This window comes from Narcine bancroftii, chromosome 7 (genome assembly GCF_036971445.1).
Source record: "Narcine bancroftii isolate sNarBan1 chromosome 7, sNarBan1.hap1, whole genome shotgun sequence".
NCBI lineage: Eukaryota > Metazoa > Chordata > Chondrichthyes > Torpediniformes > Narcinidae > Narcine > Narcine bancroftii.
The window spans coordinates 7,830,899-7,975,077 of NC_091475.1; the positions used below are offsets into that span (position 1 = coordinate 7,830,899).

At 42.2% G+C, this 144,179-nt stretch overlaps 1 protein-coding gene and 1 long non-coding RNA gene across 3 annotated transcripts in view; one reads left to right on the forward strand and one right to left on the reverse strand.

The window, feature by feature from the left end:
- Positions 1 to 13,230: 13,230 nt before the first annotated feature.
- Positions 13,231 to 111,483, forward strand: htr1fa (5-hydroxytryptamine (serotonin) receptor 1Fa). Its single transcript, XM_069892339.1, has 4 exons — positions 13,231 to 13,500; positions 101,939 to 102,089; positions 102,969 to 103,144; positions 109,368 to 111,483. The coding sequence occupies exon 4, from the start codon at positions 109,410 to 109,412 to the stop codon at positions 110,508 to 110,510; it is 1,101 nt and encodes a 366-aa protein (XP_069748440.1). The 5' UTR covers positions 13,231 to 13,500; positions 101,939 to 102,089; positions 102,969 to 103,144; positions 109,368 to 109,409; the 3' UTR covers positions 110,511 to 111,483.
- A 31,376-nt stretch (positions 111,484 to 142,859) lies between these two features.
- LOC138739758 (uncharacterized) overlaps positions 142,860 to 144,179 on the reverse strand; it is a 19,643-nt gene continuing 18,323 nt past the window's right edge. For both annotated transcript variants that reach the window (XR_011342395.1, XR_011342394.1), the window contains exon 4: positions 142,860 to 144,051. This is a non-coding gene — a long non-coding RNA (uncharacterized lncRNA). The remainder of the gene's footprint in view (positions 144,052 to 144,179) is intronic.

Consider the following 144,179-nt stretch of genomic DNA (forward strand, 5'->3'; position numbering starts at 1 on the left):
GGAAACTGGAGCACCTGGAAGAAACCCATGCAGAGATGAGGAGAACATAGAAACTTCTTAAAGTCAGCGGCAGATTTGAACCCTGGTCGCTGGCGCTGTAACAACGTTGTGGTAAGCAATTATATAGTTAGCAAAAAAAAATAATAATCCATATCTAATTATTTATTTATTTAAAACTGGATTAGAAATCTAGTTTTGCTAATGTACCCTGCATTCTACCATGCATCTGAAATAGTTCTTTTACCATTCAGAAAAATAAGGAACACAGGAAAGTTTGCTTCCTAAATACAGCAAAGATGAACATGTGCAACTGTTGTGGATTGTAACAAATGCTTAATTTCAACTATAATATGTAATTGCTAATAATTTTCCTTAATTTACAAATTGTAAACTCGTGACTTGGTTTCCTGAACTTGAAATAATTAAGCAGCACACAAGATGTTTCATTCCCCAAGTCAAGCAAGTTTGTCAGATCTTTTCTTCAAGTGTTTTGACAAGTTTTGCTCTGTAAACAATCATAACATTCTTGAAAGTTTGTTAACAGACTCTTTGACTAGGACCTAATTAGGATTTATTTTCAATTATCGTTGCCATTAAAATGTTAGTTTAACCTAATAGATTACACCTGATTAGCCTCAGCTTGCAAGTGGCTGTGCAACATTTATTTTCATTACCAACGTAATTGCCAATTTGTAGCAAGTACTGAAACTAAACTGAATTCCTTCCACCGCGTTCTAATAGCAGTTCTATATCCATTGCTCTTTTATGAAAGTGGCAACACAGGTGGATAGGGTTGTAAAGAGAGGCGTATTGGCCTTCATAAATCAAAGTATTAAGTACAAGAATTGGAAGTTATGTTAAAGTTGTATTAGACATTGCTGAGGCCAAATCTGGAGTATTGTGTGCAGTTCTGGTGACCTAACGACAGGAAAGATATCAATAAGATAGAAAAATTGCAGAGATGATTTACTCGGATGTTGCCCAGACTTCAAGAACTGAGTTAGAGGGAAAGGTTACACAGCTTAGGACTTTATTCCCTGGAAGAATGAGGGGAGATTTGATAGAGGTATTTAAAATGATGAGGGGGATAGAGTAAATGTCAAGAGGCTTTTTCCACTGAGGGTAGGTGAGATACAAACCAGAGGACACAAGTTAAAGGTGAAAGGGGAAAAGTTTAGGGGGAACTTCTTCACACAGAGAGAGTGGTGGAAGTGTGGAGTGAGCTTCCAGCTGAAGTGGTAAATGTGGGCTCAATTTTAACATTTAAGAAGAATTTGGATGGGAGAGGTATTGGTACGGCACAAATCAGTGGGACTAGGAAAAAAGTGGTTCGACATAGACTAGAGGGGCTGAGGTGGCCTGTTTCTGTGCTGTAATTGTTCTATGGCCTGCCTATTCAATGTTATTTATTGAATTCTTCCATCCAGCATCAAACCTGCCAACTAGCAAATCTAAAAGCCTACAGATACTGAATAAATGAGATGGTAGACATGTGAGGGAAAAACAAGAAAATGATGGAAACAGCTATGTGGAAAGCAAATCAATGTTTTAAGATGAAGACCTTTTTTTGGAACTGAGAAAGAGGAAAAATAAGTTTTACATTGCAGAGAATTTGGTGGAAATGTGTGTAGGACAGGGAGAATATTGTTGATAGGGTGAAGCCAGAGTTACTGTGTTGATGAAGCCATCTAGTTGATGGATTGAATGAGGAGGTGTCGAAAATGCCCATTATTTCAGGCCAAGAACTTGACGAGAATGTCCAGTGTAGGGTAAATTGTTTACTTCTAGAGTTGGGGCTAGTGTAGGATTTGCAACCAAGTTACAATGTAGGGCAGATTGATTCTTTTTTCAGTTCATAAGGTTATACAATTTCAAACACAAAATGGTAGTGACATTATAAAACCTCTTCTGCCTGATTATGCTAGACATCCTGTTCTTCACTATCTGATAAGGACATTGAGCCTGTTGGGTCGAAACACCTGCCTCTGTAATTTGATTCTTGACTTCCTGTCGGGGAGACCTCAAGCAGTCCGGATCAGTAACAGCACCCCCCGCTCCAGGACTGTGTGCTCAGTCCACTGCTGTTCACTCCTGCACCCAAGCACAGCTCGAACCACATCATCAAATTCACTGACGACACGACCGTGGTGGGCTTAATGAGTAAGAATGAGGAGTCAGAATTATAGAGATGGGATGCAGTCGTTAACGGACTGGGGCAGAGCCAACAACCTGTATCTGAACATTAATAAAACAAAAGAGATGGTTGTCAATTTCAGGAGGGCCAGGTGGGGTGGGGAGGGGGGGGGGTTGGAAGGAACCACACTCCACTAACCATTGACTGTTGAGGTTGTCAGGTGCATCAAGTTCCTTGGAGTGTACTTGGAGGAAAATCTTACCTGGTCCCTTAACACCAGCTCCATAGCCAAGAAAGCCCAGCAGCACCTCTACTTCCTGCGAAGGCTGGAGAAAGTCCATCTCCCACCCTCCATCCTCACCACCTTCTACAGAGGATGAATCGAGATCATCCTGTGCAACTGCATCATTGCCTGGTTTGGAAGCTGTACCACCTCGGACCGCAAGACACAACAGAGGATAGTGAAGTCAGCATGAAGGACATCTACAACACTCAATGCAGGCTAAAGGCAATAAATATTGTGAAGGACACCACACGCCCATCACGTAAACTGTTCTCCCTTCTGCTATCTTGTAGGGGGTACTGCAACGCTTGGGTCCTTAAGTCCAGATTGGGCAACATTTTATCTCCCAAACCACCAGGCTCCTAAATTCCCAGAACATATGTGGATAGTGTACCATGGACTTTTAATATTTCAATGTGTTTAACTTCTATTCAAACATATATTTATGTAAATATGCTCCGTGGTCCTGGAGAAACGCTATCTCATCTTTACCATGTGAGCAAGGTGACTTGACTTGACTTTCCTGTGGGTGAAACATTCCAGATATATGTGATCTACAAAGCCAAGGCAGGAGATTGACTGAGACCTGAAGCTCACTAGAAATGCAGATGTGTTGTTAGATGGGAATGGAAGTAGTAGAGTTGGACAATTGAGGAGAAACTCTGGGGAAAGACTGGTGCTGACCATTATGTCAAAGGTTGCACTGGCAAAGACCAAGGGCAAAATAGTTCTTCACAAATAGAGACTGAGGATGTTATTTCTTCCTTTCCCTTGATTACAACCCTACTGGGGCTGAAACCAGATTGGACACCTTTCAACTTGGGAGTTATGAGATAGATTTGCACAAATTTAAGGATGTGGCAAGAGAGGTAGATCCTAGAATGCCAGTTTACAAGACTTATTTTTGTAGGAAGTTATGTTGGTAAATTTGTAAGGAGCAATACACCATAACAGGAGTAACTTTCGTTTGACATGGAGACTAGGAATGGTGGTGACCATTCTGTTGAGACCATTGGAAGTTGGACTAATGGCAAGAGGAGGCTGGAGAGGGCCATGTGAGGAAATAAGAGAAACAAGTTAAAGATGCAGGTTCAGAACTAGGGCTGCATGGCTTGCAAAAGACATGGCAAGAAGCTGAACAAATATTCACAATCAATTGCAAAATTGCCCTTGAGCTCCTGACATTTATAATTCAAACCTAACAACTCCTCAAATTAGGAATTTTGCTCAAAAAACTGGAGGTAAACTGATCTTTAAATGATTAGCAGAAATAATCGTGATCATTTTAATTTCAAGTTTATGAAAGGCTGTCAGAGGCAGATTGCAATCCTGTGCAGAAACATGAATCTGAGGCTTGGTAGGGCATTTAAATCCATTTTCCTTGCATTTCTGGTGGGTAAAGCGAAGGTTGGCAACTTGGAAAGGTTGAAAGTCTGCCTGCAAAGGTCACTGGCAGTCGAGGCCAATAAAAAGTTGGTGGTTGTGGAGGAGGCCGAAACCCTTGTAAGTTTCATCTTCCTTGAGGTTCTCTGCTTTCTTTGTGTTTCTTCCCACCCTTCTGTGACCCCCCTCCCCCTCCAACCAGAGGTCATCTCAACCACCTTCCCTCTTCAACTCCAAATGCCTAGTTTCTGCTGTTGATCTCCTAGGTTTATTTCAGGGTGTCCACCCTGCTCAGGAGCTGGTTTAAACTGTCATTGGGTTCCATCCACATTGGGGCAATCTTCATATATTCATGAAATCCCCCTCCCAAAGTCCAAATCCTCCATCGGACGGGTGGTTAAAATCACCCATGAGAGAGGATCAGGGGTGCAGGACTAATATTTTATGTGCTGGGGCTCACCAACAATGGCAACAAGGAGGTCTTGCAAGAACTGCCCTTGGTGGCTGCCGGGTTGTATTTGCCATGGTATAGTTGAGAGCCAACGGCAAGGATGATAACCGGTCATGGAAGAAGCAGGCTCGTTGTATGTCCAGAATAGCGCTCAGTGAGCATGGGGAGGGGCTTCCGTTGCCAGGAGCGGCTCTAGCGAGCTCCAGCAGCACTGCTCCCCTGGAGAGGATGGGAAATTAAACTACCCAGTTTTTATTGATCATGCAGTTGGGAATTATTCTAAATGGATTGGATGACTCTTTAATCTAACCTTATACGAGAGATTTCGATTTTGCAAACAAATTAATATGGTTTAGTCATTTGTCAGTTCAACAAGGAAAATAACAGCAAAATATGGAAATAAAATGGAACATGTGACATTTCTATTGAATTTCACTGTGATTAGAAATTTTTAAAAACATTTGAGAGATATAACAGTAGCAGGCCCTTCTAGCCCACAAGCCCGTGCCTCCCAAATTAACCTACACAATCCTCGCATTTAAAAAAAAATAAGACAGACAGCATGGTAACAGGCCCTTCCAGCCCACGAGCCCATGGTACCCAATTACACCCAATTGATGTACACCCCTGGTACAATTTGAAAGGTGGAGGAAACCAGAGCACTCGGAGGAAACTCATGCAGACACAGGGATAGCATACCAACTCCTTAAGGACAGTGCCAGATTCTAACTTGGGTCGCTTCTATGTTAATAGTGCTGCCCCCATCAGCTGCCGTACCCAGTAACTAGCAGTAATTATTTTAGTCTGGTAAAACCTCTCAGCTTCATAACTTGTTGCTGCAAGAATTAATTTCTGCATGACTTACCCACAACTGAAGAAGCCTGCATGGGACTGAAAAAACCATCAGTAAAAGTGAACAAAAAGTTTCATTAAACATTGTTCCGATTTAAAAAAAAATCACAGCCCAGTTATTTTCAACTGTGACGATATGGATCAATTTCGATGCAGCTCGATCCTGCAAAGTGCAGTGTCAAGCCAGCTTGACTGAAAAATTATATTCTTTGACATAATGTCATGGCACCATTTTCTGGCTTTTGGGAAAGTTTTGCTTTAACGTCTCAGCAATAGAGTTTATAGAACAGAACAGCACAGTACAGGCCCTTCGGCCCATGTCGCTGTGCTGACCTACTGTATATAAACATTATAAATGTTCCGTACTTCACACCCATAAACCTCTTTTTCTTGCATTCGTGCACCTGTCTAAGAGTCTTTTAAATGTTCCTATTTTACCAGCTTCCGCCACCACCCATGACAATGCACTCCAAGGTACTACTGCTACTCTCTGTGAATAAAAACAAACTTACCCCGGATGCCTCCCCTACAATGAAGTAGCAGCTGAACTTCAAATGTTCTGGAGAGACAAGCAGCTGTGATCTGAGGTGAAACACAATCTGCTACAGGTGACTGAGCAGCTTCAGTGGGAGAACATGAAATTGTGGATCTTTTGGGACAAAACCCTCCATCATTGTTTGAACATGGAAATAGAGGTACTGCCATGGACTATCTACCATGTCATACTGAAGATTTTCAAAATCTTCATGTTACAACAGGCACAGTTGGCACTCAACGCAATCTGCTGAAGGAACTCAGAGGGGAGGTGGGGGGGGAGAAACAAATGGTCAGCTCTGCAGGTTGAAACCCTTCATCTGGATTGAGAGTATGGAGGAGAGAGAGAGAGAGAGAGAGAGAGAGAGAGAGAGAGAGAGAGAGAGAGAGAGAGATGCTGTAAAGAGTTCAGACAGGGAGGGGTAGGACTGAGCTCGTGGGGGGTGGTGGACCAGGGAGAAGTGAAAGATAATGGACGGAGGCAGTTGACTGGCAGATGCCAGATTGATGGGAAGAGAAAAGCGAAGGGGTGAGGGGAAAGAAGATGAATCATAGCAGGTGGGCACATTTGATTGTTTGTAGAACTCTTTTAAATACTTCAGATTGTTGTCAAGGTTTGACAGAAATTGTATTCATCTGAAATGATGCTGGGATTTCTGACGTAATTTTGATGAAGTCACAGTACGAGTATTGTCAAAGAAATTCCTCTCTCTCTCTCCATTTCAGGAAACAATAACAATATTTAAAAATGAAGACGTTTCTACCAATAAATGATGTGCCAAGTTTTTACCATGTCTCGTACAAATCATTAACGTTATCTCAACATGTATGAAGCTGAACAATAATTTATGCTGATAGTCCATGCATAGTACTCGAGCTGGCAGAGTTCACAAGCATCGAATCCACGCTGCTGAAGACCCAACTGCGCTGGGTGGGTCACGTCTCCAGAATGGAGGACCATCGCCTTCCCAAGATCATGTTCTAGGGCGAGCTCTCCACTGGCCACCGAGACAGAGGTGCACCAAAGAAGAGGTACAAGGACTGCTTAAAGAAATCTCTTGGTGCCTGCCACATTGACCCCCGCCAGTGTGCTGATCTCGCCTCAAACCGTGCATCTTGGCACCTCACAGTTCGGCGGGCAGCAACCTCCTTTGAAGAAGACCGCAGAGCCCACCTCACTGACAAAAGGCAAAGGAGGAAAAACCCAACACCCAACCCCAACCCACAATTTTCCTTTGCAACTGTGCCTGCCTGTCCTGCCTCGGACTTGTCAGTCACCAACGAGCCTGCAGCAGATGTGGATTACCCCTCCATAAATCTTCGTCCGCGAAGCCAAGCCAAAGAAGAAGATTAACTGAGAATGTCTCCTTCATATTTCACAGAGCAATGAGAACTCAGGATTCCATGAAATGTTTTACAATTAAATCATCAGTAACTGTTAAGAAAAATGACAACTTTGAGGGAGAATATTATGAAACCTAGGACACTCCAGCACTGTACGGGCCCTTTGGCCCTCGATGTTGTGCCAACCTCTATATTCCTACAAAATTTTTTTTTAAAGTAAACCCTTCTTACCAAGTAACCCTCTGTTTTTCTTTTATCCATGTGTCTCTTAAATGCCCCTAATGTTTCAGCCTCCACCAGCACCCCTTGCAATGCAATCTAGGTACCTGTGTAAAAAAAAACTTGCTCCTGATGTCTTCCCTAAACTTTCCTCCCTTCACATGGTATGGATGTCCTCTGGTGTTTGCTATTCCCGCCCTGGGAAAAAGGCACTGGCTGTCCACCTCATCTATTGCCTTTCAGAATCTTGTAGATGTTTATTAAGTCACCTCTCATCCTCTTCACTCCAGAGACAAACCCGAGCTCTGCTAACCTTGCCAATCTGGGCAATATCCTGGTAAATCTCTTCTGTACCCTCTCTGTAGCTTCAACATCCTTCCTATAATGAGGTGTGCAGAATTGAACATAATACTCCAAGTGTGGTCTTGCCATGTTTGTAGAGTTGCAACATGACCTTTTGATTCTTGAACTCAATCCCCCAACTAATGAAACCTAGCATCCCATGGACCTTCTTAACTCTCCTGTCAACCTGAACAGCAACCTTGAGGGATGCATGGATTTGGACCACAAGGTCCCTCTGTTCATCTACATTCTTAAGTGACTGACCATTAACCCTGTACTCAGACTTCTGGTTTGTCCTTCACCTCATATTTATGTGGATTGAACTCCAACTGCTACATCTCTGCCCAACTCTACATCCTGTCTATATCAAGTTGTAACCTATGACAACTTTCAACACTATCCACAACTCCTCAAACCACAGACTTACTGACCCATCCTTCCTCTTCTTAATCTCAGTCGTTTATAAAAATCACAAAAAGCAAGGGTCCCAGAACAGATTCCCGTGAAACTCCACAGGTTACTGCTCATGCATTGATAATTAGTATCAAGATTGTTTACAACCGCACTAACCAGAAGCCCGATATCTCAAGTTGCCAATAAAGTGAGCCTGCTCTGTTTACAGCTAGACTTACCCTCTGAAATAGAAAGTGTCTGAAGGCTACTGAAGGAACTGAGCAATGGGTTTCAGGAATAGGGGTAACCATGAGAAAGAGTGCGTGGCAGAGTTTTCAATGGCAAGGCGGAGGAGCCGGAATAAATCTAATGGAGAATTCAGAAGAAAATTCATTATCCATGGGTTGACAGGATAGTCAAATGTTTTCCCACAAGTGGTAATTAACAAAAATAAGTTAAAGGGAAGCAAAGTAAACCTGAGGGATATTCTGATGGCCCTTAGCCGAAGGGAGTAAAAGCATAAAACACTGGAGAACCTCAACAGGTCCTTTATGGAGCAAAGCCAGAGTTATGTATCTCCAGCATTTTGTATTTTTACTTCAACCAGAGTGAGTGTCCACGGAATTTTGTGCTTGACTTCTCAGTCATATAGAAAGGGCCTGATCTGGTTCAACAAGTTACATAATTATATATATATTTGGTAATCTATGCCTTCACTTGTAATTCAAAATTTTAGATCTATTCTTAACCAGATAGGCAGCTAGCTTATTTGAAAAGGAAATGGCTAATGTTGTGTTCAATGTTTCAAATGAATTGTGTGCATATCCATTATCGTGAAAGGGGTTGTGAATTCGTCTTTCCTTCTCCTTGCTCAGGACTGACCATCTTTTCATTTGTTCTATGAATGCAGATTCTGAATGTGCATTCAAATGTTACCAAAGAGTTCTTCATACCGACTTGTTTGCCTTTTCTAAATTTGTAATTCATTGCTTTTGGAATATGACATTTATATTATCTTTTCCCATTCTCTGGAAAAGCCCAGCTAATTTTATCAACGGGAACACTTGCTGTTTTATTAAACTTCTTGGGGCCCTGGGATGGATTCCTTCTGGAATTTTTCATCATTGCTCGTTTGTGAAGATTAATGTGGACTAATTTAATATCTGACTGGCCATAATATTTGGTGTAATTTTACAGTCAAATGATCAAGGTAATTTTATTCAAAATTAATTACATAGAATTAATAGCGCAGTCACAGTCCTTTTGAGATGCCAATGTTCCACACGAGCCTTCTCACGCTCTGGTTATACCTTATTATCTTTTCAATAGATTCTTCTATTTCCTTATGCATGTATCTGAGCAGCCCTTTAAATATGTATGTGCTGTTTAACTAGTGCAAAGTGGTGGCAAGTTCTTCAATCTACCTTCTTAAGCAAAGTTTCTTGAGTTCCTTATTGTCTTTATTTAAGGTGCTTTCATACCAAAGAAATCAGTATTCATAGAAAACATGTTAGTGGATTATATTGAAGGCTGTTAAATCCCAGTGCCATTATTAAAGATGTAATAGCAGAACATTTGCAAAATTTGGCAGTATCTGACAAAATTAGCATGGATTTCTGAAGGATAAATCATGCCTGATAAATTTGCTGTATTCTTTTTAGGATGTAATCAGCAGAAAGGAGGAGGGGGAACCAGTGGGTGCATCTATTAGGACCTTCAGAAGTTTTTTTTGGTAATTTTCACATAAAAGTGTGCAAAATTAAAGCATATGGGGTTTTGGGCAAATGTACTGGCATTGATAGAGAACTAGTCGGCAGACAAGAAATGCAGTCGGGTTAACACCCAAGCTGTTGGAAGAACTTAACACATCAGGCATGGAATGCATCCATAGATAGTCTGTTTCTGGTCAACGCCCTTCATCAGGAATGGAAGCCTTCAGGAGTAGGGGTAAACTGATTCCTTTTCTGAGCAGAGGCAATTACTAAAGTGCTGGTGCAGTGTTCAAAGCTTGAACCCCAGCTATTTACAATAACGATTTAGATGAAGGACTTGAATGTGTTATCTTTCATATTTTAGATGATGCCGCAATGGTTGGGAGTATGAGCTGTGTAATTTGGATAGGTGAGTGAATAGGCAAATGCATGGAAACATTAAACAGCAGAATAATGAGGATAAATATGAGGCTACCCACGTTGGTGCCCAAATCAGGATGGCAGTTTATTAACTGAGCTGCGGCAGATGAGAAAATGAGGAACTGCAATATCTGGGTATACTTGTGCAATAGTTGATGAAAATACACCTGCAAATGGTACTTGGGCTTTTATAGACAGGCAATTTAAATATGGCAGCAGCCATGCCTTAATGAAATTTTACAGGGCCCTGTTGAAATGAACTGAATTGTTCATTGTCACGAATACAGAGATGCAGTGGAAGACTTTGTTTTGTGAGCTATCCAGGCAAATCAACCTACCCTTGAGTATAACAAGTAGTGTGCATGCTAAAATGTAGAGTACCCGACTTCAAAGTAGATGATATGTTGAGAACTGCGCGCAGTTTAGGTCATCTTATCTGAGGAAAATTTTGGCTGTCAAGAAAGGGTAGTGGAAGTTTGCCAGACTGGTTCCTGGAATAACTGGAATTTGACATAGAAAGGGAGTTCGCTAGAGCTTAGAAGACCGAGAGAAGACTTTATTGCAACTTATATAATCCTGAAAGGACTGCACAGGATGTTCCTGATGATGGCAAATCCAAAGTCTAAGGATAAAAGGTTTATTACTGAATCAAGAAATTTCTTTATTCAACGAGCAAGGAGCCTATGGAATTTTCAACACAGAAGGCAGCATCTTTTAATTGTTTCAAGGGTTTTGGTTGAGTTCTTATGGTGAACCCAGTCAACAAGACTAAATTTGAATGATCATCCAGGATAGTGATGAAAAGCAGAGACTGCTTGAAATGCCTGAAAGCTCCCCTACTATTGTCGATATTCCTATGCAGTTTATTACTTTGATCGCAAGTTTTCCTAGTCCCAGACCACTTTTTTTGGGTCAAACTGCTGATAAGTGTTTGCAATATCATGGATTTCAACATCGCGGGGTGTTATAAACTGTGAAATTGTTAGCATGTTCACCTCTCTCTCTCTCTCTCTCTGGCCATTCCTTTTCCAGCTCACCCCCTCTCTGGAGTATTGTAATCGTGCATGGTTCTCATATTCTACTTATCTAATTTATTATCTACTTGTTCTCCTTCAGCTATTTATCTCTCATTCTTTTCCCTGTGGCTTGGGGTGTTTCTGTTCTTTAATGTATAATTTTCTGGAGGGGACCCTCATCCTGATGTAGTACATCTGATGCGGAATGTTCTGGACCCTCTTTAAAACTATCTGCTTACTCCATTTCAATGCCACTGAAAAGAAGCTGCAGGATACCACCAGGCACACAATTTAACTCCTACTTTGGAAGAGGTGCTCACTCAACTTGAGAATTACATTGGCGCTACTCGATACACAAAAAAATGGAAGTTCACCCATTCATTGGATGACAGAACTTCAGGGCTTTCTGTGTCGGCGGGAATAATTCTGACGCAAAGTCCACAGACTATGCAACAGGCTTTAATTAGCTTAAACTTGTACACGCCAGGTCTCAGTACACTGCTGGCTCCACTTGCCTGACCATCCCCAAAGGGTCCAGTTGGGTCTTTATAAGAGCAGGTGATTGACCACAGGGAGGTGGGGGCCAACCTGCAGGGTCAGTAGGCTGGAAGGAGTGTGGCCCGTGCAGTGGTGGCATACCACAATTTGCACCACTGTTTTCTATATAATGCCCCCAAATTAATGTTTTAAAAAAAGTCTTTTGAAGCCGTGCTTGGCCTTGAATGCATTGTGGCCCAGTCTTGGAATTACCTTTAATTAACCGAATGTAGGAGGTGCATTGAGCGTGGCGGAGACCAATGGACCGGGCAGCGTCTGTGGTGGAGACGTGGTGGGTACGGGATCATGGCTAGAATCATTCTGTTGCACGTTAACCGTGTTTGCCTCCACTTTAAAGACACCTGATAAAATAAAGATTGCCGTAAAAAAAAATCCCCGGGAAGGTGTGTATGGGGGGAGGGGCTGGGGTGTGGGGGGTGCAATGCACACTCCAGTGTAGTTTTAAGTCAGTTCCTGGCAGTTTGGACATGGCCCTATTAACCAATGCTTTTGACACACCTCTCCAAATAATTCACCCCACCTCCCAATCATTCACCCTCCCCACCTTCCCAATCATTCACCCCCCAAATCATTCATCCCCCCATCCAAATCATTCACCCCCCTGCCCCCAATCATTCACCCTCCCCACTTCCCAATCATTCACTCCCACCCCCAATCATTCACCCTCCCCACTTCCCAATAATTTACCCCCCACCCCAGCATGTCATAGTTTCACCCCCAATGTCATGAGAACTTGCGGCAAACCATTAAAACATAGAAGGGGATGCAAGTTGCAGGGAAATGCATCCAGGGGTGAACTCCCTTCCGTACCCATTGGACTCGCCAGCTTGTCTGATGGAGATTTAAAGGGTGTTTTCATTCACCTCAGCAGCATCTCTGTGCAAAGATCAAGATAACATCCCCAGGGTGCTCGGCCGCCCAAATGGTCAGCAGAGAATCTGGCGCAGAAATCACACGGATCACACTTTTATTTTCACCGACTACATGTTGTGAACTGCAGCTACTCTGGAAACTGGGTGGAATAGCACGGCTTCCAAAGACCAGGGTTCAAGTGAAAGGTAGTAACTGGGATGGTTACATGGGGGGGGAGGGAGAGGGGGTGAATGATTTGGAGGGGAGGCTGAATAATTTGGGGGGGTGAATGATTGGGAGGTGGGGTGAATGATTTGGAGGGGAGGCTGAATGATTTGGGGGGTGAATGATTGGGTGGTGGGGAGGGTGAATGATTGGAAGGGGGGTGAATGATTGGGAGGGGTGGTGAATGATTTGGATGGGGATGAATGATTTGGGGGGTGAATGATTTGGGGGGTGAATGATTTGGGGGGTGAATGATTTGGGGGGTGAATGATTGGGGGGTGAATGATTGGGGGGTGAATGATTGGGGGGTGAATGATTTGGGGGGTGAATGATTTGGGGGGTGAATGATTGGGGGGTGAATGATTGGGGGGTGAATGATTGGGGGGGTGAATTATTGAGAGGTGGGGTGAATGATTTGGAGGTGGGTCGGCAGGCACGAGTTGGAGTGCCCTACCGTGCCAAGTGGAAACTTGTGCAGGTTGGAAGGGCAATGCCCTTCGGTCCATGTTCGGATCGTCCCATTCACGGTCGGGCCGTCGACAGGGCGCTCTTCCAACGCTTCTTTTCAACCCGAGGAGCTGAGTGGCCGGCTCGCCGCCTGGGGAGATGGTCCGGGGTGCCGCGGTGGCTTGTCAGTCAGCCCGGGCTGGCTGTTGGCGGCGGCTTTGCGCCTGCTCCCGGTCCCCGCCGAGTCGCCGTCAGCGCCCTGGCAGCGGAGCCGACCTGGATACTCGTCGCTTGATGCCTCGGCGCCGACCAAGCTGCACGGTCTCGGTGAAGAAGTAGGAGCGTTTCCATTCCTGCCTTTGGGGGTTTCAACCTATTCCTTCCTTGGGAGGGTTGGAAGGGGGCATCCGGAGATCGCGACTCCCGCCCTGGGACCGCGCGTCCTGCGGTGGGTGGCGGACTATTTCGCGGGGATTCCGGCCGCCTCGGGCAAAACGCGGAAACTTTCCGGGGCGGATAGAAGCTGAAGTTGATCTGACGAGGAAAGGGCGACTTCGGGAGCGGTGCAAGGGAGGAAGAAACAGGGGGTTCGATCCGGATTCATTCTGTTCGAGTTCACCTGGAGCGTTCGGGTGGTCTCCTTTTTGTTTGTGCAGTGAGCCGTTGCGCTCCAGCCTGCTCCAAGGGAGGGGGGTGCTGCGAGTGGGGGGGGTGCGAGTGGGGGGGGGTGCGAGTGGGGGGGGGGGGGTGCGAGTGGGGGGGGGTGCGAGTGGGGGGGGGTGCGAGTGGGGGGGGGTGCGAGTGGGGGGGGGGTGCGAGTGGGGGGGGTGCGAGTGGGGGGGGGGGTGCGAGTGGGGGGGGGGGTGCGAGTGGGGGGGGGGGTGCGAGTGGGGGGGGTGGTGCGAGTAGGGGGGTGCGAGTGGGGGGGGATTGGGGGGGTGGGGTGAGTCGGGGTGGGGGGAGTGGGGGCGAAGAGGCTGCACAGGAACCTGGACCATGTTTGAGCTGAAGTGAACCTCTGGATGGAAAGTGGCGAACTCGAGGGAAGTGGCCGAGTGTTTCCAAGGAGCTCGAACTGTCCCCTTATTAATGGAGCGCGAATACGGTCGGTGGCATCTCTGTTCCTTTGCTTAGTGTCAAATATTTAAACGGGTCTCCGCTTTGACGCTATTTGCTCCATCGCTGGCTGCAGGATCAAGGCAGGGACAATCTGGCCAGGGCTTAACCCAGAAGGGTAGTCCTGTTCACCTTTGCTGTCGATTTATCGCCCTTTTCTGCTAATATAACTTGAGTCTGTCCCGCAGGGGCAGCTTTTATTTCCACCTCTGCCCATCCTTGAGCTGCGGAGAATTGAACTCCTTTCTCATCGTCAGGCTCCGCACTCTGGCAGCGTCGTCCCACACTCCACTGCCCTGCAATTGAATCCATCATTTCCCTCCCCTCACAATGAATGGGACCCCTCCTGATTTCTGCGGGGAGTGTTCAGTCAGGTCGAGGACTGGTGCGCCTCCACCTCCCGCCGAATCTCCATTCACTCAGACCCTCCAGACTCCTTCAATTCCATCTTTCCCTGCAACTCTCCCTCTGCAGTGCCTCAGGGAACTCCAACCCTCTTCTTCCTCCCCATTCATGTGTTTGGAGACCCCCCCTCCTCCCCGTCCCTCCGTCTCTCTCTCTCTCTCTCTCTCTCTCTCTCATGCTGCTACTTCCCCTTGTTTTTAATTCCTTCTCTGAGACCAAACACCTAAACTGACCAGTGCCCCAGAGTCCTTTGAGGTTGCCTCTTGTTCTTCCAATTTCCTGAAAATAGGCCTTACCTGCTTGATCTTTTCTCATATGACAGCGACCTCATCCCCCAGCAATGTCTAATGAGCACTGAGTGCACCAAATCCGAGAATAGAGCATGTGAATCTATGCTAGGCGTACAGGAGTGTGGCATTTCCCCATTTTAGTTTGGCATAACCAAAGGCTTCACTTTTAATTCTGAAGGGACCTCTCAGAAACATGGGTCCTTGGTGGAAGAAAGCATTGCATTTCACATGTAGCAACAAAGCTTCGATGGGCTAGTCAACCTTGAAGTAAGCAGGTGACTAATCTGATAAGAAAAGACTTTGACAGAAGAGGTGGTGGATGATACTCAAGATATCTTTAATATAAATGTGAAAGGCAGTGAGAACAAGGTCTGGGAGAATTGTTTTAAAACAGAGAAGCAGGACGACCCCACACGATTTCCAGGTATGCAAATCTAAAATCAAAACCAAATATTTACTTATTTCAGCTTTTTCGTGTGCCAAGCTATGTGTCGTGGTTCATAAGCAGTGTACAGTTGGTTACAAAAGAAATCGTCGTAGCTAATTCTGTTGGTTATTCTAAATAGGTGAACTATTATTTGATTCTTGTGGAAAGGATGGAAGTGAGTATTTTATTGCAATTTCAGCGAGTGGGTTTGAGTGATTTAATACCCGATGACAAATCTTGTCATTTTCTAGTCCAGCTGCATGAATTTCAGGCTGAATTTCTTGGTGAATCTCAGAGATAATTTGCGTAGATTTGACACTTTAGAAAAGGCCATTTGACCCCACTTTTTTGTCCTGGTATTCATCTTCACTTGCGTGTTCCCCTAGCTGCTTCTGCTCTGCCTAGTTTATAAGTTTAACTTGCCATGTATCTTGGGGATACTTCATTGACATTTCAGCGTTATTAGCTTTCTGCTGAATGGAGCAGATACACTGTGTGAAATTAATTCACAAATTTCAATGCAATTAAGAAATTAAAACACTGAACTGAGATATCAAAGCGGTTGCTCGTATTTTCCTTTTCTATTTATTCATCAGTAGATGTGAGAAATGACGGTGAACAACATCACTTGGAGTTATCATGAATAATGATCATTCTTGCTTTGAAACATTAATTGAACAATAGAAATAAAGTCTGAGGAGAATTAGTTCTGCATGCAGCTGTCTATTCTTAACTCCCAGGGCTGAACAGTAATGATTTGTTGTTAACTTCTGCATAACAATTATTATAATAGACTCAGCATGAATGGGATAACTCTGTTGGGAATATCATAATGTCACTGGAAATATCACTGGTGGAAATAATTCAATTTCGCTAAGATGCCTTGTATCAAATAAGTTCCTTGATAGTTGTAGCAGCAGAATGGTGTATTGGAGGTCTGTGCTTTTCTTTCTCTGAATACTCCGTGTCCTGAAAAGTCATTTCTTTAACCAACCTCACTTCTATCATAAACTGCACCATTTGGACCAGGAGTTGGGCCATGCGCTCTTGTTGGCTGAACAGACTTTTTGTAATGATGGTCAGACCCTCCATTTCACTGTGAAACACCTAACATTGTCTTCCAGAGTATTGCTCACAGTGAAGATGCCTGAAGCCTAGAGAACTGAGGGAAAATTGTCCCTGATGTCTAAAAACATTGTCTAATTGCTGTAGATTTTGAGAATAAATGAGATTATTTTCATTTACTGAGGGAAGTGCTTTCAAGTTGTCAGACACCAGAATGAAAGTACTTCCTTTTTCTAAATAGTTTCTTCTTTGGCTTGGCTTCGCAGACGAAGATTTATGGAGGGGGTAAAAAGTCCACGTCAGCTGCAGGCTCGTTTGTGGCTGACAAGTCCGATGCGGGACAGGCAGACACGGTTGCAGCGGCTGCAGGGGAAAATTGGTTGGTTGGGGTTGGGTGTTGGGTTTTTCCTCCTTTGCCTTTTGTCAGTGAGGTGGGCTCTGCGGTCTTCTTCAAAGGAGGTTGCTGCCCGCCAAACTGTGAGGCGCCAAGATGCACGGTTTGAGGCGTTATCAGCCCACTGGCGGTGGTCAATGTGGCAGGCACCAAGAGATTTCTTTAGGCAGTCCTTGTACCTTTTCTTTGGTGCACCTCTGTCACGGTGGCCAGTGGAGAGCTCGCCATATAACACGATCTTGGGAAGGCGATGGTCCTCCATTCTGGAGACGTGACCCATCCAGCGCAGCTGGATCTTTAGCAGCGTGGACTCGATGCTGTCGACCTCTGCCTTCTCGAGTACTTCGACGTTAGGCAATTACGCAATGAAGAAATAGCTTTTGATCGATTTGTCCTGTTGGTTGATCACACTAATGGTCAGTGGCTCTTAAGGGCCCAATTATGTTGAAGGTCACTGATGACAATGTCCACTGTTGTTTCTTCCAAGGGAATACTTGATTAGAGGTGAGTTAAGATTGTATTTGCATGCACCATACATGGGTGCTTTCACATTGAGATCCCTATAAATTGGTGTATCAATGGCCTGTGTTTAAAGTCAAGTCCGATCAGATGTTCACACTGAACCAAGAAAAGCCAGTTCAGTGCGACCTACATAGGGACGTGGCATCCCGGTGCTAAATTACTGCAGCATTACCGCGTTGGCGTCCCAGGAAGTCAGTTAAGCCTTTTACACAGGAGCCGATGCAAAATGCATCGACTCTGATACTACCTACTTTGGCGGGTAATGCACGGGATGAAAATAACCCCACCCCCATACCTTGTTGGTGGTCATGTTCACACAGATAGGTGAAACAGTAAAAAAGGTGATTAAATACTGGCTTTCAAGGGCAGCGTGAAAGCATCTACTGATAGAGGAGTGATAACTAGGAAGATCACGCTTTGGCCGTGTCGATTCACCTGTGTTCCATCAATCTAGGTCTGCAAGGCAGGTGAAAGAAGCAACTTGAAATAGATCCAAACACAACACCTACAGTTAAAATGATGGATTTTGCAACACCCATGGACATCAAAGCCACAGTATTCAGTATGCGAACCAGGGTTCTTTGTTTAGGACCAATATACTCCTGGTGTAATCTCTTAACAATTACTGTTAATCATATATATTGCCTTGCCCTCCCTTTGCTTGTGATTGATTTCACATTTGACAAATGATAACTTAGCATAAGCCACTTTTCAAGGTATATGCAACCTCCAGATAGGTGAAAGAACTAAAAGAAAACGTTAAAACCACAGTGCTCTAAAGCATACTTTCAAGTGAAGCTTTGCATGAATAATATAGCCAAAGATGAAACAGAGCAGGCTGGACATATTCTATTTACTATTTACTTTAGATGACATTAATGATGCAACAATAGCATAAACACCAGTTCTGTCATCACTTAAGGAGTCCTGACAGATGACTTTTGTTTCCGTTAACAGCTTACAAAAATGAAGCGTGCATCGGGCAAAACTTTTCTGGCTTTAAAGATGCTTGTATGCAAATAGTGGGCTATAAATTATATAGCACCTGTGTTTAAAATTTACCATTTTTGTTTGAGGTTCTCAATTCTACTGCGATTAGGCTCCAAGGATCACGGGTAAATAAAACCGCCCACTATAGATGACACTTCCCAGCTTCTAATATTTCTCAATCTCAGAACATGTCTCCTTCCAAGAAAAGTAAGCTTCGACATTCCGAATTGTATCTTACTCAACCAGATAAATCAAACTTCATAATTGCAGCTGTAAATAGCTTTAATTTTCCATTGATAAAAGCAAATAAACATTTTCATCGCTTTGCATTTCATAACGATGAGTAGAAGAAAGCATATTGTAAATGATAATGATACTCAACTTCAAACAAACAAACAAATTAAATGATAATCAATAATAATAATAATTAATGACGAATAATTATGATAAATTCAAAGAAAATTTTCTCGACTGAGCTCACTCCCCTTCCATGGTAATTCCAGGACATAGTAACTCTACAAAAAACAATGAATCCTTAAAGGGAAAGTCACCAAACAGCCATAAATCATAAACACACGGTTTGAACCTCTACAACCACAAAGACCTGCGTGCACAAAGACTTCTCCTTTGCCATCTCTCCTCCTTTGGGAACAGCCAACATTGGTGAGAAGGCAAGTTGGAATTGATCCAACTGCAATAGATTTGTGCTTGGAACAAGCGGAAGATCATCAGCCTGAAGGGGTTGGGAATGGTTCGGTAGAAGAATGGGCAGATGTGTGGAGGGCTGATTGGGGAGCTAATTAAGATCTTAGAATCTCAGGCTGCCAGTTGGATAAGATTAGGTCATTTTATATTCTTCTAAGATGAGACTCAACTCCCAGGCATGGCCTATTTCAATGAAGTGGCCTCAACCAATTGCATACCTTGTATATAAAGAAATTTGAGAAAGTGATATCATTGTGTATGTACGGTGTACATTGTTTGATATTATGCAGGATGCTGAATGGCCTTTGCATGCATGCCATTTGCACACCCGTTATAGAACAAATTTTCTGAAGGGTACTCTTCTTCTTTCTTTGGCTTGGCTTCGCAGACGAAGATTTATGGAGGGGGTAAATGTCCACGTCAGCTGCAGGCTCGTTTGTGGCTGACAAGTCCGATGCGGGACAGGCAGACACGGTTGCGGCGGTTACAGGGAAAAATTGGTGGGTTGGGGTTGGGTGTTGGGTTTTTCCTCCTTTGCCTTTTGTCAGTGAGGTGGGCTCTGCGGTCTTCTTCAAAGGAGGTTGCTGCCCGCCAAACTGTGAGGCGCCAAGATGCACGGTTTGAGGCGATATCAGCCCACTGGCGGTGGTGAAGGGTACTAACCATATTCCAAATGCCCAATCACAGAGGAAAAAGAAGCCAGTGTTAAATGTCTTGCTCCACCAATCAATGAGATCATGGCTGATTACACTCATCAACAAAATTTTTCAAAAATGTTTGCATCCTGAAAAAAAGGGGATTATGATAGACAACATCAAGCTGAACACAAAAGATAATTTCAGATTTGCTGTATCATGTAGGAAGTTGGAGAAACATTAAATTAATTTTTATTGAATTTAGCAAGTTTAATTGCATAATGATGCTGGCACCTTGCGTTAGTTCAACTGACCTAAAAATGTTTTGCCGCTGATTTTCGTTTGTACTCAGCATCTGATGCCTCTCATGTCAGTGTCCAACAATAGTTGACCAGCATTGATGGATTCCAGTGGCCCTGATACCGCTTTTCCATGGTCGCAATGTCCTGGTGGAACCTTTCGCCATGTTCTTCACTGACAGCACCAGGATCAGCCGGGAAGACGTCTGAGTGCGAATACAGAGAATGAATTTTCAATGACATGTTGCACTTTTTGGTTTTGCATGATTGGAGTAGACTGAAAATATGACAGGAAACCACAAAAAAAGGTTTTATCTGAAACATAGGAAAATGTTAAGATGATATTCGTGATCAGCAGTCCAAAATCCATAAAAAACACCCAAAAGTGTTCAAGAAGAAAAATCTTTGTAGATTAGTTTTATTTAACCCAACATCACTTTCCTGCACTAACTCTACCGCTCTTTGCCTTACCTAATATCAAAAGGTCGAACAATCTCAGCTCAAATTTACTCAGTAACAGATTGTAGTTCTGAACATTTTCTTAAAATTCTTGCATTTAGCTTACAAAATCATTATGCTACCGATTAGAATGACTGTACTTGGCCAAATTAATTGTCAAGTAAATTTGAATGGGTTTAAACCAAAGTTTTCTGTTGCACATCTTCTGACCCCAATTTAATAGATGACCTTTACTGTGGAAAAGTGCAGAGTGGTGGGGATGCATTTTGTTAGCAAAAGCTGCACTTTTGGAGGACAAACTAGGATAGGACTTGTATGGTGAACAGTGGAGTGGGGCAGAGAGAAGGATCTGGGAATACAGATACACAAATCCTTAGAAGTGGTATCTCGTGAAGATAGGGTCCTAATTTTGACGCATTGATCTTCATTAATTAAAGTTTTGAGAACAAGAGTTGGGATTTTATATTGAAGTTCTATAAGACTTTGATGAGGCCAAATTTGGAGTATTATGCATCGTTTTGGTCAGCTGCCAACAAGAAAGATATCTATCAGATTGAAAGGGTTGTTGTGAATGAGGGAACTGATTCGATGGATCTCAAAAGCAAGGACGCTGAACACTGGCTGACAGTAAATAACTTTATTTACCGAAGACGTGCATTGGAAGATGGCAACAGGGTTAAGACGCGTATGCACGCGCGCACCCACCCACCCACCCACACATTCAAGGAAAAGATACAATATGATACCCAACACCCCTTGACTCAGTGCAGGCATGACTCTATGCTACTCAAGACACTAACTAAGATGCTCCCAACCCTTTCCTAGTGCACACCTTACCAAACAATTTCTCCAGCACTGTTCCACGGTCCCTCAGAGGGAGATGGCAAAAAGTGAGAGAGTCAAGTGCACATTGGAGCCCTTTGAAGTACTGGAGGGCTGGGGGTTCCAGCCCAGGTAATCAACAGGGTGCCAATGGCTTGGTGCCAGCAAGGTCCAATTAATTATAAAGGTCAAATACAAAGGTACTTAAAGGGGCCAATGGTCAGGTGTGCACTGATGGGTGGGGGTGGAACCAAACCTTGATTGGCAGGTGATGTGTGTTCTGACCAGGTTGAATAGGATAGAACTTTACTGCTAGAGCATCAGAGAATGGGGGGAGATTTGATAGAGGTATGTAAAATTATGAGGGTATATATAAGGTAAATGCAAGTTGGCTTTTTCCACTGAGGTTGAATGAGACAAGAACTAAAGGGCATGGGTTAAGAATGAAAGATGAAATGTTTAAATTAAATATTAGGGGGATCTTGGTGAGAGATCTGATCATTAACCCTGTGCTCAGCCTTCAGGTTTGTCCTTCCAAAATGCATCACCTCAAACTTCAGGAGTCAAGAGGTCATGTTGCAACTCTACAAATCTCTGTTGAGACCATACTTGGAACAAGCTGGCAGTGCAAAAGAGAGCACCTTACCACCTGTTAGTGGGTAATTGCACTGCAATTCCTGCAAAAGTTGATCTGCTCTTAATTTTACCTGATTTATGAAAATTGTAAGGAGAGAAATAAACATAAATAAGATTAACAGAAGTAAATAAATCTCAATAAAGTAATGATTTTGAGAATAACGTTGACCGAATTTGTGCCCTCATGGTGAAAGAAATTGGTGCTGTTCTTAAGTCGTAATGGAGGGAATATTAATTTCCTTGTTAAAATCCTTTGTCCAACAAAGGAGTATCATTGGGTGAAGCCACTTACCAAGTCACTGTTTTGGGTAGCCTTGGATTCTTGGGTGTGGTCTCTTGAATTACAGGATTATGGGTTCAAGTTCGAGCCAAGGATCCTGAACATGTACCATAGACTGCATTCCAGTGCAATATTGCTGCTCCGTCAGAATGTGAAAATATTCAGGGAGGTCCAGAAAAGATTGTATGAGAACATTACCGGAGTTAAAGGATTATCGTTAGAAGATAGAGTAGAGGCTGGAACTGTTTGCTTTGGAAAAGAAATGGCTGAAGGACAATACAAGAGAAGGAGATGAAATAATGAGGGATCTGGACAAAGTGGACAGTAGCACATTCAAGAGGTTTGGTGAAGATGTCAGGGCTTCCGACAGCTGTGAAATAAAGAGGAAGAGAATTTGTGGTAGAGTTGGGCAGATGGAGGTAAATCCGGACAAGTTTCAGGTGATGTATTTTGGAAGGACAAACCTGAAGGCTGAGCACAGGGTTAATGATCGGATGCATAAGTGTGGAGGAACGGGGAGTCCTTGGATGCTGCACAGGTAGGAAGGCTTATGAGATGCTGGGCCTCATTAGTCGGGGGATTGAGTTCAGGAGTCAAGAGGTCATGTTGCAACTCTACAAATCTCTGTTGAGACCACACTTGGAGTATTGTGCTCAGTTCTGATCCCCTCGTTATAAGAAGCTATGAAGAGGGTGCAGAGGAGATTTACCAGGATACTGCCTGGATTGGAAAATAAACCTTATGAGGCAGAAGTTAGCAGAGCTAGGAGTTTTCTCTTTTGAGTGGAGAAGGATGAGAGGCGAGTTCATAGAAGTCTAAAAGGTTTTGAGAGGCATAGATAAAGTGGGTTCCCCCCCCCCCACAGGGTGGGAGTAGCAAACACCAGAAGACATCTGTACAAAGTGAAGGGAGGAAAGTTTTGAGGAGATATCAGGGGTAAATTGCTTACCCTTAATATTTCACCTAGGGGTGATGGTGGAGGCTAAAACATTAAGCGTAATTAAGAGACTCTAAGATAGACACGTGGATTAAATAAAAATAGAGGGTTGCAAGTTAGGAAGGGTTTAGCATTTTTTTTTTAAAGAGGGAAAATCTAGGTCGGCACAACATCAAAGGCTGAATGGCCTGCACTGTGCTGTGATGTTCTGTGTTCCAGAATTTGAGGAGAAATGTTTAGTTTGCCAGTGGTTGGAATTCTCTGCCTGCAGATATGGTTTTAATTTGGCCTTCGAGGTGGAGGAAAATTTCAAGACCAATGGAGAATGGTTCAGTGGGTGAAACAAATGCATTGACAGCGTTTGTGTCGGTATGATGGGCTAAATGGCTCCTTCTGTGCAGTAACCAATTTATGAGCCAACGATTCTCATCTCCTGGACAGGATTACAGAGGCTACTTGCCTTTTGTGGGACTATTAAGTGGTGCTCTCAGGGCAGTTATTTGCCTTGTGGAAATTTAGTGTGAGGGATCTGTATGAGATTTTATATCTCATTGGAGTCTCCTTGGTTCTATTTCTGGCTTCGATAATGGCAGGGAAGATCCGGCCTCGCATCCCACCCTGTCTGAGTTTAGGAATTTGGATACACTTCTCAGACACATGTTGCCCATTACAGAAACTCAGAACTTTTGTGTCATGAATACTTTGAGTATTTAGGAAATAGCAGTTGGTCCAACAACATTCTCTGTAAATCTGTGGCCACAGAAACAGAAGGAAAAGCCTATGAATTAATTTTACAAAGACCCATGCAGTGGAGAGACTGTTGCTAATTGTCCGAGATAGTTGCAAATCTTTTGGGAAGGATAGCAGGAATGGAAGGGTTAGCACATGAGGAACGATTGTGGGCTCTTGAACTGTACTCGTTGGAGTACAGAAAGGTGAGTGGGGATCTCCTAGAGGCATTTCAAATGCTGAAAGGCCTGGAGAGAGGAGATGTGGCAAGGATCTTTCCCATGGTACGAGAATCTAGGTCAAGAGGCACAACTTCAGGATTAAAGGCCATTAATTTAAAACAGAGATGCGGAAAATTTTCTTTAGTCAGAGGGTCGTGAGTCTGTACAATGTTGCCACAGGTGACTGTGCAAGTGAGGTCGTTGGCATGTATTTGAACAGGGCATCAAGGGTTACAGGGAGAAAGCCGGGGAGTGGGGCTGAGTGGGAGGATGGATCAGCTCATGCTTAGAATAGCAGAGTAGACTCGATGGGATGATGGGACTACGTCTACTCCTATATCTTGTGATCTTGTGAATCCAATCATACCTTCTTAACTGCATAAGTATTCCTCTGTTGTCTCCTACACCTCAGTCAGTGCCCCTGGCAGTTAAGATATTTCTTGGTTGTTATCTTTCCACACCACTCATTTAATCTGTTATTTAAAAACACTGCTTCCATTCTCATGTATACTTTAAACTGTGCAGAATTCTGATATTGCTGTCAATGTACTTGTGTTGCAAGAACCCTTGAAGCAAACAACGGCAGCTAATTACTTTTGGATAGCGTTTGGAGCAGATACAATGGGTTTCTTTAATTGTGATGCTTCCTTAACCCTCATTTTTTAAATAAAAACTGCAATGTAAACAATACTTAACAAGAACAGCCCTAATGTTAGATATTTGGCATCATTTGCTCCATGAATTTGAGAACAGGAGAAATATAACGGTGAGATGCTGTACTTGTGTAATGACAACCTCACGCTCAGCATCACCAAAACCAAGGAGATGATTGTGGACTTCAGGAGGAAGTCAGGGCAACATGACAACATCGAGGCCTCAGTAGTGGAGAGGACCAAGAACTTCAAACTCCTGGGTGTCAACATCTCCGAGGATCTGTCCTGGAGCCTCCAGGTTGATCCAATCACAAAGAACACTCCCTAGCGACTATACTTTGTGAGGTGCCTGAGGCGGTTCGGTATGTCACCGAAGACTCTTGAAAATGTCTACGGGTGTACCTTGGAGAGCATTCTAGTTGACTGCTTGGTATGGGGGCGCCAACTCTCAGGGCAAGAATAAATTCCAGAGGGCTGTTGACAGGAACCAGACTCCGTTGGGCATATCTACATGAGGCGGTGCCTTATCCTCTAAGACTCCCACCACCCAGGCCGTGCCCTCTTCCCTCTGCTACCATCAGGGAAAAGGTACAGGAGCCGAAAGACGAGTGCTCAGCGGCAGAAGGACGGCTTCTTCCCCGCTCCCAACGGAATCCTGAATGATCAATGAACCAAAGACTCAGCCTTACTTTTTGTGCAGTATTATTGTTATTTTTATTTTTATAGTAATGTTTTAAGATGGTTATAATATGAATGTTTGCTCTGCGATGCTGCCACCAAAACACCACATTTCATGGCAATAAATCCTGATTCTGAGCTTTCTAGCCTTTGAGTCAGATTTGTGAGTGCACGCCCCATTTAAGAAATTTGAATACAAATTCCAGACTGGTGCTCCTGGGCTGCAGCAAAGGAGAGCTTTACTGGCTATGCTACTATCTTTAGGATAAGAGACCAGCTGTCATCTTAAATGGATAGAAAGGCTACCTTTTATAGATAGGCAGGGCATTACACTGTTGCCATGACTGGTATATTTTTTCAAGGCAGGGCAGCACTGGAGCAGTTAACGCCTTGCTGCTACAGGGCCAGCGGCCTGGGTTCAAATCTGGCACTGTCTATAAGGAGTTTGCACGTTCTCCCCATGCCTGCGTGGGTTTCCTCCGGGCTCTCCGGCTTCCTCCCACCCTACGGAGGCGTAGGTTAATTGGGTGGCACGGGTGGAAGAGTCTGCATCAGTCCTGTGGTGTCTAAAACTAAATTATGACTGTTCTTGTGAGATTAGATGTATGGAAATTGAGAGCCAAGATATTTGAACAGTGATTACACCACAAAATTAACTCCTTTAGGATTAATAGCATTGAGGATGGGGATTAGAGCTCAAGTTAACAGTGATGCGTGTCTACGCAAAAGGTAAATTTGTATGTGGCAAATATATCGACCATCAGTGTGTGTGACCGGCTGCCGACAAGAAAAATGGGTGCCTTGAAATTTTCCTAAGTTTTTACGGTCGTGTCCAAGGAGCTAATTCAGTGGTGATGAGAAAGTGAACACCATGGACTTCACACTATTGATTTGCCTGCAGAGCTTTTCCTGTTTCCATGGCACCTGCTAAAAGAACAATCAGACTAACTTTCAATACTCCACAGCTGTATCATTTGCATATCTATTGAAAAATGTAGATTTGATTTATACAATTCTTAGTGGCTTGCAATTAAAATTCTTGCATGGGAAGGAGAGATTGGATCCTGTAGGTAATGGCGCTGTTTATTCATCTCTGGGAGATGGTGTAATGCAAACCAAAAGAACAAAATAAAAGATCTTCCTGTGTCAGCTTTGTGTGCAGCATATACAGCGTATTCAATCGTTCTTTTATATGTTAGGTGTGAAGTCACTGGACAAATAGCTTTCAATTCAGGTCCAATCTGTTTTTTACCAATAAGGTTCTAAGGAGGAACAATGACGCCTGATGTGAGATGAAATGGTTGGAGTTTACATTGTAAAATTTCAGTTACAGGCCTCAATGACTACTGCCCAGTGGCACTGACCACCACCATTATAAAACATTTCAAGTATCTGGTGATGGAATGTATTAAAGTGCCACTCCCAGAGAGACTGGGCCCATTTTAATTCACCTACAGATGGAACCGTTCCACTGACGATGCTGTCGTCTTGTCCCCCACACCTCCACCGCCCACCCCCCCACTCCATCCTTACCTTCCTGGAGAATGAGGCCTCATATTGCCGGGCTGCTGTTCATTGCCTTCGGCTCAGCATTTCGTACGATCATACCCCCGAGGCTGGTGGGGAAGCTGTCCTCGCAGGGACTCAACACCCCTCTCTCCGTAACTGGATTCTGGACTTCCTAAAGGAAAGACTGCAGTCTGTCCGGGTCGGCAGCAGATTGGCATGCACCATCTCACTGATCCCCAGCGCACCTTAGCGCTGTGTACTCCGTCCGCTCCTGTTCATGCTGCTGGCCATGACTGCAACACCAGATCCAGCTCCAACAGAGTCATCCAGTTTGCAGATGATATGACTGTAGTTGGGCTCAACAACAATGAGTTGAAACACACAGAAGAGGTGGAAAATCTCGTGAAATGGTTCAAGAACAACAATATGAGTTTCAACATAGAAAAGACAAAGAAATGATCGTGGACTTCAGGAGGACCGGGGATGACTACTCTTCACTACACGTTAGTAGCTTGGTAATGGAGAGAGTAACTGAGAGCACCAAGTTCCTCGGAGTTCATTTGAGAAGTGACCTAACCTGGACACAAAACCTCTCCTCACTTATCAGGAAGGCACCACAGTGACGACCCTTCCTGAGAGACTGATGTGGGCAATGCCACTGGCCACCATTCTGTTAACTTCCTCTATTGAGAGAGTCCTGGCTGGCTACATCACAGTGAGGTGCGGTTGCTGTAAAGCATTGGGTCGGAGGCCAATCCGCAGCCCATAAAAGTGGCAGAGAAGCTATCTGGGGTAATCTCCCCTGCCTTCTCACTGATGTGATTTTTCGGGATCGTGGCTTAAAGAGGGCTCGCAAAATCAGGGAGGACCCCAACCATCTTCCAGCTCCTTCCGTCAGGAAAAAGACAGAGGAGTGTCAGAGCCAGAACCATCAGGCTGAGGAACGTCTTCTTCCCACGGGCAGTGAGAATGCTAAAACAATTCCCCTTGACTCTAATATTTATTAATAACATTTATTTTAATGTATGTCCTCTGTATATGTATTGATTGACTGCATGTGTGATCTGTACCAGATGACAAATGAACTTGAACTTAATTTTGAGATGTTACTTAAATCACCTGACTGGTATCGACAGTGATTAAATGCATGGTTCCAGATGTGAGAGATGATATGAGAGTTTATTGTTATGGGCATAAGTACAATGCACTGTTGCACTTAAGTTCTTGCTTGCAAGCAGTAAGTATAACTTTAATTCAGATTTCAGATTTATTGTCAGAGTACATACATGATATCACATACAACCCTGATATTCCTTTTTAGCTTCAGGTGCTGTAGAATTACCACTAATTGGTAATGCACAAAATAAACCGTACACTGCATAAACATGCAAACAAATAAAGAACTGTGAACAGATAATGAATGTAAACAAACTGACTGTGCAACACAGAGAGAACAAAAAAAATAAAGTGATTGAATTTGTTGTTGAGGAGTCTGATGGTGGAAGGTTAGCAGCTGTTCCTGAACCTGGTGGTGCGAGTCTTGTGGCACCTAGACCTCTTTCCTGATGGCAGCAGTGAGAACAGAGCATGTGCTGGGTGGTGTGGGTCTTTGATGGTTGCTGCTGCTCTCCGACGGCAGTGCTCCCTTGTAGATGTACTCAATAGTGGGGAGGATTTTGCTTGTAATGTCCTTGGCTGTGTCCACTACCATTTGGAGGGCTTTACACTCGGGGGTATTGGTGTTCCCATACCAGACCATGATGCAACCCGTCAGCACACCTTCCACCACACTTTTGTTGAAATTTTCCAGGGTTTCTGATGTCGTACCAAACCTCGGCAAATTCCTGAGGAAGTAGGGGCACTGTCGTGCTTTCTTCATGATGCCATTGGTGTGTTGGGTCCAGGAAAGATCCACCGAGATAGTGACTCCCAAGAGCTTAAATTTGCTCACCTTTCTCCACCTTGGATCCCCCAATGATCACTGGATTGTACACCTCTGGCTTTCCTTTCCTGAAGTCCACATTCAGCTTCATAGTTTTGGTGACATTGGGTGCAATGTTGTTATTGGTGCACCATTCAGCCAAGTTTTCATTCTCCATCCTGTATCCCTTTCCTTTATATAACCCACTACCATGGTATCGTTGGCCAATTTGTAGATGGTGTTATTGGTGTACCGAGCCACACGGTCATAGGTGTAAAGTGAATGGTGCTCTGGTACTGATGGAGATTGTGGAGGAATGCGATTAAATTTGTAGTGATGTCCTTTCTGCCCCTCTAGACCTGCATAATTCTCCTCTGTATGTTTGTGTGAACTGATGAGTTGTACCGCCCAACATCTCTCTGCAATCCAAAAATTATAATTTTTACTTTTTTCTTTCTTCTTATTTTTTAACTCTTTTTTTTCAATTTGTATATTTTTTTGGGTGGGGGTTTGCGTGAGAGGGAGGGGTTTGGGGGCAGGATGAAAACCATCATGTATGAAATCAATTTGTTCTTTTTTTCAATATCTGTAGTATTATAATTGTAGTTACTGCATATATGGAATATTAAATTAAAAATTAAGATTGTGGAGAAGTTCTTACCAATCTTCACTGATTGTGGTCTGGAGGTGAGGAAATCCATGATCCAGTTCCACTGTGGGTGTTAACTCCCAGGACTTGTGCAGGGCCAGTGAGATGGCATCTGCCATAGACCTGTTTCTACAATAGGCAATCTGGAATGGATCCATGTCACCCCTCAGACAGGAGCTGATAATTACCACAAGGTAATAAAGATAAATATCAAAGGAACAATAAACATTCACAGTTGCAGTTCGGGCAAAAAAAAGATCCTGCTGGAAGTTTGAAAAACAGTGTTCTTGAACCAAGAGTTGCTGGACTAGGCTGCTGTACCTTCTGCCTGAAGGCAGCAGTGAGAAGAGATTGTGGCCAAGGTGGTGGGGATGCTTTATGACGTTGGCTGCCTTCTTGAGGCAGTGCATGATTTCTTGAATGGACGGTAGGTCGGTGCCCATGATGGACTTGGCGAGGTTTGACAATTTCCACAGCCTTGGTGTACACAACAAATAACAAATGATTGAGACCCGAAACAGAGTCATAATGCGCTGGAAGTAATGTCTCGGCAGACCTATCAGTGTCTGGAGAGGTAAAAGATTTATATTTTTCGACCAGAGATCCGTCATCAAAGCAGTAAACTGGATGATGATCATGTCTCTCAGTAATGGAGAAAGAAGCAATAAAGTGATGGAACGAGCTATCTGGAATAATGATTTTCAGGATGAAACAGCTGGTGTAGTAGATTACAAATGAACTTTAGCAATTGTTAGCTAATTACAGATTTAAACAAATACATTTGCCAGTTATCATTGATAATGTCTTGGTGGTAATTGATATACTTAATTCCTGACTTTTGTCTGTTATTATCTTTCATTATCTTCTTGAAAAGTAGCTTCTTGACTCTTTATGTTCATTTCGTGCTATCTGAATGGTTAGAAGAAAAGGTATTGCATGAAATAATTACAACACTGGTAAAATATATATTTGTGCTGTCTTGTCAGTTTTCAAGGGCTGAATTGTCTCGCCATGGTAATAAAGCCACTGCAGAATCCGAATCAGGATTTATTGTCATGAACAAGTCATGAAATTTGGTGTTTTGTAGCAGCGACATAGAGCAAACGCTCATATTATAAACATCTTCCGACATTTCTATGAAATAAAATAAAATATAATAGTAATAAAAATAACACTGCACAAAAAGTCAGGCCGTGTCTGGTTCGTTGATTATTCAGGAATCTGATGGCAGCGGGGAAGAAGCTGTCCTTAAGCTGGTTGACTTTAGGCTCCTGTACCTTTTCCCTGATGGTGGCAGAGTGAAGAGGGCACGGCCTGGGTGGTGGTGGGGTCTTTGAGGATAGAGGGTGCTTTTTTAAGATGCCGCCTTATGGAGATGACCTCAATGGAGTGAAGTCTGGTGCCTGTGGTGTCACAGGCTGAGTTAACAACTCTCTGCAGTTTATTCTTGTCCTGAGAGTTGGTGCCTCCATACCAGGCAGTGATGCAACCAGCCTGAATGCTCCCCACAGTACATCTGTAGAGGTTTATGAGTCTTTCGGGGCATACAGAATCTCCTCAGACACCTCACAAAGTATTGTCACTGGCGAGCCTTCTTTGTGATGACATCAACATGGAGGCTCCAGGACAGGTCCTCGGAGATGTTGACACCCAGGAATTTGAAGTTCTTCACCCTCTACACTATGAGCCCTCGACGAGGACTGGGTCATATTCCCCTGACTTCCTCCTGAAGTCCACAATCATCTCCTTAGTTTTGCTGATGTTGAGCGCAAGGTTGTTGTCATTACACTATTTAATGAGCTGATCTATCTCCTTCCTGTACGCTTCTTCATGGCTGTTTGTGATTCTGTTGACAACTGTGATGTCATCAACAAACTTATAGAAGGCATTGGAATTGTGTCCAGCCACACAGTCATGGGTGTATAATGAGTAGAGCAGTGAGCTAAGCACGCATCCTTGGGGTGCGCCTGTGTTAATTATCAGTGAGGAGGAGATGTTGTTTCCAATTTGTATTGACTGTGGTCTTCCAATGAGAACGTCAATGATCCAGTTGAGGAGTGGGGTACAGAGGCCTAGAGTTTGTAGCTTCTTGACCAGCCCTGACGGAATAATGGTATTGAAAATTGAGCTGTGAAGAGTAGCCATATGAATGAATTGCTGTTTTTGAGGTGATCCTGGGCTGAGTGGAGAGCCAGCGATATTGTATCTGCAGTGGAGCGATTGTGGCAATAGGTGAATTGCAGAGGGTCCAGATCTTTGCTGAGGTATGTGTTAATTCTGGCCATGACCAACCTCTCAAAGCATTTCATCACAGTAGAAATTAGTGCTACTGGGTGGTAGTCCACGCTACTCTTCTTGGATACCAGGATAATTGGTGCAATGAGAGGTTGAAAATGTTCGTGAACACTCTGGCTAGTTGGTTAGTGCAGATTTTCAGGACCCTGCCAGGGATGCCATCAAGCCTTGACACCTTGAAAGGGTTCACCTTCTTGAATGATGTTCTGACGTCGCCCTCAAAGACAGATATCACAGGGTCCTCAACCTTTTCAGGGATTCTAGTAGTCCTGTTTGACTCTTTTTCTCAAAGTGGGCATAGAAGGTGTTCAGCTCATTGGGTAGTGAAGCCTCGCAGCCATCTAGAGTGTTCATCCTCACTTTGTAGGTTGTAATGGCCTCCACTCCCTGCCTTAGCTGGGTGTATCTTGCTCTGTTTCTAGCTTCCTCCAGAATTGCCACTTTGCTTCGGAGGTGGCCTTCTGCAGGGTGTACCTGGACTTTTTGTAAAGATCTCGAACCCCCGGGCTTAAACGCCCTTGTTCTTGCCCTCAGCAGGTTGCGAATCCTCTGATTCATCCAGGGCTTCCGGCTGGGGAACACCCGGTATTTGTGTGTGGGCACACACTCCTCCGTGCAGGTATTGATGAAGTCGGTGACACCTGTGGCATATTCATTCAAGTCTATGGATGAGTTCTTGAGTATGTTTCAGTCCACCGATTCAAAGCATTCCTACAGACGCTCCTCTGTCTCCCTCAACCACACCTTTGCCATCTTCATCACTGGTACTGTGGTCTTCAGTCTCTGCTTGTACAGTATTGCTGAAGTGTGGTCATGGTATGGCTCAGTATGCGTTTTTCATGTTGGTGTACCAGTGGTCGGGTGTGTTGGTTCCCCTGGTCTCACATGTGATGTGTTGGTGGTACTTTGTCAGAGACTCCTTCGGGTTGGCCTGGTTGAAGTCTCCCACAATGATCAGGAAGGCATCTGGATGTCCTATCTCACAGCTATTGATCAGAGTGCTCACTCCCTCCAGTGCAGACATGAATAACAAGTCCATTTTGCATATTTGCAATTCCCAGAATATTATGTCCAGGCAATGATATTCAATCACATACAACCCTCTTATCCAGCATCAGTCATATTATATTATGGAGGAGGTTTTAAACAATTTAGGGAAGAAAAATTCCTTCAAATACTTCGTGTAAACAAAACTCATCCAGGAGATCACGAAGGTCATTTAGATGGAAACACATTTTTGAAACCGTGCACTGGTCTGATATCTCTTGACAGTACACAGAGAGTCTGCATTCATGACATGAGCTGGCAACTACTTCTTTAGTGTGACTACTATCTGTGGTTTAAAGGATGATCTAACACCTATTGTCCTTGCCCTTAAGAATCTTATATGCAGGGACATGAGCTTTTCAAATAATCTAATGAAATACCTCTTCAGAGTCGTGCAGTCAGCAGCTTTGAATGCCTTATTTGTTAGATGTATTCTTGAAACAGCCTCCAGAAACTCAGATCCAGAGAGATTTAGAGGCCTCGAATGAATAACATTGAGAATATGTTTAGTTGGTTTTATTTCCCCCCCACCCCACCTTGGTTTCCTCTTTTAATGCAATGCTTGGGCTGGAAGAATTCCCTCTTTGAAACAGAAATTTTCAGTAAATATTTATGAAATGTTCCTGGCATCATTTATTGGTAGCCGGGGGAGCAGTGTTTACTGTTGATGCCGTTGATCACTCAGCTGCAGACCAGCATCCCTTCAAACGATTGTAAATGAAGTTGGCTTTGAGCATTGTCTAAATGAGATAGTGTAGGCAAGAAGTTGCTGTTTGTTGCTAATATAGAGGACAGGAGGTGGATACAAACAGAATCTCTGAGAGTAAAGAAACTCATTTGGAGACGGGTGGACAAAATGAGGTGACTCGGGTAGCTTGCAGTTATTTCCATTAGTTAGACTTTACCTACATCCTTTAGTAACACAGGGCAGCTGTCAGAGTATGGCTCTACCTCATTCACTGAATCGTTTAAAAACTGATCAACTGGAACAACTCAGAATAGAATAGATTAAAGTTAGTGAAGTAGTCAAGAAGAAATTGAGAGAAAAGGAAGAAAGAGAAAAGATATCCTTCCCCAATTAACTCAGCACCTTTATTTGGGCGACATGGATTGTGTAACGCAATGCTGTGTTACAGCGTGAGCAACCTGGGTTTGAATCCGACGCTGTCTATAAGGAGTTTTTGAGAGTTTTTACGTTCTCCCTGTGTGTGTGTGTGTGTGTGTGTGTGTGTGTGTGTGTGTGTGTGTGTGTGTGTGTGTGTGTGTGTGAGGGGTGGGGAGGGGCAGTTTCCTTTGGATGCTCCGGTTTCCTCCCACCATTCTAAACGTACTGGGGGGTGCAGTTCAATTGGGTGGCACGGACTCATGGGCCAGAAGGGCCTATGACTGTGCTGTATGTCTAAATTTAAAATATATTACTCTTCCTTTTAATGTCAGGATCTCCCTCCTCAATTCCTCCGTGGTATCTTCATCAGTTCCAGAGGTGGCTCAACTCTGGGGAGGGGGGGGGGGGGGAGACCAACACAATGTCCGGAATCTAAAAATAATAATGAGTTTATTGTCATACACATTGCACTACTTTTTAAAACAAAATTATAGTAATGTTGTAAGATACTGTTGCAAAACACCAAATTTCATGACAATAAATTCTAATTCTGATTGTTGAATGTGATATGCACTGAAATTCTTATTTGTTGCAGTTTTACATACCTAATATCAGTCAATTTAGTTTATGAGGTGTGATCAATAACCACAAGCAGACATGAAGTGAGTGATTAAAGGCTTTAATACCCAGAAACATCAGGCATATCTCTACATGCTGATAGCCCAGATCCAAGGCTGGCATGGAGGGAGGAGACTAGGGTTATCGGCCTTTATTGGGAATCTATGGAGAGGAGTTACAGGGTCAGAGGCAGGCCAGCCTGTACAGTCTAGTGAGGTCATACCTGCACTACCCCGTGTTCCACCACAGTTTACTGTTATAATTTTTTAATAAGATGGACAATAAATATTAACAATAATCCAAATACAAAATAATTGACTTGCAATAATGCAGAGAGTCCTTTTGTACAGTCTCTATAAAGGGGAGGTTGAGGGGCCAGACAGCTGTTGGAAAGAAAGTGATCTTGATCCTAAAGGTGCTGGTTTTCAGCATTCTGCACCTTCTGCCCAAAGGTGGCTGTGAGAAGAGATTGTGACCAGGGTGATGAGGGTCCTTTACCATGTTGGCTGCCTTCTTGTGCCAACACCTCACATCGATGTCCACAATGGATCGGAGGCCAGAGCTCATGATAGGCTTGGCTATGTTTGCTGTCTTCTGCATCCTGGGCACTCAAATTATCAGTCCAAGGCTGTGATGCATCCAGTCAGTCTGTTTTCCACAGTGCATTGTAGAAGTTTTTAGACATACAGTACAGTCCATGAGCCTGTGCTGCCCCTATTACACCCAAATGACCCACAAATCCCCAATACACTCTGAACAATGGGATGAAAGCAGAGCCCTTGAATGAAACCCTAACCCTAAGGGAAAGCTCCTTACAGACAACACCAGATTCAAACCCCGGTCCAGATCGCTGGCACTATAACGGCATTGGACTAACAGTGATGAGCATTCATTGACATGCCAAATCTTCTCAGATTCCTTAGAAGAGAGTATAACTAATAAGAAAAAATCTCTTGAGCATCTACATTTCTTTTTCTTTCTGCCTCCTGTGCCAAAATGATGAGTTTTCAAAAGAACTTAAATACGATTTTAGCCTGAGATTGTCATTGTGGACCTGTAATGTGAAGTGGTGGTCGAGAGTTTGCCATTTCCCTGGCTCCAAGGGACTCTAGCTTCCAGATTTCTGCCCAGCGCTATCTACCTGGAGGCTTAAGCCCAGTAGAGTCACTGAAGGAAACACTGATATGGCTTAACGGCCAGAGATCAGGGTCTCTTTCCCCTCCACAATACCTACGAAAGGTTAAGAGCTTGTATCTGATGCTTTCGACAGTTATGTTTTCCAGTTCTATGCCTAAAATGCGATTAATGTGCTTTATACAGTTGGAAGAATAGACAAAAAGATCTGACTATGTTTGCCATTTGATTTTCCAGACATGTTAATATCTGGTGACATGTTACATTAATTGTAGCAGGTTGCACTTGATGTTCCCTTCAGCATTGATTCTGTCATATACCTTACTTTTTTTAACTAAAGAACACAAAAGCTCATGCATTCCCTTGTGATTGTGTACCCTGAAGGAAGATTGCAATAAAGATTGCAGCTAGAGTTGAAAAACTGAACCATCCACTTAAATAAGGTGACTTACAGTGAAACACCCGGTATCCAACACCCAAGGGGGATTGGTAGATGCCGGATAAGTGAATTTTCCGGTTGCTTGAGATTGTATTTTGCATGATCAATGAACTGACCGGTGGGTGGGTGGGGAGGGGGGGGGTGGTTCAATTTTAAACTTTCATAATTTTTAACCATTTATTTTCTGCTTTTTTGCTGATTGCTTGATGATGCCACTTGCTTGAATTCCAGGTAACAGGAATTTTACTGTATTCCCTTCTGTAGTTCGAACTGTAGTTGTCTTGCTTTCAGTTGGTCTATTATCAACTCAATTTTTTAAGAGGCGGTTGAAAGTTATGAACCTTGGACAATAAGGCTGAAGGAATGTGATGGTGGCTCTTACCTCTGTGTTGGTTGACGCTTCACAATGCTGGTTTCATGAGTATATATGTTAATTTGAACATTTTAAGCTTATCCACTGTTATTTTGAATATTACTACTGGTTATACAAATAGCGTGCTGAGATAATCTCCTGTTGCATTGAGCCAATTGGTTTTGTTTGATTTAAGATGAACTCCAAATTATTATGAATATCACATGAATGAAGTTAATCAAAACTGTAGTTAATAAAATTGACGTGCCATCAATAACAAGAAGTTGTGGAGAAATTGATGGGCTTTTATCAACTGCAGAATGGATGTCCGCCCATGCTGGTCGACTGTCCTGAACTGAGGAGGGGGCTGTGGCACAGTCGCCTTTATTCAGGGGCCAGTAGGGGGAGCCTCAGGCACAATCAGCAAGGGGTGTGTCCAAACATGTACACAGCACATGCAAACTTATACATAGTAGTTTACCAAACCTTTATTATAGCAATATCAATCCGACAGAACTCCGTTAACTACCTGAAGGCCAAATTTACAGCTAATGCAAAATCTTAATTTTTTTGGTTTCTTTATTTTTTTAATATTGTTTTCACAAATTTTGTCTATTTTTACTGCAGTATTGCAACCAGTCAGAATGCTCTCCACTGTACACCTGTAGAAGTTTTCGAGAGTTTTCAGTAACAATCTCCTCAAACACCTCATAGCCACTGGCTAGTCTTCTTTGTGATTCTTCATGATCTAATGAAATGGTCATAATAGACAGTAAGGAAGGATATCTCAGTTTACAAGAAAATTGTCAGTGAGGAAGGATAATAAATTTTACAACAGGATTGAGATTGGTTGGGAATTTAACATTGACAAGATGCATTTTGGTAAGTCAAACCGGGGCAGAGTTTACACAGTAAATGGAAAAGGGCTGCAAAGTGTAAGGGCAGAGGAGGACAAATGCATAGTTCCCTGAAAGTGATAACTCACGTAGGCAAGGTGGCGGAGAATGCTTTTGGCGTGCTTGACTGTGTGCAGTAGGTTACTGAGTACCACGGTTGGATATAATACAACTGTGGAAGTCTCTATTGAGACCATATTTGGAGTACTGTGCACAATTCTGGTTACCTGGCATTAGGAAGGATGTCACCAAGTTGGAATAGGTGCAGAAGAGATCACAATGTTACCGTGACTAGAGGGCTGGAGCAAATGAGGAGAGGCTGGACAAACTAGGTCTACTCCCCGGAGAATAAGAGGTTGATGAGTGATTTGTAGAGGTATATATCATGAGAGACATGGATAAAGTGAATGCTTGTGCTTTTTTGTTGCGTTGGGTAGATATTTTTATAGCTGGAGGGCATGGGTTTAAGATGCGAGAGGAGAGGGCCTGGAGTGGCAACCTTTTCACCCAGAGGGCGTTTGATGTCTGGAATGAGATGTGGGAGGAAGCTCTAGAAGCAGGTATGGTTTTCATGTTGAAAAGATATTTGGACAGATATGTGGAGAGGAAAGGTTTAGAAGGATATAGGCCAAATGCAGGCAAACGGGTCTATGCCAGAATACCAAAGAGCCTGTTTCATGTTGCATGGCCCACGGCTCTATTCCTCTATCTATGGCATAATGTTGTCTGCTTCCCAGCAATGGAGAGATGAGACTGTGAGCTCGTCATGGAAGCTCTCCTTCAACAAGCCTTAAAAACTCAGCAGTGATGAATCCTGTTCCTTGGACCATGTTCTTCATTTCACTTGTAGTTTTTCATTTTACTTTTCCTTGGTAAGGAATGGTGGTGAAGCTAGACCTGATGACTTCTTATGGAGTGGAATCCTTCCATCTGTCAAGGCCTTCATTGTTACAGTAGATGCCAACTGCCTCACTGGCTTGATAAGCTTACCTAATTTCTTGGCTCTCGGAGGTGGTACAGTTAGCGTAGCAGTTAGCGCAATGCTGTTACAGCGCCTGTGATCGGGACTGGGGTTCGAATCCAGCACTGTTTGTAAGGAGTTTGTATGCTCTCCCTGTGCCTACTTGGGTTTCCACCAGGGGCCTCTGGTTTCCTCCCACTTTTTGAAATGTACCGAGGGGGGGTGTTGTAGATTAATTGGGCAGCCCTGGCTTGTGGGGCGAAATGGCCAGTTGCCGTGCTGTATGTCTAATAATAAAAAGGCGCATTATAAATGGTCCTAACTGTGCTAAAGAATCTGCACATTTCATGATTGTGAGTGTCATGAGAACTCCTGGCCACTTCCCACACTCAACTTCTTCAAGTCACAGGTTTTTGCTGGACCTGGGCCTTTCAGGTCCCTGTATGGATCTTCTCTTTCCCTTGAAGCGCAGTGGAGTTTTCAATCCAAAAAGCATCTTGTATTTATGATTAACTATATTGAAGAGCTCATCTATCTCGTCAAACCAGCTCTGTGTTTTCTGGCAGGACAGCCAAGAATTTCTTCAGAGCTGCTTTAAAATTCCAAGTTTCTGTTTTTATTTCAGATTTCCAATGCACTTCACATTTTTAAAAAATTTCTAGCAATGATCTTTTTCTTTGAGTCATAGATTGTTTATAACTGGTACCATCACAGCACTGGAGAAATACCTAACATTAATGCAAGATTCTGCAAAACTCCACAAAATCGATGAATCAACATCAGTAACCTCTCCAGATCAGTACCTCAGATTTATTTTGTCAGAGTGCATACACAATGTCATATACAACCCTGAGATTAGTTTTCCTGCGGGCAAGGCAGAATTAATTGCCACTTATTGATAGAGCAAAAAAAAACCGTCTTCAATGTTCACATGTAATCAAATGAAGAAATATAAACAAATTGTGCAATACAGAGAGGTAAAAAAAATCAATAAAGTGCAAATTAAGTCCTTAAATTAGTCCCTGATTGAATTTATTGTCGAGGAGTCTAATGGTGGAGGGGTAACAGCTGTTCCTGAACCTGGTTGTGTGAGTCTTGTGGCACCGATACCTCTTTCTAACAGTGAGAACAGAGCATATGTTGAGTGATGTGGATTGCACTGTTCCCCACAGACATTCTGGATGGTGGGGAGAGCTTTGCCTGTGATATCCTGGGCTGTGCCCACTACCTTTTGTGGGGCTTTACACTCAAGGGTATTATTGGTGGTCCCCATACCAGACCGTGATGCAGCCAGTCAGCACAGTTGCCAGGGTTTCTGATGTCATACCGAACCTCCGCAACCTCCTGAGGAAGTTAGAGGCACTGACGTGCGTTCTTCATGATGTTATTAGTGTGTTGCATCCAAGAAAGATTCTTTAAGAGAGTAACTTCTAAGAATGCTCACCTTCTCCACCTCTGATCTCCTAATGATCACTGGATCATTCACCTCTGGTTTACCTTTCCTGAGGTCAACAATTAGCTTGGTTTTGTTGGTGCCTGCACTAGTCTCCTGAAAGAAACATTTCGTTCCTGCCATTTTGTAGTTAGAAAGATTAAGATCTGTGTTTCTACTAAAATGTCACACAGCAATATTCATCTTTAATTCACTTCAGTATAGAGCATTGGTAGGTTGGTTACTGATTGATGCCTTCTGGCAGCTGGTATACAAGTGTAGAGCAATGATTCTCAACTTCTTTCTCAGCCTGGATTATATTCTGCACAACTATTCAGTGCGTCTGTCGCAGGAAAAAATATTTGCACAACGTAAATTTTTTTGCGCACACTGCCTACTAAACTTTAGAGGGAACCCTAGTTCCAGAATGACAAATCTCAAAGCCCGAGATTTGGAAAGAATCTGGAAAGGGCCGATATCTCACTCTGACAGCTTAAGGGTATCCAAATTGTGATTATTTAATCCAGGAAATTTTTAAAAATCCAGTATGAAATCAATGGATAATTGCTTACGAATCCTTCCTTTTCACTGATATTCTTTCAGAAAGAAGGTATACATCTTGATAAAATTTTGTTATTGACTCTTAATTCTCTTCCAATGGTATCAGGAAGGAGGTATAAGGGCCACAAAACTCACACCACCAGGTTCAGGAATAGCTGCTACCCCTCCACGATCAGATTCTTCAACGACAAAGTCAATCAGGGACTCATTTAAGGACTCTTACTTGTAACACTTTATTGATTTTTTAATCTCTCTGTATTGCACAGTCAGTTTGTTTACATTTCTTTTGTTTACATGTGTATGTTGTGTTCAATTTTTTCTTACCAAACCAATATGGGGTCATTCTGTCTCACCCCTGCAGGATAAAGAATCTCATGATTGCATGTGATGTCATGTATGTACTCTATAATAAATCTGAAATCTAATTGCTTCTCAAATGACATTTGCAATCCTGTCATGGAGAGTAACTTGTGGGTCTGAAACAAATTGTCCAGAATGGTGAGTTCAGATCTAGTCCATGCCTGTTGAAGTCAGTCTCCCTTCAATGAGCTGTTGTCTGCTTCCACTCATTGACCTCAATATGGCTATAGTAGTTTGGCTGCGAGAGTGTGAAGGCTGATAGATGATTAATTCCTGAGTTTTGACCATACTCCCAACCTCTATCACCAAACCTGCTCTTATCCTGAATGGTACCCCAACAAGAACTTCCTCACTCAACTGTATTTCAGATGGAGTTACGGCCCAATCCAATAATTGGTCTTTTTGGGGTTATTGACCCAGACATCGGGACGTTTTCTGTTCCTGCGCAACAGCCTTCTCTCTACCCTGTTGGCTAGAAGAGCCATCTTATTCAAATGGACAGACTCTAGACCCCCCCACCCCCAACAGTGTTTCAATGGTTCTCTCATATTATGTCCTGTTTAAATTCAGAAAAAAAAGATATCATGTATTTGATTCATCGGTGAAATTTGAAGATACATGGCGACCTTTTATGTCTTATTTTCATTTGATGTCAATGTTTTTAATGTGATTGGATGTACTCGCTCTTCCAGATGAGATATAGTCTTACCTTTTCTTTTTGATTCACGGAATGAATCAAAAACAAAAAAAATATGTAACCCTCAGTAATCTGTTTTTTGACTTTAATATGTGATAGTGATACAGGCTGAAATGTTTCTTGTGACTTTTATAGGACATTAGATGAAGATGCTAGACAGGACATCTGCGTGTTAAATGCATGTACACGGCATATGCATGTGCGCATTATAGGAGTAAAAATATGATAAATGCACAAACTCGGAGTAGAGAAAAGGAAGTTCCACTCTTCTGGAATTCTGCCCTCTTCCTTATCATGGAGCTGATAATTGAGAGAGAAAAGTTCTCACTTTCTCAGTATTTTTTTCTGACAAATTGAATGATTGACAGATAAAAATTAAACTAATAACATAAAAGTAAGGGTATGATAAAATTTCAATTTACATTTATATAACATCTTAATACTTCACACAAATGTATCTGAATATTCTACTCAATGGAGTGGGTGTGTCTCTAGGTTTATGCTACCAATTTATATGGTAAAAATTATACAGTGCCCTCGTAATGTTTGGGATTAATTTCTACATGATCAATCTAAAATAACCTTGAATAAAATCTGAAATGTGCACTTTAAGTACATGTGAATTGTTTGATTATAAATTTAAAATTGTGGTGTGCAGGGACAAAGAAAGGAAAAAAAGTGTCTTTGTCCCAAACGTTATGTGAACATAACTGATCAGTAAATATTCTGCAGTAATGCCATCATAACAACTTCATTAACCATTTGAGAAATATGATCATTGGTTACAGGAGAATGAAGTTTAAGAAAGATATTTATTTCTGCTGGAATTGAGTGCAAAATTAATAAATTATCAATAACGTTTGTCAGCGATGCCATGTACTGGGTAGAAATTGTAGATATATCAAGATTTATACCATTTGTATTGTTGCCTTTGAAGTTTAGCAAAGTTGTGTATAATTTTCATCTAAAGTGCATGAATGTGCAGATAAGGAAATGATCCAAAAAGATCTTTGCCTATTCTCTTTGATAGAATGAAATGTTGTATATAAAATATAAATGATGGGTGTAACAAAAAAAAATCAATATACTTTATTCTTATGCATCCAGCATGATACGTTGTGCCACAGAATGCCAAATGTGGAAAGAAATGGTTTCAATTCATATTGTTTCCATTCATTTGGAATCAGAAACTTACAAGGATAAGCAGAAAATGTTACATAGCAATATTCATCTTTAATTCACTGCGGTATAGTTCCTTTGGAGTTATGAAACCATGCACATAACGAATCAATTAGGGACGATTAAAACAGTGGTTCTCAACCTTTCTCTTTCCACTCACATACCACTTAAAGTAATCCCTATGCCATCAGTGCTCTGTGACTAGTAAGGGATTGCTTAAGGTGGTATGTGAGTGGAAAGAAAAAGGTTTGAAAACCACTGTTTTAATCGTCCCTCATTGACTCGTTATGTGCACAGTTTCATAACTCCAAAGGAAATGGCCAATGACGATTTTTCTCAAGCAAAATATTTCAGTAACAATTGGGTCTAGAGCAGTGATTCTCAACCTTGCCACTCACACACAGCACTTTAAGTATCATACATTCATTTTTCCATTTAAGGACAAAAGACTGAATAAGAGATTAGCTTTTGCTGTTCCTGGGAAGAAATTTTTAAAAAATGGTTGCAAATGTGGTGACCTGAGATTAAAACAGTAAACACACAGTAATGTTGTAGGGAGTTCTGTTACTTTAATATTGGTTGATTTCACTCTATAACTTAAACCCACAAAATCTGTAATTAAAATTTACTTACTGATGTGACCAAACATCAGTGCAGGTTAACATTTATTGAATACGATGACTTTGTTAATGATATTTCAATTTGTGCTAAATAGAGGGAATGTATACTTAAATGGAAGGTTAATTGCTGAACATACTCATTACTGCATGCTAATTAGCAAACACATGAGGAAAAGAGTGTCATCAGTCTAATGTTCATTAAAAAAGTCTTGCTAAATACATTTACCTGAAAAAAGTTTGATTACACAATTCAACCTTTTGAAGATAGAACATTTCAGAACAAATCATAAGGAAAAATAATTTGATCATCTATTTATTCTATAATGTCTACAGATGCATGAGACAAATGATTTGACTCCTTCCTACTGGCATGAAACCATGTATACCCCCCCCCAGTGAAGCATTGCATGCACTGCATCCAGTCCATTTTAATTGCACAAACTACATGCATTGCAGAATTTTAAAATTCAAGAGATGTGTCCATTTGCTGGAGCTCTTTTAATACTTACACATAGCCTTAAGTGCTTCTGTAATGAATTCAAAATGTTTAAACACAAATGTAGAAGGGGCAGGGAGAGAAATGTCAGTTATAGAGCTTACAGTTTCAGAGAACTGAACCAATAATTTGAATTTGATATCCAGACACTTAAATTTATAACTCTGACAAAACATGTATGTAAACACACACACATAAAAATTTGTTTTATACTGTGTATTTTATTTTCTATAACACACACACACACACACACACACACACACACACACACACACACACACACACACACACACACACACACACACACACACACACACACACTCTCTCAAAGTTTTAGAGAATTAATCAATTTATAACCTTAATGGCCTCTGCAGAGTGATAGATAATCCATTTTGATTTTAGTTCTTGTTTTCCACTTACCTTCAGGCAAACATATACTTGCATTAACTGTTTGTTGTTTGGCAAATTAGATTTCCCAATCTTTGACATAGCTGGACTATTCCCATTGAAGAATGCTTTAGGCGTTCTTTCCTACAGATTCACAATCATGGTAATCTAAAATAAAAACAGGAAGTGTCTGTGGAGAAAGGAAGAGATAGAAACTTTGCCTGGAAGGTCAACAATGACTCTTTGTCAGAACTGGGGAAAGTTCGAGATGTAATTGGTGTTGAGCAAGGAGGCAGGGAGGAAAGAACAAAGGCAGGGGACTCTGAAAGTGAGGAAGGCCGGGGAGATGATGGGACACAACAGGCAAAATAAAATTATGTAACAGAAATCTGAAATTCAAACAGTGCTGGAAATGCTCCACAGATCAGGCAACATCCAATGAGAAAGAAAGAGATTTACCATTTCAGTTTGGTGACCTTTCATCAGTTCTTTATTCAAGAACCAAGGGATAGTTTTAAAGGAAGCGTCAGAACAACCTGGTAGACTCTAAATTCACAGTCTTGGAGCTTGCAAAGTGCAAAATTGAAGGATTTTATACTGACACTAGACACTAATATTGCAGGAAGCTAAATACCCCATCACCATGTTTGTTATAGAATTTTGTACAGCATAGAAATTATCCCGGCAATCCATCATTTCCAAGATGATCTTTCTGTCATCTACACAAATGTTGTTTGTCCTCAAATGCTCCATATCTTTCTATGTTATATTTATTTAAGTGTCTGTCTATATGTTTTTTGCAATGTATTGGTTCTGTTTAATTTCACTACCTATCTGGCAGCAAATTCCAGATCTTTATCACACCCTCAGTAAAATTTGTACCAGTTCACACCTAAAATTATTTCTCAGTTTAAATCTACGCTCTCTTCTTTTGGTACCTGTATCCCATCCACCTCACATAATTTTTAAGTCATCCCTCAGCTACTTTCACTCCAGAGAAAATAAACCCAGTTTATCCAATCTCTCTCCCCCACTCACTAAAGTCCTCCAATCCAGACAGTGTCCTATTGAACCTCCTTTGTCCTGTCTTCAGTATGACTAATTCTATTTGTTTCTTCCTTATTAATGGGAGATACCGGAGTATCAGAGCCAGCACCCCAAGCAGTGAGAATGCTGAATAACCAAAGGGACTGCTCTCACTATCCACCAGAGACTCTCATATTTATGAAACAATATCTTTATTTATTTGTATTAATGTCTGTCACAGGCAAAATGTGAGAAACTTAATAAAGGTCATTTGGAAATATAAAGGCCAAAGTCAGGCGACACTGACAGATTTTTCTGAAAGGGAAATTACATTTGACCACCCGGGTGTTCTTCGAAGAAATCATTTAGCTTGTAGATACAGGGTAGCGAGTGAATGTATCCAGATGTCCGGAAGGCAGTTGACAAGGTTCCATGTTCAAAGTTATTGTGGAAAATAAAAGCTCATAGTGTACGAGGTGTCATGGTGGCGTGGACAGAAGATGGGTTGGCCAAAAGGGAACCGAGGGTCAGCATAAATAAGGCTTTTGCGGCGTGGAGTGGCGCAGAGGTATGTGCAGATGTGCAACATTTTACTATTTTTTAAAAATTACCTGAATAAAGGCACCAGGGAAATAACTGTTAAATATATGGCTAACACACAAAAAAAGTTGGGATATAAATTGTGAACAAGAAACAAAGAGCGAGGAATTAAATTGGTAGAGGACTGTTATGAAGTGGGATGTTTTATTTCTTTTCTAAGAATGAAAGAGAAGTATGAAATATTTTTGAGTGCTTTTTTTTCTAATTATCAAGTCAAAGCATAATTATTGGATAATTTTGGATGTACCTTAAGGCTACCTAGATGGTCTAAATGTGAAATTTTACTTACTGACGGTGGTAAGAAAGGATTTATATCTGACATGTATGCTTTATTACAGAATAAAATATTTAAACCGGATGTTTATAAATCTAGAACGAAGTGGGGAAAAAGACTTGGCGGAATCTATTTCTCAGGATAATTGAATGTCTATATGTGAGGACTGTATGACTAAAATTGTCAATATAAGGTATAGATTGGTTCATTATAATTTTATCCATCAATTGTATTTCACTCCGGAGAAATTAAGGAAACATAAATATATTTCTTCCGATTTATGTTTTAGATGCCATAAGGAAGTGAGTTTGTTTTTACATTTGGTTTGGTTATACGAGACGGTTAAACCTTTTTTGGAGCAAAATTAAGGAGTTTTTGGAGGTTATGTTTAAATTTAAAATTTCACTTTTTATTGGGTTATATTAAAAAAATTGAATTTTGGAGTTAAAATTAGATAAATTTCAAATTGCTTTTTTGAGATTGGCTTTTGCTGTGGCTAGGAATTATCTTGCAAGAATACTTGGAAGAATGAGACTAATTTGAGTATTCAAAAACGCCATGCAGAAATGAGATCTTGTGTTCCCTTTGAAAAAAATAACATATAATTGACAAAATAATTATACCTTTTGTGTTCAAACCTGGAGCCTGTATATGGAATAGATGCGATTTAATTATTAATATCTTCTTTCTCATCCATTGATGGTGTTGACCCAAACCATGGCAAATAATTGAAGGGCATTATGTTAGTTGATCTCTTTTTCTTCTTTCTCTCTTTTGGAGTAGGTTAGAGGGGGGGTTGGGAGGGATGGGTGAGATTGGGGGGGTGTTATATGGGATAAAATATTATGTATTGGCTTGTATTTTGATTGTATGACTCATTACCATATATAAATAAAATTTTCAACAAAAAATAAACAAAGAGTATACAGAAGGATATTAATAGATAATGTGAACAAAGATTTGTCAAATGAAGTATAAAGTACCGCTAATGAGAGACCATCATCAAAGTTGTCACCACACTGATGGGAGGGCATACGCTTGGTTCCGGACATTGTCTCTGAATCCCATCAAACCTCATAGTATCAGGCCAAGGGAACATCTTCCTACCTACTGTTCTCTTAAACTCCCTTGAGGTGGTCTGTCTGGCATTTCAGTCACACCATTATTACTTCATTTAAATAGATCAAGAACAAATTGTACTGGCCGGCTGGCATTATCAAAGGCACAGAATTTGTTAACGAATCAGCTTCCACCTTGGAAGGAGGACGTCAGCAGAGAACCTACAATGGTGATCGCCAACCATTTGTGGCCTCTGAAGGGATTTTCTTTCATTTCTTCTTCTCCTTCCTTGTTTTGCAAGGTGGCACTGCTAGTCTTCGAATGACGCACAAAAGAAAGCTTTTCACCAAATTCGGTGCACAAGTCGAATAAATGAAAGCATGGAGGCTTACTGCATCTGTAGTCTGTAGGATTCTATATTGAAATCAGCTTGAGCTGGTCTAAGTAGCGTGGGTACTAATCACTGAGACTCGCCAGGTAACAATTCTGCAGACAGAGTTGGACATAGCTGCCAGATTAGGTCAGTCCCAGGTACTTTGGCATAAATCTATCTGAGCTAATCCAGAACAACTGCTGTGGTAGATAAATCTGCCCATTCTGTCACTGGTAGAAGTGACCACTGCACCATCCTTGCGGAGATAAAATCCTATCTTCACACCAAAGGTACCCAGAGCATGGTGTATGGGCCCACAAATATTTAAGTGGAATACTTAAAACACATCAAAGTGGCATATCCATGAGATGATGTGAACCATTATTATCAGCAGAGATGAACACCGTCATTGGTTGGGTATATCCCTCACTCATTCACTCAGCCATTACTGTCAAGACACTGATCAATGAGGAGTCCAGGAGCAGCAACAAGGGGACCTAAAAATGATGAGCTGACAGGCATTGAAACTGAAAAGCTAACCTACACACTTGATGAACAATAAAACAACAAAGTGATCCCACAACCAACAGATCACATCAAAGCCCTGCTGCTCTCTCCCACCTCCTTCTTCTGCCTATCCATCCCATGGGATGATGAATGTGTGCGTGAGCAGGGGGTTGCACAGGTCATGATCCACCCTCTTGACATCCCCTCCTGGATCCAGTGGCGTAGGGAGGTCCAAGACGGCTGGGGGAGGTTCTGTGGCAGTGAATGACCAGACCAAGCTTTGATGCAAGGGATGCCCTTTCCGGACTTCAGGCATGTGTTTGCAAGATGGCCATTGACCCTACAAGAGGGTTCGTAGGGTCATGTTTTCATCCTGCAGGTTGTCTAGCCACCCTCCACACCAGGCCAGCCTGGTGGGGGTGCCGATTTAGTCGCCGAATACCCGACCACGTGACAGGTCGTACTGGGTTACATGGAGCCAGTAGCACTCAGACAAGTGACCTAACATTCTTTCCATCTAGTCATGAATGGTGGTGGGCAATTAATAGAGGAGGCTCCAAGAAGATACCTTTTTTTGATGATAGCAGGGCTCAGCATTAGTAAATTTATTCAGTCAGAAGAGCCATCCATCAAAAATTGTCACTGAAACCTACAATTAGCCAATTGGTTTCACATCACAAGATGCCAAGAAACTGGATACATCCACAATCTCATTGAATGGTGCAGCAAGCCTGAGGTGGCCACAAGCTTCTAATCCAATAGATACAAACTGCGGTATCCACTTCTATGAACAATAATGTTGTTATCACCATCCATCCTTTGCACTGTCATCTATTGTGTCATTAAATCTTCCCTGCTTTCCTTCCTCTCACTCCCCTTTGGCTATTTCATTTACTTCATTAATTTTTCATGCTAATATCCACCTCTCTTTTAACCAGAAGCAGATGATGAAACAGCGAAGCTTGATTTTCAATATTCATGAAGTAAAGTTCGGCCTAGATATGCGACATAAGTGATAAAGGGGCATGATACCATTATCCATGATATTTAGATGTCAAAACAGGGCAGGACTGCACAAGGTAAAAGAGAAGAGGTTTTGTGTTGAATAGTTTTCTCAGCCAGTTTCTGTGTGATAATGGACTATAAGAATTGTTCATTGTAAAAGACCTGTTCTTAATTTATTGTGGGCCTAATGTGTAATTTTGTGTTTCATTCCAAATCAACATTTGCATTCTATACTATTAAAATTAGTTGTTAGGGGTTGGTGACCCTTTTTAAAAAAACTCACATACCACTTGAAGTAATCCCTATCCCGTTGGTGCTCTGAGATTAGTAAGGGATTGTTTAAGGTGGGATGTGAGTGGGAAGGGAAGGTTGAGAATCACTGCTCTAGACCCAATTGTTACTGAAATATTTAGCTTGAGAAAAATGGTCATTGGCCCATTTCCTTTGGAGTTTTGAAACCGTGCACATAACGAGTCAATGAGGTACAATTAAAACAGTGGTTTTCAAACTTTTTCTTTCCACTCACATCCCACCTTAAGCAATCCCTTACTAATCACAGAGTACCTATGACATAGGTAATACTTGAAGTAGAATATGAGTTTTAAAAAAAATGTTGCTCACCCTTGTACATAGACTTGATTATCATTTAGAGCAGTGGTTTTCAAACTTCCCCCCTGAACTCACATACCACCTGAAGCAATCCCTATGCTATCGGTGCTCTGTGATTAGTAAGGGATTGCTTCAGATGGTATGCAAGAGGGAAGAAAAAGTTAGAAAACCACTGTTTTAATCATCCTTCATTGACTCGGTATGTGCACCTTTTCAGAACTCCAAAGGAGTTTTTCTCAAGCAAAATATTTCAGTAACAATTGGGTCTAGAGCAGTGTTTCTCAACCTTCCCTTCCCACTCACATCCCACCTTAAGCAATCCCTTACTAATCATAGAGCATTTATGGCATAGGGATTACTTAAGGTGGAATGTGAGTTTAGGGGGCAGTTTGAAAACCACTGATATAGAGCAAAGAACATTACAGGCCCTTCACTTCTGATGTTGTGCCAGCATATATAAACCAACCCAGCAAACTAAACCTTCACTGCATCACACCCTTAACCCTCTGATTTTATAGGACCTATGTGCTTAAATGCCCCTATTGTATCATCACTCCTGGCAAGGCATTCCCACTTACCCCTGACGTCTCCCCTAAACTTTCCTTACCTCACCTTGTAGAGATGTCCTCTGCTGTTTGCTACTCTCACCCTTGGAAAAAGCTGCTGGCTGTCCATCTCATAATCTTGTAGACATCTGCTAATTCACCTCCTGCCCTTCTTCGCTCCAAAGAGAAAAGTCCTAGAAGACATGTTCTCCAATCCAGACCACATCCTGGTAAATCTTCCTTTTCAATTTTTAAAATGATTTTATGAAATAAATATTCCATAGGTTCATAACCATAAAAATAAAGTATTAACAAATCTCATCTAGCAATACAAATAGAACTGATTCTTGCATTACATTAAAAAGAAAGATAAAAAGTCAAACACTAAGTATCTAATGCAACCCCCCTCCCTCTGGAAGCAACTAAACTAACACAGAGAGTCCACTACCTAATAATAAAAAGAGGAAGGTAAACGTTGGGTTCAAAAACCAAAAACTAGTTAATTTTACAAATTTTGAAAATAATTGAGAAAATAACTCCATAAAGAAATAAAGTTCAGAATCTTTTCAGCAGTGGAACATCTAATTTTTTCCAAAGTCATCACATTGATTATGAGAGCATCTTTCCACCTCATTTCCTTCTTGCGATAGGAGAGCCGAGGGCAACTTCATGGAATGGTGAAGCAGTCAGACAGAAACCAAATGGCCCACTTGTTCTAAAGAGAGCAAGAAAAGGATCCGGAATCAAATTGATATTAAGAACTAAAAGTACCAAAAATTGGAAAGAGAAGGACATAACTAGAACATACGATGCAGTGAAACCTTCTTCAGTTATACATTGATCATTTTTAGAAGAGATTAGAATAGAATTTAGCCAATTGGACTTTGGAAGAGTGAGCCGGGTGTACGACCTTAAACTCTAATTATGAATATCTGGTACAAAGAGAGGGTGAATGCACTTGTTTCAGAATAGAATTCCATGTAGTTTCAGAAAATGGCTGTTGAAAATCCTGTTCCCATAGCTTTTTAAAAATTCTGTCCAGAAGAACTAGTGCTAGAATTTAAAATTAATTCATAAAGATCAGGTACCACTCCTTTATTAGAAATCATCCCTGTCGTAACAGATTCTAGGACTTCAGGGAACTTCAAAATTAAAGAATTTAAAAAGCTCCTAACTTGTAAATAATGAAATGATTTCTAGGTACTGTAGATTTGGTGGATAATTGTTCAAAAGATTTTGGTCAGTAAAAATATCGGAAAAAGATTAGATACCCAAATTTGAGCACTGATGATATCTTGAACCCAAGGTTTTTTTTAAAAAAAGGAATGACCTAAAATAGGACTAATTAATAAAAATCTATGGTACCAAAAATGTTTCCGAACTTGAAACTAGTTTCTCAATTATCAGTTAATTTGGATGCCAAGAAAAGTATCAGAAGAAGAGAATATTTTTAGTAGATTTAATTTCTAAATCAATCCAACTTAATTCACCCAAATTTTCCTTATGATGAGTCCAAAAAGTAATCCATCTAATATTTGCCACCCAATAATAAAACCTAAAGTTAGGTAATGCCAAGCCCCCGGTTTTTTTCAATATTTTGAAGTTTTTAATATTTTGCAGGAAGATGGGGGCATTTATTTTTCCATATAAAAGAAGATATGATGGAATCCAGTGAATCAAAAAAAGGATTTGGGAACAAAAACAGCTTGAAAAATATATAAGAATTTAGACAGGATATTCTCTGCACCCTCTCTGAAGCTTCCACGTCCTTCCTGTAATGAGGCGACCAGACCAAACCACAATATTCCAAGTGTGGTCTCACCTGAGTTTTAAGGAGCTGCAACATTACCTCACAGTCTCGAACTTGGTCCCACAACTCAATGAAGGTTGAGAACCATTGCTCTAGACCCAATGGTCACTGAAATATTTTGCTTGAGAATAATTGTCATTGGCCCATTTCCTTTGGAATTATGAAACCATGCACATAATGAGTCAATGAGGTACGATTAAAACAGTGGTTTTCAAACTTTTTCTTGCCACTCACATCCCACCTGAACCAATCCTTTACTAATCACAGAGCATAGGGATTGCTTCAGGTGGGATGTGAGTTTAAGGGGAAGTTTGAAAACCACTGCTCTACATTATCCACAACTCCTCCAACATTCATGTCATCTGCAAACTTACTGACCCATCCCGCTACTTCTTTGTCCAGGTCCTTTATAAAAATCACAAAGAGTAGAGGTTCCAGAACAAATCCACTTCGAACTCCATTAGATATGGAACTCCACTAATCCCTGATCTCCAGCCAGAATACATCCCATTAACTACTACCTCTGCTTTCTGAAGACAAGCTAATTCTGAATCCACAGAGCCAAGGATCCATGGAGCCCATGCCTTATGACCTTTTGAATGAGTTTACCATGGGGAACCTTGTCAAATGCCTTACTAAAATCTATGTACACCATACCACCACCCTACCTTCATTGATTTAATACTTCCTCAAAAAACTCAATTCGGCATACCCCTCACAGAACCATGCTGACTTTCCCTCAGAAGATTACAGTAAATATTTGTGTATAATGCGACCTGTGTATAATGTGACCCCCCCCTCCCCCATTTTGGAAGGGAAAAATTTTGCATTATACTCGAATATTTACAGTATATTTCTCTAAATGCTGGAAATTCCTGTCCCTAAAAATCCTTTCCAGTAGCTTGGTCACTCTATAATTCCCACTTCTGTGCTTTCCCACCCCGAGAACATCTGTTCCCAATTTACTCTTTCTCAGTTCCACGTCCCACTTCCTCACTGACTTCTGTCCAAGGCCACCCGTAAATTGGAGGAGCAACACTTAACGTTCCGCCTGGGCAACTTTCCAACTGGATGGCATTAACATTGGCTTCTGTGGTTTCTGAGAGGCCACTCCCCCATGTCCCTTTCCTTCCCATCCCTCTGTCTTCTTTCCTCCACCTCCCAATTCACAGAGCTATCCCTCCCCCATCACTTCTCAGTTTTTTTTCCTTATGCCCTCCTACCCAAACTATGACCTTGCCTATGGGTCTGTGCTGCTCCCCCTGCTCCTCCCTCCACCATTTTTAGTCAAGTGCGCACCTGAATTTTGCTCATACCTTGATCAAGAATTTGGGCCAAAAATGGTGGTTATGTGTCTATCTTTGCACATAAAGAATGCTGTGTGACTTGCTGAGTTGCTCCAGATTTTCTGTGCCAACTACAATCACAGTGTCTGTAGAATTTCTCGTTTAACTCTCAATTTATTCTCCCCTTTTCCTGCCTTATCCCATTGTAATTAGCCCTTCTCCAATTAAACATTACATATTTGGTCTGTGACGATTCTTGTCCTTAGCTCTGCTAAAGGTCAGGGAGCTGTGGTCACATTCATCGATATGCTCCCCTGCTGAGAGGACCGTCACCTGACCATGTTCATTAACCAGTGGTTTCCAGTGTGGCCACTCATCCAATCAACTGTATCATGAATCCTTCTTGGCTAATTACAAGGATTCATTGAGGAATTTCAATTTAAATTGCCTGTGGAATTCAATAATCATTATGAGAGAGAAAAACAGATTGCAGTGGACCGATCTGGTTCATGTTTTTATTCTAGATTTTAAGCCATTTTAGCTTCACTTTAGCCATTATGTTGAATAAACTGTAGTTCGTGTCATTTGTATTAGATTCGATAACTGTAAGAACAGTTTATATTCTGGAGAAAACGTTAATACTCCTGCTGCAGCGTGACAATTTTCTATGGTCCAGATCAGCGAAACCTACTGGTGATAAAAAGGTAGTATTGTGGGCAGATCCATGCATGTTAATGCCACACCAAGGCTTCTCATCCTAATTTCAATAGTGAATCCTACAGACTACAGATGCACCAAAAGTTCCATCCCTTCATACGAGTCTTGATTTATCGTCAAGGTCGGGGAGGAAAATTTACCTCTTTCACTTAGCTTCTGTCGTTGTATCTGCCATTCCTGGAGAGAAGCTCCAGGTATTCATCCAGATCATTGCAATGAGAACAAGACGTCCACTAATAAATAGATATTTTAATATACACATTTTAATTTCTTATAATATTGTATGCATTGCATAAAAATTGCTTGCAAATATGTCTGATATGCTTATATAATGTATGTATTTTATACTGAGGAGTGAACAACGCTGTTTCATCCAGATGTACTTGTACAATTACATGATAATAATAATGAACTTTAACTATGTAGAAACTTTAGTATTGTCGCTTGGAAAGGAAATGTTGTATACATTACTTGGATAGTTGTAATTAAATTTTAATAATACGGAATACTCATGACCATGTTATGCCTAACTACGGGTAGGATATCACTAAGACTGAAAGTATGCAGAGAAGATTTGCTAGGATGTTGCTGGGTCTTCAGGAGTTCAGTGACAGGGAAAGATTAAACAGGCTAGGACTTTATTCCTTGGAGTGAAGAAGAATGAGGGGAGACTTGATAGAGGTTTACAAGATTTTGACAGGGAGAGACAGAGTGGATGCAAATAGTCTTTTTCCACTTAGATTGGGGAAGAGAAATACGAGAGGGCAGTGAGAGGTTTAGGGCAGTGGGTTCTCAACCTTTTTCTTTCCACTCACGTACCACTTTAAGTAATCCCTACGACATCAGTGCTCTGTGATTCGTGAGGGATTGCTTAAGGTGGGATGTGAGTGGGAAGGGAAGGTTGAGAATCTCTGCTCTAGACCTAATGGTTACTGAAATATTTTGCTTGAGAAAATTTGTCATTGGCCCATTTCCTTTGGAGTTCTGAAAAGGTGAACATAACGAGTCAATGAGGGACGATTAAAACAGTGGATTTCAAACATTTTCTTTCCATCCACATACCACTTTAAGCAATCCCTGATAGAGCACTGATGGCATAGGGAATACTTAAAGTGGAATGTGAGTGGAAAGTAAAAGGTTGAGAACCACTAATTTAGGGGGTACATTAGGGGAAAGTTCTTCACTCAGGAGTGGTGGGAGTGTGGATTGAGCTGCCATCTGATGTGAATGTGGGCTCAATTGTGTGTTTTAAGAATAAATTGGATAGATACATGGAAGGGAGAGGTCTGGAAGGTTATGGACTAGGGAGACTAGAGAGGCCAAATTACCTGTTTTCTGTGCTGTATTGTTCTATGGTTCCATGTTAACTGATGATTACAGAATAATAAAATCTTGTTAAGGGTAATGATAAAAATTGACAAATGCCAACCTTGACAATAACAAATGCTTAAATTAACAATGAATGAACAAACTGCAGCGAATGGTATCTGTCCAGTGGTTTCTGAAATAGAAAGAGTCAAGTTCCCACTCCCTGTTATTGGAACATAGCAGAGTTTGTGGCAGAACATTTTCTCCCTTGTTCCTGCTTTATTTGATCCCAATTCAAAATCTTCACTGAGGTCTTCTTTCTCCTTCCATTTTGTTTCGCACTGGATGTTGCCAGCATACAATCTCTCTCCCAGTGCATTGTAAGTGGTAGATACTGTGCCATTCCCCAATGAGAAATCAAATGACTTTTGGAAAAGGTCAGATGATGAAGGGCTCCAGTTTCCTCCCACCCTTCAAAATGTACCTTGATGAAGGGCTCTAACCCAAAACGTCGGTTATGCATTGTCTTGATGAAGGGCTCTAGCCCGAAACATCGGTCATGTGTTTTTACCTTTGCTCTATAAAAGACACTGTTTGACCTGATGAGTTTCTCCCATGTTGTGTTTTTAACGAGTATTTCAGTACCCCTGCCGAGGTACTTTTCACTTCTTTCCATTTTGAATGTCAGCTTTCTCTCTCAATCCAAGAATGTCCTTTTCCATCCAAAGCATTTTGCCACAATAGTCACTTTCATTTCCTGCTTTGATTTGCAAGGACTGAAAAGAAGGAAGATTTTACTTGTGCCACATGCAGATCACAAATTGTCTCTGTTTAATGTTATCACTCCCCACCTCTGGCTGATTTCTCATTATTTTTATTCAGGTTAACCATTTACATTTTGTCCCGGTAATGTTCATCTTCAAATGAAAATAAATTAAGTCCTAGATAATTTTTAGTTTTTATATGACACAAACTAGGTGCAAAGTTATCTATGAGGAGCACAGAAGCATCTGTTTTCGTACTCTAATCCCTACCTTGCTTTCACAGAGTGAGAATCTGTACATAAGACAAAAGCTATTGACAATATATGTTCTTTGTTTCTAAGCTACTTTATGCCTTAATGACTATTTCCTTTTCTATTTTTAAATTGTTTAAATTTAAAAAAACCTGATTATTAGGGCAGCGCAGTTAGTATAGCGGTTAGCGCCGCACTGTTGCAGCGATCGAGACCAGACCTGGGTTCGAATTCCCGCGCTGTCTGTGAGGAGTTTGTACGTTCTCCCCGTGTCTGCGTGGGCTTCTTCCCGGAGCTCTGGTTTCCTCTCACCATTCAAGACGTACCGGGGCCGTAGGTCATTTGGGTGTAATTGGGCAGCATGGGCTCGTGGGCCAAAAGGGCCTGTAACCGTGCTGCATGTCTAACTTTTCAAATAAACGGAGATGAGCATGAAAGAAATTGATTTTTTTTTAAAAAAACACTGAACAAATGATTGTACTTGGGAATTGGAACTTTTCTTATTTTTACATCTAACTGAGCAGAAATAACAATGGAATCCAACGTGGCATATTCCAAAAATCTATTAAAGCTCCCTCTGTGCTTTAACATGACTTATTTGACTCCTTCCCATCGTGAGCCATCTTCACTTGGTGACACTTTCAACTTAGTGCCAGTTACATTCACTCTCTGACTTTCACCGATTTCCAACATTGTTTCATTAAAGCTACTGTATTATCAAAGTTGAAGGACAGCCCTGCAAAATGAAATGATGAGATGTTTCTGGGCTCCAGTCTTCTATTTGACTCATTGTATGTTCAGTGGCAATATCAAAGAGCAATTTGATTGGCTAGTCAACAGCCACAGCTGTATGAATGCCTCTAAAATAATTGAAGTCCTGCTCCCAAGCATAACAGGAATAAAATTATACTCCCACATTGACTTGGGAACTGGTTTCAGACATGACAACAGCACTAACAAGTCAACCTGCAAAATCTTCATTAACATTTGAAAATTGGAAATTTGGGAGAGCCGTCCCACAGATTCCCATATTTCATTCAATATTTAATTCAATGTCTCAAATTCCTCTGAATATGTTATCTTGCTCTTTCATTGATGAAATCTTGCAAAGGCAGTAGTGCAGTGGTATACAGACAAGAAGGTATGGCAATGGAAGTCCTCAACCTGAGCTCTGCAACCCTTGAAATTTTATGACATCAAGTCAAATCAAGGCAAGGAAAGTTCTTTATGAGCATTGACTGTCCTTTTTTGGGGTGATCAGTCAGTACTACTTCTGGAAGGATCCAGTAGGGTCACGGCATATATTCACATGACTAGCTCAGTAACATTACCATTGACCAAGCTGCCTGAAGTCTGAAGGGCTTAATTGCCAGAATAGGTCAGAAATAGACGATGAGTTGGACTAAAGTGAATTCTTAGACTGTGTGAGCTCTCTGTCACTACTATAGTTTGCTACAGCTATTTTGATTTTGTCCAACATCCCAAAATGTGCCACTGGTCAGGTTAATTGGCCACTGTAACTTGCTCCCCATGTGTAAATAAGTGGTAGTGTCTGGAAGGGATGGTAGTTGATGAGAATGGGGAGAAACAAATGAGATTAATGTAGTGGATGGTTGTAGGCCAAAGAGTCTGTTTGTGTGCTGTATCTCTATGGGTCTGTGAACAAAAAAAACAATGAATTCTAGAAGCCTGAAGGAATGGCTTCCTTTGTTATAAATGTAGATTTCACTCAGTGTGACATCAAGGAGCTCTGGTTAAACTGGTCATTGAGAATGAAGGGAAGAACTCCCACAGTACAAAAGGAAGATGTTCTTATGCCACTGAGTGCTTGTCTTCAGGCTCCTGCATCTTTCTCCCCAATTGTAGCAGTGTGAAGAGGACACAACTTGGGTGGTGGGAGTCCTTGAGAATAGAGGCTATTTTCTTAAGACACCGCCTCTTGTAGATGTCCTCAATGGAGTGAAGACTGGTGCCTGTGATGTTATAGTCCAAGTTAACAACCCTCTGGAGTTTTTTCTTGTCCTGAGTGGAGTCACCTCCATGCCATGCAGTGATGCAACCAGCCAAAATGTTCTATAGGGTACATCTGTAGAAATATTCAAGGGTCTTTGATGAGATACCGAATCTCCTCAAACTCCTCAGAAGGTCTAGCTGCTTGCAAGTCTTCTCCGTGATTGCATCAACATGGAGGCTTCAGGACAGACCCTTAAAGATATTGTAGCCCAGGGATCTGAAGTTCTTGACACTTTCTGTTGTTGACCCCTGGATGAGGACTGGTTCATGTTTGGCTGATTTCCTTCTGAAGTCCACAATCATCTCCTTGGTTTTGCTAACGTTGAGTGCAAGGTTGTTGGTGTGACACCACTCAACAAGCTGATCTATCTCCCTCCTGTACGCTTCCTCATTGCCGTCTGTGATTCTGCCAATAACTGTGGTGTCATCGGAAAATTTGTAGATGGTTGGATCATTTGTGACAATCCTATCTTCATTTAGTTTGCCATAAAGTCAGAAATGGAGATGTTTGCTGATGTTGTACGTCCTTTAATTTATAATACAAGTCCTGATACTGAAGCCATCTGTAAGAATTGTTGGACAACGTTCACATTTGGGCCATGATGTGGCAAGTAACATTCTCTTTTTAAAATCAGTCACCAAAGAATGTATTTTCATTAACTCTCAGAACCTAGGCATTAGGATGTACTCTCATTATACTTGAACTGACTATTGAGCTGAGGTGTTGCAGAACTAGTAATTGACATATGGCTGGAGTCAGGTCAGACTAGCAGTTTACCTTTCCCAAACAAATGTTAGGGAGCTGGATGTGACACTCAGGTCCAAAACATCAACTGCCCATTACTTTCCATTTCATTTCTCCAGCAATTACGTGCACTGGTTTAGGGAGCTGGATTGTAAGTTGTCTCAATCAAGGAGACCGAGGTGACCAACAGTAACTTTTCACTCTGGATTTTTAAATGATTCATTTTAATTTCACCAGGAGTCACAATGGATTGGAACTTGTGTGTTCTGATAATTGGTCCTGCCTCTGGATTTCAGGGCCAGCCACTGTTGTTAGTGAGGAAACAGGTTTGGTGGGTCTCAAAGGCACGGACTCTGAATACACAGTTTTGATAGTAAAGGATATAATTTACAGAAGGCCAATATTGCCCCATCACCCCTTGGCTCAGTACAGGCAAGGCTCTATGCTACCAGAGACACTAATTAAATGCACCAGCGCCCTTCCACGGTTGTAGGCCTGGAGTGAAGCAGGATGGTCCCAAGCTGGCAAAGACAGAGAACAAAGCACATGTGGCACCCTTATAGTGCTGGAGGGTGTGGGGGGTGGGGGGGGGGGTGGGTCCAGGCCAGGTGGCTTGGTCCCATCAAGGCTAATCCAATTACAGCAGCCAAAGGCCAAAGGTCAAGTACAGGCAAGCTGGAGAGTCCAGCCCAGGTATTTTACAGGGATCCAATGGTTGGGTGCTGGTAAGGCTAAGCTGATTACAAAGGCTAAGTACAAAGTTATTTAAATTGGCCAGTGGCAAGGTGAGTCCAAACCTTAATTAGCAGGTTGTGTGTCCTCTGACTAGGTAGTGGGCAGTACTGTCACCTAACAGCCAAGACCCTTCTCAATAGTTACTTAATATTCAACCACATTGGAATGTATTTGAATGAACACTTTCTATAGGATGACAAATAAAAAAAAGAATGAAGGAACTGAGGAGATGGTGAGATTGAGTAGCTTCCTGCAACACTGAACAATTGCAACAGACAGCACCGATTCAGTTGAGATGGTTGGATTAATACAAGGGGGGGGGGGGGATACAATGAAATGGTGGCAATTGTGAAATTATACAGTGTGTTATCGATGAGCTAAATGCCTCTGTCCTTCTGTGAAATTTGTGGTGATTTTTTTTTTAATTTTGTGAATGTGTTTTGAGGTGGACTGTGTCCCAGAACTACATTACATTACTTTAAATCCCTTCCCTTAACAACCTCATTAAACATTTTATAGCTACATCTCGATTATTCGAGTTGCAACCAGCGCTTAAACGTAACTCAAATTAAATACAAAATTTTGCAGCGAGGGCTTTGTGCCATTTTAATGCCAACCCACTGATATTAATATTTTGAAACACATCAGCAGGAAATGAAAATGGGAGACGATTAACAAGCATATCACAGCATCAGGACATCCCAAACCACCTCAGAATTAACAAAGTCCTGGTGCTATTGGAATGCATGAAAAGCAGAGGTGTAGTTTGTGTACCTTAGGCTTACCAAAAGCACAAGATAACTTACTTTAGTAAATTGGTTTGAAAAATATTAACCTGGAGACTGGGGAAAACTGCCCACCTCTTTCTAGTAAAAATAATGTCATGAAATCCTTTAGGTGCACCTGACACAAAAAAAATGTTATGATAATAATTTACACATATGTCACAACTAATTGTCAAATGAGTTATTCATATACACAAGCCACCGTGAGTCACTGCAAATGTTGAAAGCATACATCACTTCATTAACATCTGAAAGGTTATGGTTATGGAAGTGGGCGAATCGAGGGAGGGAGGATCCTTCCAAAACATTTTCTCTTTTGGATCCTTTGAACCTTTCAAGCAGGTTCTGATTTTTATACTTTACAGTTTATTGTTAGCGTTTATCAGTCATGTTAGGGTTACGGGAAATGATATATTGTGAGTGTGATTCTATATAATTCTCCAATTAATGGTTAATATTTACAGAAAATTGTGTTAATTTCTGCAACATTTGATGATGGGCAATTTAATTATGTAAAGATTTTTAAAAATTGCCATGAACTCAGTGCAGAGAATAGCTTCTCATTCAGAGGCTGTGTTGAGGGGAAATTGAAAACATTTTAAAATAAAATCAATTCTTCAGGTGCCAAGACACCAGCCATTCAAGGAAATTTTACCTGAGAAATGGCTCATGTTGATTACGCAAAGATTTGTAATGTTCAACAGGATCATAATTGTTAGGTTGGGTTTTAAATATTGTCACTTGGACAAATGTGGATGTGCACTCGACTCAATTCTCAGTTTGCGTTGCTCTCACTTGTCACAGTTACAGAGAGCTGTCTCTCCATCACAGCCTCTACCACTGCTGAATCCTAACTGCTTCAGTGAGTGCCTTGGATCCCATTCCAATTTGCATTCTCTGCTCCAGCTCCTTTGCATTATATTTCTTCAGCACCAACCTGCTCAGCCAGATCTTACCATGACACTTCAGGCTGTAACCACCGCCCCCCCCACTGCCACATCCCATGTTGAACCGTTACTCTTTCTCACCCTGACTCATTCCCTGATATACTCACCACTTCAGCTCCATTATAATCCAAGGATCTAAAAACAAACAAAAACAACGGTTAACATCTATTCATGTAATCTTCTCATCTTCAAAAGGCAATGCCTATACCAGCTTTATCTCGCTTGGTCTATACAGTGCAAATCTGGCTCCCAGAACCTGCAACACAATTGGGCTTCATGATCAAGGTTTAAGACTGGACAGTCCATTCCTGTGTCCTTTATTTCTCCTTCCTTCTTCATGTCAATCTAGCCATGAGCTGGAGAATCTTCAGGATCAGAATATATTGCCATGTACATGTCATAAAATTTGTTGTTTTATGGCAACATCACAGGGCAAAAATTTAATAACCACCTTATAAAATAAATAAAAATAGTACAAGGAAAAGGAAAAGACAAAGTGGGGCAGTGTTCTGTGGTTCATTGTTGATTCAGGAATATGATCGCAGCGGGGGAGAAGTTGCCCTCGTGCAGCTGAGTGTTTGTCTTCAGGCTCCTGTACCTTTTTGACCCTGACGGTAGCAGAGTGAAGAGGGCATGGCCTGGGTGGAGGGGATCCTTGACGATAGAGGCTGTTTTCATAAGACACCGCCTCTTGTAGATGTCCTAGAACCTGGATGGAGTGAAGGCCGGTGCCTGTGATGTCACAGGCCGAGTTAACAACCCTCCACCGTTTTTTTTCTCTTGTCCTGTGCGTTGTACCACACATTGATGCAACCAGCCGGAATGCTCTGTAGACATTTTTGAGAGTCATCGGTGATGTACCGAATCTCCTCACAAAGTCGAGCCGTTGAGGAGTCTTCTTCAAGATTGGATCAACATGGAGGCTTCGGGACAGATCCTCAGAGATGTTGACACCCAGGAATTTATTCCTTTACTGAAACCTCCACAACTGCTCATTTTTCACCATTTATTCTTTATAAAGTTGATAACTTGACATTTGGTTTCTTTGAAAATCATTTGTCACAGTTTTTCCTCTTCATCAATCAAATAATGTTTCTTTGTTATATAATTATTTGGTCCTAGTCTCTTAAAATTCCATTAATCATTGGTGGAATAAGGGAAATTGTATGAAGTAAATTATAAAAATCTGTAGACACCATGGTTGAAGTAAAAACACAAAATGCTGGAGAAATTCAGCTGGTCAAACTGTGTCCTTTATGTAGCAAAGGTAAAGATACAGAACCAACGTGCCTAGAGGTTTCCAGCTTTGATTCCAGGCCTCACTGTTTGACCCCCACAAGGTTCTCTGGTATCTACACAGTTCTCTCCGCTTCTCCCGATGGCTCCTATGCACCACCTTTGCCTCGATGAGGAGATATCAGTGGCAACTTGCATTGCCACAGCTGCAGACCTTACTGGCTATGGCCTGCAGCGAACCCCTCCTGTACTACATCCGCCACTTGATCTATGCATTCAACCATGTACCTGGCATCCATCAAGGATCGCCAGCTTGCCTCCCTTGAGACTGCAGCCTCTGTGACCTTCATTGTGGGTCCCCATCTCGGCCCCGGATGCCTGCCATCTGGCGCCCCATCTGCCCGCCCATCGAATCCTCAGCTTCTGCTGCCTAGTGCAGCCCTGGCCACCCACCTGAGAGAGTTTTCAATGCCATGGCCACCACCCCGAGCCTTTCCCCCTGCTGCCCACCCGACGGAGCACCCAATACCACGGCCACTGACCTGTACACTGGCCCCGGCCACCGACCCCAAGGAGCTCCCAATGCTGCGCCTGCCAACTCCAAACTGAGCCCCAAGCCCCCCTACTCAACAGAGCTCCTAACACTTCAACTGCTGACTCAAGCCTGAAGCAGTCTACTGACCTGCAGGTCATCCTGACGCTGGAGCTCGCCATGCTGACTCCAACCACGTGGTTCACGACACAGACTTCTACTGGAGTCTGCACCTCGGTGCTGGATCCCACTCTCACTACTCCTTCCATATCCACCTACACCTCTCCCTACTCTACCCCCATCTTCCCCTCTCTGCCCCACTAGTCCCCTCAGACCTCATCTCCCCCTCCTCTCTCTAGTTACTCCCCCTAGCCTCCTCTACCCCCTGACCTTCCCCAACCCCCACCTCCCCCCATGATCTCCCCAACCCCCATCCCTCCACCAACCCTCCACCTCTCCCCAACACCCTCCACACTCTGACCTCCACTCTTACCCCTGCTTGGCTTATACTATCCTTTCTGACCTTCCACTCAGTAGAGGCCTCACCTTTGTCCCCTTCCGCCCACATTTAAATGAGTTCCGCGCATGCCACAATACCAAACTCTTCTTCTGTCGCCTCCGCCTCTGGGCTTACTTCCATTACCATGACACCCTTGTGCTCTCATCCCTCCTGACATATCACCCCTCCCCTTCCCTTGTGGCCACAGGACTTGCACCCACACCCCCTCCCTTACAGTAGTCCGGGGGCCCAAACACATTTCAAATGATGCAACACTTCATGTGCATTCGCAGGACTGATTTACTGCATCTGGTGCTCCTTTTGTGGCCTTCTCTACAGTGGAGAGACCAGTCACAAATTGGGAGTTCACTTTGTTGAGCACCTCCTCTCCATCCACTACAACAGAGACCTTGTAGTAGCCAACCATTTCAATTCTAAGTCACACTCCCATGTCGTTCCATGGCCTTATATACTATCCCACACAGACCACCTGCAGATTGGAGGAACAACACCTGATTTTCTGTCTGGCACCCTCCAGCCAGATGACATTAACATCGACTTTTCTGGTTTCTGCTAACCTGCTTGCCCTTTTTTTCCCCTCCCCTTTCCAGTTTTTCCAGTTCTCCCGCCCCCACCGAGCTTGCCCTGATTGGTGCTGTCCCCTCCTTCTCTTCACCTATCATCTCCTGCCTTTGCCCCCCTCCCATTCTTTCATTCAGACACCTGCCAACATTCTTCCATAACCCAAAATGTCGGTTATGTATTTTCACCTTTGCTACATAAAGGACTCTGACCTGCTGATTTATCCAGCATTTTATGTTTTTACTAGGGAAATTGCTTTTTTTAAATTAAAAATCCATAGTCATGGTGAACAGTGATAGTGAATAGTCAGGGTCCTAATTTAATTCAGTCAGAGGTGTGTTTATGGAGGAGCTTCAAGGAAGAAAGAAAAGGCCTACATAGGCTTATATCACTATTGAACGCAGATTATACCATTATAGCTAAAATGTCGTCCAATAGCTTGGCAAAACATTTACTGAAATTGACAAATCCGGATCAGGCTGGATTCATTTGAGAAAAGGTAAACTGCAGATAACGTAGCAAGATTGCTTACATCTGGCACAGTCGATGGTGGCTGTATCTCTGGATGCAGAGAAGGCCTTCAACAGATTGGAGGGAGACTTCCTGATAAAGGAAATGGAGAAATTTGGACTGGACAAACATTTACAAATTGGGTGAGAACATTGTATCACAAACCCCAGGCCAAATTTATTACAAACGGACAGATGTCTCCAGTGTTTCTGCTAGGTAGATCTAGTAGACAGGGCTGCCCTTTGTCACCAGCTCTATATTGGCTATTGAGCCACTGGCGGAAACCATTCGGCGGGATCCAGACATAAAGGGGTTCAAATTGGGCCTGGTGGAATGCAAAATCAATCTATTTGCTGACGATGTGTTAGTATTTTTGACAGACCCTGGGGAGTAATTGGCCAAACTGAAGACCAAACTGGAGGATTATGGGAAGATCTTGAGATATAAAGTAAATTCGGACAAAAGTGAGATTATGCCTTTGATTAAAGGGAATTATAAACCCTATCAACAGAGAAGCCAATTTCAATGGCCACAGGAAGGCATCATATGCCTGGGAATAAAAATAAAGAAAGACTTGGGCAATGTCTATACGTTAAATCATCTTCCTTTGCTCTGGAGATTGAGGAGGACTTGATTAGAAGGAGAGTTCTACCCATAACATTATAAGAATGGAGGTGATGCCAAGACTGCAATATCTTTTTCAAACACTGCCCATTCCATTCCCCCAGTGCTTCTTCAAGATACTCAATGAACAAGTCAGAAACTTTTTGTGGAATGGGAAGGTGGCTAGAGTCTCCATGGAAAAATTAGCATGGGAATATAAATTAAGGGGTCTAAAACTACCAGATTTCAAGAAATATTATTGGGCTTCCCAGGCGAGGTTTATCGCCTCACTGTTTGAGGGAGGAGGGGCCCCCTTCCTGGGCACAAATTGGACTACACATGTTAGGGGAAAGGACAGGAGGAGAGTTTATATACAAATGGAACACCAAATTAATTTCCAAAAAAACAGATAACCCCATATTAAAACATGTATTCCAGACATGGCAAAAAAATGCATCAATATATTGGATTGAAGGTGGGGTTGTCTCCCAATACACCCTTAACCCAGAACAATTTAATACCCATGACACTGGGCAACAAGATCCTGGACACCTGGTGCCAGAATCAGGTGTATCGAGGACTGTTATGATCAGGGGCAGATAATGTCATTTGAACAATTGAGGATAAATTTGGATTATCCAACAGAACATTCTTCTGCTTCCTACAATTATGATCTTTTTTAAGAGACAAATTTGGACCAACAATGAATTAACAGAGTGTAGTGCCACGGAGACTCTAATTCGACAGGGCAATGTGTTTAAGTTTATTTCTAGGACAACACCGGTCGAGGGAAAGATGGGAGTCGGACTTGGGCACAACAATTGATGAACAGTGTAGCATGATGGGAATTGTCAATTCCAGAAGCATGCTGGCACAGTACAATTTCCTGCAAACATTACATAAATCAAAGTCACAGATTTCTGAAATGTGATTTCGATGCAGTGCAGAGGTAGGAACCTTTGTCCACTCCACCTGGCTATTTATGAAGGTAAGATCCTTCTGAATAGACCAGTGGTTCTCAATCTTATTCTTCCCACTCACATACCACTTTAAGTATTTCCTAGGCCATAGATGCTCAGATGTGCCAGATTAGTAAGGGATTGCTTAAGGTGGGATGTGGGTGGGAAGAAGACATTTGAAAACCACTGTTTTAATCGTACCTCATTGACTCGTTATGTGCACGGTTTCATAACTCCAAAGGAAGTGGGCCAATGACAATTTTTCTCAAGCAAAATATTTCAGTAACAATTGGGTCTAAAGCAGTGGTTCTCAATCTTCCCTTCCCACTCACATCCCACCTTAAGCAATCCCTTCCCACACATCCCACCTTAAGCAATCCCTTCCCACTCACATCCCACCTTAAGCCATCCCTTACTAATCACAGAGGACCGATGACATAGGAATTACTTAAGGTGGGATGTGAATGGAAAGAAAGATTAAGAACCACTGGTTTATGGTTTATTTAACACCCGGGGTTCTTAAACTCTGAGGAAGGTCATAGATCCCGATGATACCAGACTATTTTTCTTATGTTATTGGGTGTTTATACAAGTTGAGGGAGGGGGGAAGAAGGAAATGGGGGGGGGGTGGGGTGGGGTGGAGGAGAAAAACTGGACTCTTTAAATTGTATTGCGTAACAAGAAAATGTTTTGTATTGGCTATCTGTGGTTACATGAGCCTTTAAAAATAAAATATTCAAAAAAAGGGAAGAGAGAAAAGATTTAGCAATGGAATTATCGACGCAGGAATAAACTGAGGTGGCAGAAGGCAAAGTGATAATGGAGAGGAAAGGAGAGGGCAGAATGCACAGAACATGAGTGCCATTGGCCAACAAGATCTGAACGTGTGGAAGAAGTTAAGGCTGTAAGCAGTGTAGAATTTTCTGACAATGACAATCTTTTCCTGTATCAGGAACAAGGCGATGTGGAAAAAAATAAGACAGTTTGATATGGAAACAAGGATTTTACATTCATTTTCTCTCCCACAGTAGAAAATTAATTTGATGACTTTATATGAAAAGCTTTTAGTTGTCAAGATTGAAAAAGCATTGAACCTCTCTTGAAGGTCAAACAATTTGGACTAGGCAGAGATGGGCTCTCAGCATGAACTGGATGAGCAGGCTTTTAAAAACAGACACTTGAGTTAACTCATCGAGGACAATGGTCCATTCCCAGTGCATGCAATTCCAACCTTATTCCAAGAACACAAAAAAGGTTTTTTTCAATGAGACTCTGATAGCTTAGTGGTTAGTGCACTAAACCAAGGGTTTAGTAAACCAAGGGTTGCAAGTTTGTCTCTTGCTGGGGCCTCATTTCTGTGAGGGGCACTGAACAAAGTGGAGACTCTCTGTCTTAAGGTTAAAGAATTTTATGTTTGTAACATTCTAAATGTAATATTACGCGAAAACTTTGGTCATAACAATGAATACAGTTCACTTCCAGGAAGGCAGTCAAAACCTTCTTTTTGAAAGCCGATTTTGATATGTGGGGAATTTTAACTCAGTATGTTGCCGTTCTTCAAGACCAGCAGAACATAATGCAAACTGATAAAGCAATTGTGATATGGCACTCAGATGAATGGTTCATCAAAGAGAAGCTGGCCTACGAAGCTGATAACCGAATATAAGAGACAAAGAAATGAGTGAAGCCTCTGTCATACTATAGGATGGAAATAAACAAGAACACTTAACATCCCTTGTGAAACAATTAAATACAAATTTGGTTAAGCACATAGAATCTCCAAAAAAATGTCCCTGTTCTTGACATTATGTGCATTGGACCAAAGATGTTAATTTGAGCAACATATGCCATTGTATAGCATGCTATTATGAATGAGTAGGCCTAAATTCATTGCAGTGATTTTTTCCCCTTGCAGTTTACTCTGAAGTCACTTGCCAGCATTTTTGATTGAAGTACAACTGAGATGTCATATAATATTTTCAAATTTCTTTTCAATGTCGAAGGAGGCTCTGTCAGCACAGGGAGTTTATGCCAGTTCAATGAGCAAACCTGTTCCCCGCCCCCCCCCCCCACCCCCGTGTATCATAATTAGTGTAGTATTACAGCGCCAATGACTCCGGTTCAAATCCAGCACTGTCTGTAACGAGTTTGTATGTTCTCTCTGTGACCTTGTGGGTTTCCTCTGGGTGCTCCAGTCTTCTCCCACCCTCCAAAGATGTACAGGGTTAGTAGGTGAATTGGTCATGTGGGTGTAATTAGCAAGTACGCTTTTGTGGGCTGGAAGGGCCTGTTACTATGTTGTATCTCTACGTTAACAAAAGTTACAATAATTACTCCTGCCTCTTATTCTCCAAAGCTCCACTCAGATCTGACCTCCCCTCGATATGCAAGAGGCAATTTACAGTGGCCAATTCATCTACCAATCTGCAAGCCTTTAGGATATGGGAGGAAAATGGAGCAGCGAAGGGAAATTCATATAGTCACAAAGAGATCTTGCAATCTACATATAGAGAGGCCTGTACCTAGGCCACTGATGCTCTACTTGCTGTTTAACTATGCCTGCTCCATTACCAAGTCAGTAATTAAGACATGTCACTTGATTACACTGGACAACATTTTTTTCTAAAAGGTTTGGTTCCTGAAAAAAAAAATTGGGGAGTATGATTGAGAACTTCAAGTGGAACACAAAAGATAATTTCAGATTTGCTGTATCACGTAGAAGGTTGGAGAAACATTAAATTAAATTTTATTGAATTTAACATGTTGAATTGCATAATGACGCTGACACGTTGCGATAGTTCAACTGACCTAAAAACGTTTTGCTGCTGATTTTCATTTGTACTCAGCATCTGATGCCTCTCATGTCAGTGTCCAACAATAGTCAGCCAGCATTAATGGATTCTAGTTCCCCTGATACCGCTTTTCCTGCCTGAAATGTCCTGGTGAAACCTTTCACTTTGTTCATCACTGACTGCACCAAGATCAGCAGGGAAGATGTCCAAGGGCGAGTGCAGAAAATGAATTTTCAATGACATGTTGCAATTTATGGTTTTGTATGCTTGAAGCATGTTAAAATATGCCAGGAAATAGACTATATCTAAAAAAACAGTACGTGGTAAGAAAATTTTAAGGTGTTTTTCGTGATCTGCAGCCCAAAATCCATATAATACACCCAAAAGTGTTCGAGAAGCAAAAGCATTGTTTTCCAGTGTTATCAATAAGTTGGAAGGGGTGCAGAGGAGACGAAGTGCAAAAGTCTGCAGATGCTGTGATTGTAGTAAAAACACGCAGAGATGCTGGAGAAATTCGGCCTGTCCTTTCAGCATCCATAGGAAACAAAAAGAAATTGCTGATGTTTTGGGCCTGAGGCCTGAGGCCTGAAATATCAACAATATAACTTTATCTTCTCTATACGCTGAAAAGACCAGCTGAGTTCGTTCAGCATCTGGGTGTGTTTTTAGTGCAGAGGAGGTTCACCACGATGTTGCTAGGACTGGGATGCTTGAGTTATAGGGAGAGGTTGGATAGGCTGGGTCTTTATTCCCCTGAGTGGTGACAAAGCCTCATAATTTTCAAAATCAAGAGGGGTATGAATGCTCACAGTCTATTTCCCAGCCTAGACAATTCTAAAACTGGAAGCCAAAGGTTTAAAGTGCGGAGGGGGGAGATTTAAGAGGAGCCTGAGGGCAGGAATTTCACCAGAGGTTAGTCCTTAACTGCAATGAGTTGCAAGAGGAAGTGACAGAAGTGGATGCAGTTAAGACATTCATCAGATATTTAGATCTATAGATCAGAAGAGTTCCATAGGATATGGACCAAATGCAGGAAAAACGGAATATTCCAGAATGCCAACCTGGTCAACAGACAGGTTGGGCTTAAGAGCCTTTTCCGTGTTATATAACTCTATGGATGAATTCTTTCATCTTTACTTGGGAAGTGACTGGTAGAATGGTAGTTGGTGTGGATGTGACTTTTTGGGGAAAGGTTTCACATTATGTGGCAGAATCCAGCATCACATCCCGGCTTAAGTATGGAGATTGTCAGTATTGTACCTGGCGCGTTGCCTGGAGATCTAACCTTTGCTCATGTCCAATACATATAGTTCCTTCTGTCACACGGACCGAGTCCAATTGGCTGAGCCTAAAGTGGTGGTGATCAAGAAAGAAAGCCGAGGATGTAAATTAAGTGGCATTTTGATTGAAAAGTTTACAAAATTTTCAGCCTGGTCCGTCTAGAAGTAATAAAGGCAAGAGATTTGTTGGAGACCATCTCAATTATTAAGGCCTTTGACAGATTTTTTTTAAATTCCTTCAGATGGGAATCTTTGAAGGATTGAAAGCAGGCACTAAGTGCTGCCTGAAGAAGGTTCAGATTTATTGCCCAAATTTAGTTTTCACTTCAGTTCAACAAAATTGTAATTTGCCAGCTGGTTAAAATAAAAGTTTCAAGTGTGGATGGGACACGGATTTTGTGGCGTAAGAAGCATTTGTGGGTTCCTTCCACCCATCTCCTGTGAAGATGTGGAATTCTCTGGTCCCAAGGCAGGACAGCACGGGAATCCGTTACTTGATCCCAGTGGGGGACGTCCTGAAGAGCTGATATGTTCTGCATATCAATGGCCCTGGAAGATGTCACCTCATCCTTTCATCCAAACCTCCCACTCAGCTGTTGCTACTCCTCCTGCATACGCATCCTCATTGCTCACCCAGTAAAAGCTGTTCCAGAGCAAGATGCTCATGACTGTTAAGGTATCAAATCACTAAGGAAATGCTTCATCACACTTTTTTTTAAAGGCCAATTACTAACAAGATTCAAAATTCAAGATTCATTTATTGTTAGGTAATAAAAACAGTATAACATGACACAAAATTTGCTTTTACAGCAGACAGATTGGCCATCAGCAGAAATTGCTGAGAGCCTCTTGCAGTCAGAGAAAGAGAAGCAAAAGAACCTTTAAGAGGCCATTTGAAGCCTGTAGGGAATGACGGCGCTGTGTCTCCACTCCCCACAGCAGTGGCAGCCCTGGAATATTTTTTGTGATAACAGAATAATAAGAACATTTGTTTAAATTTTTTTCACACAAATTTTGTAGAATAATTGGTCCTAGAATCTTAAACCTGTGCCAGAAAAGAGTGTGTATCTTTCTCACTTCTCCACTACCTGAAAACTGATAGGAAATGATGAGGCTCCTTTTATTGGTGTTTGCAATGCAAGTCATCACCTTGTTTCTTTCCAAACAGCTGGCTGATGTTTGTAGTGGGCATTAGGACGAGCTCTCTCGGTTCCAATGAGTTTGCAGACTTCTTAATGGCTCTTTAAGTGGCAATCTGGTTCTTATTCACCTCTAGGTGACTATTCTTTATGCAGGCTTCAGCTCATTTCACAAGGTGGTGTCTTGTGCCAAACGCAAGTTGAATGGGCATTTCAGCTCAAGGTTCATCTTGGTGAAGTGATGGATTAGGTTATATTGTATATAGGTGTGCTTTTGGAAGATCATTTGTGGGATTTTTAGTTAGGACACACACTTCAAAACAGATCTCATTTTAAATGCCAGAGCTCTGCTCAAGCCAGACAGTCCAGGCTCCGGTGACTTTGCAAAAACTTTGAAGGATGCCTATAAAGATTTAACAAGTAGGCATTAATTGGGCATGCTGTGGAGTAATGAATTATTGTTTTGGAAAGCAACAGATGAACGGACTCGAAGATTAGGTCCGGAGTCGCAGTCTGTCTGAGTGCAGTTGGCTGTTCTAAGAAAGTCATGTGGTTTTCTCTGAGTGAGAGAGAGAAAATTCAGTTCTTGAGTTCTACAGTTCAGCAGCAGCAGTTGGGACTGGAACAGGACAAGCTGACAAGCTTGTGGAAAACCCCATTTTGAAGACGGGTTGTGAGTTCTTCATTAAGCCTGTTCAAAGCCTTTGTGGTCCACACAAGAGGAGATGGTTGGCTATATAATCTTTCACTCGAAATAAGGGAAACAAAAAGGAACTCTATGGTGACCTGAAAGAAGGAGGTTATCATCTGGAAAACCCTGATGGAGCAAATTTCTTCCACAAGACACTGAAGTGGCTGATTGGAAGGAATCAGATTGCATCCAACGAGCGACAAACCTCTCTCTGAAAATCGACAAGAACCTTCCTGAGCGGTAACAATTTGCCTTTCAAGCACCAAAGCCTGGTGAACTTTATAAATGTTAAATTCTGTGCACAGTATAAGAATTGACTGATACCAATAAACTTGGTGGAGTGAGAAGTGACATTGGACTGTGCATCAAAGAACTTTTCTGAATTTATATATGCATTACATACACGTGTGCTTTAGAAGTAGAAGGGGGTTTAATTAGGTTAAGTTAAGTTAATAATAAGCTGAAGTTTGATCCTGTTTTCATGTTTAAAGATAATCAAAAGTAACTTTTGTTTAAGTAACCATTTGTCTTGGTGAATTTCTATTGCTGCTGTGTTTTGGGGTCCTCTGGGCCCTTAACAGCTATCTCAGAGTTTGAAGATGTAGCCAAATATTGACACTTAATAACAAACAAGGTAGGATGGTTAAGACAAATTCTAATCAGGACTTTTTCTCTTACCTGGAAGGTTGTTCGAACAGGAAATGCTTTCCACAAGGGCAGCATGGTTAGCGCAACATTATTACAGTGGCAGCAGTCAGGACTTGGGTTTGTCTGCGTGGATTTACCCCAGGGCTCTGGTTTCCTCCCATGCTTCAGAATGTACCGGGATGGGGGTAGGTCAAATGGGTGCTATTGGGCGGCACGGGCACGTGAGCCACAAGTGCCTGTAACTGTGCTCTATGTCTGAATTTAAAAACATTTGGAGGAGTGATTGTTACTTCTTAAAGGAAAGATCATTAAACATTTCATACATGGGAAGATACAAGGCAACAGAAATAGAATGGAACTATGATCATTGGGAAAGGTTTCAAATGTTTGAATGAAAAAAGAGAGGGTTTATTTGATACAGTGAAGGGAAAGGGAGATCATGTTTTGTGATTGTGATAGTCCAGATCTATCACCAATGTATATAGTGTATATAGTTACAGTATCTAGACTGTGCTTACAGCGGTTGGCTGAGAGCTAAGCCACGCCTACTGTCTGGGCCTTAAAGGGTTGTGTCCCTAGCCAGGTCGGATCATTCCAGACTGGTCGGCCACCTGTGAAGAGCTACTGTCTTTTGTTAATAAAAGCCTTGGTTTGAATCAACAAGTCTTTGATTCTTTCGACGAGCTCTACAGCGATTGGCTGAGAGCTAAGCCACGCCTACTGTCTGGGCCTTAAAGGGTTGTGTCCCTAGCCAGGTCGGATCATTCCGGACTGGTCAGCCACCTGTGAAGAGCTCCTGTCTTTTGCTAATAAAAGCCTTGGTTTGAATGAACAAGTCTTTGATTCTTTCGACGAGCTCTACAGCGATTGGCTGAGAGCTAAGCCACGCCTACTGTCTGGGCCTTAAAGGGTTGTGTCCCTAGCCAGGTCGGATCATTCCGGACTGGTCGGCCACCTGTGAAGAGCTCCTGTCTTTTGCTAATAAAAGCCTTGGTTTGAATGAACAAGTCTTTGATTCTTTCGACGAGCTCTACAATTTTATTGGGTACAGTCCTTAACCTACCCCTTACTTTCATTCTCTCCCTCAATTTTTTTTTCCAGGGTCAGTTCTCCAAGAAGGGGTGAATGTGATAGTACAGATCTATCACCAATGTACATAGTGTATATAGTTACAGTATCTAGACTGTGCTTACAGCGATTGGCTGAGAACTAAGCCATGCCTACTGTCTGGGCCTTAAAGGGTTGTGTCCCTAGCCAGGTCGGATCATTCCGGACTGGTCAGCCACCTGTGAAGAGCTCCTGTCTTTTGCTAATAAAAGCCTTGGTTTGGATCAACAAGTCTTTGATTCTTTCGACGAGCTCTACAGCGATTGGCTGAGAGCTAAGCCACGCCTACTGTCTGGGCCTTAAAGGGTTGTGTCCCTAGCCAGGTCGGATCATTCCGGACTGGTCAGCCACCTGTGAAGAACTCCTGTCTTTTGCTAATAAAAGCCTTGGTTTGAATGAACAAGTCTTTGATTCTTTCGACGAGCTCTACAATTTTATTGGGTACAGTCCTTAACCTACCCCTTACTTTCATTCTCTCCCTCAATTTTTTTTTTCCAGGGTCAGTTCTCCAAGAAGGGGTGAATGTGATAGTACAGATCTATCACCAATGTACATAGTGTATATAGTTACAGTATCTAGACTGTGCTTACAGCGATTGGCTGAGAACTAAGCCACGCCTACTGTCTGGGCCTTAAAGGGTTGTGTCCCTAGCCAGGTCGGATCATTCCAGACTGGTCAGCCACCTGTGAAGAGCTCCTGTCTTTTGCTAATAAAAGCCTTGGTTTGGATCAACAAGTCTTTGATTCTTTCGACGAGCTCTACAGTGATTTTCTGCAATTTTTCTCAATGCTGAACATGTAAACCATATCGGAGTGCAGTGACCATAATATACACAGAAGATTATTCTCTTCTTATAACATCTACACTCTCCATCTCCCTGCCATTACAGTCCATAGATCCACTACCATGTAACTGAAAACTTATAACACAGCTTTCACCCCACAAAATGAGCTCATATTTCTTGATTTCAATATTTTCTTTAATGATCTTGAACCATGCTGTCTAGATTTAAATTATCCACTTGGAATTCAGGAACAATGGACTTGAAACTCTAGTGCAGGTGAATGGAGTTGTGACATGCTTGTCATGAGGAGCTTCTCTGGTGTTGTTAGCTGTGGGTTTGCTGTTGTACACTTGTGTAAAAAGGTATTGCACCTCTATAACACCTCTTTGTAAATGAAAGGAGTGCAGAGAGGTTTGGGGGGCAAAAGAGTGCTTGCTGGTGGTCATGAATTAATTAGTGCCTGGGGTTGAGATCAGTTGAACAGTTGGTTGTATGGAGATCGGGGCTGACATTGGGGGTCTTGAGCATTTCTAGAGCAGGGGATGGGAAGATTGGTCACTGGTTGGTAACCTGTTCAGCTATCAGGGAGAAAATCAGGGCTTTTGCCAATCTGGGTGAAATCAATGGATGGATGGTCATGATCTGGGCTGATCAGATGGGGGAGGTGTAGGATAATAGATTGGCAGTCCTGGCCTTGACTAACCTGGGAAATTCAAGGGAGATTGGGGTCTGAATTGATCAGAAGGTAAATAGGACATGGGATGGCAGAAAGGGTCTGGTATGCTCATGGAGAAAGTATATACACTTGAAGAGAAGCTTTCGGGCAGGACCCATCAGAATGGCAGAGGGAAGGGAAAGGGATCAGCAAGTTGGATGGTTAATGGAGAGGCAGGTGAGATTAGTGGATCAAGGAGTGGGTCAGTTGGGGAGAGGATGGGTCAGATCATGGAATAAGGAATGTTTGGTATCATGAGGTATTGGTCAAACAATAAACGTCTGGCACCGCCCTATGAAGATCTATTCATCCAATGGACAGCCATGCGAACATTCTCTTATGTCCTGACACGAGGGTTGATAGAATCCAGTTGAGGCATATCTGACATGACAGGAAACAACTCTGGAATTTAATCTGATTGTGCTTCAACCCTTGGAGAGTACATCTTCATTTGCAAAGCACAGAGGTGGACATCACACAATCAGATGACCAGGCCTTCTCTTCACCAGAATAAACCATCCCAGGTTGCTAATTTTATCTCCCACCTCGGCACAAGTTAAGTGTTAGTTTGCTTGCACTTCATCCCTCCCATAGCCTGCGTATCCTTTCGCTTCTGGTCCCAGTTTTCCTGCTGCTTTCCCTTCCCATTGCTGTGTTGCTGAACATAGCCAATTCTCAGGGTCCACTGCACCTTATTAATTCCATGGACTTTCATGCAGAGAGGCTCTTACCATCTGTCGACCAACTGGCTCATTGCTCTGTGAGTACCAGGTCGGTGCTGGTCCAAACACATTGGCAATGTGACTAAGAAACTGCACCAACGACTCTACTCACTCAGAAGCCGGAGGGAATTTGGCATGTCCGTGGGGGTCTGTCACTAATCTTAACAGATGCATCGTAGAAAGTATCTTGTGCGGATGAGTCAGAGCTTGGTACAGGAACTGCACTCCCCAAGTCTGTGAGAAACTGTAGAGAGTTGTGAATGCAGCTCAGCCCATCTGGCAAAGCCATCTCCCCTTCATTGATTCTGTCTGTCCTTCTGATGTGTTGTAAAAGCTGCCAGCATATTAAAGGACCCATCTCACCTCTGTCATGCCCTCTTCTGCCCACTTCCATTGGGCATAGGACACATGCGCTTGGAACATCAACTTCCAGACTGAAGGCTAGTTGCCATCAGATGCTCAGAACTGGTAAAAAAAAATTGATGTTCCTGCGCCATTTGAACTGTCCTTCTCTCTCTAAAACTTTAAACTCAACCTGTGACTTACTGTAGCAGTGTTTCTCAACCTTTTTCTTTCCACTCACATCCCACTTTAAGTATTCCCTATTCTCATCTGTACTCTGTGATCAGTAAGGGATGGCTTAAGTTGGGATGTGAGTGGGAAGGGAAGGTTGAGAATCACTGCTCCAGACCCAATTGTTACTGAAATATTTTGCTTGAGAAAAATTGTCATTGGCCCATTTCCTTTGGAGTTATGAAACCATGCACATAACGAGTCAATGAGGTATGAATAAAACCGTGATTTTCAAACTTTTTCTTCCCACCCACATCCCACCTTAAGCCATCCCTTACTAATCACAGAGTACCAATGGCATAGGGAATACTTAAAGTGGGATGTGAGTGGAAAGAAAAAGGTTGAGAACCACTGCAGTAGCATTAGTGCCTGCTCTTTTATTATTGCACTAACTGCTAGATGAGTTTGACCTACCTGGGTAGTATGCTAATCAAAACCTTTCACTGAATCTCAACATGTGACAATAAACAATTGGATTGTTCATGCTTTCTTTCTCTCTATCCTCTGCTGTACTCGTTGCGTCTCCTCGACAATTATTTTTACTCTGGTTCCACTGAGCCTCTAATCACCCCATTACCTTCCTGAAAACCTCCAGCAGTCTTTCCCTTATAAGCAGCATTTAAACTAATTATGCTCAGCAATGGTTGATTTGGTCTATGCATCATCTCCCCTCCATCCCACTGAGTGTAGATGTGGATGCTGGGAAAGTTCTCCTGGTTATTATCATCCAAATACCTTCTCCTATGTCCTCCTTTCATTACTAACCTATTTTCCTAACTCGTTTCCTCTCTCCTAATCTATGCCGCTTTTTTCCACTTTACTCCCTTTCTTTCTTCCTTGTGCCTATCCATCAGAACCTAATCTAATGCTTTTCCTTTTGTCCATGCTTTGCACTTCCCAACTCCTCTCCCTGATAGCAATACATCTAATTCTTATTCTTTTTCCTCTCACATTTCTTGACTCATCGTTAATCTCTCCTTCTTGAATTCCTTCTAAATCCTTGGCAGCGAATTACCTGTGAACAGCAACTCAGTCATTATCGGTGTTTAGTCAAGTTGACCTTTATCCCCCGCTGCGAACCATGTCCTGTGGCCAATCCCGATTCTTTGTCTTAACTGCACCAAATTGAATGGAATTACTGACACCAAACTTATTTTCCATTAATATCCCTTTTCATCTTCCCCCCTTCTTCTTGGAACTGTTTTACCATCCCACGTCCTAGTTAAAGAACTTATGCAATGAATTTATCTCAAACATTTAGGCTGGTCAAAATCTCCCTCTTCTTGGAGCTACCAATCCTGAAGCCTTTTGGGAGATAAAGAATATATGTGTCACCCGATTAAAAAGAATAGTGAGAGCAAAGGTGAAGTAAACAATGAATGAAAGAAACACAACGATGGCTTGAACAATATTGATTAGCAAATTTGAGGAATGGCAACGATGTTTTACATCTGGAATGTAGCAGCAAATGCTGGGAGCAGCATCTGATAAATGAGGTGCCAGCCTAGTGAGGCCTCAACATAAGACTAATTCATGCAAAACACTAAAAATAGCATTCAATAAGCACTGCAAAGCCATCTCACAGTTATTGGATCCAATGGAAGCTCAACACGAATGGTGGTAGACAATTAAACCATTAACCACAGATGGAGACTTCAAAATTGTTGATGGCAGAACTCAGCATGTGAGGGAATCATTTGCATATTCAGACAAAAGTGACAAGCAGATGATCCATTAATGGGTTTCCTTCTGTTGTAACAAAATCCTGAGATTCCCGCCATCACAGGGGCCAGTCTACCGCCAATTCAGTTCACTCCATTCATGTATTACACTGGACAAGGAAGATTTTATTACCTGGACACATTTGGGTGTATTTTATGTATTTTGGGCAGCTGATCATGAAAATCACCTTAAAGTTTTCCTATCACGTAGTGTTTTTTTAATAAGATATAACCTATTTCCTGTCATATTTTAAGTCTACTTGAAGCATAATCGTTAAGTGGAATGTGCCATTGAGAATTAATTTACAATGGACATATTTCCAGCTGATCTTGGTGCAGTCAGTGACGAACAGGGTGAAAGGTTTCATCAGGACATTGCGACTATGTAAAAGCGGAATCTGGGGAACTTGAATCCATCAGTGCTGGCCGACTATTGTTGAACACTGACACGAGAGGCATCAGATGCTGAGAACAAACTGAAATCACTGGCAAAACATTAATAGGTCAGTTGAACTAACTCAATGCTAAATTCAATAAAAGTTAATTTAAGGTTTCTCCAACTTCATACGGGATACGGCAAATCTGAAATTATTTTTCAGCGCAGCTTGAAGTTGTCTATCATAATCCCCAATTTTCTTTCCAGAAACAAATCATTTAAAAAAAATTGGTTGTCTAGTATATTAAGAAATGTCGGAGAGCACACGAGGCCAACATAGGCAAGAGGGCCAGACAAATCTCCCAGCTGCAGTCCCTGCGTATCACAACTCAATGTTCCTTTGGCTAAATTGCCAATATGTTACAATGCTGGCATTTACCCAACAACATGGTAACTTGCTCAGGAACATCCTGTTCACAAATTCAGGACAAATCCAGTCCAGTTCATTACTGCAGTCAACTAAATTATCAGAAAAATGTAGTTGTCATTGATAATGACACGGCACTTACTCACCAATAACCCGATTACTGAAACGCAGTTTGGGTTTTTGACGGGACCACTCTGTAGAGCTCGTCGAAAGAACCAAAGACTTGTTGATCCAAACCAAGGCTTTTATTAGCAAAAGACAGGAGCTCTTCACAGGTGGCCGACCAGTCCGGAATGATCCGACCTGGCTAGGGACACAACCCTTTAAGGCCCAGACAGTAGGCGTGGCTTAGCTCTCAGCCAATCGCTGTAGAGCTCGTCGAAAGAACCAAAGACTTGTTGATCCAAACCAAGGCTTTTATTAGCAAAAGACAGGAGCTCTTCACAGGTGGCCGACCAGTCCGGAATGATCCGACCTGGCTAGGGACACAACCCTTTAAGGCCCAGACAGTAGGCGTGGCTTAGCTCTCAGCCAATCGCTGTAGAGCTCGTCGAAAGAACCAAAGACTTGTTGATCCAAACCAAGGCTTTTATTAGCAAAAGACAGGAGCTCTTCACAGGTGGCCGACCAGTCCGGAATGATCCGACCTGGCTAGGGACACAACCCTTTAAGGCCCAGACAGTAGGCGTGGCTTAGCTCTCAGCCAATCGCTGTAGAGCTCGTCGAAAGAACCAAAGACTTGTTGATCCAAACCAAGGCTTTTATTAGCAAAAGACAGGAGCTCTTCACAGGTGGCCGACCAGTCCGGAATGATCCGACCTGGCTAGGGACACAACCCTTTAAGGCCCAGACAGTAGGCGTGGCTTAGCTCTCAGCCAATCGCTGTAGAGCTCGTCGAAAGAACCAAAGACTTGTTGATCCAAACCAAGGCTTTTATTAGCAAAAGACAGGAGCTCTTCACAGGTGGCCGACCAGTCCGGAATGATCCGACCTGGCTAGGGACACAACCCTTTAAGGCCCAGACAGTAGGCGTGGCTTAGCTCTCAGCCAATCGCTGTAGAGCTCGTCGAAAGAACCAAAGACTTGTTGATCCAAACCAAGGCTTTTATTAGCAAAAGACAGGAGCTCTTCACAGGTGGCCGACCAGTCCGGAATGATCCGACCTGGCTAGGGACACAACCCTTTAAGGCCCAGACAGTAGGCGTGGCTTAGCTCTCAGCCAATCGCTGTAGAGCTCGTCGAAAGAACCAAAGACTTGTTGATCCAAACCAAGGCTTTTATTAGCAAAAGACAGGAGCTCTTCACAGGTGGCCGACCAGTCCGGAATGATCCGACCTGGCTAGGGACACAACCCTTTAAGGCCCAGACAGTAGGCGTGGCTTAGCTCTCAGCCAATCGCTGTAGAGCTCGTTGAAAGAACCAAAGACTTGTTGATCCAAACCAAGGCTTTTATTAGCAAAAGACAGGAGCTCTTCACAGGTGGCCGACCAGTCCGGAATGATCCCACCTGGCTAGGGACACAACCCTTTAAGGCCCAAACAATAGGTGTGGCTTAGCTCTCAGCCAATCGCTGTAAGCACAGTCTAGATACAGTAACTATATACACTATGTACATTGGTGATAGATCTGTACTATCACACACTCTACTCCAGAAATCTCCATAGAAGTGTGAACCATAAAGCTGATTTCTCATTTGAGGGGTGAGTGTTTGACTTTAGCGTCAGGCAGCATTTGACTGAAAGTGCGATCCTGGTAAAACTGGGCATCAGGCAAAAGCGTGCCAATGGTTAGAATGGCACAAAGGGTGATAATTGTCCTTGTCAGAGATCAATCAGGACATCACCGGACAAGTTCCTTTGAGCAGTGTCGAAGGTCAAACCATCTTCATCTTGTTCATCCAAGTCCTTGGTTCGGTAATCTAGTTAAAAGTTTACTGATTTGGCAATAATCGGCAATGAAGCAACTCTGCATGCAGAAGGACCTCCACACTACTCAGGCGTGGATTATCAAGTGGCAAGCTATGATCATGATGGGCAATGAGAAAGTCTAACCAACAATCCCTGATATTCGATGGTATTAGCATTGTCAAGACTCCCTACCATTAATAGACCGGTAATATGGAGAATGTGCAAACAATCAGCACCCAAGGGCAGGAGGAAAGCTGGTCTCTGGAACTGAGAGTCCTCTGTTGGGAGGACTTCTGATTCTAATCCATCCATTCAGAAGCCCATAAGATGAGAGTGGAAGCAAATCTTCCCTGATCTTCTCAACATGAAGAAGGATGTGGAGTAGAACATTTTTAATACCTTACATTATGAGAGGGTCCAAATGGCAGAAATCTTTTCTTGCATTTAAAAGTTACTTCAGAGAAGTGCAGAAATATATCCTATAGCCTTTCAAAACTTTCCTGCCTTCATCCGCTTTCGTGGGCAACCCTGTATCATCAATTATCTGAAGAAACCTTTTGTACGCTTCCTTATTTAAAACTCTGAGAATCTCCATCCATTGGCTTCCCCCTTATCCACTGTTGAAGTGAAGGAGGTCTGCAAGACTTGACCATGTCACATTGCTACGTTTTAAAAATGAAAAGGGACATGTTGATCCACTGCAGGCCAGTCCTCCCACCAATGTTGGGAGCAGCGTTATTGAAACCATCTAAGGAACAGTTTTAGTTAGCATAAAGACACAAATTTGAGGCAATAAGCAGGTGCATTGCAGGCAGTCTGTTAAGTCTTTAATCGGTCACTAACAATGTTAGAGCAGACTTGGTGGGCTAAATGGCCTACTTCTGGTCCTTAATCTTAGGTCTTATGGTTCAACATGGCGTATTGATCTAGAAAACACAAAATCTTTGCAGGAATGTGAAGGAAAGTAAAAAAGATTAAACCAGAATGGGCCACTAGGAGAAAGGGAAGACTAATAATTAGAGGGCTCTCTGGATCCTCTGATGTGGAGAACAAGTTCAGAGGGTCCAAGAAGTGATGAGTCTGAACCCAGTTTAACCACAAGCCAGGATCTTTATTTTACACAAGTCAGAAGTCGCACAGGGATCACGTTCACACATCAAAACTATACACAATCCATACGCTTCGGACGCTGGTTAATCCCTGATATTTGCATCTCCCGATTGTGAAACGAGGGTTAAATAAACAGTGTCCACCAGCCACAGGCAGGGTATCCCACTTAACTACAGAATCTAATCTCACTGATAACTAGGATAAGGCACAAGACTCCTTTTTTTAGGGATGCACCACAATAGTCCCCCAACCCTGTACCGGCACACACCTTGCAATCGACTCTCTGGCGACGTCCTCGGCTCGAAACCTGGAATGGAGCAGGGGTTCGTTCTCAGGGGAAAAAGAGAGCTGTTCCACATGGTGGGCTTTATACTGCAGCTAGCTCTAGGGGCCTGTTCAGGTATGCCCAAATGAGGCAAGGAATTCAAGAGAACCAACTGTAAGGTGTGTCCTCACTCGTGGGCAGGTTCATCTTGATTTGACTTTTGACCTGCCCGGTCAGAGAACCCTTAAAGAGCAAGTGCAGAGAAATTCCTTTGTTCGGAGCTGTTTCCTGTCTAGAAAAATCATCCAGACAACAGGTGTCTAGTGCTCACTACAGGTCTCCTGGTTTTCATAATATTGTCAAGGTCTTTGACTAAAATGTACGGGCCACAATGAAGAGGCTGAATGAGGTGTGGCTGGCAGAAAATAAAGTACACGATTTAGAATGATATCCATAAATTTGTAAAACGGGAAGCAAAAGTTGAAAGTGAAATTCCGTCTGGAGAAGTTTGGGATAATGGTTTTGGGGGAGAAAAAAAACAAGGCAGGGAATGCTGTGGTACGAAAAAGTGTAAGGTTACAAAAACACATTTAGCAATTGCTGACAGTAGCATTAGGAGGTAAGGGATATTTTAATGACTGAAACAGAGAATACAAAGACTAAGATATCATTAGTACATGACAGAAAGACAGTTAGCGTATGATGTACATCCTGATCACACTACAAAAGGATGTGCTAGCATTAGAGGATTCAGTGTTTAATGAGAATACAGCTGGAACTGAACAGGTATAGTTACAAGAAGAGTCTGACTGGCTAGATAGTTTTAAATGGCAGGTGGAATTTAATGCAGACAAGTGTGAGGTCTTGCATTTTGGAAGGACAAACCAAGGAAGGACATACACGGTGAATGGTAGGGCCCAGAGGAGTGAGGTGGAACAGAGGGATCTGGAAACACAGATACATAATTCCCTGAAAGTGGCATCACAAGTGGATAGGGTTGTAAAAAAAGTTTTTGGCATATTGGCCTTCATAAATCAAAGTATTGAATACAGGAGTTGGGATGTTATTTTAAAGACATTGGTGAGACCAATTTTGGAGTATTGTATTTGCAATTTTGGTTGCCTAACTACAGGAAGAATATCAACAAGATAGAGAGAGTGCAGAGAATATTTACTAGGATGTTACCTGGACTTCAGGGACTGAGTTACAGGGAAAAGTTAAACAGATTAGGACTTTATGCCCTGGAGCGTCGAAAAATGAGGGATGCTTTGATAGAGGTATTTAAAATCATGAGGGGGGGATAGACAGAGTAAATGAGGATAGGCTTTTTTCACTAAGGGTGGGTGAGATTCAAACAAGAGGATATGGGTCAAGGGTGAAAGGGGAAAAGTATACGGGGAAATGAGGGGGAACTTCTTCACTCAGAGCATGGTGGGAACGTGGAATGAGCTTCCAGCTGAAGTGGTAGATCTGGGTTCAATTTTAACATTTAAGAGAAATTTGGACAGGTGGGAGAGGTATGGAGGGCTATGGATGGAGTTCAGTTCAGTGGGACTAGGCAAGAAAAAAGTGTTTTGCACAGATTGGAGGGACCGAAGTGGCCTTTTTCTGTGCTGTAATTGTTCTATGGTTCTGTCTGGAACAAAAGAGATTGAGGGTGAATTTAACTGGTGTGCGAAACTACGAGAGGGATAGACAGGCTGAAAAGGGAGAACATAATTCTCTGGCAAAGAGATTGATAACCACATGATACAGACTTCAGTTAATCGAAGGAAACAATAAAGCAGAGCTGGCTGGAAGTCTGGAACTCACTGCGTTACAGGAAGTTGAAGGCAGAAATGCACATCACATTTAAGTTATCTGAATGAAGGCTGTAGTCTACAAGGCATATAGATAAGGGTGGGAAGTGAGAGTAACCTTAACTATGCTTTTGGTCAGCAAGCATTTACTGGTAATTCAGTACATTTCTGTCTTTTTATTACATCCAGAAAAATTTTATTGGATTTGTTAAATATGATTTTTATCTTCATAAGCTCCGTAAATGGTTATATGGTTATATGGTAACACCATATTAGCTCTTAATCAGATTATGATTTCCTCAAATGCACTGTTATGAGTCAGCTAAATAATCTAATATAGAACACCACAGAACAGGCTTCTCGGTCCATGATGTTGTGCCAACCTTTATGAACCTACTCAACAATCCATGGTCCTCAACCTTTTTATTCCCACTCACATATCACCTATGCTATAGGTGCTCCGTGGTATGTGGGTGGAAAGAAAGAGTTTGAAAACCACTGTTTTAATCGTCCCCAATTAACTCATTATGTGCACGGTTTCATAACTCCAAAGGAAATGGGCCAATGACAATTTTTCTCCAGCAAAATATTTCAGTAACAATGGGGTCTAGAGCAGTGATTCTCAACCTTCATTTCCCACTCACATCCCACCTTAAGCAATCCATTACTAATCACAGAGCCCCGATGGCTTAGGGATTACTTCAAGTGGGATGTGAGTGGAAAGAAAAAGGTTGAGAACCATTGCCCCACCTCACAACTATAATGCTCTATTTTCTTGCATCCATGTGCCGGTCTAAGATGTTGTCCAGCCTCAATCACCACCCTTAACGATGCATTCTAGGCACCCACAACTTTGTGCTTAAAAAAACCTATGCTTGACAAAGTTCAACATTGACTGTTGTCAGATGTCAGACTGTCTAATCCATTGTTCATCTCCTCCCTTAAATGGTGGTTAAAAATGTAGTACTATGCCATCTAAGTAGACTCTTCCAGAGTCTGGGGAATTTTGGACATATATCATCAGTGCTTTCTCTGCAGCCATTCCTTCAGAACTCTGGGATGTGGAAGTTTGACTAGTTTTGTTCCCTCTAATTTTTCAGTTATTACTCTTCAGTTATATTGATGATCTTAATATCCTTTTTCTTATTAGACCATTAGTTTTCCTCCATTTATTGGATCTTTAGCAGTGAAGACAGATAGAAAGAATTTGTTTAATATGGCCTTTTTATTTTGCTAATAAAGCTCCTACCATCATTTTTGTGGAACCCACATTTAAATTTTAGTGCACTGTTCTTTTTGGCAACGTATACGAGCTCCGATGTTTTTTTTTTCATTTCTTTGTGAATTAATATTTTTAAAAACACTTTATTTATAAATTTTAAGCCACAATATAATTACATTTCATTCCATTGTAAACTTTTTAAAAAAATTATTACATGTAGTAATATACTCTCACCCCCCTCAACCCACCCCTAAAAAAGAAAATAAGGTAATGAAAGAAAAAAAATGGAGAATCCCAAGGAATAAAACATTTATACAGGAAAATCTTTTGGAGGTGACGAAGAAGTGAGGTCTTCAGTGAGTCAAATCACAATTTTGTAAATATGGGTTCCATATTTTCCAAAAAATATGATATTTATCTGGCAAATTATAACCAATTTTCTCTAACGGTATAGAACTGTGAAGTTCTGCACGCCATTTTTCCATGCCTAAATCCATTTCTGACTTCTATGACATTGCTATACATTTCCTCACGATTGCTAAAGCAATTTGATAAATATCCAAATTTAATTTTGGCCTTATAACCTTAATATTACTCAGTAAAAATAACATTGGGTCCTGTGGGAATTTGACCCCAGTAATTCGTCCCAAATATTAGCTTCGTCTTATCATCGCTGGAAGCTGGAAGGCCGTGGACCTGGAACTGAAGTGCGATTAGAGAAGATAGATCTTCCACCAGCCTTGACACAATGGGCCAGATTTCCTCCTTTTACTAAGTTCATTCAAGCATTTAAATAGAGTTTAGACACCAAGATCCAATTCACTAAATTTTGTTTACAGAAATGAAAGATCATTCTCATCAGTTTCAAATAGAATGGATTATTGTCAGTATTTTTTTTGCATTTTGGACACGTTTCTCTCCTTTCCTCTGTGTTTCATTGTGATTTAAATAATGACATTAATAAGCTAACAAAACCACTTTCCTTTACCTAAGGTACAAGTGTCAAGACTGCAATTCTTCAATCTGCTTCAATGAAATGCTTTATGAATACTAAGTATTACTCATTACTGTAATTTATTGAGGCATTATTGAGAAGTCGTTTGGGATGAAAACAAACTACCCAAGTGCCTTGCATGAAAATCACAACTAATTCTAAAACAATGGCTTAGTCAGAAACCTCACAGATGAAGGATCCATTTAAATGCATAACAGATTGCCTGGTTTTTGAGAGGGGCATGAACCCAAGTTAGATTCTTAATCTAATTAAAATTATATTCTTTAACATCCACTTCTTCAAAGATTTCACCAGAACTTCAAATGCAGGAAGACCAACTCTCTTACGCCCTTGATCCATCTGCTTTAGGTTTTAACAAAAAGTGCTGTATTGACATTATCAAAGTAGTTGAAATGAAAATAGGTTTTTAGCCTCGACTATCTTTTTGATCACTGACAATATCGGTCGGTGTTCCTTGTGCATCTCTGATCCTGAGAAAACCATTGACATTCCAATTCTTTTGTACTTATTCCAACGATTGTTTGTAATACAGTTCACTCAAAGGTAGTTTCTTATTTAGTCTAACTAGGTGAAGTATCAGTGCGTGTTTTCCTGGACATGATATACAGTATTTATAAGACTATGAGCTTTATTTGTGTAATAGATTGAATTCCTGGGTGTAATTCATTGGTTGGGTGGGGGAGGAGGAGGAGGGAGATTGGATAGACAAAGCAAAATAGACAATTTTCTATATTGAAGGACAGTATTGACTCAAATGGCTTTTATGCTGATCTGGTTAGTATCTAAGTCATTCTATATTTATAAAATTTCACAAATCGCTCAATGCTATATTAGGATTCAAATTTGTGTCTTTACCCCTGATGTGAGGGTGAGTTGTTGGATCTGAGAGGAATTCCTGATAATCTAGAGAAGTGGTTCTCAACCTTTTTCTTTCTACTCACATCCACTTTAAGTATTCCTTATGCCATAAGCGCTCTGTGATCAGTAAAGGATTGCTTAAGGTGGTATGTGGGAAGAAAGAAAAAGGTTGAAAACCACTGTTGTAATCATCCCCAATTGACTCGATATGTGCATGGTTTCCTAACTCCAAAGGAAATGGGCCAATGACAACTTTCCTCATGCAAAATATTTCAGTAACAATCGGGTCTCGAGCAGTGATTCTCAACCTTCCCTTCGCACTCAGATCCCACCGTAAGCAATCCCTTACAAATCACAGAGCACCAATGGCATAGGAATTACTCAAAGTGGTGAGTGAATAGAAAGAAAAAGGTTAAGAACTACTGGATTACATGGAGGCATTCTGCAACTTCGAGGCCACAATTCTCGCACGAGAATTGCAGTCAAAAATCATGAAGGAAATATTGTCGGAAAGAAAAGATAACCAACAACTATATTGTCCTATATTACTGGTAAATTGTCAGTTAAAAATTATTTTGATTTGTGAAAAGTATTTCATCATGCAAATAATTTGAGGACAATTAAAGTTTGAAAAGGGTTCTTAAATGTTTTCATTCAATTTTGAGAAGGAGTGGGATTCAGCTGAATAGAAATGTTACATAATAGAATTCAATCTATTACACAAATAAAGCTCATAGTCTTATAAATACTGTATATCATGTCCAGGAAAACACGCACTGATACTTCGCCTAGTTAGACTAAATAAGAAACTACCTTTGAGTGAACTGTATTACAAACAATCGTTGGAATAAGTACAAAAGAATTGGAATGTCAATAATGTTATGCAAAAGGTGAAAAATTATAGCAGAAATGATGTGTTAGGCAGAAATAGAAGAGGAATAAGATAATAATTGACAGCTGCTTTCCACAGTCAACTCAGTGAGAACGTAGGCATCAGCTACTTCAGTGCATGCAAGAAGCTGCAAAGAATAATAATGTGGGAATCATGGATGGTTTCCATATCCTAGAATTTAAAGTAGACAGAACAGGCAAGGAAAGGGTGAAAGTACGAGGAATTTTATGGAGATAATAAGCCATTTGTTTTTAATGTACGAGGCAGGGCACTGGGGCAACGACAGACTGATGCTTAATAATGTACGAGAAATGATTATTAATGCTTATGTGGGCCAGTGGTTTTCAATGATAGTTGCGTATGAAGTTCACTAAAAACAGACCCAACACAATTGTATGTGAAAGGGAAATAGGCAGGGATTAAATGGGAAATACATGTAGAATGTGGTGGAAACACCACTGAGGTCGTGGAAACAAATTTAATTCGAAAATTTGTATTTTAATCATCTTTTTATTTGAAAACAGCAAAAATACGTATTTTTAGTTATTCCGTATTTATTTCTCATTTGTGGAAAAGACATCAGCTGCCCTGTTCAATAGTTTTAATTCCTTTGTCAGACCATAGTTTTAAAAACTGATCATCTTTTGGAAAAGGCAGCAAACTATTTTGGAACCAAGGGGTATTAGTTACTAAGAAATCAGATTGTCATTTAGGAATAGATAGATTGAATGTAGAACTTCAAAAACTTAATCCATTAGAAAACACATATAATTTGAGGAAAAAATGCAATGTATTTCTGCAAATTTGGGGCCCATATATGCAAAAGGTAGGTATTATTATTGTTTAACTTTATTTCTTCCAGTTGCTGGAACCTACGATAACCGTCCGCAAGACGAGTTATTATAGTTTGATAAAATCCTTGGTGCCCTGTGCCCTACCCTAGTACAATCCATTAGCTCTTTCCTAGTTTTTATTTCCTTCTTTATTATGTAATTTGAGAATATCAAAGTATTGTTTTATTATTATTATTGTTTTAGGGGGTTGAGGGTGTTAGGGAGAGATTATTAAGGGGGGTATAATCATATTCTTGTAGTCAGAAATAATTTGTTAAATATGGGAAATCTATACATACTGCAATGTATGGGAATTTTTAAAAACTATGTTTTTTTTAAAAAGGTAATAAATTAAAGACCAAATTATGCCATCAGTTAAGAATGCAGATTTTACAGAGATCAGTTGGTGGGAAATTTATGAGAATGAAAATGGTTCAGGTTTATGACCATTTCACCGCTATCCTCCATTGACGTGAATAGAGGATAGAGTCAGATAGGGTGAAAAATCCAATCTCTCAAAATTCGCATTGGGGAAGATTTGTTAAAAAAATTCCAGACAACTGACATGGAAAAATAAATTCTCCCCAAGAAATGCCCCCCTCCCCCTTCACAGTAGCACCAAGAGATAGGGGGCATTGTGAGTGTTTAAACTTCAATTCAGGGGGGTTGTAATATTCATGCAGATGCATTTCCCTGATTTTATTTGGGCAGATGCGATGTATATGTGGCCACACCTGGGATAACAAACATTGCAGTGAAAGTGGGTGCATCTATAAGTTGGTAGAATAAAAGTAAATATTTGTAAATTTTCTACTCACTGCTGCACGTAATGTGCAGAATATTCCAGTCAGTAGTACCATCTCCTGGACTGCTGAGTTGAAGTGAATTAATACAACCCTATGTCTCAAGATCACTTGATCTATATTGCCTGATGATCTGCGCTTTTCAACTCCAACTGATTGAGTCACCTGACTCCAATTGCCAAGTGCAGTCTTCAGATAAAATCCCTGCTGAAGTCTGTTATAAGTTCAATTCATTTCTGTTTTATGTATGTACCAGCTAATTAGAAGCTACAAGAACAAATTCAAGAAGTGAGATATTTTAGAGGAAGATATTAATTGGCTTTACTCATTTCAAATGATGTGAAAACAAGAGAATTTTTGGTGCATTTTACAAATTCCATTTCCCGCTACCTTGCTATTTCTCAAATCATAATGTACAATAGCAATAAAACTACAAGAACCACAGACAAGGTACTGAACTGATAAATGTGTCTTACTTATTCTTCCTTTTAAACTATGAATTGCTTGGGCTTAATTGAAATGCATGGTATAATTGAGAAATTTGTCATTTTTACACTTCAAAATAACAGAAGCTGATTTGACAGTCTAACATGATAACGAAAATTTCACTTTGTTTCAGTTTAACAAATTGCAGTGTGATACAGCTTGTCAGTGTGTAAATCTTTCTGAAGTTAATAAAGGAACTAATTGGGAAGCATGCTGAGAAAAGGTATGTCACATTTTATCAGTTGGAATCTGGCAGGCTCCAAACACTAACTGTAAATTCACTGTACAGGTTATGGAGGGCTTTAAAAAATTGCTGAAATGATGTAAAGGAGATGAGGAATTTTAAGGCTCACCATGATTATGTGGAGGGGCTAAGACATTATTTATTTTCATTTTAAATTAGAGATTCAGCACAGAAATAGGCCTTTACATTAGTAAGGGATTGCTTATGGTGGTATGAGAGTGGAAAGAAAAAGTTTGAAAACCTCAGTTTTAATCATACCTCATTGACTCGTTATGTGCACGGTTTCAGAACTCCAAAGGAAATGGGCCAATGACCATTTTTCTCCAGCAAAATATCTCAGTAACAATTGCGTCTAGAGCAGTGATTCTCAACCTTCCCTTCCCACTCACATCCCACCTTAAGCAATCCCTTACTAATCACAGAGCACCGATGGCAATACAAATTACTTAAAGTGGTGTGTGAGTGAAAAGAAAAAGGTTGAGAACCACTGGCCTAACCTTTTATCTAGGATCGTCGGGACCGGACACCTGACATTGTTCGGAATCTTCCAGATTTCTGAATAATTTTAAAACGGTGGTCCTTTTAAGCAAAGGTGATATTGCAAAATCACAGAAAACAGGGGACGTGGGGTGTTAAATGAATTTAGATGAATAAAGACCATAATATCACAAGTATGTTTTTTTAATTTTATTTCAAATTAAAACTGGTTCAGACATCACAGACATGTCAAACAGTGCAAATGCAGTAAGGGCACATTGCAGCTCAAACATCTTTTTAAAGATTTCTTCCATAGGGTTCCGTAGAGGAGTCTGCAGCTCTCTCTGCCATGTTTATAGGCTTTTGACTGGTAGCAATGACTGGGGGGTGGCAATGATGCTCGATAAGGAAGGGTTCTCATGTAATGAGTGACGGTGCCCGACAGGGAGTTGCTCTTATAGAGTGATAATCGCACTAATTAACAACAGTGCACATCATGAGGTCTCTTATTAGGTGGTGATACCACAAATTATCAACACAGAACACAATTGAATACACAGGAGATGAGCAAGAGTCGTGTCAGGTCATGTTTGGCTCCAAACTCCATCTTTTGATGAGCAGATGCCATCTACTGATTAAAAAGTGCCGGCTTTCAGAGGTTGCTGGTGTTCGGAATCCTGGATAAAAGGTTAGGCACCTGTACCAATATGGCAGGAAGAGAGATGAAAACTGCACTGGGAATTTATGGCGTTAGGTAAAAAGTGAAAAATCAAGATCTCCAGGGTTGTAATTTTGGGATCATTCAAAGTTCCACATGATGGTGAGGCCAGAAATAGAAAGCTAGTACAGTTGAAAGCATGGCTGAGCTGGTATTGGTGGGGATGGATGGATGGGAATTTCAGCCACCTGGATCATGGGGATGTGTTCCAGGGCAGCTGTATAAGAATGGGTTACACTTACATTTTAGGGGCACCAATATCTTGTCAGTGCTACTGAGGAGAATTCATAGTGTGTCAGTGGGGTAGATCAGCAGGTAGAGTGGTTAACGACAAGGTAGAGGTTCAGTCAAGCAAGTCTAATAAGGCCAACTGCTTAAGGTAATGTACACGACAAGAAAGATGGATTGCTGTGTATTTATTTCAGTGCAATGAGTTTCATGGGAAAATACATTATTGTAGCAATTTCAGAAACTTGGTTGAGAGGATGGAAATAGCAACTCAACTTTCGAGCAAAACGGATGCTTTCGACGTGACAGTGGGATAAGTAAGCAGCGGAGGAGTTGCAAAGCAAGTAGATTGAGCAACAGATGTTTGAGGGTAAATTCACATCTAACGTGGGAATCTTTCAAAACTCCAATTGATTAGGGTTCTGTGACAATGAAAAATAGAGATAGCGAGGTTTGAGATCCTTGGACAGTAGGTTTTGTCAAAAAATAATAAAATCGAATGTAAAGTTTAGTATGCCGAACTTGACCGCCTTCATGGATAAAAATGGAATTGAATTTCATAAAGATTTGTTGGCAATTTTAGCTTCCTGTTTATCCTCCTCTTTATATAATCTAACTAATAATCTGATAATTAAATATAGTTTGAGAGTATGTGGACAATTTTGATTTTGGAATTTTTCCCTTGCTTGTCACATTAAATCTAATCATCTTTTTTTTTTACCTTCTTTGCAAGACACAGTTTTTAATGATTGGCTGAGATTGGGTATCAAAGACCTTTTTATTTGTAATAGTTTTGCTTCTTTTGAACAATTGGTGGCAAAATTTAATTTACAAGATAAACATTTTTTTAGATATTTACAAATTAGACATTTTGTTCAATCTCAGAATTACTTTTGGATTTTCAACTTTCTCACAAAGGTTTAATATCTTTTATTTATAATAATTTGCTTGATTTAAGAACAGACTCTTTAGTTAGGATCAAGACCGATTGGGAACAGGATTTGAATCTTTCAATGTCTGATGAGGTTTGGGATTTCATTTGTAATTTGATGAATACGACCTCCCTTTGTTTATTGCATTTTAAACTGGTCCCTAGAGTACATATGTATAAAGTTAAATTAGCTAATTTTTATTCAGATACAAATCCTCTACGTGACAAATGTAAAATTGCGGAGACTTCCGTGGCTCACATGATTTGGTTTTGCCCTAATCTAGAAAAATTTTGGAAAGATATTTTTCACACACTATCAGTGATCCTCAATCTTAAATTGGAACCTTTCACTTTAACTGGATTATCTGGTGATGATGATGTTTTATTGACTTCATCTCAAAACCAAATTTTATCTTTTACTTCATTGACAGCCAGACATGCAATATTTATCAAATAGAAGGATAATACTCCACCTACACAATGGTTAAATAATATTATGACCTGTTTAAGCTTAGGAAAAAATAGATATGCCATTAAAGATTCAAATACTAATTTCTTAAAGACATGGGGACCTTTCATGGACCATTTTCATAATCTAAAGTTTTAAAACTGATCTAAACTTCGATGCTGTTTTGTCGGTTTCTGAGTTGTCTTCACTTGATATTCACATGTTAGGTTTTTTTAAAATCTTGCTAAAATGGAAGGGGATTTGATCATATGAAATCTTTTTTTTCTTCTGCAATTGTATCCTAAACTATAACTGTACGGTTTAATTTTGTACATTGTAATTTTCAATAAAAATATTTTAAAAAGAAATTGCTGAAGTTAGGGTCATTGAGGAATATAAAGGAAGCAGAAAAAAGAACATGAAAGTAGGATGACTAAGAGGGGCCATGAATTGTCTTTGGCAAGTAGCATTAAGATGAATCCAAAGACATTTTATACATTCATAAGTTTGATGTGAGAAACAAGTTTGGCAGGTCCGAGAAGCTATACACCATGATCTATATAATATAGCAGAAAGACAACAGCAGCACAGTACCTGACACACCTGGACCCTGTGCAGGTGGAGCACCTCATTAGTTGGAAAGCAGATAAAATGATTGATTTGCACGTGTGCACCACAGTAAGCCCCCAACACTGGCACACACCTTGTAATTAACTCTCCTGCCTCATCTACGCCTCACCACCTAGAGTGAACCCATCTAGCTAGTAGGGGCTGGCTAAGATATGCCCAAAAATAGGACAGGTAATTAAAGGACCCAGTAGTGAGGTATGAATTCCTTCAAAGGGGCTATTGGCAAGGTGTGTGCTCACTGAGGATGTCTTGGCCTTGATTGACAGATGTGGTAGCTTTTGAATGGGTTTTCGCCGGAGGGGGACCCTCCATATTACAATAAGCAGCAAGAAAATAGCGGGGTAAAGGGCCGGTCCACTACTCAAGGGGAAAAGAGAAGAGAATACAGATGTAGAGCCAGAGGAAGCAGGAAAAGTCTTCAATGAGTGTTTATTCAAATACTTGTTCAAGCATCTTTTAAATATTGTACTTGGATCTGCTTCTAACACCTTCACTGGCAGCTTGTTTCAAATATTCACCATATGGTGTCAAAAACTTACCCTTCACAACATTTAGCACCAATGAAGAGAAAAGCAGGCACGTCTTGGCCAAATTCCCTCCCAAGATACACCCCATCCTACCTGGGCATACAGTGTTAATGTTCTATCCTTGTAACTGTTCTATCCGTCTTGGCCAAATTCCCTTCCAAGATACACCCCATCCTACCTGGGCATACAGTGTTAATGTTCTATCCTTGTAACTGTTCTATCCGTCTTGGCCAAATTCCCTTCCAAGATACACCCCATCCTACCTGGGCATACAGTGTTAATGTTCTATCCTTGTAGAATTCCTGACCTGCAGAAATATTTTCAGCAAAAAAGCCTCCATTGTTGAATAAGACATCTTACCATCAACAGCTGGAAGGAGACAGTACATCAACATCCAAATACCATCTTTGAAGCAAAAAGTATCGGTTACAAAAAGACAAGTTACACCAAAGCATAGAGAAGTGCAAGATAAACCACCTAAATAGTTTGCAACCATTGATTACAATTGGTACCAATAAATTTAAAGATTCTAATGCATGTCTCATAAATGGTCCACTAAAAGGAAGTGTTATATTTGTCACTTGTCAAGTGTGGCATTCCTGTCTAATTGCCCGTGCTTCTACTGAATGGGAACTTCTGATTGATGAGCTTTTGATATTGCCTGACCTTGCAGTCAGGAGTTAATGAATGTCACCAGCTGTTCGTTATACCAGCACTCGCCCCGCAGATGTTCTCTCTGGCTTTTTTATAAACCGGAATATGTACTAAATTCAAATTCATTTCTGCACAGCAAACCTGCACATAGGATTCAGGACCTATGCAAACAAACGTGTGTCGCTGAAACCCATCACAGTGCAATGATTTGTGAAGACCACGTGGAGCCTAAACCAATATGAGTTTTTCTTCATCAAGCAAAGCAGGGCAAAAGAAAGGCTGAATTAAAAACAAGTAGATCCAAACGGTGGCATCTGATAACTCTTTCAATTGCTGAAGGGTTGGTCTGCAACACGACAGTCTTGGTGGTCAAAACACAAAAATGCCGGAGGAACTCAGGTGTGGTTAGGGGCGAGTCTGTAATCTATCTTTAGCTCCTGTGGACGCTGCGAGACCTGCTGAGTTCTTCCAGCACCTCCGCGTTTGTCCTTAGGGCTGGCAGTCTAGACTTCATGGACCAAAAGAATCAAACAGCAAATGTAATCAATATTACAGCAGCAGATACTCCTTTTTATCCTTGCTTAAATTATTCCTCTTCACGTTGATTTGTATGAGTTAATTATGATGCCGCTGTGCGGCTAAATCAATTGAGGTCTCTTCTAACAACAACATCAAATTGGGCTGGAGTGCTTTAAATCCCTGGAACAATTTTAGTCTCACTCCATCACAAAGAAAAAAATCAGAAGAATGAGAGTGATTTTAAAAAAAGAGTCCAGTGATCACTAAAATCAGAAATAACAGAATTCCAACAGTAAAAATCCCTGTTAGCCTGAATTCAAGCAACTGGAAGCCTCAAGTATTCGGCAAAATAAATCTCGGGTTGGGGGGGGGGAGGCAAAAACAGGTTTAAAATTGGCGCTACTAGCAGTTAGTTCACCAATAACGCAGCACGCAATCTCAAGCAACCAGGAAATACACCTATCTAGCATCTACCAAGCCCCATAGGTACCTGATACTGTGGGGGGGGGGGGGGGGGGGGTGTGGTTTACTGTGTCGTATATTTGTAAGTGTTGGAAAATTTGGGAGTGAAGACATCATTCAATCAATAATCCACACATTCCATGGATGAAGCTTTAACCTTTTGTTTGGTGGAAGTTGTTGGGCATTTACTAGGACCAGGGCTGCAACTTCCCACTTGTTGAATCAGAAAACAAACACGTGAATGCTTTCGACTGATGTGAGTGTCGTCAAGAGTTCGAGAGGAGCTCTCCAATTTAGAAAGCAACATCCTGTTTTTTAAAATCTATTGAACTGCACGTTTAGCTGCCAGAAAATGCAGCCCCAATGAACTTAAATAGTGGAGAGTGCTAATTGGCTCATTGGAATTTGAGTGTCAAATTCAAGTTTAAACTTCAATTTATTATCATTTACAATCTGATGAAACAGCGTTCTCCAGTCCTCGGTGTAAAAACATGCAGAGAGAAAACCAGACATAACACACATACAGACACATGACACATATGCGGTACCTGTGTAAAAATAAATAAATATTGAGGAATTAATAGTTGAGACTTAGTTCATTCAGTTGTTCAGCACTCTCACTGCCCGTGGGAAGAAGCTCATGGTCTGGTGGCTCCTCAGCTTGGTGATGCTGGCTCTTATATTCCTGTATCTTTTTCCCAACAGGAGTAGCCAAAAGATGCTGTTTACAGGGTGGTAGGGGTCCTTAATGATTTTTTGCACAATGATCCTGGGAGGTCGTGTCGATGGGGGAGGGAGACAGTGATCCTCTCTGCCACTCTTACAGTCCTGTGGATTGATCTCCGATCCAATCCTTTTCCACAACTGTACCTCACTGTGATGGAGCTGGCCAGAGTGCTCTTGATGGAGCTCCTGTAAAAAGTTGACAGAATGGTGGCTGGGAACCTTACCCACTTCAAATATCTCCGGTAAGTGCAGGCGCTGTTGCTCTTTCCTGACAAGGGAGGAGATATTTTGTGTCCAGGTTTAGGTCACTTAAGTGGACTTTGGGGAACATGGCACTAATACCAAGTTATTAATGTGTAGGGGAGATTGGTCAATCCCCCAGAAGTCCATGATCATCTCCTTTGTCTGAGTTGAGACTCAGATTGTTGTTCGCGCGACTCGTCGTTGTTGCTGATGAGGCCAACTACTGTCGTGCCATCTGCAAATTTGATGACTCTGTTAGATTTGGATCTATGGTCCTTCCATTAGGAAGTTAAGAATTATTTGCAGAGAGGGGTGCTGAATCATATATGGCTATTGAGCTGCTACATTCTCAAATGCTTTGAACTTGAGGATGAGCCAAGGTTAGCAGAGCGAAGGATATTCTCTTTGGAGCCTAGAAGGATGAGAGGTAACTTAATAGAGGTCTTCAAGATTCTGAGAAGCATAGATAAGATGGACAGCCAGTGCCCTTTTCCCTGGGCGAGAGAAGTGAAGGGAGGAATGTTTAAGGGAGACATCAGAGAGTGGTGGGTGCCTGGAATTCCTTGCCAGGTAGTGGAGGCTGAAACATTTGGTTCGTTCAAGAGATTATTACATGGCTGAAAGAAAAATAGAGGGTTACGAGGTAGGAAACGTTTTGTTTTTTTTATTTTGGTAGGAATATATAGGCCAGCACAACATTGAGGGCCAAAGGGCCTGTACTGTGCCGTGCTGTTCAATATACAGTATCAGGGAGGGTAACTTGAATTCGCTGCTGATGTAGCGATGTCACCAACATTGGTGATGTAACCCCATTGCATTAATTATGGTACATCACCCATTTTTCTATTGATACATTTTTCTTGTGGCCTATATTGCTCTTTTATTTCTGGGGTGTAACCTATCATAAGACACATAAAATGGCACTTGAAGATGAGATTCACTTTAAGATACAATTCACTCATCTTAACAGCTGCAATGACTAATGCGGAGGTTCTCAACCTTTTTCTTTCCACTCACAGACCACTTTAAGTAATCCTTCTGCCATTGGTGCTCTGTGATTAGTTAGGGATTGCTTAAGGTGGTCTGTGAGTGGGAAGGGAGGGTTGAGAATCACTGCTGTAGACCCAATTGTTTCTGAAATATTTTGCTTGAGAAAAATTGTCATTGGCCCATTTCCTTTGGAGTTGTGAAACCATGCACATAACGAGTCAATTAGGTATGATTAAAACTGTGGTTTTCAAATTTTTCTTTCTACCCACCTTAAGCAATCCCTTACTAATCACACAGCACCTATGGCATAGCCAATACTTAGAGTGGTATGTGAGTGGAAAGAAAAAAGTTGAGAACCACTGGACTAAAGTACCTTTATTATCTAATGAGGAAAAGGCTGATTGGTGAGAGAGTCTCTGAGAGCAGAGGTTTGAATGAACCAAAGGTGACGTCAGTATTTTTTGGAATGGAGAAGCTCATAACTGCGCTGAGAATTTGGAGATGTGTGGGTGCAGGATAAAGGGCAGAGGAAAGTACTATTTAAAAACGTAAATGCAAAAGAATAGGAATATCTGGCAGCTCGACCCTACTTTCTTCTTCATGTGCGCTTTCCTGATCCCATGTCCACTTTCCTCCCTATTCTCCATGTCCCTCAAGGCTATCTCAGATGTGAAAATGACTATAATTTCCCCCAGTTGAATGGGATAGAGAAATCCAAAGATTCTCAGCTCTGGGAGAGAATTAATTCCTCCTCATCCCCACCTTAAAAGATGTGGTTGCCTATTCTCTCTGCATAAGTCTCTTGGGATCCACTGCTATCGTTTAGACTTCATAATGTGTTTAATAAAGAATGTGTGACTCACATACAGTCTTGGAGTAATTCACGAAATGTGATGTATTAAAGTAAATGCTCACAAAAATAAAACATAGGAGGAGAAGCACTAATTTGACTTGGCCCCATGTTTCATTGCAGGTCAGAATGCTTGGGCCCCTACCTCCTGCATATCCCCTCCTCAAACTGCATTGTTCAATTGCCAGAGGTCCTTAAGTCCCTCGAGAAAGCAACATCCCTACAGAAATCCTCCACTGCTTTACTCATCATTCCACTGAGCCAAGTACACCTGTGTTCCTACGATGAAAATAGGTCGAGGCGTTTGTGTGGCCCAGGTCTCATACTGAGACAGTTCTGGCCGCTTCCCATACACACTGACCTTGCTACACTCAGGATGCTTGCTGTCCACATCATTAAGGAATGCCAAAGGTGCCAGTGCTGCGATCTGATAAGAGAAAGTGAGAATAGTGGCACAAAGAGAGACCACCTGGAACTGAAGGTTGGGGGAGAGGCAGGGGTGGGGGGAAAAGGGTAAGGGGGAAGAGAGCAGGAGAATCCCCACTGGAGAGGAGTGGGGTGAAACCAAAGAGGAAGGGGGGGTGAGAGAATGGCTGGGGGCAGGGGGAGGTAGATGGAAAAGGGATTAAAGGGGGGGAGGGAGGGTAAGAACAGAAGGGATACAGAAGAAGAGAGGGGATTCAGTCCCTGAAATCTCAAAATTCAGTGTTCATACCATTGGGCTGTCGGCTGCCCAGGTGCAACAAGGTGCTGTTCATACCATTGGCCTAAACATGAGGCAAAGATTCCTGCATGCCTCCTCCAATCTATTCTGCTGCATTCAGTGCTCCTGATGTAGCCAACCCTGCATCGGTGAGACCAAATGAACCGGTTCACAGAACATATGCGCTCTGCTCCCACTGGTCACCTTGAGTTCCCAGTTGCATGCCCCCTTCCCATTCCCACCATGACCTGCCTGCCCTGGATCTTCTCTGCTGCCAGAGGGTAGCCCAACTTAAACTAGAAGAACAACACCCAGGCACTCTCCAGACCAATGATCTGAGCATAGGATATTTTAATTTCAGGTAATGATCCCTTCTCTCTTCTTCTACACTCCTTCTGCTCTTCTTCTTCTTCTTCTTCCCCTGCCCTTTTTTTGTCCAATTTCCTACCACCCATTCTCAACCGTCCCCCCCCCATCCTCTGAGTTCCACCCCAATCTCTCCACCGGACTCTTCTGCTCGCTCTACCCCCACCCCATTCTGTTCTATCTGGTCTCTCCTCATACCACTATTCTCCCCAGTTTCCAGCACTGACAGCCTAATCACCCACCTCTCCTTTCTTCATCTTGCTCCACCCAACCCCTTTGTTGATCTTGCCTCTCTGTCCCTTTTGTCTGGCATCTGCCAATCTAATGGCTCTGCCCGTCATGTCTCACCTCCATTCTAGTTCACCATTCCCACATGGGTCCTTGTCCCACCCCTGATCTCTTTGCACTGGTTTCTCTTCTACATTCGATCCTCACCTGCATATCACCCTGTACACCTGCCTTGACTTCCTCTGCCTCCACATGCAACAAGGACAATTCCCCTTTTCCCACCTACCACCCCACCAACCTCCGAGTCCAACACATCGTCCTCCGCCATTTCTGCCAACTAGTATGTGATGCCACCACCAGACATGTATTCCCTTCTCCACCTTCCACAGGGACCACTCCCTCCGTGACTCTAATGTCCACTCCTCCCTCCCCACCTAACCCTGTGACCGCAGGAAATCCTCCATTTTCTCCCACACCTCCTCCCTGACCTCTGTGTGGGACCCCAAACAATCTGTTAAATAGAAACATTTCACTTGTGAATCTGCAGGGGTCATCTACTGCTTCCAATGCACCCATTATGGTCTCCCCTACATCGAAGACACTGGCCGTGGACTGGAGATCACTTTGTTAAGCACTTCAGGCCTGTCCACTGAAATAGTGTGGAGCTCCCAGTGGCCACCCATTTCAATTCCCCATCCCGTTCCCTTGCTGACATGTCTGTCCATGATCTCATGCACTGCTGGACAAGACCACCTGCAAATTGGAGGAACTACATCTTGTCTTCCATCTGGGTCCCCTCCAACCAGATGGCATTGACATCGACTTCCCCCAGCTCTGCAAACCACCACCCCCGCCCTTCTCTTTTCCCTCTGTCTCCTTTCACAGAGCCAAAATCAATTCTCATCTTTCCTCTTATTATATCCATTTGTTGGTCTGGACTTCTCCCTCTGCCAGCCTTTATTCTGATGCCTTCCTGCTCCTTGTTCATACCTTGAAGAAGGGCTCCGGCCGGAGACGTTGGTAACATATCTTTCCTTCCTATGGATGCTGCAAGACCAGCTGAGTTTCTCATTTCTGTGTGTTTTTACTACAATCACAGTATCCGCAGATTTCCGTGTTTCACTCCCTTCTACATTTCCCCAGACTCAAACAAAAGGAATCTGGCTCAAAGCGGCAACCCTTCTTTCTGTCTGGCATGGTGATTTCTTCCAGCTGGTTATCTTTACTGAGAAGTATATTTACCACCTCTTTCTCAAGGATTATTGGAGAAAGGGATGAATGATGACCTTTCCTGCCATGCCTTCAAGCTGGAAATGAGTGATAAGATAATAAGAAAATACCTTTAGATTTTTTTGCATGTATATTACCCACTGGTTTGATCAATAAAATCTAACGTTACCCACGCAGCTCTGTCAAATCCAGTAAGCAGTCTATTCCAAAGGTTTATCCTCTTTAATTTGCAGATGAAATCTTTAATGCAAATCAATGGAAAACACAACTATCTGAAGCTCACCTGCTCTGAAGCTGATACTAAAGACTTACAAAATCAACAGGTGAATTCTGACAGGATTCTGAATGCAACATTCCTGCAATAATGTTTTGACAAGTGAAAAGGTAAGCTTTAACAATTCTCGATGTTTAATTAGAGTTTCAATGGAGAGTTAACCAAAATGTTCAGAATCAACTGGGTAGCAGCATATGATGAGCTGTCAAGATCATTTCTCTGAGCATTGATAATGTTTCCAAAACTACGGACATCAGATTTCTTTGACTGTAGGTTTATTGACAACCAGTTTGTCTCTTTTTAACTTCCGTTAAGAGGAATTATGAACTTGAATCACAAACAGCTGATGCAGAGAAAATGTTGGAGCTTAACATGGCTGCTCTGCCCAATTTCTTACAATCATGGATATTATTATGTAACCATATAACAATTACAGTTTGGAAACAGGCTATCTCGGCCCTTCTAGTCCACACCGATTTAAGTGAAACTCCACTAGTTCCACCTATCTGCTCCCTGCCCATAACCCTCCAATCCCCTCACATCCATGCACTCATCCAACCTTCTCTTAAATGACAAAATTGACCCTGCTGCAACTACCTCTTCCGGAAGGTCATTCCATTCAGCTACCACTCTCTGAATGAAGAAGCTCCCTCTTATGTTACTTCTAAAGTTTTTCCCCCTAACCCTTAACTTACGACCTTTCGTTCCAATCTCACCCGCCCTCAAGGGGAAGGGCCAATTCACATCTACTCTATCTATCCTCCACATAATTTTAAATACCTCTATCAAATCCCCCCTCAACCTTCGACACTCCAATGAATAAAGACCCTGCTTAATTGTATCTGAAAGGTGAAAAATATATCTGATTTGAGGAATTAGATGAAATGCAAACCATGAGTGGATATGTTGAGACATTTTTTATCATGGAAGTTTATCTTGGGTATTAATAAATTTGCCATTGGTAATAATGTTTAATTTCTTTATTTTAGAGATTCAGCATGGTGTCAGGCCTTTCCTGCCCCCAAGCCCACGGCACCAATTGCTCCCACATGATCAATTAACCTACTCACTCTCTACGTCTGTAGAACATGGGAGGAAACTGGAGCACCCAGAGGACACAGGGAGATGTGCAAACTCCTTGCAGAGTGTGCCAGATTCGAAGCAGGTTGCTGGTGCTTTAATAACATTGTGCTAACCACTACTCAACATTTTGTTCCATTCGACTTTAGTTCTGTTGAAATCAACCAGGGTATACAAAAACACTTGATTTATATCAGCAAGCTTTTCAGGCTGTTGCTCAAGAATTTTTTTTAAAGTTTTTTTTTTCTTCTAACCAAATTACACACAATTCTGCCTACATCCATAAACGAGTCTCATATTCACTGAAAGTGCCAGAATGTGAATGTCCCAAGGTATTAGCATAATGCAAGTAGGTACTGTACTTTCTGCAGTGTTTGCATTCACACAAGGTACAAGCCCATGGCCTCATGTACCAGGCCACCCATAAATTGGAGGAGCAAAACCGAATTTTCCATCTGGGCACTCTTCAATCGGCTGGCATTAATATCATTTTCTCTGACTTCTGCTGGCCTACTCCCTGTTCTCCCTCTCTTCCCCATCCCTCTGTCTTCTATCCTCCAGCTCTTGACCCCCTTCCCTCTCCATTCACAGAACCGTCACCCTCCCTTTTTTTGCCGGTGTACTCTCCCTCCCTTATCCACCTCTTGCCTATGGGACTGTGCTCCTCCCCTGCCCCTCCCCACCACCATTTTGTTCGGGCACCTCCCTACATTTTGCTCACACCTTGATGAAGGGCTTAAGCCCAAAATGTTTGTTATGTCTCTTTATCTTTGCTCTATAAATTACACTGTTTGATCTGCTGTTTCTCCAGCGTTGCATATTTTACTACCGGCTCATTAAACTCTGCTGAAGTCCATTTTGTTCATGAATCCAAACTTTGTCATTTGAAAATTCCTTTAGGTTGTGATCCGCACTTGGCATGAAATACACAAAAGTGCTGGAGAAACTCAGCTGGTTATGCAGCATCTATAAGAAGCAAAACCCTTTTCTCACTGGCTAACCGGTAGATTGGTCGTTCAGTGAACCAGTTAAGGATGCCGCTTTTGCCTTTCACACTGGGCCACCATTAACCAGTTCTCTGTGTCCTTTTACATGCATCCCCGGGGATGGGGGATTCTATCCTCCACCTGTAATGACTGAGTGACACATCAAACGATGGTGGACCTGCCCTAAATCCTGATCAATGTATTATGATCTTGAATTTAAACAAAATTAATCGTGCATAATTATAACATAATTAAGCTTTATGTATAGCACAGTATGAGCCCTTCAGCCCCTTTTGTTGTGCCGACCTATATAAACTTTTATAAATTTATAAAAGACTGTGGCAAAGTATAGCCACACAATTTATAAACACCGTGGGGAAAATCCTAGTGGCAATAGCACACAATTTATAAAGGCCATGGGGAAAGAGCGATGGCGGACCTGCCCTCCCAGAATCCTGTGCAGCAGGGAAAGGGCTGTATGCACGGAGCACTCATGGAGGAGTTTCTCTGCTGCACGGAATTCTGGGAGGGCAGATCCATCATCTCTCTCTCTCCCGGTGCGACTTTCCCACTGTCCTTTAGACACTTGTAAAGGTTTATATAGTTGGCAAAGTTTATATCTTTTTAATCATTTGTTTCGCCTTCACGTTCCTGCACTCACACAAAAACATAATCAACGTATCACCACTTTATCCCAGGATAACCTATGTCCCTTTCACACTGGGCTAATCGCACACAGGCATCATCAGATATCTGCCTAGGTCGTATCATCCCCTGCATCTGATGACACCCGCATGCCAATTAAAGAGCTTTCACACTGGACCTTTAACCAATGGATTGACCATCAATTACTAGGACAAGATGCCAGTGTGAAAGGGGCTAATGTTTTGGACCTGAGTCCTTTGCCAAGCACTTGGCACTGAGTTCTGTAGGAATTCCTTATGCTTAGAATCACTGAGTAATCAGTGGAGAAAGAGGTCATTAAAATTCAGTCCTGTTTAATGAGCAAATCTACCAGCGCCACAGCACCATTTCCCCAATTCCCAAAGCATGTTCAAATCACGATTCCAAGAGGAATTCACATTAATCATTGATAAATAAAACAGATGAAATATCTCATTAACTACATTGAGACTATGTTAAATCCCTTGCATTTTTCCACATTTGCAGGAATGTTATAGTCATATTTATTCAAAGTTAAACGCTGTGCGGCTAACATCGAGCTGAACAATGAATCAGTGTACAAAGCTTCAACAACACTTGTCCTTTGCTAATTGGCCACACAATCAATATATTTTTAAATAAAGCACAACTATGATTTAATGTGAAAATTTGAGTATTCACAGACAACTAGGATTATTCCCCTTCAGACTGTTGTGAATTGTGTGATAGAACAATTGAACACCTCTTTGGGGTGTTAAGAAAGAAGAGTGTGAGGGTAATTTAAATTAGGCAATGAGAGTGCTTAATGAGTGCTTCCTCCACACAATGTGGGTTTGAAAAGCAGATGTATTGTGAAATAAATCCCTTGTTCAGAGCCCGGCCTTGCTGTGATGCCCTTAACCACTATAACACATGACTTATGTTCCCTCCTGTACATCCATCCGACTGACCCTCCAACACCAGAAGATCATTTAGCAGCAGTACTCAGCCATGTATTGAATGCTGGCACTCAATATTCCAGCTCTGTGGCTCCATCTCCATTATTTAGCATCACAGTGAAGTGCATGGAGATTGTATTAATGAGTTCACCTCAATTTATCAACAACATTCATTTGATTTCAGCACAGCTTACACACAAATTGAGTAGCAAGCCACTTGTAGACTTGTTTACCATACCATTGTTTATTACTTATAGAATTAATCCCTGCCCCTCTCTCTGCCTCTCACTTTATCTCCTCTTGCTTTCTTCTCTCTCTTTGCCCTCATTCTCTCTGGCTCTCACTATTTCTCCCTCTTGTTTTGTTGCCTAATGAGGAAGGAGGCATTGTTGCATCTAATTCTGGAAGATGTATTGGTGAAGAAATTATCATTGAGTAATGAGGTTTAAATTAGTATTAAAAAGGGCAATAAAATTGCAATGTAGGCAAATCTAATGAATGAAATGAATTGGAGGACTGCTATCTTCAAGGGGATGAGAAGGGATCTTGTCAGGATATATTGGAAACAAATATTGATTGGCCTTTATTTAGTTTCCTCTTAACCTGCAATGCTCTTGAACTGCACATAAAACTCTGATCAGGTCTTGACCATTTCCCCACTAGGATCTTGGCTCTTTGGTTGGGGGGTTAAGGAGAATGTTCATAGATTGAAATGGGGATTTGATCTGATGGACGGATGCCATTGAATTAACCCCATCTCATTGCCCAAGATGGAGTCCAAGATGGCCTGTTTTCACTGAGTCGCTTCTTTAGAGTTTTGATCTACAACAATGTACTGTGTGCTTTTTAAGATTTTATCCTCTGAACAATTTGTACTAATTTTGATTTGCTCAGTCCATGTGAAGATAAATCACTGAAATATATCCCAGGCTGTTAAAAGAAGTGAAAGATCATTGCAAAATGCACTAACTATAATTTTTTAGATTTCTTATATTGTATTGTTTATTGCAAAAAGGGGACAAAGATGTGCAGATTGGTTGTGTGTTTTGTATAATTTTGCATGTGTTCGAAGTTCATGGTTTTGGATGTGTAAGGGGTTGGTTTGATGGGAATATGGACAGAATTTGTTACAGGGAAAATTAATAGGGAAATGGAATTAAATCATACAGACATATGGAAACCCATGGGAGATACTCCTTGCCCAGCAAGCAATGCAGTCCTTGGCACTCCTGGAAACAGCATGGAAAGGGACCTATTCCGCTCTAACTATTTTAATGTCATGCTAAGTATGCCCAATTTGTGCTATCGCTTCTACATGCATATCTCCACAGACTTTGAATCCATTTTATGAACATACAATTTCCCATCATCTGTGGAACTTATTGCCACATACGGCTGTAGGGCCAAGTCGTTCAGAATATTGAAAGCTGAGGATGATTAATAATGATGCCAAAGGAAGAAGGTAGGCGAATGGGGTTGAAAGGAAAAATACATCCGCCATGATTTGAATCAGAGAGAAGGTCGATGGGCTAGATGGTCAAATTCTGCTTCTAATTTTTATGGTCTCATGGTCTTAGAGTTGCTTTCATCACAATCTCTACTGTTGACCCTTCAGACACATATGATGCACCATTAATCACTCAGAAAACTATTGTGGAGAAGCCAATAGACTTTAATTCACTTGATTACAGTGGTTTACCACAATGTGTAGTCTGCAGATAGCTAACACAGGGAGCATGGCTGTTACAGGGAGATCTAAGCTACCCTCTTTCTACCCTGTGCAGGTCATGAGGAGTGCCTGTCCACTTTCATCTTGACACTTCCTTTGAAGAGCCAGCACAAGAGGTTCAGATCAGACAAAATTCATGCACTAACTGGAACGTTGCCATTAAATGAAACACTCTTCCATGCCATTCATTCAGTGGAGAGTAGCATCTTTAGTGTTGCCACTACACCAGCATTTTAACAGTGACTCACTGTGATAAAATAGAATAAACTTCAGAAGAAATAGTGCAATCACAGCATCGAGAGGAAATTATTTGAATATTCAACAGTTTTACCACAGGTCATCTTGTGACACCCATCAAAACTTATCTAGGACATAGAATGTTGCAGCACAGAACAGGCCCTTCAGTGCTTGATGTGGTGCCAACTTATATATACCTACTAAAAAAAACCCTAAACCCTTCCGATCCTCTATTTTTCTTTCATCCATGCTCCTGTCTAAGGGTCTCTTCTATGATTCACCCTCCATCACCACCCTTGGCAAGGTATTCCCTCAACTCTCTGTGGAAAAATAACTTAGGCCTGATGTCACCACTAAGCATTCCTCCTTTCACTTGGTACCAGTCTCCTGGTGTTTGCTACTCCCACCCTGGATGAACAGTTTTAATTGGACTTCCCCACTGTTATGGTTATGTAATCAATCAATAATCTGTCAACATGGTCAGGAGCCTAAAAACAAACTGCTGGAGGAACTCAGTGGATTAGACTCCACATGTGGAGGGAACAAGACAGTTGCCCAGATGATGGGATCGTGACCTGACCCTTCACAGCTGATGACTGACCCAAAGAGTTCCTCCAGCAGTTAGATTTTTTTTACTCCGTCTTCCAGCTCCTAGAGCATTGTTCCCTCTAAGCTGTGGGCGTGTGTGTGCACGCACACGTTCTGCAACCAGTGCCCAAAGGAAACTAATGTGTGCACAAAAGGTTAGCTACCCAAAATAGTGTAGTAATGAATAATTATTGAAAGTAATCTCTTTGTGAACTGTTTCTGTTAACTAGTTAGTCGGTTAAACAAGTAGTTAATTATACTTGTATTATATTAAAGCATGCCAATACAATTTTATTAGCCATGAGAGGTTGGCTGTGCCAAAATTATCTTTTTTATACAATTTTATTTCATATAAAACTATTTAACAAACATAAAAAAGGAAAAAATATATAAATTTTTTTTAAAAACTTCCTCTAAATCTCCCATCCCCCCTAAACCCCTACAAACTAAAAAAGAAGAAAAGGGATAACAGCAGCACTTCACTTCCCAATACTTTTAAACATATATATTGATATTTTTATATTCATAGAGACCAATATAAGAAAGGGAATGTTTAAGATTCATCTAAATTTTAATACCAACAGTTTGTAAATATAGGCTCCATATTTCCCAAATTGTAAGTAATTTTCTCAAGTGGAATAGAACTCCCGAACTTCTGCATCCCATCAATCCAGTCCCAAATCAGTATCCGACTTCCAAGTTATAGCAATACATTTTCTAGCTATTGCAAAGTAATTTGAACAAATTTCACTTGATGCATATTCAATTTTAATTTAGGTTTAATTGCTCAGTGGCAAAATTGTCTTGAAACAATTTCAAATTTACATTTGCACATACATTTGCCAGAGGAAAATTTTTTGCACTACATAAAATTAGAGGGGTCATTGGTCTGGAGCTTCTTGTGTCAGCATAGTGAGGTGCTGCTAAAGGGTTAATTTTGGAAGACACCAAACCTCTCCGGGTATTTTTGTCGACATCCTGAGTCAGAGTTAATGCAGAAAGGGCTTGTGGGACAGGCTGATGTCACCTAGCCACCAATCTAGTGCAGTGGCAATGTTACATTTCGCATCACTCTTTCGGACCTTTAAGATTGTTTTAATCCCTAAACTCACTTTAATGATATTTCAGACACTCCACTTCACAACTGATATTGTGCTTTATTTGCAGATTCTATACATTCCACGGGAACCTCTCATTCAAGTGAGCAAAATGGATCTGGAAAATGAGACGTTCTCAAACCTTACTTTGGAAGAACTAGTAAAAGGGAAAACGTCCAAAGTGCTGATATCACTTTCCCTCTCTGTCCTGACCGCTATGGCCACAGTCATTAATTCCCTGGTAATAACTGCAATAATCATAACCAGAAAACTACATCACCCTGCAAACTATCTCATCTGCTCACTCGCCGTCACTGATTTACTTGTGGCTGTCCTTGTAATGCCTTTCAGTATTGTCTATACTGTAAAGGAGACATGGATTATGGGTCAGGTTGTCTGCAATATCTGGCTAAGCGTAGACATTACATGTTGTACATGCTCTATCCTTCATCTGGCCGCAATCGCCCTGGATAGATATCGAGCCATAACCAACGCTGTGGAATATGCGCAAAAAAGGACCCCTAAACATGCTGGTGTAATGATTGTCATAGTGTGGGTCATATCCATCTTCATATCATTGCCTCCTTTGTTCTGGAGGCACCAAGGAAATAACAAAGCAGATGAGTGTCTCATTAAGCATGAACACCTTCTCTACACCATCTATTCTACATTTGGAGCCTTTTATATCCCCCTGGCTCTGATTCTTATCCTGTACTATAAAATATATCGAGCAGCTAAAACGCTCCATTACAAAAGGAGCGTGAGCAGACGCATCAATGAGGATGCCAATGGTAGGATGTCCATCATTGCTGTCAAGCCCCCCAGGACATCTTCCACCATGGGCATTTCTGAAAAGTCCATGTCAGACCAGTCAACAATTGAGGAAGGGGAGAATGTCCACACAGCGACCAGAAACTTCATCCCGAGCTGCCAACAGGAGAAAATGCAGAAGAGACTGAAAATTTCTGGAACAAGAGAAAGGAAGGCAGCAACTACATTGGGCTTGATTCTAGGGGCATTTGTGATATGCTGGCTGCCATTCTTTTTAAAAGAACTCATTGTCAATATCTGTGAATCCTGTACTATCTCTCCAGAGATAGCTGACTTCCTGACATGGTTAGGTTACCTCAATTCTTTAATCAATCCCCTTATTTATACAATCTTCAATGAAGACTTCAAGAAAGCATTTCAGAAACTAGTACGCTGCAGATAATTTCTGTAAATACACCGGCAGTATTCACAAAGCAATTATCTTTGTAATTAAAATTGCCAGACCTTCTATGGAAGCTTTCAACTTTGAAAGGAAAATCAGCGTTCCCTTTCCGATGGCTGATGGTGGTTTTGGATCAGGGACAATGAACAAAGTGCTATCTATAAATTCTGTCACAGGTGTTTAAAACACATGGGTGTAAGAAAAAAAAGTAATGTTTTATTTTCCCTTTCTGTATCTAGCAAAGTTCAAGGAGAGAGTAGCGTTTAGGTTGAAACGTGTGAAAGGATATTTTGCATATGTGTCTATGGAAAAAAAATGCCATTATATAATTTTCTCCTATTATTACCATACATTTCAATTTTCTTTGCAGCTTGAAATGGGTTTTCTAAGAATAATTAAACATAAGAATTTCTCAAGGGCCTAGCAACAGAAGGAAGGCCCTGAGTAAAAAGAGAGATGACTTCTCTTGTATGGGGCACATTCAAAAGGCTTACACCTGTTTAATATGGAAGTGTGAGAGGAGAAGGATAAAACTGCAAAGAAAATCTCTTCATGGTGTGTTTTTTCTCCACCGAGCTGGCAAAATGGCTAATATGGGCATGCAAACATGCAACAGAAATAAAAGAAGAGGGTTGCTTCAGATTACAAATGAGCTGGGAAACACAACACCTCTAGAATAACATGCCAAGGTCAGCCATTCAAACACAAGAGAGGATGCATGCATCACAGTCTCAAGGAACCGTCAGTGGCTGAGGCAAACCTGTCACAAAAAGCAGTTTGTTTGTGTAAGCTTTAAGTCACGGATCATTTCCAGATGATCCAAAGGTAACAGTGACGTTAACAGTGTTATTCATCTTCTATTTCATGCCCAATTACACACACACTCTCAGTGAAGTAAAACATGACAGTCTGCAGACCCCACCATGGCTGAAGAAGGTTGATCAAGGTTGATGAAGGGCTCAAGCCCGAAACGTTGGTTCTGTATCTTTATCTTTGCTATATAAAGGATACTGTTTGACCTGCTGAGTTTCTCCAGCGTTGTGTTTTTACATTCCCGAGGAAACAGATGGAGGAGGGTATTGCTGCCTTCAGTGAATCGGCAGGTCAATTTTTTTTATTGAACCTTATAGGGCACTACCAGTAACCACAGAGACAAGCTGAGGAAACGATAGGCTTTAATACACAGAAGATCCTTGCTGGCCCAGATCCCAGGATAGGAATGGCGGCAAGCGAAAGGTGGCTCGACCTTTATGGCCCAGGACCACAGGGGAGGAGTCATAGGGTATGAGTTATCCGTGGGCAGGCCAGCTCCATATATACAACCGACAATGATAGCTATATACAATGGAGGAAACATACCACCTCAAACCTATTTCCAATTTTGGAGTTTACATTAGGGTTAGGGTTTCTCCTGACACAAAAACAAGTTAGTGTTAGAAAACTATCTCTGCCACTTACGAAATGAAGGAATGAAAGGCTGCATTATAAAATATCTGAACTTACCATGGAAGTTTTATGATTTGACAAAATGTTTCAGGCAAATAATATTTTTAATGATTAAGCTGGACCTTGATGATGTTCACATTTCCATTTCGACAAGGTGGCTTGGTCGGTGCTACCGTAGATGAGTGAGTAGAAGATCTGGGCATGCACACAGGTTAGGGAGCAGTGTGGAATTAAACTGGCACAATGGTCTTGAAATACCATAGATTCTCTCCTGGTCTCCTACTGTAACTCTGGCCAGACACCACTGGTGCTACCCCCACCTCCACAAGAACAAAGGTTGAGAGCCTTGTAAAAGGGTTTACTGGGGGCAATACTGATCTACAATTCCCACCGGAATTATAGCAAGAAACCCAGAGAGAGCCTGTGGAATTTTTGCATTTGTATCTACTTCTGAATTATCAGCTCACTAACAATCACGTCAAGATTCAAGATTTCTTTATTGCCATGTACAAAAAACAGTGCAATATTACACGGAATTTGCTCTCATCTGCCGTAAGGCAGACAGATTCGCCATTGGCAAAATTTGCCTGAAGCACCTTTTACAATCAGAAAAAGAGAAGCAAAAGGGAGAATCACCGAGTGTCCAGGAATTCATTTCCAGCACTGCTGCAGACCCCACAGCCTTCAGTCCGAACCACCAGCAGCCTACGTTCCAGATCCGAACCTCCGACACAACCTCCATTGCCCTCGGCACCCTCTCACATCTCTCTTCCAATACCTGGTACCCCTTAAGCCAGTCTCGAGCCTGTCGCCAGCAGTCCACCGCCAGGTTGGAATCCCTCGGCTGCAGTCGCCAGCCGTCTGCAGCCTGTGCAGGTTCCTCGCCTCAAGTCGCCAACAGCCGCAGAGCCCCTCACTGGTCCGCCATCGAGGTCCCTGTCCCGTCAGTCACCTCCTCCGCTTCATCTTCTCAAACTGTGATTGTTGTGGGATCATCACTTCTGGATATCCAATCTGCAGTCACTTTTGACTGACCTTATCCCATTAAAGTGTTGGCATTATCACAACCTTGCCCCTTTTCCACTGCCTGTGTGCTGTGGCTGAGATGCACATTCCTTTATGTGGGGATATAATGATGAGCAGATGAGAATGTTCTCAAGGTGTCTTTAAACTTTCTTCTATGTATAGTTCAAATTAGATGAAATGATGCATAACACCTTCCTCTGCTATTGATACCTCCTGACAGAGTCCTCCTTGTGAATATTTAGTAGTAGTTGTTGCAATCAAGCAAGCCTTGATAGGTCATCAGATTAAAGCATTAACTTTTGTTTTTAATGTCCACCATTTATTCCTGCTATTTCAAGTATTTCAGCCTTTCATTGTATGTGCTGGTGTATAAGGTGATGCCTGAATGCCCACTTAAAATGTAGGTTTCCAGTTATATTTTAAAAGCAAATTGCCCAGTAAAGGTTTAAATTTTATTTGCATCTTTTAAAATAAACCACTAAAGCAGGGATTCTCAACCTTTTTCTTTCCACTCACATTCCACCTTAAGCCATCCCTTACTATTCACAGAGCATCGATGGCATCAGGTGGGAAGTGAGTGGGAAGGGAAGGATGAGAATCACTGTTCTAGACCCAATTGTTACTGAAATATTTTGCTTGAGAAAAATTGTCATTGGCTCATTTCCTTTGGAGTTCTGAAACCGTGCACATAACGAGTCAATGAGGGACAATTAAAACTGTGGTTTTACAAACATTTTCTTTCCACCCACATTCCACTTTAAGCCATCCCTTACTAATCACAGAACACTGATGGCATAGGGAATACTTAAAGTGGGATGTGAGTGGAAAGAATAAGGTTGAGAACCACTGCACCAAAGGTTCCTTTAACAGATCATTTAAAGCTTGTACAGAGCTGACAGCAGGTCAAACTAGGTGGATGGGCCCTACGGGAAAGTCCTGAGACTTTGCTGTGAAGGTTCAGATTTTATACTTGGTTTGGGGGAGTGCTGAGACTTCGTTGTTAAGGTTTGTATATTAAACTTGACGTATAAGATTACCCCTAGTTTTGGGGTAACATTTTCAATGTTCTAGGACTGTTTTATATGCCAGCATATACAACATTCTAGATTTCTAGCATCTGTCTTTTGTTTTTCTTGATTGATTAGTTGCAATCCCAACATCGTATCTTGCAGACATCTCCTTCATGATTTCTAGGTTTGTCTAGCCTTACCACGGGGCAGACCTACCAGAAGTAGTGGAAAACAGGCAAAAGGAAACAGCCAGGGAATCGTTAGCATTGAATGCAGACCCTATGAAGCTCACGGTGTCAGGTCAAGCAAGGAAACCTCTTCCTGATGATCTCCCACCTCTTCCCTGAACCGTCGATACCGTGCTCTTCCATAATGAACAAGGTCTGGAAAAACCATGAAATTCATAGAGTAGGTACTGCCTGGAGGACTTGTTCAAAATCTAAAGCAGCTTGGTAGCACAACTTCACACCAACATGTCTGAGTCGAGAAGAACATTGCTGTTTGAGTGGGTCTACGCTACCCAGTGAATGAACCAGCATGAAAGATGATCTCATCATCTCCAATCTACCTGTGACAGCAGCAGTGGAGGTGAGCATTCCGTATTTCTTGGGGAGACAGCTCCTGTTCTCATACCAAGGACACTTCATTGTGTTAGGTGGCACTACAACCATATTGACCAGATAAACGCAGCACAGAACTAGCAGCTATAAATAGGGCACCTGCGAGGAACTGTGGCAAACAGAAGGAGCAGCAATTTACATTAACCTCCTGGTCTGGGGTATAACTCACAGGCAGGATTCAATGAGAAATGCAGAAGGGCCATGTCAGCAGCTACCCAATAGGATTTATTCTGGGAATGACAGCTCTTCAATCGGGGAGGGGGGGATCTCATTGGAAACATTTTGAACGTTGAAAGGCATGGGCAGAGTAGATGTGGAAAGGTTGTTCCCCACGGTGGGACAAGAGGGCACAACTTCAGGATTCAAAGAGTGTCTGCTTCGAACAGAAATGTGGAGGAATCTCTTCAGCCAGCGTGTGATAAATCTGTGGAATTTATTGCCACAGGCGGTCGCGGGTGTATTCAAGACAGAGGTTGCCTTGCCAGGGCATGGGGAGCAGGCCGGGCAGTGGGGCTGAGTGGTGAAATGGATCAGCTTATGATTAAATGGTGGGGCAGACTCGATGGGCAGAAGGCCCAGTTCTGTTCCTATGACTTATGGCCTTAAGATACCAATTCAGCAAAGTTTCAGTGCAGTGGGGGGGATATACCAGCCAAAATGCAAGAAAGAAAATACAATACACAATTAAATAATCACTCTGAAGCTCTGCCACCACGAGTCACGTCAACAGTGAAGGTTAGTAGGAGGCTTGAAGAATATCCCTATGCTCAGCAATGTCTGGATCAGACATGTAGATGTCCAAACAGAAGCTAAAGCAATTTTAATCCTGTTCAGCCAGATGTGGCAAGCAACTGAACCATCTGTTTCCTCCTGAGGCCACACTATCACAGAAGCCAGCCTTCCACATTATGTTAAGGAAGAGCTAAAGGGACGAAATACAATAGACTATGGGACTGGACACCATCCCAGAACATGCTACAACCACAGCCAAAGCTGCTTAATCAAGGTGCGATGCAAGCATTTTCCCAACAATGCATGTCTTGTTCGCAAAATGCATGACAAATCCAATCAGGCTCAGTACTGCTCAGTCAGCTGATTGCTCATTGTTGCAAAGATGACGCAATGTTTCCTTGACAGTGTTATCAGTGGCTCGTACTCACCAGTAACCTCCACACTAATGCCAGTTTGGCCAGGACAACCTCATCACATTTGAGCCAATGCTTAGTTCAACCGTAGGCCGAAGAGCTGGAGTCTGGAGGGGATATGAAAGACACAGTCCTTGACATCAGGCCGACATTTAATCGAATGTGGCATTAATGGGTCTGAGTAAAACTCAATGTCAGTGTCCTGCTCATGAAGGAGAAAATCCCCAAGGGATCAGCAGTGGAGAGGGTCAACAACTACAAATTCCTGGGTGACAACATCTCTCAGGCTCTATCCTGCAGCCTCCATGTCAATGCAATCACGAACAAGGCTCACCAATGACTATACTTTGTGAAGAGTTTGGGGAGATTTGGATGTCACCGAAGACTCTCGTAAACTTCTACAGGTGTACAATGGAGAGCATTGTGCCTGGTTACATCACTGCCTAGTATGGAGGTGCCTACAGTCAGGACAAGAAAACACCACAGACATCACAGGCACCACTCTTCACTCCATCAAGAACATCTACAAGGGGCAGTGAATTAAGAAAGCAACCTCTATCCTCAAGGACCCCCACCATCCAGGCCAAGCCCTCTTTACTCCTCTACTGTCGGAAAACAGGTACAGGAGCCTGAAGACGAGCACTCAGCGGCACAAGGATAGCTTCTTCCCCGCTGCCATCAGATTCCTGAATGAACCATAAACACCACCTTGTCTTTTTTCTTTTTATTGAAGTATTTTATTTATTTTTTTAATGTGGTTTATGTAAAAGTTTGTATTATATGACGCTGCTGCAAAACATCAAATTTCGTGACATGTTCATGACAATAAATTCTGATTCTGATGACTTGAGTTACTCCGCACACAAGGAAAGATGGTCCGGTTGCCAGAGATTAATCATCAGGGCAACACTGTAGGGGTCTCTTAGAATAATATCCTGGGCCCAACCATTTTTATCTACTCCAGTAATTGCTGATGAGGACTCAATGTTCAATTCCATTCACAACTTCTCAATAAATCATCTGCAAGTAGCAAAAGGTGTCAGAAAATGCTTGTCTCCAGTAAGTGGGATCTATCCATCTAGCCATGGTTAATGTCATTGTAACAATGGGGTGCTGGTGATCCTCCTGACCACTAGAGGGAGTCAGAAACTAGTTTGTCGCAGCTTCAGTTGGATTCAAGATGGATGCCAGCACACGCTCCTGAGTAAGTTCTTTAGCTAATAAGGTATAGTTATTTTAAAATAACCCAAGTTCCTTTATTGCAATAAAAGAAACACCACAATTGTCCCTAGCATCAACATCTTGGCGGCCACTATTGACCAGAAATTCAGTTGCATGAGCCATATGAAAACAGTGGCCATAAGTGCAAGTCACAGGCTATGGATCATTAGATCGAGTAATTTACTTCCTGACACTCCAAGACCTTTCCCCCATCTGTAATGCAAAGTGATAAAAGGACTGAATACCCTCCAACTACCTGCTCTGTGTCACCTGGACAAAGCGGGCATGCACTGCCATGAACAGTCTCCCCCCAACCCCAACCTGTAATGGCCACAGCTTGTACCATCCACACAATGCCCTGCAGCCACTTGGTCAGGTTATGCAGGGAGCACCTCTCATACCAACAACTTCACCATATCAATGGACAGGGTCAGCAGGCCATGGGTCTGCTGCCACCTGCAGGTTTCTCTTTGGGTTGCATTCCATCCAAACTTGGCCCAAGTCTTGGAACTCCCAGCCCAACAGTTGGTTGGGAGGACAAGAAGATTGCTCACAAGGGATTTAGGCATGTGTGATAAATATTGGCCTTGCTAGCAACATCCTAATCTGGAAAAAAAAATATACATTACGTATATATAATTTTTATATAAACAAGGTTCAAGGTTCCTTTCATTCCCATGCAATAATACGTTAAAAATGTAACATACATTTCAACTTTTGTCTGCCGTAAGGCAAAGAGTCACCATTAGTATTGTTCAGTTCTCAGTTTGTATCTTGGAGATATCATAACAAGCTCAGTCTCAAATGACAAAGCATCCTTGGGTTGAGAATCCCAACAATCTACAAGCCTGTGAATAAAATAATTTTATTTTAGACCATTCCTGAAAAGCTAACTCTTTACCTGAGACAATACTGCTTGCTAAATGGAGGAAAAAATAATCTCTCACTACAACATCTTAAGGTGAAAAGTACAGAAAAGTGGTGAGACAGATGAGGAAGTAAGTGTTACACCTCTGCCCAGTGACTGAAATCTTGGCATCCAAGGAAACGTAGAAACTCCCCTTCATAATGATCCAAGGTCCCATCCATTGTTTCAACAACTGAGTGTAATGTGCGTCGAAAGAACCAAAGACTTGTTGATCCAAACCAAGCCTTTTATTGACTAAAAGACTGGAGCATATCACAAGTAGGTCAGCCAGTCCAGAATGACCTGGTCTGGCTAGGAGCAATCCTTTAAAACCTGCCAGTAGGTGGCAAGGCTTTTATTAACTAAAAGACTGGAGCATATCACAAGTAAGTCAACCAGTCCAGAATGACTTGGTCTGGCTAGGAGCAATCCTTTAAGACTTGCCAGTAGGTGTGGCAACACTCTCAGCCAATCACAGTCATCCTACACTACAATCTGTACATATGTACATATACACATTAGTGATAGAATATGTACTATCTCACTAAGGTCATTGTTTACTGAAACGGATTTCCTGAGAAAGATGTTTAGGACTAGTGCATCTGTTTAAATGTTGCATGAGAAGGTAGCATTGGCGTCTAACTGCGGCCTGTAGACTGCTGGACACTGGATCAGGGAGCCAGGATTCGAGACAGTGCTGAGAGCAAGAAGAGCTTCTGAAGGGGCCTCAGGTGTTGAAGGCTTCCTGGTCACATTGGAGGTTTGGATCTGCAGCTTGAGTTGCTGATGGATTGATGCAGGAGCACTGGAGGCGAATCCACACACACTCATCATCTCTGAAGGGTCTCGCTTTTTGCTTCTCTCATATACTTTAAGGGGCAGTGAGCAATATTAATGGCACAACTTTGTCTGCCTTACAGTAGGCAGAAGGCAATTTCATGTAATATTGTGTTCTGTGCTGTTAATAAAGGAATCTTGAATCTACTAACATGTACTGAATGGCATTTGAAGTGCTCAGAACATTTTGAGTGTTTGGAACATGGTAGCATGATCCAATACATTTTCTTCTCATTGTATTGGATTGATTCCATTAAATAATTCAATCATGTTGGACATGCAAATGTATGGCTAGTTTCTAAGCCAGAAGGAGGAAGTATATTCTTGATTTTTAGCTTGTTATTTTTCCATCTGTGCAATGCTGGCAAGTTGTATTTTGCTCAGAGTCTCAGCTGTCCTAATACATGTGATGATTGATCACCCCTTTCGAACCATAGGACCCTACAGCACAGAAACAGGCCCTTCTAGCCTGAGCCAAACTATTTTTTTGCATCCCACTGACCTACACCTGGATCATATCCTTCAATATCCCTCCCGTCCATGAACCTGTCCAAATCTTTCTTAAATTTTAAAGTTGAGCTTGAATTTACCAAATCATTCTTGTAGACAGGAATTTACAGGATTTTAATTTAGTTGTGTACGTCTGATCAGGATAATATAAGACCTGGAGTGGAACTTTGGGTGTTCTCTATAGCCCCTTTTCCACTGGCATCTTGTCCCAGGAATTAACTGGGACAGGGTCCAGTGGGAAAAAAACTGTCAGCTCACCGGCATGAAATGACGTCATTTCACGCCAGGGGTTAACCACTTTGACCCTTTCCCATACCCCCGGCATCAGCTGACGCCGATGTGCTGGTAAAAGCAGTGGAAAAGGGGGAGCAGAAAGTCAACCGTTTCCAGTGGAAGATCGAACACTCTGATCTCCAGGGATGTGTGTGTTCAGGGGAAAAGCAATTAGGGTCCCAGTTAAGGGGGGCCCAGTGGAAACAGCACAAAGGGCTTCCTGTCCCAGGATACTGCACGGCCAATCATCTAGGATGCTTTTGACTTCTCATGTTTCCCTGCAACATAGGGGGAGGCCATTCAGTCCACAAAGACTATGCTGGCTCTGAGATCAATTCTGTTAGTCCCATTCTACACCTCATTTCCTGGAAATTCTCTGCCCATCAATTCCCTCTGGATTCTTCTGTGCCCACTAACTCGAGAGATAAACAGCAGATGATGTAATCTTGAGCAAACAAGGAGAAGCCGGAGGACCTTAGCAGGTCAGGCAGCATCCGTGCGTAGAAATGGTCAGTCAGCATTTCAGTTTGAAGCCCTTTATCGAGACTGATGATGGATCCCTACCCAAATCGTTGACTGACCATTTCTACCCACGGATGTCGCCTGATCTGCCGAGTTCCTCCACCTTCTTGTTGCTTACACTGGAGATACGTTGCGTCAACAAATTAATCCATTAGCCAGCATGTCTCTGGGACCACGCAGTCACAAGGAGAACGTGCAGACAACATGAGAGGTCAATCAATCGCTGGAATGGTGAGGCAGCAACACTACCTTCTTTTTGATCATTCAGTCTGAGATAAGAAACTGGCGTCAATCAAAGCATAGCAAGTTGCTCTAATGCATCCAGCAGATTGTGCATACTGCACCCAGAATGGAAGGAGCGGTGTGGAGCAATGGCACTGCTTCATCCTGGATAGTGCTGAGCTTTGGAAGGTATCTTGCAACTAAACCCCAGCCCTATGGTGAGTATTCAATGTGAGCCATCTGACACAAGGTTCACAATTTCTGCTGTGTTCCTTGTGGCCCGTGGGCAGGTTGACAACAAGTTAATCAGGATGCCAAGAATTGATGGCAAAAATAAATTACTTGATTTCATGCCGTTGAAGGCCACAGTGATGTGATTGTTACAGAATCATGCAATCCAGAAACAGGTCGTTCAGCATATCAAGTCTGGGCAGATCGTAAGGCACCCATCTGCACAAATCCCATCTTACCCTCCCACATCTCCCTCAACATCTGACATCTACTATTCACCTGCAGGCAAGGAATATTTCCCTTCGAGGAAACCAGAGCACCCTAAGGATATTACACACGGTTACAAGGAGAATGCATAAACTCCACATGGAGAAGGCTGGTTGGACCCACATCTCTGGAGCAATACTGCTCCACCAGCTTGGCCACCCTGCTGCCACATTGGCCTTCAGTTGTTTGACAGGAGTAATTGGTCAGCATTTACTTGATTCAAAAGTAATCTACAACATCTCAGCCCAACTAGCGATGGTGTCCAAGACTGTTTAAAACTCACCCGAGTGACTTTACTCTTCGAGGTATTGCTAATGGCTGTGGAATTAGCATGAGCAACATTGTCCCTGAGAATGACAGAGGTAAAGGTCATTGATGAAGTATTTGATGATGGTCAGTCCAAGCGTGTATTTCTAGCATGAATGTTTTGGGTTGGTTATTAAGTCATCAAGTCACCTCTATTTGTCATTTATAGCATGCATTGCACACCCACCAAGATAAGGATCCCCAGTCATGCCAAATACAGATAATATTGACCATATTTTTACAGAGATTGGCATATAATTTGTTTATGGACCACAGAGCAGATTTACATACATATAAGTTAGAATATAAGTCCATGGTACACTATCCACACATGTTCTGGGACTTCAGGAGCCTGATGACTTGGGGGGGAAAAACTGTTGCCCAATCTGGATGTGTGGGCCTGAGTGCTACAGTACCTCCTACTAGATGGCAGAAGGAAGAACAATTTACATGAGGGGTGTGTGGAGTCCTTCCCAATGCTTATTGCCTTTCCATGTACATCGTGTGCTGTAGATGTCCATCATGGTAGGAAGAGAGCTCCCAATGATCTTTTCCGTTGACTCCACTGTCCTCTGCAGGGTCTTGTGGTCCGAGGTGGAACAGCTTCCAAACCAGGCGGTGATGCAGTTGCACAGGATGCTCTCAATTCATCCTCTGCACAATGTGGTGAGGATGGAGGGTGGGAGATGGTCCTCCTTCAGCCTTCGCGGGAAGTCAAGGCACTGCTGGGCTTTCTTGGCTACAGAGCTAGTGTTAAGGGACCAGGTGAGATTCTCCGCCAAGTGCACGCCAAGGAACTTTGTACCCTTGACAACATCAACGGTAGAGCCATCAATGGTCAGCGGAGAGTGATTTCCCCTGGGCCCTCCTGAAGTCGACAACCATCTCTTTTGTTTTATTAACATTCAGATACAGGTTGTTGTCCCTGCACCAGTCCGTTAGCGACTGTCCCTTGTCTGTATACGGACTCCTCATTCTTACTAATTCATGACCACCATGGTCATGTCATCAGTGAACTTGATGATGTGGATCGAGCCGTGTTTTACTCCACAGTCAAGTCCACCAAGCACTGCAGCCAATTTACAGTATTTTCCCTCGTGTGTGCTTTCAATTCAATTCTAACTGGGAGACATATGTGACTGCAAATGTTACAATCTAGAGCAAAGGCAAATGGAGGGAAATGGACAGTCGATGTCTCGGGGTGAAAACCTCCAGGTGCTGAAACAGGATTTCAACTTAAAATGTCAACTTTTCATTTCCTTCCATTGTTGCCTGACCTGCTAATTTCTTCTTTATTCAGTTCCAACCTCCAGTGCTGATTGCATATTCTTTGTGAGATGCTTTTGCCTTAATCTAGGTGCCCTGGTTTCCTCCACAGTTTGTTGGGTTAATTGGCTACTTAAAAGATCCCTGATGCAGTTGGCAGATCAGGACGAGATAGTGGACATTTCAGAGAGAATAATTGACATGAAAGTAGTTGATGGCGTTGCTCTCAAAGAACCAGCATCTGCAGTCTTGTGTGTTTCCAGGTTAGAAATGAATTGAGGTTCTGATCTGTAGGGCACCTGCTGTGCTCCGACGCCACCCAGCCGAGCAGACATTTAACACATGCATGGTTGTGTGTCAATAAATAAGCAATTTGGTGACCACATCATGAACATTTTTACATCATCCATATGTAGACGTCTGCTTCCAATACGATAAGAGTTCCTGCTGTGCCAGATGGGGTGGTGATGGTCTACTTGGCAAACATTACCAGGCTCAATACCATGCATCACACGGTGCCTTCAAAATCCATGTTCCTTCAGCATGCTGTAAATAATGCTATTCCTACTTCCTACATGCTCCACAACTGGCTGCCGAGATGGTTAATATTTTTGAAAATTAACTGCTTCTGTTTCAGGTGAAAGGGAGTTTCATATGTTAATATACTGAAGAAAATGTACATGTAAAGACATTTCTCTTTCGCAGACAGGAATATCTTCCCAGTGATCATTTCTACCTATTGTTCCAGGTTTACTGTGAAATGCGGTGGGTTGTTCACAGTACCATTATGTAACCAGGTCAATGTTCGTCCATTTAGCAAGGTAACCCTGAAAAAGAACCAATAGTTACCTCATGAAAAAATGTTCACCTTATTGAATCTAGCATTTTTGGCACATTATTTTTTTTCTCTTCAGTAATAGATGGTACCTCGCACTTGTTGACTTATTTTAAGGCATGACTTCTGTCTGACTTATTGGAATAATCTTATTTAAATTACCAGTCTCAGCACCATTCCAGTGTAGGAATGATGAAGCAGATTCTTTTCCCAATGTAGTGGAGAAAATGTACAAGCAGATTATTTTTCAAACCGGCAATATGCTCACTGCCGAAAATTCCCAGCTCTCACCATTAGGCAAAGGGATGAAGTGGAGATCGTTGCATTCATTGAAGTTCGGTTGATGAAAACTGAAGGGGGTGATATGCTTAAAGCTCAATTTAAAACTAGATTAACATTATAATGTCATCTATATTATTTACACTGCATCTTAACATCTCTGATGTTATTGTTAACCAGTCAAACACTTTGTTTAAATGGACCATTCACAAACACATTAAGTTTAATGATATTGGTTCAAAGTCAATAAAAGGTTAGTCGTATTACAGGTTTAAGTTGATCTCCGTGCTTTAATACCCAGTAAAACATAATGGATGCACAAATTGAGCAAGGCAGTTGATAGTTATCTATTCTCGTTGGATACCAGCCACTTGTTTTACTAATTGATTTAATATGCTTGCTGATAAATCGAACCAGATGGCATTAACATCGACTTCTCTGGTTTCTGTTAGGAAACCCTCTCCCTTCCTCTTCCTTCGCTTCTTCCCGCTCTTTCCCTTTCCCTCTGTCTCCTTTCCAAAGCCAAAATCAATTCTCACCTCTCTTCATAATTTTGCCTGTTGTTCTGGACTCCCCCTCCCCCTCCCATTTTTCCCCTTAATCTCTGGTCTTTAATTAAGATGCCTGTTCCTATCGTTCACCTGATCTATAATTTGATTATGGCATCACAGACTGATATGAGCCTTATCATTAATTGCAGGTTTTAACCACAGGTTGTATTTTGACTCCATGCTATCATGTAGCCAGAAATCCTATAAACTATTGAGAAATGGGAACAGCAGATATTCTTGTACCTTCTTTGAGAAATATTGGGTGACCAAATTGGTCCGAGTTTGTGGTTTATTAAATCAGGATAAAAAGTACTGAGGATTCCCTAAAAAAAACGCACAGAAATGCAGGAGGAACTCAGCCGGTCTCGCAGTGTCCACGGGAGGTAAGGATATATTACCGACGTTTCAGGCCTGAGCCCTTCTTTGTGGTATAAGCAGGCAGGCATCTTAATTAAAGATCAGAGATTAAGGGGAAAAATGGGAGGGGGAGGGGGAGTCCAGAACAACAGACAAAATTATGAGGAGAGGTGAGAATTGATTTTGGCTTTGGAAAGGAGACAGAGGGAAAGGGAAAGAGCGGGAAGAAGCGAAGGAAGAGGAAGGGAGAGGGTTTCCTAACAGAAACCAGAGAAGTCGATGTTAATGCCATCCGGTTGGAGGGAGACTAGATGGAAGATGAGGTGTTGTTCCTCCAATTTGTGGGTAGTCTCAGTCTGGCAGTGCACAAGAGCATGGACAGACATGTCAGTGAGAGAGTGGGATAGGGAATTGGTGGCCATTAGGAGATTCACATTATTGCTATAGACAGAGCCAAGGTACTCAATGAAGCGATCTCCCAGTCTGCACCCTGGCAAATTCAATTCACGTTCTGAGGAGAGAAAATTTAAAAGCACAGCCATGATGTGAGGACTTAAGAGATTTCCTGCCTTTCCTGGAAGGATGGCTACCCCACCTGTGCTGCAATCTTCACTTTACCTGCTGGATTCTCCAGAACTGGACAAGCGTGATACTCAAGACAAACCCTGGAAGATGGTTGGTGAACTGGATTCTCTTTCCCACTGGCCGTGCTTACATGGCACATACCTACGTTACTCGAGGTGGTTTGTTTCAAGAGTTGGCGGAGACTTACACCACCTGTGGCGACTTCTGCCTTGCTGTCTGGGCTGCCAACAACTGCCTGCTGTACGTATCTGCGGACTACAGCCGCAATTCAATGGGACAGCACCAACAGCGGCAGACTACTCTCAGACAAGGACGTCTGCCTGCTGAGTCTGCCTCAAGTAGATTCTGATTGGAAGTCTGTTTTAATTTAATTTACCTCACCTGTTCCAATGTCAAAGGCATTCGAGGACATTTAGTAACAAGGGACTGTTTTGACAATTGGAAATGGCAGCTCACCCCTGAGAAAGCCATTCTCGGTGGGCCGTCAGCTGCTTGCAGCGTGACAGCCACTGCCTCGCGTTCATCCACGTCAACTTAATGATGGCCCAGCTCCCAGTGGAAATCTGCATGAAGAAACATTGCTGGCACAAATGAGATAATTGACAGGAGCTCAGCAATCTCAGGGGAAACTAAAAACCTGACCTAACGTTTTGTGAAGGTAACCTTATTGTAGCATGAAGGAATGGCCAACCTTCTGAGGGCGGGTTGGCCGATCATCGCTTGTTTGAATTAAACATGGTTCGCAGCGCATGGATGGATTTAAATTTTTTTTAAGCTTTTCACATCCTTGGACTGTACGTAACCACCTAATGTGGGGTTAATATTCCCTCTATTTTTTTTTCCTCTCCGTGGATGTTCTATATTTCATAGATTAGTTCTTTCCTAAATGTATTTATTTTTACTTTAGTTGTGCTACTATCGAGGTGGTTCAGCTGTCCCAGAGGCAGTTACAGTTTCTGTGAAGCAGGCACACAGAAATATGAATCTGATTCTAACACGGCTAACTTAGACAGCAAGTGCATTGTTTAAGATTAGTTCAGTAGCACCAACATTACAAAGAGTTGAATATAAAGATTTCCAAACACTGAAAGATCATTTAAACCTTTACCCTGCATTGAGGGAACAAAGATTATCAGCAGTGGTGGTGAGCACACAGTCTCCATAGCTGGTCCATTTGAATAATTATTCATAGCTGCCTGGTTCGTCTTGGCCTTGTGATGACAGTAAGACTAATGAGGGAAAAATCTGTCTCCCAAGTTAAAGGAACATTTGAAAGCTCTCTACTACCTTTAAATATTTGCAGCTTTGGTAAAGACGGCACTTGGAGGATTGTGTGGAGTTATAAATTAAAATGGTTTTTTTTAAAATTAGACATATTGCACTGTAACAGGCCAATTCAGCCCTATGAGTCTGTGCTGTCCAAATTACACCCCATTAACCTACACCCCCGGTACATTTTTGAAGGCGAGGTAGAAACCGGAGCCCCCAGAGAAAGCCGACACAGACATGGGCAGAACGTCCAAACTGCTTACAGACAGCACGGGATTTGAACCCCAATTGCTGGCGCTGTAAAGGCAATGCGCTAACTGCGATGGCAACCGTCCTACCCTTGTTCTGGTTGTCCAATTACAGGAAAGGATGGGTAGGTTTTGGAAAGAGCACAGAAGAGATTTACAGTAAAAGTCCAAAAATCTGGATGCCAGAAATCTGGACCACCCGAGAATCTGGACTCTCAAACTTTTGAAATTTAGCGGGCTTTTGTGTTCGTGTTTGAGTGCCACTGATGCACGGAGGTTTCTGGAGCTTCATTCTCTTACTAATCACAGAGCACCTATGGCACAGGAATTAGGTGGTAGATGAGTGGAAAGAAAAAGGTTGAGAAACCACTGTTTTAATTGTACCTCGTTGACTCGTTATGTGCATAGTTTCATATCTCCAAAGGAAATGGGCCAATGGAAGTTTTTCTCAAGCAAAATATTTCAGTAACAATTGGGTCTAGAGCAGTGATTCTCAATCTTCCCTTCCCACTCACATCCCACCTTAAGCAATCCCTTACTAATCACAGATGTCATAGGGATTACTTAAGGTGGTCTGTGAGTGGAAAGAAAAAGGTTGAGAACCACTGGATTAATGCCTTGAAGAGTATTGCTCGAAACAGATAGCATAGTAGCATCGAAGAGACTTCCAGATAGACACTTGAAGATGCAGGGAATAGATATTTGTGATGTGCAAGCAGAAGAGATTTAGTTCAATCATGTTTCATGCAAGGAATAGGGGCAGAAGAGCCTGCTCCTCTTCTGCAGTTTTCTAAATTTTATATTCATTTGCATTTAAAGATTCTGCGACAAGTACTCTTTCACTTTTGGCACAGTTCCAAAATTAACTTAATTGATCAATCTTGGAAAGATGAGGCTTAAAGTAAGCACAGACTCAGAAAAGTTACATTCTATTTTCAGTGTGTGGTTCAATCTGTCAAAAATGCTTCATATTGCTTTTCCAACTATAATAGTGAGATTGAGTTTATTGTCATATCTGTAAATACAATGCATGTCTGCACTGAAATTCTTCCTCGCTGCAGCCAATCAGGCACTTTGGCAAAAGCTTAATAGAATATACATTAAAAGCCCTCATGTCCAGAATTCAAGTAACTGGCAGCCTCAAGCAATCGTCAAAAAAATTTGATGAAAATAAATTTTAGCAATTAAAATAAATAAGAGTAAAATAATGGGTAAAAATAAGCAAGTTTAAAATTGTAAATGTTCCCTGAAGTAACACGTAAATCTTTGGTGAAGATGGGAGCAAATATTCAGCTGGCAGAGAGTCTTGGTTGTGTTTTGCTCGTAGCAGCTGTTTGAATAAAGTTGTGTGAAACAGCAATGGTGTCGCCCAGGATGAAGAGCTGGTTGATGCCACTCACCGTTGGGGTGACTCTCTTAAAGTGTTTCCTCATCCCTGCTTAGTAAGAGTCACCCCGGTCAGAGGCTTTATCTGTAAACTTGGGGGAAGGGGGGAGGGTTAATTATTCATATTGTTCGTCTTTTGGGTGACTCCGTGGAGGGGGAGGAAACTGCAGACACAGTGACGGTTAAATATTTTTTTTAAATTGTGACTGAAAATAAAGCGAAATGCTTTAAGATTTATATATTCATGCAAGTGAAGTTTGTTCTGTGTAACGGTCTAGTATTTTTTGTCTTTTAAACTGTTTATTCTTAATGCAGGTGCATTAGTGAGGCATTGTTAGAGTGAGTCTCAAGCAACTGGAAAATACATTTAACCTTCATCTACCAGCACTCATAGGTGCCATTTTCCAGGGGTTTTACTGTATTAAATTACTGTACAGAAAGATAATAAATATAAAAGGTAGCTAAAATAATAAATATTCACTGTAGTGCAGGCTAAAAGTGGTGATTCAATAGTGAAGTTGTGTGGTGTTGGAGTAGTTTATGATTCAGGTCACAAGAGGATGTTCAAGAGCCTGACAACCATTGGGGGAAAAAACTGTTCTTGAAGCTAGAGGTGGTGGGTAGACTTCAAGCTCCTGTGCCATCTCCCTGAAAGCAGCTGCGGGAAGAGGTTTTGACCAAGGTGATAGGTTGGCTACCTTCCTGAACATGTCTTCTATGGATTGGAGGTCTGAGCCCGTGATGTACTGATGTTTGCTACCTACTGCAGTCTTCTGAATTCTGGCCACTTGAATTATCAATGCAAAAATATTCTGGAGAAACTCAGCAGGTCACACAGCATCCATTGTTTCAGGCCTGAGGCCTTCATCAGGAATGTTTCTTCATTACAATTTATTGTCATTGTAATAAAACTGTGTCATATTACATGAAATTGCTCTTTCCTGCTGTCAGGCAGACAGATTCGCTATTGGCAGAAATTGCCTGAAACGCCTCTTACAGTCAGAGAAAGAAAAGCAAAGAGCATCCGTAGATTCACCTCCAGCACTTCTACAGCCTCCGCAGCCACACAAAGTCCAATCCAAACCATCCAGAGCTCAAGATCCCAACCTCTGGCGCCTTCCACTCCCCCTCGCGTCCTGGTTCCGATACCTGGTACCCCTTCAGCCAGTGTCGAGCCTGTCTCCAGCAGTCCGCAACCCGGCGCGAGTCCCCCCGACAGCGGTTTCCAGCAGTCTCTATCTCCGGGGGGTTCCTCACCTCGAGTCACCAGCAGCCCGCTGCATGCATAGGTCTTAAAGCCACAGAGCCCCCTCATGGTGATCACCGTCCCGTGGGTTGTCTCCTCTGCTTTAACGCGAGGTGTTCTACCAGACCTTGGTCTATAAAGCTTTCTGTACTCCCACTATCCACCAAACAATTTACAGTAGCCCCGTTAACCTTAATACTAATGGTCGCATCCAATAGGTCGTGCAGACTCGCCTGATTCAGTCGTAATGAAGCCATCCTGGCGCTTCCTCTGTTCTGATAGGAGCTTTCATCCCAACCTCGATCGTAGTACTCAGTACCGAAGCTGTCATCTGGTCGCTGTGTCCTCTGCCCAGCGTCCCAAGATGGCCGACAGCACATGGCACTCTGCTTTGTCTTCCCTATGGGGGAAGGAGAAGCTCTTTCTCGCCTCTCATTTGCATGAGAAAGGGCTTTGGTGGGAGCCTTGAGGCTTCTGCATACTTTTGCATAATGCCTCTTCTTTCCACACCTCGAGCAGTCCTTCACCTTAGCTGGACATTGGGCTCTGGGGTGCTTTAGCTGCCCGCAAAAAACGCACTTGGAACGATCTAATGAGGCAGTTGCTGCGGAATGTTGTCCTTGTTCACCCGTGCACCTCTCCCTGTAAGTGGCCCACGAGTCCGGCTCAGTGTACTCCTCTAACTCCCTCCTAGAGTCCTCCAGAGCCTCCGCAATGGTTTCAGCCTCATCTAGCCTCACTAACCCCTTTTCCAACAGCCTCTGTCTTATCTCCATTGACCTGACCCCGGCTACAATTCTGTCCTTCAGCAGGTCGTCTACGTACTCTTGGGCAGAAACAGTCTTAAAATTGCAAGCCCTCGCCAAATCCTTTAGTGCAAGTATAAAGTCTCTAACAGACTCCCCTGCTTGCTGCGACCTGGTCATGAGACTGTGCCTGGAGTGCAGCTCACTGTGCCCCCTATTATAATGTCTTTGCAGAGTGTCCATTGCTTCCCGGTATGACTTGGCGCCCTGAATTAACGAGTACAGGCGATCTCCCAGCTGAGCCAGCAGTAGCATCAGCATTTCCTCCTCTGATGTTCCCTCTACCCCCGCATAATTTAGAAAACACCTATACCACTGGCCGAAATGCATGCTCACACCGGGGGTTCTGGGATCCACTCACGCTTCTCTGGCTGTAGTACCTGGCTGAGCCTCACCTTGTGGTTCGATATCTGGGGGGTAGGCGCGTGCTGGGCCTGATCCCTCTCGCTCGTGGTCGCTCGCCCTTGCGGAGACGCGGGTCCCCTCCAGGGAATCAGAAATGGTTGGGGTGGCTCTAGGGTAACAGCCTGTCGTCCCGAACCTGCCGGTAAACCGCGATCGGCAAGGCAACTTGCCGTACACCCTTCACCCATGTCTGGCATGACTCCTGGTCATACATCAGGTACCCTGCGTGCTACCCCAGTGAGTTCGTGAACAGGTAGGGCACTCTGCCGCTCGTTACCTGTCCCGGGATCCCCGCGTGCTGCATGGCTGATCCTGGTCCCGGAGAGTTCGTGAACAGGTAGGGCACTCTGCCGCTCGTTACTTGCCCCGGGATCCCCGCGTGCTGCATGGTTGATCCTGGTCCCGGAGAGTTCGTGAACAGGTAGGGCACTCTGCCGCTTGTTACCTGTTCCGGGATCCCCGCGTGCTGCATGGCTGATCCTGGTCCCGGAGAGTTCGTGAACAGGTAGGGCACTCTGCCGCTCGTTACTTGCCCCGGGATCCCCGCGTGCTGCATGGTTGATCCTGGTCCCGGAGAGTTCGTGAACAGGTAGGGCACTCTGCCACTCGTTACCTGTCCCGGGATCCCCGCGTGCTGCACGGTTGATCCTGGTCCCGGAGAGTTCGTGAACAGGTAGGACACTCTGCCGCTCGTTACCTGTCCCGGGGTGTTTGTGACCCCTCTGAAATCCACCACGACTGTGGGGTGGGCTCCCTCTCACTCTTGATCCCAATCTCTCAGCTTTATGGCCGGTCCATTTTCAGCTGCACGTGTGCAGGGCCCGTTTCCATTCCTGGGTCCCTGAGTCGGGTCTTGGCTGAGTCGAGGTCTAGCTGGGCGTCCATTCTGGAGATGTATAGCTGTTTATTAAATTGTAGGCTACTAGCATCAAACCACACAAGGCAGAGCGCAGGTAAAACACTCGTTTTAATAGATTGGTATACAGCTAGGCCTCTGTACAAGCCTAGGCCAGAATGAGGGGGAAGGGATTTCCCCCCCCCCCCCCCCCCCAAGGCTTATATAGAAGGTTACCAGGTGAGCCACCTGGTGACCTAGTGGTGTAATGACATCATGCATGACATACCACCATACCCTGCGCCAGTCCCCTGTTCTCCTGGAGTCTGAAACCCCTCGTGGCTACTGCCAATCAAAGGGGCCACCGTCTTGATTGCAGACACCCCCCCCCACCCCACCCCGGTCGCGGGATGTTTAAAGAAAACTTGTCTGCAAATTTCCTTTTCAACTCAAATTACCAAGCCAGGCTGTGATGCAACCTGGGGCACAGAGCCCATGTAGAAGTTTGAATGACATGCCAAATCTCCTCAGATGTCTTGGAAAAAAAAAGAGGCATTGGGGTGCCTTCTTCATGGTTGCCTTGATGGCTGCAGGAGAGGTCCTCACTTATGTGCACTCTCAGAAACATTAAGATACTAACTGTCTCCACCTCCGTCCCATCAACACGGACAGGCATGGTCCCTTGGCCTTCCCTTCCTAAAGTGCACGATATGCTCTTTGGTCTTGTAGATGTTAGGAGCAAGGTTGCTATTCTGGCACGGCCCAACCAGATGCTGAAACTCCATCTGCTCCATCTATGTTGTTTTGGGTTAAATGGTGAAACCTTAAGGGGAGTTTTAATTTCCTAGATCACAGTGGAACAGCTGATTAACTTGCTCTATTTTCTTGAAGTGACTCTGATATTCGAGCGTTTAGTTCATCCATCAGCCTGCCATGAAACTAGCCTAGAATCACTGTAAATGGTGATTTTTGTTTTATTAATGACCTCATCAGTCAGTGTTAGTGACATCACCATGGGAACCAACATGACGAAGTTATGAAATCCGACTGTGGAAAAGTAGCTGAATTGGAAATTGGCTAAACTGCTGAGATGCAGCAGCGCCTTCTCCTGCCTTCCCAAAATCAGCCATTCCTCCCCACTCTTTGCCTATCCGTGCCCAACTATATTGCCATAGCCTCTAACAAGTAAGGATTCCATCAGACTAATGGAAAACATTGAGACTTAATTGTACTTCCTTTTCACTGTTCTCTTGTAAACAAGTGGCAAGAGTTGTGAGACTTTCGTGTGATTAATATATCCCTTTCTTCCAGGTCAGATGAAAACTAATGATCACTGAGTGTTTTCTTTTCTGACAGAACATATGCATTCACGAGTTATGACTGCCAAACCCTTCAAATCCATTGACTGGCATTGAATTTTTTTTCCGCCTCAACTGAAGGCAGAGTCAGAAAAAAAGCCTAGTTTAGAGGAGTAAAAGGCGAACACGGTGATTGAAGTAAAAACACAATGCTGGGTGAAACTCAGCCGGTGTACTTTATGTAGCAAATTTAAGGTGCATCACCAGCGTTTAAGGCTTGAGCCCCCATCATCGAGGGGTGAGCAAAATGTAGGCAGGTGCCTGAATAAAATGTTGGGTGAGGGGTGGGGTGGGGGCAGGGGGAGAAGCACAGACAGCAGTGGATAAGGGAGGGAGGGCACACCAGCAAGCGGGGGTGGGGGGAAGGGGGAAATGGTTCTTTGAATATAGAGGGAAGGGGAGAGGAGGGCTGGAGGAAAGAGGAGAGGGGAAGAGAGTGACAGCAGGGAGTGGGCTGGCAGAAATCGGAGAAGTCGATGCTAATACCATCAGGTTGGTGGTATATTCCAGACGGAATATTCCGTGTTGCTCTTCCAATTTCCGGGACGGTCTTGGTTTGACAGTAGTTTAGTTTAGTCAGGGATGGAGGAGGAGTGTGTGCTGCAATGACCTCTGTCCTAGAAAAGATGAATTTCAGCCAGAAAGTATGTTTATTACCAATTGTAAAATCAGAAAAGTAAATAATTTTCAAATGCTCATATCCAGAAAACACAATTACTTTAACAGCAATAAATCAGAAGATCGATAGCGTAGAAGATCTTTAGATTGATGGCATGCTGAGATTCAAAGTTGTATTCCTTTAGAAAAAAATTACTTACAATTTGAGGGGTAAATATTCTTTATTCCTGCAAATTTGGAGCCCGTTTGCTAGAATTATGAAGTTAAAATTATAATTTACTTAATTTTTTTTGGATTCTCCTGTCCAGTGAAGTTTTCCCTGAATGAATAACAATTTTATGTTAGTTGGGTACCCTGAGTGTCATCTGCTGCAATCTGAATTAATTATTATGCTGTTATGACATCATGTGTTTTAGTTATGGGATTAGATTAGTTTTTTTTGGGGGGGAGTGAGGTGGTGGGAGGGTCTGGAGGGATTTCTTTTTAGTTTTCAGTTTTTTTTCTATATATTTTCAGCATTTATTTGTTAACATTGTATTATGGTTATATTATGATTGTTAGTTATTATGATCTTATATATGTTGATTAAATAAGATATTAAAAAAAAACATGGACGATCTCACGAGGAGTATACTATAAGAACTTTCGTCTAAATAGCCTTTGAATTAGATCATGTTGGTCTTCAAATTCTACTTTCCCAAACTATCTTTCCTCTTTAATTCATCTCAAGCAGCTTGAAAGTCCTGACTGTTGAGTCCCAGCGAGGTCAGCTTCTCCACCAGCTTCTGGGAAGATGATCGTGTTTAATGCCATACTGAAGACAATGAACAGCAGCCTGGCGTATGAGGTGTGGCAGGACTTAGTGAAGCGACAAGCCTATAGCATCGTCTGTGGAATGATTTCTTCTATATGTGAATTGAAATGGGTCCACGGTCTCTGATGTTCTAAAGCTCCGAGCCCAGGGCCTCTGCACCCCTTCTGCAACTGAATCCTTCACTTCTTCATTGGAAGAGCACAGTCAGTATGAATTGGAAACAGTATCTCCTCCTCACTGACAATCAACGCAGGCGCACCTCAAGGATGCGGGCTTAGCCCACTGCTCCACTTACTGTACACCCATGACGGTGTGGGCTTGGCACAATTCCAATGCTGCCTACAAATTTGCCAATGCCAGCACAGTTGTCAGGAGATTCATAGACGGCAATGAGGAAGCATACAGGAGGGAGATAGATCAGCTCGTTGAGTGGTGTCACAACAATAACCGAGCACTCAACGTTAGCAAAAGGAAGGAGGAAATCAGGAGAACAGGAACTAGCCCTCATCCAGGGGTCAACAGTGGTGAGGGTCAGGAACTTCAAATTTGTGGGTGTCAACATCTCCGAGGATCTGTCCTGGAACCTCCATGTTAATGCAATCACAAAGAAGGCTCGCCAGCGGCTATACTTTGTAAGGAGTTTGAGGTGATTCGGTACGTCACCAAAGACTCTCGAAAACTTCTACAGGTGTACCGTCGAGACCATTCTGGCGGGTTGCATCAGTATCTGGTTTGGAAGTGCCACCACTCTGGACAATAAAAAAAAAACTCCAGAGGGTTGTAAAGGGTTATTAAGGCAACATCATGGCACCAGTCTTCACTCCATCGAGGACATTTATACTGTGATATTGCCACAGAAACAATGAATTTCATGACATGTTCATGATGATAAATTCTGATTCTGATAGTGGAAGCACATTCCCTTCTGTGTTAAAAGGTGGTCAAGCCCCAATCCAGGAAGTTCAACTCACAACTGGCCTGACACTGCAGTCTTATGCAGCAAGGGGTGATGCATAGTCAGATATGCCATTGTTCAGATAATGTATTAAAGTGTGTTCTCAATAGATTTCCAAAGTCCCAAAGAATTATTGCACAGACAGAAAGAGTCGAAAATAAACTGTGCCCTCTTTATTCAGGGACTTCTCCCAGACAGCCTCTCTGGAATTTAATGTAAATGTTGGTGTAATCTAGAGAAGAGCTAGTCACTGATGGGCTTTCTTCACGATGCCATTGGTGTGTTGGGTCCAGGAAAGATCCACCAAGATAGTGACTTCCAAGAGCTTAAATGTGCTCACCCTCTCCATCTCGGATCCCCTAATGATCACAGGATTGTACGCCTCTGGCTTTCCTTTCCTCAAGTCCACAAGCACCTCCTTAGTTTTGGTGACATTGAGTGCAAGGTTGTTGGTGGTGCATCATTCAGCCAAGTTTTCACTCTCCCTCCTGTACGCTGACTCATCCCCTTCCTTTATACAACCCACTACTCTGGTATCGTTGTCAGATTTGTAGATGGTGTTAGTGTCATACCAAGCTACGCAGTCATAGGTGTAAAATTAGTAGAGCAGAGGGCTAAGAACGCAGCCCTGTGGTGCTCCCCTACTGATGGAGATGGTGCAGGAGAAGTTCTTACCAATCCTCACTGATTGTGGTCTGGAGGTGAGGAAATCCATGATCCAGTTACACTGTGGGGTGTTGAGACCCAGGAGTTTGCTGATCAGTTTTGAGGGGATGATGGTGTTAAATGCTGAACTGTAATCAATAAAGAGCATCATGATGTATGCATGTTTGCTGTCCAAATGTTCCAACATCTCATATTCCATCTGGCTCACCCTTCGAACAGTGGTCATTAACATCAACTTCTCCATTAGCTTCCTCCCTATCTATCTTTATGACTCCTTCCCTCTAGCTCTTTGCATTCAAAAAGCCAAGACGCCCACCCCATCAATTTTTCACCTTTCCTCTTATCCATATCCTATTAACGCCTTTTTTCTGTTGGTCTGTAGTCTGTAGTCCTCCCCTGCCCTATCTTTCTCCCCAGCCTTTCAACTCAGGTCCAAAACATCAGCTATGTATCTTTCCCGCCTATGGACGTGGCAAGTCCTGGGGAAATCCCCCAGCATTTGTGTGATTTTACTCAATACCCCTAGGTCATTGCATTGTCTTTCATTGGTCTCAGTGATATTGGCTCATCACGTTTCACCTCAGCAACATCACAGCCAAGCTCCTCTAGTCCGGTTGTGAGATGCACTTAGGAAACCTTTTTCATCTGATAGTCCTACCCTTGGTCCAATGGGGAGTAGATGGTCAACAATGAACTTGTGGAACATATGGCCAATTTTCACCAACGTATTCCGAATCTCGTACATGTCCACTAACTCTGCGTTCCTAACCAGAAATATTTTGCCAATGTTATGGCTGCCAACAGTGGAATCAGGGATGAACCAAAAGGTAGTTTCAGAGGTCCCTGAGGCCTCATACTTACTGCCCTACAAATCTTCATGGTAGGGTATCAACTCAGCAGAAGTACTGCGACTGAATTATAAAAATGCAATGTTATTCAACTCTTAAATATCAGAATTAGAATCAAGATTTATTGTCATGAACAAATCAAGAAATTTGATGTTTTGCGGCAGCGACACAGTGCAAACATACATATTATAACCATCTTACAACATTACTATAAAAAGTAAAATAATCGTGCACGAAAAGTAAGGCCGTGTCTGTGGTTCATGGATTATGGCAGCAGGGAAGAAGCTGTCCTTGTGCCGCTGAGTGCTCACCTTTAGGCTCCTGTCCCTTTTTCCCGATGGTAGCAGAGTAAAGAGGGCCTGGCCTGGGTGGTGCGGGGTCTTTGAGGAGAGAGGCTGACACCACCTTGTGTGGATGTCACTAAAATATGTGTCCACTTTTGCATTAAACCAGTGTCAAAGGCATTTGATAAGGCACAGCATGAAACAATACTGGAGACAATCGAGAGTAAAACATGAAAGTCTGCAGATCCTGTAAAAGTCCTGCTTGGGGATTGAATCATCCAGATTTTCAGATTTTTCTGGATTCTTGGGCAGTACTTTTAAAATTCATATTTAAGGAGAATAAAGAAGAGATGGACAGGTACATTTTGATAGTTTATTAATGAAACACTTTCTTCATATAAAATACAATGTACTGTACAAAAAAAAAACAAATAAATATTTATTCATTCATTTCTGCAACTTCTGTGATTGAAGTAAAAACACAATGCTGGAGAAACTCAGCAAGTCAAACAGTATAATTTATACAGGAAAGATAAAGATACAGAACCAATGTTTCTGGCTTGAGCCCTTCACAAAATTAGACCTTGTGGTGTAGGAGGTAAGATATTGGTGTGGATAGAAGAATGGTTGGCGAACAGGGAAGCAGAGATGAGACATAATTATGCATTGATATTGATGCAAAATGATTGAATCGTGTTTATTGAAGCAGGAGTGGAAAGCAGATGGAGAAGCACAAGCAGGTTATGGAAACCTGTCAGTTCTTTAATATGACTCATGTCAAATATGGTTTGATAAAGTTGTAGGGATAACCCAGGCACTAAATTCCAGATACTATGTAAATACTTATGCTATCTTTATTGATATACTGTCCACTATTTTGGACAGAATCCAGGTATTTCCTGGTGTTGCATTGAAGGTTTCAACATACTACAGCGTTCAAGGCAGCCACCTTCATCCCAATACCCAAGAGGGCAAAATAACAGGCCTTAATGTTAATACTGGGGGTGCAGGTTAATGGGGTGTAAATTGGGCTGCATGGACTTGTGGGCTGAAATGGCCTGTTACTGTGCTGTATGTCTAAATTTAAAAAAATAAAGATAAAAAATGTAAATTTAAATTTTAAATACGGCACTGACCTCCACCATTATGAAATGTATTGAACGTCTGGTGATGGAATGCATCAAAGCACACTTCCCAGAGACACTGGACCCATTTCAATTCACATATAGAAGAAACCATTCCACAGACGATGCTATAGGCTTGTCGCTTCACTAAGTCCTGCCACACCTGGAGAACAATGCCTCATACGCCATGCTGCTGTTCAGTGTCTTCAGTATGGTGTTAAACGCGATCATTTTCCCAGAAGCTGGTGGAGAAGCTGACCTCGCTGGAACTCAATGCCCCTCTCTGTAACTAGATCCTGGAACTTCCTAATGGAGAGACCATGTTCTGTCTGGGTCGATGGTAGAACGTCGAGCACCATCACAGTGAGCACTGGTGCACCTCAGAGCTGGGTGTTCAAACCATTCCTGTACATGCTACTGACCCATGACTGCATCGCAAGATTCAGCTACAACAGCGTCATCAAGTTTGCAGATGACACCATGATCATTGGCCTCATCAGCAACAACGATGAGTCGCACTACAGGGAAGAGGTGGAAAATCTCATGAAAAATGGTATGAGAGTAACAACCTGAGTCTCAAGGTGAATAAGATGAAGATGATAATCGTGGACTTCAGGAGGACCAGGAACAACCACCATCCACTACACATCAACAACACCATGGTAGAGAGAGTGGAGAGCACCACGTTTCTTGGAGTTCACTGAACTAGTGACCTATTGTGGACACTCAACATCTCCTCACTTGTCAGGAAGGTCGACGGCAACCGTACTTCCTGAGAAGACTGAAGGGGGCAGGGCTACTGGCCACCATTATGTCAATCTTCTATAGAAGCTCTATCAAGAGCATCCTGTCCTGCTGCATCACAGTGTGGGTATGGCTGCTGCAGAGAAATAGTTTGGTAGTCAATCCACAGGACCATAAGAGTGGCAGAGAGGATCACTGAAGTTTCCTCTTTCCCCCCCCCCTCCCCCATCAACATGATCTAGTGTGATTGTTGGCTGAAGAGGGTGCACAAAATCATTGAGGACCCCTGCACACAGCATCTTTCAGCTGCTCTCATCAGGTAAGAGATACAGGAGGATCAGAGCCGGCACCACCAGGCTGAGGAACAGCTTCTTCCCACGGGCAGTAAGAACGCCGAACGACCGAAGGAACTGCTCGCACTAACCATCCGAGACCTTCAAATACACGAAACCGTATTTATCTATTTATTTGTTTGTTTGTATCGATGAAATACTCGTCATGCATGTGAATTGTTTCTCTGTATGTGTGTTATTTCTGGTTGTATGTCTGCATGTTTTGCATTGAGGACTGGAGGATGCTGTTTCGTCGGGTTGTACTCATGCAATCAGATGACACAAACTTAACTTGCACTTGTTTTGATCCAAGTGCCTCATTTATTCTCTACCCTTTTTCCCATGGCAGTGGTTTTAATAGCCACTCCCTCCCTGCTTTTGAGCTGGAAATAATGTTATTTTGACGATCAGTATCTATCTTTCTCATTAGACTCATCAGTCCAGGCCTTGTTGATGGATTGAAATGCTCGGTGCTTAATTTGATTGTGTAACTTTCAATCAACCATGGGCAAAATGCAGTATTTTTCCTGCTAATGTATTTTTTAGTAAAGCAGGAATGGTCCAATGAACATAACTCAAATCATTTATTAATTAATTAATCAACCTCACTTTCTTCAGATGATGTAAAGGGGGTCTGTATAAACTTAGCTTAAATCATCATGGATAGAAAAGGTCTAAAATTATATCGAACCAATGAGCTTCTTCAGTTAATTTTATTCAATAAATATGAATTATTCTCTACTTAATGATCTCAAGATTCAAGATTCCTTTATAGTTGTGTATTAATACACAAAATTCATCATGTTTTGCTTGCTCTAAAGACACACTAACATTGCATGGCACCCCCACCACAAAGGAGAGTCACTGTGTGTCCATGGATTCACTGCCAGCCCTCCCGCAGTCCCCGCTTCTGCAGAGCCTTCTGTTCAATCCATTGGTGAACCCGAAGTCCCAGATCTAATCCCCCAATGCAATCAGGAAGCCTTCAGCACCTTACGTTCCAGGGGAAACTCTAACTCCAACAGGAAGCAGTAAACTTTTTTCCATCAGCAGTTGCCTGGATTGAGCGATGACCTTCATCGGCTGCTTGACTTCATTGCGATTGCCAAACATCCAGAACATTTGGCATTTTTTGCACATTTTCTTCACGTCCACACTTCTCAAATTAATGCCCAAAGGAAACAAAATTTCCAGATCTAGCTGTTATAATAATCAATTCATTAAAAATATATGGAATTTTATTAAATGTACTTCAAGGTGGAATTAGTTTTAGGTACTGCAGTGGTCACTGATTGATTAAACTGTGAGTGAACTGAGCAGACTGCTGCCCTCGTTTCACTACCCCACTCTATCTATTTCAAAGATGACCCTGTGAAGCGTGATGGGCTGATGGAATGACAGGTGTCTACTGGGAGAGGATGGGTGGGGTTGCAAAGGATCAAAAAATCTTACAAGGCAAAGGATTATGGAAATGCTGTCAAACATAATGGCAACCATCAGTATCATTTCCCAATGTGCTTCTCAAGCAGCAGCTAAATTGACAGCCGGAGTGGTGGCCAGGAGTGGAAATCAGCTGCCGTGGACATTTGAATCCTGGATAATAAGTTAAGCCCATTATCACTCACTGCAGGCAGTAAGCCATCATCAGGCAAGTAAGGCGAGAGAACAACAGCATGGCTAGAGTTTGGGGAGCCTGATGATTGCAGCCAGAACTGTAGGACAGGAGGAGCAATTGGTAATGAAGTGAGAGTGTACATTTCTTAGCTTTCTAACTCACAAGAAATTCTGGAAAAGGCACTGAAGCATGTCAAACTTTTAGTTCTCTCTTTCACCATCCTGAACATGAGGAAACTCCAAATTATATGGACAGGGAAGGGATGGGTTTGGTTTGGACAAAAAGGTAGAGAGGGTGCAAAGAAGGTTTACAAAAATGTTGCCTGGAATGCAGTATCTTGAATATGGAGAAAGATTGAGTAGACTGGGACTTTATTCATTGGAGCGTAGAAGGTTGAGAGGGGATCTGATAGAGATATTTAAAATTATGAAGGGAATAGATAGAGTAGGTGTGAATAGGCTCTTTTCCCTGAGGGTAGGGGAGATTGGAACAAGGGGTCATAAGTGAAGGGTTAGGGAGAAAAACTTTAGGAGTAATATAAGAGGATGCTTCTTCACTCAGAGAGTGGTGGCTGGGTAGAATGATCTACCAGAAGAAGTAGTTGCGGCAAGGTCAATTCTGTCATTTAAGAGGAGACTAGATGAGTACATGGATGTGAGGGGGTTAGAGGGTTATGGGCATGTGAGTGGGTAGGTGGAACTAGTGGAGTTTCACGTAAATTGGTGTAGACTAGAAGGGCCGATATGGCCTGTTTCCATACTGTAAATTGTTATATGGTTATATGTTAATGTTGGGAATGCACATAAAGTTTTAATTTTGACCAACTCCCACCTGCCAATAATCATTCATCACATGTTTGTCCTTAATCCAATGAATGATTATTGGAAGGTAAGGGTTGGGGAGGTTGGGATGCAACTATGTTTCTCTGTGATCATAAAAGTTACAAGTTCAAGAAGCAGTGGAAAGCTTTTTGTAAATTTTTAATTTAGACGTGCAGTACGGTAACAGGCCCTTCCGGCCCATGAGTTAATAGCCTCCAACCACTGTATGGCTTTGAAGGGTGGAAGGAACCCAGAGCACACGGAGGAAACCCACACAGACACGGGAAGAACGTCCTTATAGACAGTGCCAAATTCGAACCCCAGTTGGAGGCACTGTAATAGCATTACACAAACCGTGCCGGAGATTTTTGCATCAACAATTTAAAATTAGGATGTTATGTTAAAATTGTACAAGGCAATGGTGAGGCAATATTTGGAGTATTGTGTACAGCTTTGGTCACCAAAGTATTGTAAAGGTATCAACAAACTGGAGAGAGTGCAGAGAAGATTTACTTGAATGTTGCTGGGGTTACGGAGTCTAAGTTAGGGAAAGGTTAACTAAGTTAGGTCTTTATTCTTTGGAGTGTTGAAGGTTGAGAGGGGATTTGATTGAGGTATTTAAAATTATTAGGGGGATAGATAGAGTGGATGTGGAGAGGCTTTTTCTTTTAAGAAAGGGGGAGATACAAACAAGAGGACATGAGAGTTAGGGGGAAAAGTTTAGAGGAAACATGAGGGGGAACTTCTTTACTCAGGGACTGGTGGGAGTGTGAAATGAAGTGGCGGAGGCAGGCTGGATATTAGCATTGAAGAAGAAGTTGGCTACGTATATGGACGGGAAAAAAAAATGGAGGGTTATGGGTTGAATGTAGGACAGTGGGGTTAGGTAGGAGAAAGTGTTTGGCAAGGACTAGAAGGGCCAAGTTGGCCTGTTTCTATGGTGTAATTGCTATAGGACACATAGTATAGTTGTTAAACTATACCTTCTCCATTGAACACATGGTATGGGTACTGAAATCGGAATAAAAGCGAAACAAAGTACTGATAAAATTAATGTTTCAATATGAAGTATTATCCAATTCTATATATAAAAAGAACCAAAGCTCATTTATTTCTCTACTGTTCACTAAATTGGAGAAACAGAGGAGATAACCCATGGGATGGTGACCATGGCGGCAGACCAGTGAGGGGTTCTGCAGCTGGGGAGCTCATGGACAGTGGGCTAGTGGCCACTGGGATTCACACCAGGCTGCAGACTGTTGGAGACTGGCTCAAGACTGGTTGAAGGGGTACCAGGTATCAGAACCGGGATGAAAGAGGGTGCCGAAGGCGCTGAAGTGTTCCTGATTGTGTCGGAGGTTTGGATCTGGAGTTCAGTTTAGACCGGATGCTGTGTGGCTGCGGGGACTGCGAAAGCGCTGGAGGTGAATCCACAGACACTCAGTGGCTCTGGGGGAGACTCTCTTCTGCTTCTCTCTCTGACTGTAAGAGGCGCTTCAGGCAGTTTCTGCCGATGGCGAATCTGTCTGCCTTATAGCAGGCAAAAGCAAATTCTGTGTAATATTGCACTGTTTTTATTACATGACAATAAAGGAACCTTGAAATCATAGCTTAGGTAAGCTGTTGACAGCTGACAAAGGACCAAACATTTCTGAAGAGAGGCTTGCTTCATTGACAAATGTTGGCTGATTGCCAGCGCTTGGCTTTTGTTGTAAGGGCACAGATTGGCAACTTTCCAAGTCCTAGACAATGAGTACAGTGCTACAAAATGTTTTAAAAATGACTTACATTAATAAAATGTACAAATTAAAGCGAAAAGAAGGACAAGTTTGAGCTGTGAATTTGTCAGTCCTAGAATCTGTGAATGCCAGGATTTAAATCAATACAATTCAGATTCATCTCATGGAGGAGAATTACTTCAGTCTATTCCTGACTCCTTTCAAAAATCACAGGTATGCAATAAGAGCACTTGATTACATGGAATGTAAAAATGAATATAAATTCAAATTACAATGCATTAGTGTAGGGCGCTGATATTTTCTGAGATAATGATTGTCTTCATAGCAGTAATGAATAGCAATATTAATATTAATGTGACTGGCCAGATCTTGTTGGAATGAGATCCTGTTGCTTAGAATTACTGTCACCTACTCATTCTCCAAGCCTGCACTTTAACTGCTGAAGAAATGGATACCTTCTTCGCTCTCTGTTCCTCCATAACCTCATGTTCAGTGGCAAAGTCCAATTAAACGCCAACCAGGGCTCAAATGATGAAATCTGGAGATCTCACCTCTGAAACGATGTCTGATAGAGGCAACGCTGACCTCCAGAGTTCTTCCAGCCAGGAAGCCGGCAGGGTACTTCAATCATTTTAAATATCAGAATCAGAATTTATTGTCATGAACATGTCAGAAAATTTGGTTTTTTTGCTGCTGCACCGTCACAATGCAAACATTTTTATAAGCACATTTCAAAATAAATAAAAAATAATGCAAGAAAAGAGACGAAGTGGGGCAGCATCTGTGGTTCATTGATCATTCAGGAATCTGATGGCAGAGGGGAAGAAGCTGTCCCTGTGCTGGTGAGTGCTCATCTTCAGGCTCCTGTACCATTTTCCCGATGGTAACCTCCTTGAGGTTAGAGGCTGCTTTCTTAAAGTCCTTGATGGAGTGAAGTCGCGTGCCCTTGATGCCGCAGGCCGAGTTAAGAATTCTCTGGTGTTTTTTTTTCCTGTCCCGAACATTGGCACCTCTATCTCAGAAGTAGATGAAATTAAGAAATTAATTTAATGTAAGTAAAGGTTACAATAAGGTTGAAAGTGTGCAGAGAAATTTTATAAGTAAGTTGCTGGGACTTGAGGAACTGAGATGGGTAAAGGT

Bases quoted from the DNA above. Each gene is read 5' to 3' on its own strand.
- htr1fa (XM_069892339.1), top strand. From the start codon at position 109,410: ATGGATCTGGAAAATGAGACGTTCTCAAACCTTACTTTGGAAGAACTA.